At 39.5% G+C, this 144,179-nt stretch overlaps 1 long non-coding RNA gene across 2 annotated transcripts; it reads left to right on the top strand.

Moving 5' to 3' along the window:
- The first annotated feature begins 35,826 nt into the window (after positions 1-35,826).
- On the top strand, positions 35,827-124,456 carry LOC134477057 (uncharacterized). Of its 2 annotated transcripts, none has more exons than XR_010048962.1 (4): positions 35,827-36,319; positions 37,715-37,912; positions 108,337-108,516; positions 123,977-124,456. It is a non-coding gene; the product is annotated as an uncharacterized LOC134477057 (long non-coding RNA). The 2 variants fall into 2 exon arrangements; XR_010048961.1 differs by lacking the exons at positions 108,337-108,516; positions 123,977-124,456 and adding exons at positions 86,674-86,763; positions 91,101-94,393.
- The last annotated feature ends 19,723 nt before the right edge of the window (positions 124,457-144,179 follow it).

The raw sequence follows: 144,179 nt of genomic DNA, 5'->3' as shown, positions 1-144,179 counted from the left end.
TATTGTAGGAAACAGGAAATGCACAAGAACGCACACAAATAATTCAACATGTTTCTATCCAAATTTTAATAAAATTTCTCCTGCCCAATTTTTCTTCTAACATATTTTCCCAGAAATGTATCCATATGACATATATAGACTTTTATCTCCTACTAAAAACTTTTCTTAAAGATCATTTTGGTAATGTGGCAAATGAGCACTTGAAATTGTTTTTAAAAAATCATTTTAATATATGTGTAATATTCTGTTGCATAATTAGAAAGACATGAAATATATGCTTACTACATCAATCATTGACTCATTTTAGCCTTGTTAAAGGCTAAAATAGAAATAGAAAGTACAATAAGACTAAATATTTTTTCAATGAAAGTTCTAAAATAATTAACTTGCTTCAGATTAATGCATTTGCTCAATGGAGTAAATTCATAGCAAACCTCCTAGGATAAATTGGATACTTTTCCAGAGTTTTGAAGAGATTTTGGTCAAATTTCTTTGATTTTAATGTGGTTTGTAGTGAGAAATCACTTTTTCTGCTTTTTAAGGCCATATTTGCTAGGGAAGCTTTTTATTTTGATCTGTTTTAAAACTTTTTGGTGCTGGTAATTGAACGTAGAGTCTCACGCATGCTGGGCAACATTGACTGCAGCCTAGACCCTCTCATTTTCTGTGTGAGCACGGTGGTGCTAAGCTGTCCACGCTGGCTTCAAACGCCTGATCCCGTTGCCTCGGTCTCCTGAGTAGCTGGGAGTAGCTCTCTAGTTTTAGTTTTCAGTTGTCTAAAGAAAGTATTTCAGTCATTATAGAAGATAATACCTGTATCCCTTTTCTTGACGTTTAAAAAATAAGTATTTAACCAAGGCAACCCAACACATTAATATATGTACACATATATAGAGGAGCGGGAGGGCGAGGGGAGAGGGGGAAATGGAGAGGGCAGAGGAGAGAAGGGAGAGAAATCAAATGTTATGTTAGCTCTTGTCATGGTTTGTATCTGTGGCCCCCAGGCCTCATGCGTTTGCTTTGTGCATTTGTGATTGGCTCATGGTCTAGCACTTGGATTGATGGTGTCAGTGCTGCACCTGCCTAGGGGTGAAGCCAGCATGCAATGTAATGTCTGGAAGAAGGCATGTTTGTCTCTCTCTCTTGTGGGTTTGGGTTTCACCCTGTTGTTTGCAGCTGCCATGAACTGCAGCTCCGCAGTGCCCCCTGCCTTGGAGCCAGCTGAGTATGGACTGAAACCTGCAAGAACTATAAGAAATAAACCTTTCCTTGCTTCATTTTGGGTGGCAGGTATTTTGTCTCAGCAACAAGTAAAAAGTAAGTAAGACAGCTCTCTTGCTTAGGCATTGAGTGAATTCAAATTATTCAGACTTAGACCTCATTCCCTCACTGGTGATAGGGCCTTGACTGGTAGAGCCACTGGATTGTACTTTTAGGTTTCAGAAAGGAACAGGAGGGAAGAGGGACATCGACCTGCTTAAACCAAAGTCCCCTAATTCCTATATTCTTAAGTGTGATGCGCTTCCTTTTCTCTTGGGAGTATGTCGGGAGGGCATCATAATTGCATTTCTACTAAACCCAAGTATTCCGGTCAGTGAAGAGGATGGTTTTGGGGCGGATAGCCCAAAGACTCTTCCACAATCTGCATGGCAGATGGCTGTTTTTTCTGTTTTTGTAGTGTTGACCCTGGACCCCAACGATTTTTGGGTGATATTTCTATTCTTTGATATCTCAGCAAATTGAGCTTTGAATGTTATAGTGACATGCTTATGCAAATTATTCTCTTTATTCCTTTAACTATACTAAGCGTTTAGGAGGAATTATTTGGAGGCTTTCTGTACTGCATGCACACGCAAATACAGGGGCAATCACGCTTCCAAGTCAATGAACCCCTGATAACTGTGCCTAGCAGTGTCTGCCTTAACCTAACAGGTTAATCATTTTATCAGCTAAGGAGTTTCTCAAGCATCTTTCCGAGCAGAAATGTGTATAAACAACATTTCTGGGTAATGAAGGGAAACATTTCCATTAATAAAAGTATGCAAGAACCGGGAGACAGTTGCGAAGAGGCTACAGGGTAAGAACAGAATGTGGCGGGGGGAGTAGTTAATCAGAAGGCTATCTAACTTTTATTGTGTTTCACAACAAATTTGGTGGAAATTTTATGTACTACTTCAGACAGAAAATGGGAGAAATTAATTATACCCAGCTCTGTATTTCAAGTGTTGGTACCCCCGTTTCAGCACTTGCATGTCATGTTGTGATTGACCACGGGCATCTGTCTGTCCCACTGCTGATCCTTGGTGGTGGTGGTGGTGGTGGGGTGGCTACTTATCTCCTGGCTCCCAGAACCTAGAGTACCCATGACATGTACTATATACTCAATAGATTTTTGATTCTTTTTTAAATGAAAATCTGTGTTTAAAAAAGTCAGAATAAAAACAATGATTATCAGCAGTCAGTAGCAGTTGAAAAGTAATAATCACAGAGAATCAGACTAAGAAATGGAGCATTCCATAGGAATGGGATCAGTGAAAACAAAGGCTGAAACTGACCCTGGATATATTCTCTATAACCAAGAAAGTTTCCTAAAAAGTGCCCACGAATTCTGTCTTGTAGCACTTTTGATGAAAAGTAGGTACGAATCACTCAGTACTGAGTACTATTTGAGTGATCACCTAGAGAGACTTAGAAGTGGAACTGGACGGTTCTACCTGTGGAGACTGATTTTCTTCGACAGGTAACCAAGAAGCAGCAGATGGACAGAAATCAGCTGTAGCTTTTTCCCATGTCCAGAATTCCTTGGATCTGCAGAGCTACCGGGTGACAGTGGAATTCTGTCCTGGACTGGACTTTGGTCTGGGAACCTCACATTACAAGTTGCTTAGACTCACTCCTATCATGGTTCACTTTCTGACACCCACTGTCCTTGGGTCACATCCTGCTCCACGGCTTGATTCATACTCTACCTGGCTCTGCCCCTGGTTTAGGTACAGAGACCTGTTCCAGGCACTAACATGTAAAGGAAAATAATTAAGTGAAATGATTCCGAATAAAATTCATTTGAATTTGCTCACTTCCACCTCTACAACCTTCATGTGAATGAGTACTCACTATGTGCTAGGTTCAGTGTCATGGTCTTTATGGGAACTGATGCATTTATTCTTGGCAAGAGCTCCATAAAGAAGTACCTTGATCCGTCCCGCGGATCAGTCCATGGGCCTTTCGCCTGGAGATGGGACAGGGATGAAGGGCAGGGCAAGAGAAAAGAGAGACGGAGACTTGGAGGGATTCCACTCAAATCTCCTTTATTTTTAAAATGGCTACAACTTATATAGGGTGGAGGCGGGCCAATGGGGCAGGAAGCGGGCACGGAGTGTTATCTGATAGGTCATCGTCACATCCGGATATATGATGTAAGCAGGAGAGGATTATGGGTAATGTAGGCAGACATGAGGATCATGGGAAATGTAGGCTGACACACAAAATGCCCTCAGGTGGGAGGGGCAGGGCAGCAGCTGCCATTCTGAGCCCCTCCCTACAGTACCTGAGTACCCTGAAGACTTGATAAAATTGGCCAGTATATCTCCAAGGAGCAAGTCTTTCCTCTAGGAATAGGAAGATAGAAATCTAGCCTAGTTTGCGATTTGTGTTGTTGTGTATTATTCAGTTTGAAAGCTCATTGGAGGTTATAGACAATGAGCCAGGGGGAGGATGGGGTCTTTAAACAAGGGAAAAAGGTTATGATTTGTGTGCTTTCCTCTTCTCATTTAAACTGCGTAGAGGCCGAACCTATGCTGAGACACCTTAGTCTGAAATGTCATTTTACTCGTCTTCTCAGTATTGTGCAGTGTGGTTGCAAGATATACTGAAATGTAAATTTAGTGCTCCTGTATTCTGAGATACATTTACTTGCTGTTTTTGTACTCTGTGCATGTACTTTCTGTTTTTTTTTTTTTACTCAATACATTCTATATTCATCGTTGATTCAATTGAGAACTGACATACTGACACTGAAAAGATGGAGCAAGATTGTATTATATTGCAGAGTAAAACGTGCAGGCTAGGAAATGGAAACATAGCAGTAAATACTGATACCTGTGTGCAAAAAAGCAATTTTCAGTTTGCTTTGCATGGTTTTTAAAGAGCCTCTCTCATTTGTGTCTATGTACATTATTTCTCATTGTGAAACCAGTCAATGCTTGCTTAATGGCTATGGGTTTTACTGACAACTTGATTCTTCCAGAAAAGTCAAGAAAAACAAGAAAACGATCAGACAAATGAATGTACAGCCGCCACTTGCACTGATTGTCAGTGGCTTTTCCCCCCCAAAGAAGGCTTGTAGTTGTTGCAGCCCAGGATCAATACACTGATGTGTTTCAGGCTGTCATTTGTGGAATTTGCTCCAAATTATGGGTTTAAGACATATGAAGATATGAATGGAAAATTCTCTTCTTGAGAAATACACATTCATGGTCCTTGTGAGATATGAAACACTCCTTCTGTCCCACGGATTTTTTTCTTCATCTATTAATTTCCATCTTTTGCTTCAGAATTACCTACAGAGAAACGGGATGGATACAGACTTTATGTAAAAATGTTGGGCCTTTCTGTTTTCTTTGTCTGAGATGAAAGATTTCTTTTCCTGACGGAAAGATTTGCTGGCGCCTATATCTCTAGGCTTTACATAGCTGATAAACAGCCCATGGATTATACAAACATAACTACATTGCTGTATCTACTCCTGACAAATTACAGCCTGCTGTAGAACTACTGTAGCAGAGAGCAGACTTTCAGTTTTAAACTGTCTCCCTTTTCTTAAGTCCTTAAAACAAGGCCATGATTCTTCATATTCAGTTGAAATGGGAAATGCTCAGGCTGAATGCACACAGGGAAATTGCACCCTGGTTCTGCGCCCTGCTCCGCTCCGCCATTCCTGGGGCGCCTTGCTGCACTGCGGTCTGGTCTGCACAGCTCTGGAGCAGGAGCCCTGGGCTGGGGGTGGAGCTGCCTGGCAACACAGGGCCTCTTTTATAGCTAAGCCACAGATTCTTGCTGGAGGTCGTTTTTTACACTGTATTTCGATTTTTATAGAGCTGCATTTGATAAAGAGACTATAGACACATTGCTGAGAGGTGCGCAATGTGACAGTTTAATGAGAAGGACGGGAAGATGCAGTTATTCAGTTACCTCTCAGTCTTAGCCAGCGCTGCAGTTTTGGAAGAGATGGTTGGAGAAAGATCATTTCTCATTTCGGTATACAGTGGTAGATAGAGAAGCTATTTGGCCTGTTTAATTTCCTTGGGAAAAAATGTAATAAAAGAGAGACCATTAGTTGTTTTACGTTCAGAATTTTACTTTTGTTATGGAAATAATACCCAATTTTGAAATGGTTTAACTTGCTCTCTCTGTCTCTGTCTCTGTCTCTCTCTGGTGACAAATTGTATTTGTCACACAGTCTTCTGCTTTGCTTGGGTTTCTAGCTCTGCAGCTGGGAAGCCAACTCTCATGCTTCCTAGGTTATTAAAGGAGAGGTCCTAGTCATGGAGGAGCTTCCTAGCTTGGTCTCCTTGCATCTGTTTCCCTGCCTGGGCAGCTGGCAAGTCTTGCCATCAGGCTAAGGTTGTACACTGCATTGATCCATCGTGGTGTTGAGGTATCCAGAGAAGGGTAATTGACCAAGAGGTGTGACCTGAAGTCCGTTTACTCTCTGAGCCTCAGTTTTTCAGTTTGAATAATCAGGATATTATAAGCACACCTTGGGCGGGGGATTTTGCTCAGCGGTATAAGCACCTGCCTTTGAGCAGGCGGTTATGAGTTTGATCCCCAGTACCGGTTCAAAAAAAAGCACACCTTTATTTTCCAAGGTTTATTGTGACAATTAAGTAGGATAATGCATTCAAGTAATTGTCTGTCTCAGACTGATTTCTCCAAATGAAGTGTTCGTTATTGTTATTTGAGGGAATGGATATTTCTCTCCTTACTGGCCCCAGATTCTCAAGTTCATCCTCCTAGCAGGTATCAGAAGGGTAAATCAAGCTTGGTTAGTTGTCTGTTTCCAGTGAGACGTTATCTCCAGGAGGGAAAGCATCGGGTCGCCCTGCTCCATCTTGTCTTCTGTAGCCCCTCCAAGCATCCACTAGCCATTCAGCAAGTGTCTGTTGACTGAATTCAGAAAGATCATGAATTTGATGCTGCTGTAATGATGCTGTGTTTTTTCTTCCTCAACTTTCTCCCTTCTCAAAGGGCTGCCTCCCTGGTTACTGGGAAGATGTGGAGATGTTTGGTTAAGTATCAGTTTTAGTGTGAAATACTCTAATGATCTTATGATTCACCAAAATATCCTCCAGTTCCATCTTGGTTTCATTTTCTTACCATTCACTTTACTTTTTAGGAAATCAGGACAAACGCCTTTATTAAAATATTTGATCTTAAAAAATGCTTCAAGGAATTTTAAAAAAATGCATGTCTTTATACTTGTTCATTGAAACCAATCCTTGAGCTACAAATGCTCATTTCGTGGCTGACGTCTCATTTGAAATCAGTCCAAGAGAAACTTTGATTGTGTTTAGGTTACCTGAAGACATAAATATGCAAAGAAAATGGGCAAATGTTCATTTGCACAATCAGAACTTCTGTGGACTTGTGTAGTTCCCTGAGGTCTATGAATATAATACATTTATGATTTGATGGATTAAACTGAGTAATTGTTTTCACTAACATTTAATTATTTATGTTGAAACATTAATAAAATATATACTTTTACAAAACTGTAAAAATTGGCCCTTAATTTTGTCTTGCACTCTCTCAAAGTGTGGGAAGCTTCGTGATTTTTACATCTGGATATCTAAAACTAAGATAATACACAACATTTTTAAAGGGCTAGAGAGGGTAGAGAAATGGTGCTGATTTACTAGTTTTAAATGTAAAACTATGAGCGATGAGTGATGTTTGTTTTGTAGTATCCCAGGTAAAGATTGCCAGAGTAGCATTCTGTATTACAGGGTGGTTGGTGGGTCAGCTAGACCGCTGGCCCCGTGGCCCTTCTGGGCACATAGGGAACACACAGTAGGGTGGCTGCAGGCAGGCTCATGAAGACCTAGAGCTCCTGTTATGGGTTGAACCCAAGTTCTTTACTCTAAGCTATCTCCTAAGCCCTATTTTATTTTACCGAATTTTACATTTCAAGACAGGCTCTTGTTAAGTTGCCAAGTTGCCAAGGCTGGGCTTGGATTTGTGATCCTCCTGCCTCAAGCCCTCCAGAGAGCTGGGATTACAGCATGCACCACGTGGGGGGCTTAACTCAAGTTTAAAACAATACAGGTATCAATGGAAAATGATTGAGCAAATACTGTGAAATGGGAATTACACGAACTTTATTACATTATTGTTTTAAGTACACTTATATTAAACAAGGATATTAAATGATATGCTAAGATACACAGCTATTAAACAGTTTCTAGACTGTCCTGACTGAGAAGTGATTCCTTGTGATTTTATACCTCTAATCACAATGGGAATTATTTCTGTTGTGTTTAGGTTCCAATTTCTTCTGTTTCATAGTTATTCAGGTTTTGTACACCTTCTTATTTCTGTGCCATTCTTTTAATTATACTATTAGCTTATGCTGGATTTAGAACTCTTTTCTCATCTGCATTTTTTTGTTTGTTTTCTATAAATTCTGGAGAATTTTCATTGTGTGTACAGTGTTAGCAGGTACTTGATGCTCAGCTTTGGCCTCTTGTGACTTCACTGTCTGTAATGCTTCTGTGTTTTATTTCTTGTAATATATTACAAAGCATTGGTATCTATTAATTAATTAATTAATTTAAGATGTGATCTCTCTACATAGTGCAGGCTGGCCTTGACTTCACTATGTAGCCTAGGTTATCCTTGAACTCGCTGCAGTCCTGCCTCAGCCACCTAAAATAGCTGGACTTACAAGTGTGCGCCACCACGCCAAGCTATTTCCACATGAATTTGGTGTCTGTTTTCCGAGTTGTGCATTTCTTTTCCATTTCAATCTGGATTTTTATCATTCACTTTGCTCTAATGTGGAGAGGAGGTCATGGGATCCTTGTTTTTTCAGAAAGAGTAATTTGCTCAGTGGGTTTGAGCTAACTGGATTTCTTCATTGAGCAGCCTTGGAGAGTTCATTGCATCTTGGTACATTGTTTATTAAGGCATTATGTAACAGGTCTTATAGCACAGAAGTGTCCAAAATTCTCATAAATCCAGATATATGTTGGTTCTGCTTGTAACATTTCCATGTAAATAGTGAATGTAGACAGGTAAGTTTGACACTGCTTTTTCCCATGGATGTGAATTTTTCATATGTGTCTTTTAAAATGCTTTCCTTATTCGGTTAATTTTATTCGAGAAATAATAGCTTCTCTTGCTTTTGCATGATTGAAAATGCATGCTGATTTACAGAGATTTTGGAAGGCGGAGGTCTAAGGAAGAATACAAATATGGTGTGCTCTTGCTGCAGTCCTAACAGTTTGCTTAGTGTGGTCTCAAGAGCCATAAAATAAGATTAATGTCAGAAGCCAATTGAGAACACCTGTTCTCTGTTAATTGCATAAAAAGACCCTAAATAAAATGTTAGAAGACTTTCTTTTCCAATTGTTCATCTTAAATTGACCTTCAAAGAATTTTTAAAAACCCTTTATTCTGAAGTAATTTCAGATTTGCAGAAAACTTACAAAAATCTTTCAAAAAGCAGTTTCTGTGCATGCTTTAACCAGCTATGGTTAAAGGTCACATCCTAAATAATCATGGTAAGATTACCAAACTAAGAAATTAACATGGGCATGATATTATTAATAAAGCTACAGATTTTAGTTGGATTTCACTTGAATTTAGCATGAATTTCATCCATGGAAGGCAAATTTTAAAATCTTTTTTGTTTACAGAGTACAGAATTATTTTTCAAAAACTTGCTACAATGATCCCTTTAAGAGATTAGACTCTCCAACACTGATAAAATTTGAAGAGCTTCTTGGAGAACATTAATGAAGTAAATGAAATAATTTTATAAAGTGAAATGTTCAAAATTCAGCATCTTAATTTTGGTGTATATATACTTGATTATTCTGACCAACTTCCATAATGAGTAAAGGATTATTTAAATTTTTATACAATGGAGTACTACTCAGCTATAAAGAATGATCACATTGAGATATTTATAAATAAATCGGCACAGCTTAAGACCATACTCATAAGTGAAATAAATCAACCTCACATGTATAAATACCGAATAGTTTCCCTAGTGTAAGAAATGGTAATAATCCATAAAAGTATGTGGTGAACATGATTCCCTATTATATTCCTTTGAAGCCTTATAATGTTTTCATTCATTTATTGGAATGGTCTTATTCTGGGTTGTTTGTTTTATTGTCTGTGATGGTATGAACAGCTATTTTGAAGAAAACAAGACAATATAATAGCTAGTGCTGATATAATATCATCTTGTCTTGAAGTCCCATGAAGCTTTTGTTCTTCTGTTTCCATCAATTTATCATACTGTATCTTATTAAATTTTTTATAGACAAGGAGATAATATAGAAACCATTGTTCGTTTTCTGTTAGTTGGTTCTAAATACCCTGTAATACTTTCATTCTCTTGAATGGTTTTACACTGTCATGTTGTGTTTGATGCTATAATATACGAAGTTATACTCAAATATTTCAAGGAAAGAGACACTATGGTAGCTACTGTTATGTCGGGGTATCTTTTGGTGAAACACTATGTTGCTTAAATTGTTCTGTCCTGACCTGTGTTGTTATGTTGTTATGTCCTCTTTTATCTTAATCTCCTTTCTTTAATTTTTTTTAATAAAAAAGGATTATTTATATGGAAATTTCTTTCAAGTGAATGCTGTTTTAAAAATCAAGAGCAAGAATATAAGAAAACTCTTATAATAATATCTTTTCATTCTGCAATTTTAAAATTGAGTGACTCATAAGCCGATTCCTATCAACATAATAAACTTTCTACATTGTGGAAAATATTGCCAATTTTGATGAAAGATTAAGGATTTTTTTATTTTTAAGGAATGCATAAATAGCAAAACCAACAATTTCATGAATAAAGAAGATAAATACAAAAATATGTGTGGGGAAAGAATATGTGATTCCCCCCTTCTTTGAATTTTATTTGATGGAAATATAATATTTTAAAACGATTGGTTTTGTGCCACTTTGCCCCCTTAGGCTTGTTTATGCTTGGTTCAGGAATGATATTTTGGGATTGCTGATACTTTGACTTTAAGATGATCTGTTTCCATAGATTCCTGAGCCTTAGGCTCGATAAGGCATAAAGCAAGCATGTACAGCATTAAGCAAAAGAAAAAAATGAATTTCTAATTTAAAAAGGTTTCCAATGACTTAATCCTCAAGAGAGGGAGGAGGATTAGTCTTTGGGGCTTCCAATAGGATTTGATGCTTTGTCCTCATCTTTTGTATCTATAGAACAAATACTATAATGTTATAACAATACTGATTTTACAGTGAAATGTAATATGCATGTATATTCTTACCAAGCTTTAACTTTAGGAAATACATTGATTTTTTTTCAGTGAGTTTCCAAATGTAAAAGCTTGAAAGGAGCTCAGGAAGCTGAGAGCCTGGGGTATCAGAGGGACATAGATTAAAAGGTGGGGGCCTGAATTGTCATTGACTGTGGCAAAGGACACTTTAAATTTGAGATTAGATTTCTTGAAATTAGATTAGATGAGCTTTATAAAAGAGAGGTTTATAGGAAAAACATCTTTTTTTTTCCATTGCTTCTCACACATTTTCATTTGCGAAGGTAAATTTTAGACAGTGACTAAGGGTGACCACCATCTAAAATTGTTTGGCGGAGTGTTGTCAGATCCGCATTCTAATTTAGGTCTCCTGCTCAGCACACAGTGGTGTCACTGCTTGAGAGTGTGGTCTGAATCCATGCTCTTCCCGGAATGGGAGGCTAGTACAGTGCTGTTGATTAGGAGATGCTGGTTGCTGTATTGATTTTTATGTAGGTCAGTGTTGTGGAAAGATTTGGACCAGGAGGTGGGAGCAGGGGAATTCTATTCATTTCCCCTCTAGGGGTTGTCTTCATTGGATTGGTTTCCCACACTGAAAAGCCTGGCAAGGGAGGAATGCTTTCCAAGTTTTCTTTGTCTCTTTATTTGGCAGTTCTCCATGGTGCAGAACTGCCCTTCTGAATTTGCAGTCTGATTTCGCTGTGGTTGGTGCAGTCAAGAAGACCTACTGTGTAGCGCCTTGCTGCTGATAAGCCGTCAGGTGCCACACCGGGGCTGTGTTTTGATTAGTGTTGCATTTATTTGGGATTATAAGAGTGACCTTACACAGATTCTGGAGGAATTCCCTAGCTTGTCAAAGATAAGCAAGGAAGGTGTCATATTCACTTACATACAATAACAGCACCTCTTTGGCTCACCTAAATAAACTTAAGTTTATCATAGAGAAATGATAGCATTTAATTCAAAAGTAATTCAATTTGAATGACAAACTCTTAATGGTATCAGTGGGTTTAATTTTCTTGGCTGGTGTTAGTTGGAATTTATCATATTTTATTTTCTCCAGTGAGTGGTGTTTTCAAAATTTGGGGCTGGAGGTATCACTGTAGTTTTCTGTTGGAAAGATTGGACATAACACTCCGGGTCAGTGGAACATCGGGGGATGTACTTCTTCAGTGGGGCAAGGTGTGGTATCCTTTGGTAACTTGAGCTTATTGATGGCCTAAACCAGTCTCACACAGGAAAATTACAAAGGTCTAAACGTATAATTTAGATTACAGATAACACTTTTCTGGGCTGGTTAATTTCTTATATGATGTTATAAGATTATATTAATAATGTTACAGAACTAAATGACCAAGTGTTACTATTATCCTTTATCTTATGGGCTTTGTATCCATCTCTACCTGGTCTCAACTTTTAGCATAGACTCTAGGAAGCATGGAAGAAACTATTCTGTCAGTAGAAGTCAGCGAAAGCGCCAAAAGTCAAGAGGAGCTACCCACAGTGTGAAACTGTTTCCTGGTGAATGTACTTGATTGTCCCATAACGCGTTACACCAACACTTAACTGCTTACTACAGCAATCATCTAGTTTTTCAGTGTCTGCGGCTCAGGAATCCAGACCTGAAAACCTGAATATCAGAACATCAGTTTCTATCAGGAGGCTGCAATCAAAGTGCTGGACGGAAATTTAGTCTTGTCTGAAGGTTCAATGACCCACTTTCAAAGCTAGCTAGGTGACTGTGGACAGGGGGTCACACTGCTCTCCCCTTCTTGCCCTTTGGGCCCCTCTGTAAGGCAGCATATAATGTGGCGTCTGACTTCTCTAAGTGTGAGCACTTGAGTACCAGAGGGCTTGCATGACGGAAGCCATAGTGTCTTTGTGACTTAATTTTAAAAGTGATATCTTATTACCCTTCCTGTATTCTGCTTGTAAGTTCTGCCTCCAGATTCGGTCGACATCTTAGATGGATGATTACAAAGGGATTACTAGGATGTGGGGGGTCTCTGGGTATCATTTTAGAGGTTGACCACCACAGTATATACCTACTTAAAAAAATTAAACTACTACTTGTTTATTTAAGTTATCTATGTAAAATCCACTAATCGGCAAAATGCTACCTCTGCACTAAGATTATTAGAGAAAATCTGGCCACACCTAATGGCACATGCACTTATGAATGTGTTTGAGATCTTTATATTCCTTTGAGTGAGCATTTCCCTTTGTTTTCTTCTTTATCAAGTTATAGGAATTGCTCATTAATGTGATCCTGTGCTGTAGACTCTTTGTATCCTTCCTTCATATTAAATATTACTTATTTTCTGTTTTTAAAAATATACTTGTACAAGATGATTTGCTAAAAATTGAACAGTCTTAGCAAATGATAATTTTTGAAAATGCCTTGACATATTGTTGTGGATTAAACACTGGTGGTTAACTTAATGCCAGCAGAATTGGATTATCATGGTGCTGAGCGTAGATGTTTCACCTGAGGAAAATTGCCAGCATAAATAGAGATGTGGAGAAGGAGAAGGGAGACATTGAGGCACTGTGAGTTCTCCTATGTGTTGCTGTTTGAGCTGTTGGTTCTCCTGGAGGAGCTCATCATGACTAGCTGCCCCACTGTGATTCTGACCATTATCATCGGAGAAGCTCGGGGCCTTGTCTCTGAGAGTGGCTGTGGTTCACTTTGGGGGAGTGCTGGTCCTTACATCCAGCTTCACTTCCTGGCTCTGGAGGGGAAGACATGTGCCTTTACCTCCAAGACAAACTCATCACGCTGTCTTCCTGGCATGCACTTGACTGTGCTTATTGTCAGAGGAGCTTGGGGCCTCCATGTCACTGAGGATGGCTGTGGTGCTTTTCAGGACAGCCCTAGTCTTTATTATGAGCGTGACTTCTTGGCTCCCGTGTAGAACCCTCAACCTCCTCATGGCTCCTTCACCCCACTAGCATAGACATCCTAGATTCCACTGCTGTCCTTTGGGCCTTCCCAGCACGGATCCATAAGAGAGACTGGTGTGAGTCCTTCTTGTGGGCTCTGGACCTCCAGTTGGACTCGTGGGAGGCATTGTCATGAGCTCTGGGTCTTCATCTGGACTCATGCAGGACATTGCTGTGGGATTCAGTCCCTTGGTTGAATATTCTACGTCCTTGGTGTTGTGGACACATTTTCTGCAGTTTCTTGTGTTAACTCTGGGTGACCTTCATAAAATAATATGATAAATTCCATGTCCTGATTCTCACTATCCACATGGTAGTGGCTATGCACATGCACATGTCCATGTTGCAGTAATTTGGGATGGAACTTCTTTCTGAGTGCCTCATTTTATTCATTGAAATGCTATCTTCTCTTTCTTGATCACCTCCTTAAATAGTTCTCCTGTTCTTTTCTGATTTCTTTACGCATCATACTTTTCATAACCGTCCTAGTGCTGCCTGTTCCTTGAGATTGCCTATGTCACTTCTGTTTTGTTTATTGACTCTGCTCACTAGAATTTAAACTATATGAAGGCAGCAATATTATCTATTTTGTTTCCATTACATCATCAACACTTAAAACAGCATCTAGAACATGGTAAGACTGAAGAGATACTCATTATGTGAATGAAACTTCAGGAACCAAAGCAGAAGTAGGGATGTGTTAGTTTTCTGTTGCTGTAATAAAATATCAGAGACAAACAACTTTAAAGGGCGAAACAGGTCCCTGGAATGTACCTGTAATCCTAACTCCTTGGGAGACTGCGATGGGAGGATTGCAAGTTCTAGGCCAGTCTTACCAACGAAAATGATTTTAAGATGTGATTGTATCTCAAAAGAAACTTTTTAATTTTACTTATATTTCAGATGATTCACACAGTGGTCCCTTGTCCCCATCTCTTTGAGCCTGTAGTAGGGCTGAAATCACGGCAGGAGTATGTGGGAGAACAAAGCTGCACACAGTGTAGTGTGTCTGTGTTATGACTCATACTGAGATGTCCCCCCAGAGCCTCATGAGCCCAGAGGTGGGGTCTTTTGGAGTTGGCTGGATGCAGGGTTTGTGCTGCTGGGATCAAAGATGTGATGCTGTGCTCGACTCCGAGTGAGACGCTCGGATAAGGATGTGAGTGCTGCCTGCCGTGCAGCTTGCTGTGTTCACTGCTGGTTGCTTGCCCTTGTTGCTAGTCGCTGGTTGCTGCCTGCCCTGCTTTGCCACAGACTGTTTCTCTTCTCTGGTGCCCCCTGCCGTGCCGCCCTGCTTTAGAGCCAGCCCAGTGTGGACCTAAACCTCTGTAAACTGTGAGTTAAATAAACCTTTTCTTCTTTGACTTGGGATGTTGAGTATTTTGTCTCAGCAATGAGAAAAGTAGCTACGTCAGGAGGGAGGACTCAGTATCTCCTTCAGGGCCGCTCCCTAGTAACCAAACTGCCTTCCATTAGATGTTGCCTTCCGGAAGGTTGCGAGGCCTCCCAATCATGCTGCAGGCTAGCAACCAAGCATCAGCACACGGGCATTGGGGAATATTAAGGCTTAACCCATAACGAGGGAGAAATGTTTTTGGCCAGGAAAGTATTCCGATCCTCTCCATTATACCTGTCTCCTTCAAGCTAGCCTTGGGTTGGCTTAACGTAGGTAGCGCTATAGTGGACTGTGGTTTGGTTGTACCCGAGTCTAAGAATTTCAGTTTTACATGGTGCTTATGTTAGCTGCTCTCTTTATAATTAGAGGGGTCATGAAGATGTACTAGAATGTCTTCAGCTTGAAGGTTATTAATGTATGATTGATTCTTTTATTTTTGTCAACATTACTGACCCACCCCTGCACCTCTCGTAAAGGGGACAAGAAAATAAATGGCCCGGAACAAAGAGTCATTAGTTTTGCCATACAAATATCTTCTATTGTTTTTCCTAGTGGTGGTTTCTGCTATCACATGTGATGGCGATTTTCTGGGGGTTTTTGAATAATTGTGGGGTAGAAAATGGAAAATGGCAGAGAACCTAAGAAAAATCGCAGTTCCAATAAATCTGTAGGAGACAGTCTTGAGGTTGAGATTTAAAAAAGAAAAAAACATAAATGAGAATGGTTTCCCCCCAAATGGAATGGCAGTCTTAATAAAAACAAACAAACAAACACAAACTAAAACTCAGCATGCCTCCGTTGGTTTGCTCTCGCTTTATTTGCACTGAGGATGGAGGGTGACTTGATCACGTGTATGCAGCTTAATTCAGCTCATCTTCTGGTTTCTTTTCCTTTGCAGCCAAGTGGGCTGAAAGCTTGAGGGATTTCTCCTGCAATAATTCCTCAGATCTCATTCCTGGTCGCACTGTGCAACTCATTTCCATTAAAGCAGATAGTCTTTTTTTTTTCCCTTTTGCTCCCAGACTCATAATTCTGTGCTTATCTGCAGGAACCTCATTTGCATTTATTAGCTGGGTAGGTACTTGAAATATCTAAAACCCTTTTATCTTCCTGCTTTGTTTCTCATTATTTGCTGTCTTTTCCAATTTAGCATTAACTGCAAACTTGAAATGTTTCTTCTGAAGCTGTTGTTCAAATTCTTTGCATGCCAATGTAGGCCCTGAGCCTGACGTCTGCTGGGTCCCAGTCCGTGGCCTGCCTCTGCCTTGCAAAGCTATCACCGCTCAGATTTTGCTTTGCTCGCTTGACTGAGTACGCACTGTTCGTGTGGATTCACTTAGTTCTCTGTTGAACGCCTTTCCATGGTGGTGGACGGTGTGCAGAGGAGCACAGGGAACAAGACAAAGGATGGCTTGTCTTCATGGAGTGTCCAGCCTCTTATGTCGCAAAGCAACATAAATTATCCCCATCATTGTGCCCGCTACTAAATAGCCCTGATTTTTCATTATTTTTTTTTTTTAATTTTGAAAGTAGTAAAGTGCAACAGAACAAGGTAGAATAAAGCCAGCTGAGACCGTGCAGTGAAATTGGTACAGAACTTCACAGCAGGTTACCGGGATAGCATTAATAGGTATCACAGTATATTTCATTATCTTTATAATAGTTGTTCTTTCAATCACATATAGCAAAATAAAATGAAATACAGAACATTATAGAACTTGTCAAAGCACAATATTGAATAGAGCAGTACCATTAATCAGAATGAAGCAAAACAGTAATAAAAATATTTGCCTTCTAAGAGATGGTAGAAGGAAGTCCCCTTATTTGCTATGGTCAGCCTCCCAAGAGATGCTCAGATTTCTGGTTCCCATTTGCTAATGGGGAAGACAGGAGAAGGGGGGTAGGGGAAGAGGGATGTTTGACTCTAGGCCGTGCACCAATAGGTTCACTATTAATAGCCCCAATTTTTTAAAATTATACTTTTTAAAATACTTTGGGCTTTCACTGAAGAATACTATAGAAAAATGACAGAAACTTGGAATTATTTAAAATACATTGTTTTCTGTATTTCACTATTTTTTCCTCCGCGAATATTCAGGAGGAATTTCAGATTTTCAGCAACAGAAATGTGTCTTCTGATCTACTGTTTTGTTTTGTTTTGTTTTTATTTTACTCTGGGATGCAAGACTAGATTATACCTATTCTCTGGGTTGGCTGTCAGGCAGTTTACGGGAAAATTTGCAATAAACTTGCAGAACATGCACCAGGTCTTATCACAAAGCCTTTATACCCTCTTCTTGGCGTTTTAGTCAGCCTCTTTTTGACTTTCCGACCCGTCCTCTTCCTCACAGCCTCCATCTCCCACCACTGTGAGCTTTCCTATTGGGTTTATGATCATGGAAGATGCATCTTTTAAGTATTTTCCAAAGTATTCAAGGCCTTTTCTTGAATAACTTAGGGCATAAGTAAAGAACTTGTTTGGTTTGGAGTGTGGTTGGAGTTTGAGGCCTAAATTCAGATCACTTCCCTTCTTAAGCTGAGTTTCTGAGTTGAGTTTGGCCTCCATTAACAGCTGGGCAAACGCGAATGGGTTATTTAGTTTTCTTAGCATTTGTGTTTGTGTAATAGATTTGTAACAGTGCCATCCACTGGCCTGCTCTTTGTCTTGGGACATAGTTGGCCTTCTAACAGCTTTGCCACGCTTGCTGAGGGCCTGATGCTGGTGGGTGAGAGACTGTGCTCAGGAACATCAGAGTGCAGTCAGCGAGACAGAACTGGACATGAGTCTCCTTAGTGACAAATACTAAGGTAGAGGCCATGACATGCTACCAGGGCCTCCTCCAACAATGGCCACTCCGACTTGTGGAGCTGGAGAAGACGGGGAAAAGGAGGCTGAGCATCATGTATAAGGGAAGGAAGGATTCACCCAAGAGGCTGCCTTTCTGGCTACCTTTGCTTAAATAAGAAGGCAGGAAAGGTTAGTTTCTCTGGATGGTAGGAGGAGTAATTTTGTCCCTGTGCAAGTTGTGCGGTCAAAGTCGGGGGACACAGGTGTCAGAAGGTGGAACGCACTCCGCAGAAACCTTTGGACCTCAGCTAAAGATCAAGGGCATCTGCTGAGGAATTTTACATGAGGTGAATAAATGTGAACTGATTTGAAATTTAGGAAGATCTCCTTTTTATGGAGTATGGGTGATACATTCTAGAGTAGTAAAAATTTGGGCAAATTTTCTTCTAACCCCTAGGAGAGTTCGCATACCAGGAGCAGCAGTGACCCAGATTTCCTCGGAGTGAAAGGGCACAGTGACAGTGACCTTCACCGTGAGAGGGAGTACAGACGGGAACAGACTCGCAGGAGGAAAGGAGGCCTCTGTCTTAGACGGACAGTTTTGCTGTGCAGTTCTTGAACTCACTTTGTAGCCCAGGCTGCCCTTAAACTTTGAGCAATCCTCTTGCCTCAGCCTCTTGAGTGCTGGGAATACAGGCATGTGCCACCATGCCCAGCCCTCAGGTAGTTTAAGTAATCATAATAATAATAATTATTATTAAATAATTATTAAGTAATAATAAATGATAACTTTTTGTTGAATATATATTTCCAGTTGCTTCATATGTGTTATTTAATTTAATCCTTGCATTAACTCTTATATATATTCATTAGAGTTTCCATATGTATATATGGAAACTGAAGCCTGTAAAGATTGAGTCCTTTGTCCAACGTAAAATGTAGAATCAGAATTCATGGTCTCTCTAAGTCCCCTACTCACTACATCCGTGCATTGGTTTGAGTTTGTGAGTGAGGTCTGAGATGGAAATGCACACTTGGCGTGCTGTGCTGGTTGGTGAGTTGGTGGTTGGGACACATCAGTGCACTGGGGCCTGAGAAGCAGGAGCCCGCGAAGGAGGCTAAAACAGAGGCAGAATAAGGGAGAAGGAGGAGGACGCAGGATGATGCAGTGTGTGCTCGGAGCACTGGTACTGCCGAGTACTAGCTGGCTTATTGGTGGAGATCTGTTTACTGTCTCTGAGCCTCCTTTCTTTTTCTTTGTAAAATGAAACATCCTCCTAAAAGCTTCTTTCCAGCGTGGTCAGTGTAGGATTTGTCAGGCTGCTCCGTGGCTAATACTAAGTCATCTGTCTAACGATGTCTGCTTTTATTTCTTCAAAGCAGAAAAGGGAAGGGAGAGTTTTAAGAAAAGAATCGCCACAACCTTCAAATGCTGCAGGGAATTAGACTGGCAAGGAGAGAGCATAGCGTGTGGGTTAGAAACACAAAGAGTAACTCTGAAAGCAGCAGAAAAAAAATGCCCCAGTCATGCCTCTGCTATTAATTTTGCGTTACGGAAAGCAAATATCCTTGGTATCCGTTTTCTTCCAAATCAATCACAGTGATTTTTATGAATTATGAGTGCCAATAGAGATGAAATGAAGTGTCAATCATTTATAATTACTTGAAAATAATATTGCATTGAAAAGTTTTGAGACAGTCACCACACAGAGTTCTGAAACCTGCTGGACGCCGATGTTCAGTGAGGACATTTAACAACGAGAAAGAAGGTGTAGAAAGGAAGGTGTAGTTCACGGTTTAAACTTCCCTTCATTATAGGTCTCTTCCCCACACTTCCATTTCAGGGTGTCCCTTTACAGAAGCAAGTTTGTTCAGATGTCCTCCAAATCAAAAGAAACCTCAGATTTGCGTGGCCATTTTCTTTTGATGGAAAATGTCCTGTATGCCCTTTATGACAGGTTTTCTCATCTGTGAGATCTGAAGGATACTGTTATGGGTCAGATCTGAAACATCCCCCCACCCTCATCCTCGTGTGTGTGCAAGGTGATTGAATCATGGGCACACTACACGCATCAGTAGACTGAGTCATAGCTGAATGTGCCGTCAGGTATTAGGGTCTGGTTCAGAAGAGCTGGGTCACTGGGCAGGCGACCTCAAAGCGTGTGTGTCTCTCCCTGGCTCCTCTCCTCTCTCTGCTTTTTGACCACATGAGTAGCTTTCTTCCCTTTTGCCTTGTCATTTCGGCATTTAAGCCTGCCAGCAATGGTCTGAAATTTCTCAAGCTGTAAGGCAAAATCTCCTTTTTCAAATGTGGATGTTGAATATTTTTGTCCCAGTGACAAGAAGGTGACTAAGTCAGATACATTTTGGGTTTGCATATAAAATATCCTTGTTTTAAATCCATGACAAATAATTAACAAAAAGATTCACTATGGACCCAAACAAATCATGCCTGAAGGCAGAATTTGCTTTTCAAACAGTTTTCAGCCTCTGGTTCACACAGATCTTCAACATGACTCTGTGATTTTAATTGAAAGGGATTGATACTATCAATGTGTGTTTAGCCAGGCAAATCAAAGCTCGGGACATTTTGGGCAAAGCTTTTGGCCTTACCGGGCTTAAAATCTTTTGTGAAAGATAGAATTTACCAATGAAAAAATAAGATTTCAGGGCTCCTAAACAGTAGAGTTAGAAGGAGATTGAGATGGTTCAAGTATCCTTTTTTATAAAAGGGATCTAAACCCCAGCAAGACCCAAATTCAGTGTAGCAAGACCCAAATTCATGAGTAGCATAAGTGATTCTTGAACTAGGGTTTCTGAGCCCAATTCAAGGCCTCTTCCTCTCTGTCCTGTTGCGTGTTATATGCTTTATCTTTTGTGGTTATGATATGTTGGAGCTCAGAGCAGGAAGAGAACAGCTCCCAGGGTGGGAGCTTTCCTCAAGGTTATAACTGCAGTTAAGCCTTGAAACTGTAGAAAAGGTCGGCTACTGTATACCTGTTCAGTTATGTTCTATGACCAAAGTCTTTCTCCATTAGGTAAACAGATCAATTAATGGATGTTGGTTTTAAGAGAATAGGTCTTTCTCAAGAGGTAATAGGAGAAACCAGTAATAAGTGCGGAAAGAAGGTTTTGTATAGTAGAAAACCATAGTCAGAATTCATAAGGTAAAATTTAATGTGAACTAACATTACCCACATGGTGATGTGTGTGGCCTCCTCCGTTACCTTCTTAGCTACCAAAGGCAGAAGTTATGCTACATCCGCCTTTGAATCTGCTGGGCTCAGAAGACTATCTGAAACATAATAAATCTTAAATAAATGTTAAGTAGCTCTGCTTACATACTTTGTAAAATATAAAATCTCTGTGAAAAAGTCATGTTGTGTATTTACCCAGGAAACAATTAGTCTCTATTTGGATAATCATTAGCAACGTACATAGATTGGATGTAATGTCATATATGTATTATTAAAATGTGTCAGGCTTGACAAGTCTCTTGTATTAGTCAGATATCGATGGTAAGCTTCCTGTGTACCAAACAATCCTCCAATGTCAGTTCTAGGGGAAGTAAAAAGAATTAGGATGAGTTATGTACCTGTACTGACTCCTTGTGGAATGCAATCATTACGTACTGCAAACGTACTAATAAAACTAAAATTAAAAAAAGATTTAGGAAAAAATAAGGGTTTTGGTTCCTCATTTTACATGGCAGTGGCTGTGGGTTACTGGCTTGGCACTTTGTTTCACTTCGGATCCAGATTGGTGGTCACAGTTTGGCCTGTTCCACATGCTGTCTTAATCCTAGGGTCTAAAGGAGAATCCCTACGTGTCATAAATTCATCCTCATGACAGTGAGGATGTCCCAACAAAGCTGAACCAGACCGTGAAGATCACGCTTGGAAAATACGTCTCAGAATTAGCATACCTCTCAGTTGTCAAAGCAAGCCATGTTGTCAGATGATACAGAAGTGAAATTTACTTCTCTGAGGAATCATAGATGGAGGTCTTAATCCAGTATGGCTGGATTAAGAAAGGCCTAGCGGATTAATAAAGCATATGTCTGGGCATGTCTGTGGGATGTTTCCAAGATGACTGGCAGGTGGGCCAGCAACCAAGGCACCACTCAATAGGCCAGCATCCCAGATGGAGAGAGCTGGCCTGTGCTGAGAAAGCGGCGCGCTGGATGAGCTGGTGTCCTTCACTGCTGCTGTCAGCGGTGAGCACTCGACTCTGTCTTTAGCATTTCAGAGGCTCTGTGAGAACTTTCCAGGCCTTCAGTTTTGCTGGTGCTGCCGTCTGGACCCCTCCTGTGCTGTGGCTTCTGGCTTCTCGGGTTGATTAGCTTCTGGGTCTCTGGCTCTATGGCATCCACGTGCAATCGTGGATTATTTTACCTTGGATCCTGTAAGCCTGTCTTTAGATCTCCTTGCACAATTGTGTGTGTGTGTGTGTGTTCTATTGATTATTGACTCTATTTCTCTAGAGAATGCTAGCTAAACAGGGTCTCTTCAGAAAATGACATAAAAAGGCCCTACCTCACTCACTGGCTCTTGGTACCTGACATATTATGTATAAGGCAGTCTTTTGTTTATATACGCATTAATATAACCTTTTGTTAAGTTAGCATTCTTTGGTATTTCCCCAATGCACTGTCCCAAGGCTGTGGTTCCTGTGTGAAGGCACACATTTCCTCCCCTTGTGGAGTTTCCGTTCTAGGAGGAGAATGAGATGACTAGAGACAAATGAATCATTTAGCTCCAGTTGTGGCAAGTGCTTCAAGAGCCAGGAGTGACACAGGAGCTCGGTGGGAGAGCCCGACAGGCCGAGGGAAGTGATGAGTGAGCCCAGAACTGTAGGAGTGGCCTGGCTGGGCTGGGCTGGGCTGGGCTGGGCTGGGCTGGGCACTGATTCATGCAGGGTGAGCCCCTGTGAAGCCTGGCAGAACCGAATGCCCTGATTCTGAGGCTCTATAGAAGGTAAATGCAGCTGACACCCAGAAAGTAGGCTGGAAGGAGAGGCTGGGCTTGCCGGGATGGCAGGAACTTGTTCAGCTCTGTTAGTCTGAAAGTAACTGTTGGGTGAGACCCAGGGCAAGCGAAAGCCTTTGCAGGATGCTAAGCCCGGCTGTGGAGTGTGCGTCGGGGAATGAATTGATGGGTGGTGGGGTTGAGTTTCAGATACGGCGACTCAGTTAAGACAGAGAGACTGCAACTTCTGATGACTACTTAGCTGTCGTAACTTCAGAAAATAATTTACTTCCTGATAAAGTGTGTGTATACGTAACAAGGAGGAGCTGTATTTTATATTTCTCTGTAAGAACATTTGGGTTCTTTTGGTTCATTTCCTATAAACAAGAGTCTTACGTGAACAAATACAGGAGTTAAGTTTATGATTTATAAAAACAAAGAATAATACCATCAGTCACAAATAAGAATCATGTATTAAAGAAATAAAAGTTTAAAATTTTAAGAAAGCATGGTAAATTGGAGAAGCCTACTTCCTAAAGAAATGACACAGATTTATTTTTTTGAAATTGTAACAATATATATAAGGATGTATCTCCCAAATTTTTGAGGTAAACTGACTAAAAATCATACTAACCGTGTGTGTCTAGAATCTCAGCACTCAGGGTCTGAGGCAGAGGATTGCTGTGAGTTCAAGGCCAGCATGAACTGCATAGAGAGTTCAGGTCCTAAACTACATAGAAAGAATGTCCCCCCAAAAAATCATACTGTGTTCTATTGATTCTGTTGTGTTCTATGATGTTTTGTTACGCAGTATGAATAGATTACCACATTCACACTTGTATCTTTCTTGTGTAAGGACTCTTACAAAATGTCCTTAGCATTGCCACTTTGATTATACGTATTGTAAACCAGCACAGTATATACTGTACTGTATAATAGCAGATTGAACCACATACATTTATAGCTAATCAAAAACCATTACAAATGTATTTACTCCTTAAACACTTTCATATTTCATTACAAATGGCCAATTAAACATTTCCACATCCATTACAGTATTATAGTTCCATTCAATTTACTATTATAAATTCTTGAACAGCTACAGTGTGATAGTAGCAATTGTGCATTATAAATATTTCATCGCCTTGCTATGGCAATCTATTTCTCATTTGCTTGCCAAAGTTATGAAGTGCTTATTAAACATTGATAAATAATATTATAGCTCAGGAGATGAAATATTGCCTTGCAAATCAGCTTATTGGTAAACCCTGAAGTTGGTGACACATTAATCTACATTATTTAGTCTTTATAAGTCACTATAAGCAATGAATATTACTATGTCACTGGATGGCGAAAAATGGATTGTTTCCAAGGAAGGTTTCTTGTTATACAGAGTTAATTAGGTATTTGCTTTTGAGGGGCATAAGTGGGAGGAACAGAGTTCTTTTTCATTTAGCAACTTAATGCAATAACAGGAGACTTTAGGCTTACTATGTCCAACTTTCATTAAACAGTTTCTTTATTTTTAGTCTGGTTTTCATTGAGGTGGAATCATCTTGTTCAGTATTTCCAAAGTTAGTGGCGTAGGTCACTTTGCTATGAGTTGAGTGAGGCATAACTATTTGTGGCAAGAAAAATCCTTGACAAGAAAAAATGCTCTTTTACATTGTAGTTTGTAGAATCACCAAATGTTAGAATTGAAGAGGAATTTTGAGTCTTTTAATCTGCTGATGCTGAATGTGGCTACAGTACCCACCCCCCCCCTGCCTGCTCCATGGCAGACATTACTAATTGAACACAGCACTCTTTCTTGATTATCCTGGATTTAATCCGAGATCTGAAACACCATCTTCCAGGTAGCTAGGCCTGGTTTACCATTGCTGGGACTTCAGATGAAGTCTGTTTGCTGTCCCTAATCAAAACTAGCATGTCATGTTACAGACAAAGAAGTGGAAACTCATAGAAACGAAACCACTTGGCCAAAGTTACTCTTTGATTAGGAATAGGGCTGGGGTCCAGACCCACTCTTCCTGATCTGTGAGTAGCGTTTGCCCTGTCGTGCTCACTAAATCTCTTCTTTTCCTGTATTCTTATCCCCCAAATGCCCTTCCAAGTGACAGTGTTTATTTCCTTATGCAATTTTCAATGATGGAAATTAGTCTTAGTTTCCTGAATTATTTCCGATTGTGTTGTCATTTTTGTGCTATTTCTTTCTTTGTCAGCTTGATGCTTTACAGAAGAGGCTGTAAATGAAATATGTATATTCAGTCATACATACAGTAGAATAGTTTTGGTGTGTTAAATGAGTGAAAAACTGATATGGAAATAATAGAATGTCAATTCTATATTTCTTTTCACACAGAGCCACTTAAATCCAAATTCAAATTTATTTGTAATGAGCACCTGAGCATTTTGTTTGCAATTGGTAGAAATTTTTTAGGAGTGTCACATATAATAATTTTATTATTTATTCACAAAATGGGTGGCAGGTCATTTATAATTCCCTGAGAAAAATCTGAGTTTGTTGGGAAAATAATGTCATCTTTGTCTTTAGAAAAGGATAATATAAGAAACACTCTGATTATATTAAAATAAATGCTCAGTATGGTACCAACTTTTTGAGTCCTCAGAATAATAATTAAAAAAATTACATTAACCCTTTATTGACTATAATGACTTCTGTGTAGTTGGTATTCTTTATTCCATATGGGACTTATTACCCTGAGGAAAGTTAATAAGCTCTCATCCAGACCTGTTCTCTTATGAAGCCTTGTTAAATTTCAAGACTAATAGGAAATGAATTGAGCTAATAAAAAAATACTTTAACAGTTAAAAAATCTTGTGGAAAAACTTTAAAGGTCAATTGATAATAAGCATTAAGGAACAACCTTAAGTATTAGCCACACAGCTCATAATGATCGAGTTTCTTAAATGTATAATTTGCTCTATAACTACCATGTCCTAATGATTCATGCATACTTTCACCTTATCTATATTAGCTCCATGATGAACTATTTGGGATGTATTCACAGGAGTTGAGAAGTTGCTTGTCAGGTATCGCCAAGTGCTACTCATTAACTTCCTGAGGCATCTCTACTGTTGGGTAAAAAAATAGACTCGATAAATTTATACCATGTCATATGGCATGGCAGAAGCTCATCCATCCTCTGATTTCAAACAAGGTATTAGAAACAGGTTGAGTTTCTTGACAAATATCATCCCAAATTGACATTTATATAAGACCGATTCACTTTATAACAGTGATGACTCACTTTGGAAAGGATGTATAAACTTAGCAGGTATTTTAAGCCGACTAGAAATGTGAATTTGGGTAATTTGACATTGTTTCCAGGGACTCTGGGGAGAGTAAAGTCTAACTCACGGAGACCTAGGACTTTCAGTTGCTATTTGTGGGTACCCAGACAGTTGGGGTGAGGGAGAAATGCCATTGCTACCATTCGTGATGGGTTGGGTGGAACAGCAGCATGACAGAATCTGAGGGCAATTTCTTATTGTTTAAGCAAAAAATGAAATAAATCTGATGCTGCATTATTTTATTTTTTTAAAAGAGGTTAACAGAAGTAACCATCACAAGATTTTATCCATATCTCTTCTTGGAGTGATCTATCCTTTAAACTCAAGTAACAAAGTCACAGTCCATCTTTAAGAAGTGATCTTTACTAGTTTACTCTCATGGATAACAAGACTGTCTCTTGAATAGAAATGGCAGAAGTTTTAAATAGCTAATGTTCAGCACTGAGGCATCTTTGGTATGTCACATAACTTCCTCCTTCTGCAGTTTTTCTCATCTTTATGGTGGAGTCCGTCATACCTGCCTTATTTATTCTGAAGGGCTAGCACATCACGTGTGTGAGATCTGAGAAGCTCCATGACCCACTGTACTCCAGGTGTGGTCTCATGCATTGCTTTTTGGTGCTCTAGTAGTTCTTCTTTTTCTTAATGTCATCTTATAAATCATGTTTTAGATGGATCCAGAAACCAAAGAATCAGAACTTCAGTATTTTTGGTTGAATACATTAATATAACATTTGTAGCAATTACAAAGTTGTGCAGGTCTATTCCGTACTAGGTCTATTCTAGTACTGAAGTCTCATAGTCTTGCAACTGTTACAAATAACAGCAGTCAGAAGAAAAGGTGAGTCTTATCTCCAAATCTCTAACACAGTCCTCTAACACGCAATTCTGTGACAGTAAATTATTGTGATAGCGGCCAATCTTTGTGCTCTTTCCCTTTCCTTATTGTTGAGCAGAAGTCGAGGACAGTGGTGGCAACAGGGGTAACATAGCCGGGCCACGTGGCCCCTGTCCAGGGTGCCCTTGGTGACGTACAGTGCTAGCCGCTTACATGCATTGCACATTGGCTCTTCCAACAACTCTGCCAGAGACTCCTAGTTTACAGCCCAGGGAGCAAGGCACAGAGGGTTTAAACTTACTAGACAACACAGAGCTGGCAGGCATCATTGGCAAGATAGGAGGCCAAAGGATTCCAAAATGCAAACAATTTAGAGCTTTACTCTGCATTGTCAGCCTCCAAACACTGTATTTATTTGTAGTCCAAGATACTAACTTCTGTGTAACTCACTGGAACCCAAGTTCTCTGGGTCGTCTCAGGTTTGTTTCTTTTTCTTTTTCTTGTCGGAATAACAAAAAAAGAAGGAAGGGGAAAAGGGAGACACAGGCGGAGGGAAGGAGGAAGAAAAACTCGCTTAGGATGAGCCAGTTTTTGAGGTGTATTTTTTATGGACAGGGTGATATACTTCTGTTTTGAAAAAAATTATCTTTTTTTCCTTCTGTCACAAATTTGTTAATCATGTTTTGGTGACTGGCTTTTGGGAACATTTCCCAGAAACTATAAGGCAACCCTTAATAAACACTAATAAGCCTGCATACAGAAACAGCTCCTTATTATTCATGGGCAGTATTACATAGAATTAAACTTTTGGAAACTGCACCAAACAGATTCAGCTAGACGTGAAAGTAAGCTGAATTTCCATTTGGTTTGCTTCTTGCTGAGCCTTCAAATTATAAAGTGAAGCAAAGCCAAAAGATTAATACAATGAAAACAAAGATTGGGAAATTAAATGACACGATGCAATTTTCTGCCTCATCGGGCTGGCACCAATAATATGCAAAGGAAGGTCTGCTTCGTGTTGGTTAGCTGCTGGATAAATGCAGGACAATCGGTCTCCTTCTCCAGGGAGACTATTTTCTTGAATCATATAGCCATTGACTCTCCCAATTACCAGAGCCCCCACGCGCGGTTCAGCTTTATCTATTTTTTTTTTAACTTGCTGCTCTGCTCTGCCAGGGTATTATTATTACCATTTACACAGGTACTTGCTTTTATGTTATCTGAAATATTTCTGTGATAGCTTTAGGGCATACATAAAAACCTGTAGATCCTACTGCCACACTCATAATTAAATAACAGTAATATTTTAGGAAATGTATCCTTATGGGTGTTGAAGGCCCATGAGGAATATCTTGAAATCACACCTCTCAGAGGAGCATTAGTGCATGGTTGATGTCTCACATTTGGGCTTCTATTGATTGACATGCCACCCATAATGCATCACTGCTGATCACTGTCAAGATCTTTCCTAAAATCATTTGGGTGGCAAGAAACAGCTCTTAAACACCCTAATGTTATTTGAAATTCCTTCTATCACGGTTGTGTTTAAAGCTGTTATGTCTACAGTACCTGAATTCTCCACAGGATTCAGAAATCCTCTGGAGAATTAACTTGCAGATTAACTTTCAAATATCCCTCCAACTCCGCAAGACAATACTAACTGTCAAGCCCTAATCAATCTCCTGTCCAAAGTGAAGCACCATCACTGGGCTAAGGAAGGTAACCCTGGAGAAAGATTGTTCTGTCTCGTATCAGTTCTGGTCAACACTCCTAGACATCAAATGGGAGCCAAGAGAGTCTCTGTTCACTGAACTAATTGACTGTTACTGCAATGCGTAGCTGAGGGAATCAGTCTAGAAAATTGATTTTAGCTAATAGTTTTTGGATTTTCAGGCCACGATCAGGTGGTCCCACTGTTCTTATCCCGTGCTATGGCTTATGTCTAGCATCCTTTCAAAGATTCGTGAGCTCACAGGTGGGGTTTTTGGAGATGGCTGGATGTTGGGTGTATGAAGATAGATTAAAGGTGAGATAGCTAAATTAGTCCACCGACTGGGTTAGCACAGCTCTGGGTGTGGAGAATGGGAAGGCCCACCCTGATGGGGGCGGCAAAGGTGAAGGCTATAGCCTGGATGGCAGGCTGCCTCCTGCCTGCCCTGCTGTGGACTGTTGCTTCTCTGCCCTGCCACCCTGCCTTGCAGCCAGCCAACCATGGACTGAAACCTGTATAAACTGTAAACTAAAACCAACCTTTTGTTCTTTAACTTGTGGGTGTCAAGTACAGGTTTTTTTGTACCAGGAATGAAACTTCTGACCTAGCACTTGCCAGGCACATGCTGTGCTGCTGAGCTATAGCCCTGATTCAGGTACAGGTATTTTGTCCCAGCAACAGAAAAAGTAACAAAGACAAACACCTAGTGGAGAGACGGGAGCAGCACCTCACACAGGTGTGGATGGTACCACTGCATGCACACCCTGGGGAAGGGAGAAGAAAGGGGTGGAGGCCAGTCCATCTCCTTTGAGCACATGCCTCCCGTGAAACTCTCCACAAGGCCCTCCTTCGTACTGAAGTTTCCATTACCTCCGAAATATCTACACAGACTGGGGGCCAGCCCTTTAACGCACAAGGTTTTTTTGGGGACACTCCGAATCCAAACTACAGGACTCATCTATAGGATCCATGGTCTTCAGCAGAATTTTTACTCTTTACTACCAAAGTTAAACCTTTTCAAAAGGAAAATGTGTGTGTGTGTGTGTGTGTGTGTGTGTGTGTGTGTGCGCGCGCACGTGTGGGTGAGTGTGTGTGTATTTACTTTCATGATGGAATAACAAAGGGAAAATGTACACAGGAAATATTACTACAGAAGATAATTGACTCTGCACCTTGGTGGACTCTATTTAGTTATTCTGCTCTGAATTGTCCTCCGGAAACTTGGTTTTCAAATTTGACTTCAGATCTTTTTCCCACTTCAGATTCAGATATTGATTTTTAATTTCCCATTTAAGTAATCAAAATGCTTCAAAGCTGTGGACAGTCCTTTAAACTAATGACACAATAAAATCAATGCTGGCTGGTAGTCAGGCATCCAAAAATGGGAAAAGTAACACTGGAATGGCTCATATGAAATAAAGCAAAATGAGCAAAAGGTCCTTGTGATTCTCAAGATTTTGTTTCCTTTTACTCCTGATGGTTTTTTAAAGTATGCATTTGAGAGTAATTAGCATAGCATGCACACAATTTTTACAAAATCATGCCTTGTTTTTCTCTTCTGGCTGCCTTCTAATTTGTGTCTGGCTTATTTTCCAAATATGGTGGGATGGAGCAGTCAGCGCCTACACTGGGGCCACCTGCATTTGAAACTCTGATGTGGTAATTTGGAAACGCCTTGAAAATAATGAAGGTGAATTGTTAACTTTTATCCCTGGCTCTTCCTAGCAGAAATAAACCATCCTTAACACTTCACAGTTTTACAAAATTTTGAGATGTAAGTAGGAGTGACATTATTTCTACTGAAAGCAGTACATGATGTTGTAACTTGGGGACCTTAACTGTGTGGAGGCTAAAGACTTTCTTTTTGGTTTATCATTAAAATGAAAGCTTCAGGTTTTCCTTACCACTTTCTTGCGCAGTGAGGTGTGGATAAGTGCATGGCTTCCCTTGTATAATGGTCTCAATTGGACCTGGCCTCCCCTACTGAGAGTGCTGGACTTGGTAAACGACTTCACCTCTGTGCCTTGGTTTCTGCAGCTGGAAGTGGGGGTATAATAGGACCTGTATCACGAAGTCATGGTGAATTCAAATTGAGTTAATACACATAAAGTGCTTAGAAGAGTGTTTTCATGGTCTAAATCTTGTTAAATAAAGAAAACAAAAATTAATAAAAAGACGATAACAAAACCCTGGTGATCAGTAAGTTTTCTGGGCGATGAAGGCTCCTTTTGATTTTCTTTTCCTCCTATTTCAGGAGCTCTTTATGCTTCCATTATTTTGGTAGAAGAGAAAGAAGCACTGAAATGCAGTAGCCCAGTGGGCAGAGTTTAGTAGAACGTCTTCCTGATGAAGGAGCTCCGGTCCTCAGCATAATCTATGGTGGCCGAACTTATTAGCCAGTTGTATTTTGGCTCTGTCTACTTTTTTGGTTTGAAGAGAAACATGATGTTTGTACAGCATCAGAGGTGAAAGCTGTATAAAATTCCAAAGGACCCAGTTTTTCTACCGTGTTGCATGATGTGCTGTCATAAAAGTTACTATATCCTGCAAAGAGAAATAAGGAAAGATTTTGGGGTGTTTCTTAACTTTCTAGAGCATATTTTTATTATTTGATGATTACTAGAAAGGTTTGTGTGGACTGGTGGTAGAAATTGCTATAATTTTCTGACTCCGTCTGAATTTGGCTAAATCATCTATCTCCAGTGGCCTATAACTTTTTTTTTTTTTTTTTTTTTTTATTTAAGAGGAAAAAGAGAAAAACACAAAACAAACCAAAGCGGCGTAAGGGTACACGCAATACAGAACTACAAAACAAAACAAAACAAAACAAAAAAAACATAACAGTAAGAAATTACCTGCTAGTAGATTACACACTATCTTCTTGAAAATAGTTCCTCAAATCATAGTATCAAAGAACACAAGGTGGACATTCAAACAGGGAGACTGCAAACAGCTGTGTTCAATGTTCCAAAAACATTGATAAAGTCAGCTATTTAACACCCCCAAACACACTTGCTGTTATATCCGTTAGAGCTCTTTTTCTTTTTTTTTTTTTACAACAAAATTTACACATCTTGGATTTTATTACTCCTTAGTGCTTATTACTTTCTTTGGGGGGGGGAAGAATACAGTCAAATATGGCAAAACAAAGCTGTCAGTCAATACCAAGGATAGACATAGCACATGGTGTAGAACAGAGTACAAGTTTATCAACAATGGTTATCAACGTTGTCCCTTGTTTCCTTAAAAAGAATTGTCTATCTTATTAGATATTATAAAGTTGGACAAAACAGTAGAGAACAAGACCAATAAAACTTAGGCATTGTAAACATTACAGGACTTCCAAAGAAGACAATAGTCAAACCAGAATGGGTATCTTAGTGAATCTTATTGTCTTCAAAGTAGTTGCCTATGTCTTCAAACTTGATACTATCATATAGAATGGAACAGAGTCTAATCAGTCAAAACAAGATCGTGGGAGTACTACAGGACTTCAAAACAAGTTAATAGGAAATCGAAAAGAGTTACTATTTATATATCCTAATTTTTTTGAATTTTTTCTTTAATTAAGACAAACATAAGAAATGACTAAATAATTTTTTTTGAAACATTAAGGGGGAGATTGAGATAAAACAGGACATAACAATATAACAATAGAGGTCACAGCATGACTGTTTCAACAACCTAGTACTTCACCACCTTATAACCTGACTTAATAGTAGTTACCATAGTGTCTTTTTCCTTGAAATATTTGGATAAAACTTCATATACTCTAGCTTCAAATATTTTCATATCAAGAAGCCCAGAATAAAGCCTTTCTAATTAATGAGTGAAAACTTTATAAGGCTTCAAGGCCACCTAATGGGGAATCATGATTACCACATATTTTTATATATTTGAATCATTATTTACATTAGGGAAACTATTCGGTATTCACACATGCAAGATTGATTTATTTCACTAATGAGTATGGTCTCAAGCTGCGACCATTTATTGATAAACATCTCAATGTGATCCTTCTTTATAGCTGAATAATACTCCATTGTATAGAAATGCCACAACTTTTTTATCCATTCCTCAGTTGATGGGCACTTGGGTTGTTTCCAAGATCCGGCGATTACAAATTGTGCTGCTATAAACATAGGTGCACATATATCACTGTGGTATGATGCTTTCAGTTCTTCTGGGAATATGCCTAGAAGTGGAATAGCTGGAATAAATGGGATTTCCAGTCCCAACTTTTTGAGAAATCTCCAGACAGATCTCCACAAAGGCTGTACCAGTCTACACTCCCACCAGCAGTGCAGGAGAGTTCCTTTTTCCCCACAGCCTCTCCAGCATTTGTTGTCGGTTTTCTTGATCCTGGCCATTCTTTCAGGAGTGAGATGGTATCTCAGTGTGGTTTTAATTTGCATTTCTCTAAGGACCAATGATGATGAGCATTTTTTCATGTATTTATTTCAGTGGCCTATAACTTGAAGGGATATCTCGATTTTCAACCCTGCATGATTCACTAGTATTGAAATGTATTTCTGTAATATGTTAATTTTTCCATGACTGGCAGTAATGGAGTTATTAGGGTTCATTGTCCTAGGAAATGTAAAACTACGGGCAGACCCTAAAAGCCTCTAGGAGTAATTTGTATCTAAATACAAATATATTTTGATAATAACCTTGTAAATGACACCAGGGAAATCAACACTTGCTTTTGCCCAGCGGAAACATACTGTAAAGCAAAGTTTCAGGATATGTGGGTGGTGGTTCAAACAAGAGAATGGTCTCCTTTTCACTTAATTTACACTCTGCTGAATTACAGGAGATAACCCTGCAAGAGTAGTAATTTTCAAGTAAGCAACTGAGGTCAGACTAACCCTTAGGTTATTTAGTGATACATTTACAAAGTCTAGACTTGGACTTCAATCAGGCCCTCAATTACTGAAGGGTTAAAGATGAACTTAGGGAGAGGAAAGGGGGTTTTAGAGGCCATTTCCTCAAGCTTTTAGCATTCCTGCCTGGCAGGTTGAGTCACACCAGTCTTTATTAAATGATGCATAATTCAGTGATAAATTGGCTTAGCTCTGCCTGTTACAAGTCAGGCCCGAGGTTTTACAGGGGTCAGTGCGGAGGCACCGGACTGTTTCATGTCATTAGCTTTCAGTCGGTTGCAATGTGTAACCACTCTAGCACGTGTCTTTCATTAGCGGCCACAATGCTCGCTTTGTGTGTGACATCCTTAGATGGTAAAAGCCAATTTGGAGCATTCTCACCTTCCTTTTATGCCGGTGGATTCCATCAGACCCACATGTGTGTGGAGCGCAGGGCTTTTGTGGTGGGGTCAGATTCATTTCCCATTTGCATTGCATCCTGCCCAGCTGATCCGGTTGCAAGCTCTGTCTGAAGTTAATGGGTGCTGAGTGCAGAATGAGACCATCGTGCAGACCAGCCGAACTTCCCCCTCTCTGGAGTTCAGAAAGTTCCCGTAATCCCACTTCCTTTATAAAGCTTTCTTTGCTAAGTAGAAGATAGTGAATTACTGTCTTCCATTAATTTAGATATAAAACCCAGGCTTTTGTGCTCTGTCAACACTTTACCTGTTACCTGCCCCCTACTGGTCCAAATCCTACCAACAAACTAATTAACTTTTGTTAAGGTCTTTGCGTGTTCAAGTAATTACCTGCAAGTTAATTAGTCCCTTATGGGCATATACCTCAGTCATACAATGACTGAGATTTTAAAACTAATTTTGTAGATCAGCTACAGTGATAGTAAACACATGCACGTTTTATGAAATGGGTGGTCATGATTTCTGTTTCATTCAGTCTTTACCACTGAGAACTGTCTTTTCAGTAAAGATTAGATTTGCTTGGAAAGAGGGTAGGGTAGCTAACCTCTGAGGAGAGATTCTATAGGAGCTTAGTTTAGACAAACAGATTCACATCTGGACTCCTCTACTCCTTATATATGTAATAGTCTTCTGTGATCACTCAGGTCTCTGTCTTACTTGAAAACTGGACATTGTAAACTTTCTCTGTTAAGGGTACTATAAGTGTTAAATAAGACGTTGTGTATCAATGTGCCCATTGGTGCCTGGCACACATTGGAACTCATTCACCCGTTTGTCAAATGTTTCGAAGACCTACTATGTAATATTCTTATGGAGGATGAAAGAGACAAAAGTCTTTATAATGAGAAGAGAGAGATACCAAATAAATACATTTACTATATGTTAAACAGTAATTGCTATGCAGAAAAACACGTGGCATGTATAACTGCAAAATAATTTTAGTGCCACAGGGTGATTGAGAAGACTCCCCTGCAAAATAGAGTTGAGCAGACCTAGAGGTGGGCAGGTAAACTGTGTAGTATTTGGGGGAGGAGCAAGACAATCTCTTAGAAACACATTCTGGAATATATTGTTGCAGGCAACAGATTTACTCTGGGACTGATCTGGGGAGAAGCACCTTTGAGGGAGTGAAGGCGAACCATGGGGCAGAGGGAGAAGCTGAAATGAATGCATTCATGCAGAGGCCTCTGGGATTCATGGGGAGGTCCAGAGCTGTGAGGGCGCTTCAGAGTTGTCCCAAACTGAGGCAGAGCACTGGAGCTTGGTAGGTCTGCACTGGCCAGGGGAAGGGCATGGATTTCAGGAGGCAGATCCCTTGGGTGGAGAGAAATTGCCCAAATGGGGTTTAAGTATAGAGCATTGGCATGCAATGTCACCAGCTTTGGGGGAGCACGTCCTGAAGCGAGGGAGCTGGGTGACACCCCAGAGCTGCTACTATTCTTAGTCTGTATCAAGGCTAGGGTGCTGTGCTGAGACTGTGTCACAGGGGGAGAGAATGAAAGCAAGCTGTCCAGTTAGTGTGCTATTGCAAGAATCCAGGAGCGATATAATGATGGCTTGGACCAGCGCGTGGAGATGAGAAGACATTCTGAACGGAATGGTGACAGGATTTGCTGATGGACTAAATATAGGGTGTGAATGTCAGAAAGGAGTCAAGAATAATTGCAAAATTTTTTTGGCCTAAAGAACTGTATGGAGAAAATTGCTTTTAAGGAGTGTGTGTGTGTGTGTGTGTGTGTGTGTGTGTGTGCGCGCGCGCGCGCGCGTGTGTGAGACCATGAGGAAAGTGGGTTTGGGAGAGGAGGAGTGTGGAGCTCACTTTTAGGCATGCTGAGTCAGATGCGCCTACGAGGCAGCTACGTAGGTGTGCTGGGTAGGCAGCTGGAATTCTGAGTTGGCTCTCGGGAGGTATTTTTGGAATTCTTGGCATATGTATGGTATTTAAAACCATGAAATTGGATGCAATCGCTGAAAGCATTGAGTAGACAGTGAAGCTGTAGGACTCTCCCTGAGTTCTCTCTTCCTTTGGCCGCTTCTATGATTAGCAGTAAGTTTCCTTCTAGAAGAAGAATATCCTAACCCCAGAGAGCTGGGGCAGCTATCAAAGCTGTGATAGGCCGAGCGATGTCCCTCAGATGTGTTTCGGGTACCAGAACCCTTGCCTGTGTCATCTTAAATGGCACAAGAGGCTCTGAAGACGTGATGAAGTTAAGCATCTTAGTTGAAGGTTACCCTGGGTTGTCAATAGAAGCACAAGGGTTAATAAAAGAGGAGGGCCCGAGGGTCAGAGAGGAGAAGAAGATGGGACCATGGACGCAGAGGTGGAAGGGATGAGCTGTGAAGATGCAGAAAGCCACAAAATAAGGAATTCAGGGAGCTCGTGCGCGTTGGAAAATGCCAGAGCCTCCGAGAGGAATGCAGCTTTGCCAAGACATTAATTTTAGACAATAAAACTCATTGCAGCCTTCTGATCTCCAAGAACTGTAAGGTACATTTGTGTTGCTTTGGTGTAGTGATTTGTTATAGCAGTGCAAGGACATTTCTGAGCTAAAGATAGTCTGCTTTGCCCAGTAGGGGCTCAATTTTATGGTGCAGAATTATGAATAGGTAACTTTAGGGATCTAAAATACTGACATTTACTTGCAAATGAAAAGTCTTTAAATTGCTGGCTCCCTTCCCCTCTCCGTGTGTTTCTTCTGTCCCCTTCCCCCCTCCTGCCCTCCTCCCTTCCTGCCTCTCTCTTCCCTCCCTTCTTTTTCCCTTCCTTCCTTACACCCTCTTTTGTCTCCCTCCCCTTTCTATATTCATCCTTCAATGCATCTGCCTAGCTTTCTATCTGGTAAATTGTAAGACAGTAATTGTTACAAATTGAACCTTTCACAAGTATAATTTTACCATTTTGTGAATATAAGACCTATCACATTGGGTAAACATCACTACCTTAAAAAGTCATTTGTAAATCACAGTTGAGGATACCAATGGGTAAATATGTACAGAGAAAAATTTTAATTATTTTTTCTGTTTCCATTAGATGAGCTTTGTGAATCCTTTATGATATTTATATTTGTGCGGGTATGCGCTAAGGGTATTCCAGTCAACAGTACATGCCAGCATTGATGCTCAAAGTCTAAAGTTCACAAAAATTACTTCAGTTGGCATTTTAATTTAAATCAGTGAGATCTGGTTCTATGACAGATTGTTTTTCCTACTGGATGATTTAAAAAATGGAATTAAGAGTACCCTGATTTTTAAAAAATAGATTTCCCCACAAAAGGCATCATTATTGACCATTAAAATTCTTTGCCTTCCAAGAGAATTGAAATTTTTATATTGTAAGATGCTTTGAGTATCAGGCTCAGAACAAAGTGATTAAGACCACAAGCTTTGGAATTCCACAAAATGATTTTAATTCACGGCTTTGGTCCATGTAAGTTATTTGGGCAAGTTACCTCTGTGCTGTAGTGGTCTGTTTCCTTGACAATAAAATGATACAGTAATATCTTCATAGGAATGTTCCTCAAATGTTAAACAGGGGAAATATAACTATATATAAGACTAGTGTTTGGAATATAATGATTATACAATAAATAGTGGCTTTTTGTCTCCCCATTAAAGTAGCTAAGACAGAAATAGAAGCTTCAACATCTATCAGGGCATCTTTCTTATTATCTTCTTTATTTTAATAATCTATTTATCAAGTCTTTGATATCTCCCTGCCAAAACAATTTATAAGCCAGTTAGCCCTGTTTCCCAGACACTCCATGAGCATAACATTGTCATACATGTCACAGACAGAGGAGGAAATCACATGATTCACCAGCTTCTCTGTCATACAATGTGCTACATCGGTGAAGCATCCTTTGGTTATATTTTTATTTTACAGCCTCCTGCATTGACCATTTTGCAAAATAATGATGCTCCTCTTATCAGCCCATCTTCTGCCAGTTGGTGAATTTATCTGCATGGAGTCTTTCAGCGCTGATGTACAGTGGTGGGGTAGATGAAGCATTGGTTGTAATAAGAGCAGCCTTGGTGCAACAGAGAGGATTTAAAGCACACCATCCTTATACCTGTGAAATAGGTGAGCGAAAGAGTTTGCTATTTCCTGGAAGAGGAAATATCTGGAACTATGTACAATTTGTTCCCAGAAGACAATACACCTTTGAGTTTGTGTTAAAATCTGCGTGTTGGTGTTCCATTGGAGGTCTGGCTGGCATGCATACTTAAATCTGTGCTGTGTTTCTGTTCTCAAGATGATACTTCATAGAAATGGAGACCATTATAACACAACTAGGTACTTTTAGGAACTTTGAAAGAGGAGGAACACTCTTGACTACACACATTTCTCTCTCCATCGTTTTTCATAGTGAAAGCAATTATTACAATCAAGGCTTGTTCAAGAAACATTGAATATTCATACTGCCCACCATTTCCTTTCCTTTAAAACTTTTCCTTTAAAAATTATTTGCAAAGTCCTTTAGGAAGGGGCTGAACTTTTAAATAATCATCATTACCCACTTGCCAGGACTAACTAAAAGCAAGAACTTTAAAAAGCTGTGGCTTTCACTGTTCTTGAGTTGGGAGGAAATTTGTAAGGAGCGAGGAGGAGCAGAAGAGGTTGTTGAGGGCAGGGAGGAGACTGTCATTTCTTCAAATTGCTGCCTGTGTTCCCTTTAAAGGGCACGTTGAAGACCTCTGTTGAAGACCATTGCATGGGGTCTTTCCACAAATGCTTCAAGTATCTAAACCCGTTTTACCAACTTTAGTGTTGGTGGGGGGCCAGGCTGTCCATTGTCACAGCTGGAGGTCATTTGATTTTTCAAATCTTTCTGTATAGGAACTTTTCAGTATCATTTTATGATAACATTTAAATCGTCTTTAAGCCAATCCCAATGGTTTTATCTTTCCAGTATTGGTGCTCTCGCCCTCTCAGGCTCTTCCCTTGTTCAAGTTTTCCAATCATGGATATTGACGAATAGCCATCCACCATGCTGCTTGGATTGTAGTTGATCAGATCTTCTATCTCATACTCCCTACAGCTACCCTTTGTTCATCTTTGGGTCTGTGATCATGTTTGATAAAATAATAGATTCATAAGTTAAAGTTGTGAGGCGTAAAGAACGGCCTCTCACCGTGAAGGCGAAGACAGTGATTTAAAGCAGTTGTCTCATTGGATGACATTTGCTGTATGAGTTGCACAACACGTGTGTGGTTGAGGGTTGCTGTGCAACTTAGTGAGTAATGAAGGTGGCTTTCCCAAGAGACAGGCACTCTGACTGTATTTATCAGCTGAATGGATTGGGGTCCCTGCGTCCCAAGGAGACTGTGACTTAATCCGAAGACCTATTCACATGATTCTCATGGTGAAAGGAAATTTCCCAGAAAGGTGAGTCTAGGGGAATAATAATAGTTTTTTTTGCTGCTGCAGAGATTCAAGTGAATGTTCAGCAGTATTTAAATTCATAACTTGTGAAAAAGTTTTATGGCAGCTTTTGTTGAGCTGTGCATATAATTATGCTTTTTACTAGCAATCAATAGAATGAATAATTTGTTTTGAACATTTTGTAATTAGTTAAGGCATAAATACTGGATCAAGGGTTTTGGTGAGAGTTTCCATTGGGTTTCATTCTTTTTTTTTCCATTTGATAAAATTAAAATACTCTTCAAAATACTGAAGCATGTGTGCATATAGAAACACAAATGCTCACATAAGTAAGAGTGTCATATGCTATGTCCAAGCTCTAAAAAGGCTAAAAATTTAATGAACAGGGCGACCCTGTCATGAATTTTAACTGTTTCCTGATGAGATAAACAATGGCTCTTAATTAGAAGCTAAAATTTTTAATTAAGATGATTCTGCAGTAATTATCCCTGTTGTCTGCTTCACTGGATTTTAATGAAAAAGATTGATTAAATATAAAACTAGTAGCATAATTAAACATTCAGGGTTGCACTGGCCACCGAGGTGAAAGTAATGTGATTAAACCCTGAAGTACATTCCTTGACAAAGAATTTTAGACCGTCCAATTTGGTGTGGTCCTTAAGCTTCATTTTGGTTTTATTTTGAGTAGCTTCAACATCTTAAGGTAAAAGCAGGTTAACTGCAGCCAGTTTATTTATAAATACTTATGGAGCACTCACTATGTGCTGGTGCAGTACAGTGCTAGAAAGCAAAATCTTTGGAATTCAGAGACATTTGCTCAAAGTCTAGTGAGTTTGTGTAATAAATGGGATATTGAGAAAGCTCGCTAACTTCTTGACACATTAGATGTACCATCTGTACACGGAAATATATATATAATGCTGTGTGTGATTGTTCAGTTTGTAAATGCATTAGCCAGGTTCTTACTCCAAGTGCATGATATTTAATAGATGATATCTATATAACTGGAACTATCATTGCTATTTCTTTTATTTAAAATATTCTACAGCTTTTTTTTTCAAATCAACAAATGTATTTTATCATCACTTTACAAGGAAACATGCAAAAAGAAAAAAATGTTGACAGGTGGTACTAGAGACAGTACATGATGATGTTAATTTTCTTCTCAAGAATAATAGATATTAGAAATTCAAGAACCAAATATTTGCCAAATCTAAAGGACCCTCCCTCCCCACATAGCCACTTCTAGGAAATTAGCTTTTTGAATTGCTTCATCTTATGGAGTGTTTTGAAAGCAAGGAGAGGAAACTAATCCAGACTGAAGACGTAGGATATGCTTTTTGGAGAGAGTGACATCTGATCTGAACTATGAAGGATGGATTTATGAGTTCAGGAGTCCAGACACCAAGGACAACCCTGGCAGGGAAAGCAGTAAGGACTTGGGGGTGTGCATGAAAATGCACAGCGGGTCGGGACTGCATCTGTGGGTACAGGTCATTGTCAGAGCTTCCTTAGGCAGGGAGAGCGGTGGCAGACAGGACAGCGATAGACAGGAACCTCTGGACACTATCCCGAAGGCTTTAGATAGCATAAAAGGATTTTAGCCAGATGCATGCTATGTTGAGATGGACATTTTAGGAAGATTATTCTGGGTAGCACTGTGGGGATTTGAAGGAGAGTCTGGTCCTAGGGACAAAAGCTGAGAGATGCATTTATTCTAACACTTTTTTCAATCATCCAAGATAAACCAAGCAGTTTATTCTTTTATTCTTGCAAAGAGTGTCATGGAGTACCCGAAGCCTGCCCTCAGGGGGCTTAGAAAATTTGGTGTCATAGATGCACAAGTAACAGATCACTCACAAGGCTGTGGGACACATGCAAGGCTGAGGCTGTTGTAGGTAACCTGGGTGAGAAGTGATGAACTCCCTTAGTGGAGGTGGAGGTGAGGATGGATAGGTCTGTGGGTAAAGAAGTTTCACTGGCACGAACGGCTCATGAGTGGACAAGAATTATAAGTCTAATGAGCTATATGAAACCAGCTGACGAGAAGATCTTCCTCTCGGGATCCTGGACCACTCAGTTCATGGTGGACACTGTAAACCCCACCAGGATTTTCTAATACTTCCACGAATCTAGAACCTGAGATTTTTTTTTTAACTTGCAAATATAGAGGAACTTTTGTGTCATTAAGGAAATACATAGAAATAAGGACTGTGTTATTTGGCAGTTTATTTAATCTTGCCAAGGAACAATAATGCTACCTACTTCTTTTTTTAAACAAATGAAAGGCGCCACAGTCTTAAATAAAAATTCTTAGCAGAAGTCGTGGGCAGATCATTAATATTCTTTCATGATTATAAGCTCATTTGGTGATAGTGTCTAGGGGAACATTTAGCCTACTGGTTACATAATGACAAAAAAGTACTTGTGGATGATTTTGCAGGAATTCTAGAGAAGAAAATAGGTATCTATATAGAGATTGTTTCTAAGGCTGCCAATCAACCTCTGAAGCAACCTGGCCAAAGTATCTTTGGATATAATTGCTACACTTGACATTATCTTATTGATCAGTTTGTAATTGTGCATATAGTAGATGGATTGTATTGCAGTGGTTTTTTTCTTTCTTAATCTTTACATACAAAATTTGCTTGGGCAGGCATTATGTTAGTGCACAAAAGAGATCAAGCCCTATCCAATGAGCTAGGAGAGTCCCTGAGTAGGTTTGGTGTAGAAGGGCTGCAGGCCAGCTGGCCATGAGCTTTGTTACTGTTATGCTAGAGACAGTCGGGATTCAGTGATGCCCCGCTCAGCCTTTCCCTGTGTGCCAGTGGGCACCTGGCAAAAAGTGGTGCTGCTCATTCCCTTCTGCCCTCCCATTGGTTGTCATGGGGCTCCTCTGAGGGAGCATCATGGTTTCAGTCATGGTTTATGTTGGTGGCCCCCGGGCCTCATGCATTTGCATTGTGCATTTGTGATTGGTTCATTGTCTAGTGCTTGGATTGGGGGTATGATTGCTACAGCGGCCTAGGGGTGCAGCCAGGATGTGATGTAATGGCAGGAAGAAGGTGTGTCTCGCTTTCTTGCTGGTTTCGGCCTTGCTGTTTGTAGCCACCATGAACTGTGGCCCAGCCTTGTCACCCCTACCTTGGAGCCAACTGAGTATGGACTAAAACCTCCAAAAACTGTAAGAAATAAACCTTTCCTTTCTCAACTTGGTGCATCAGGCATTTTGTCTCAGTGACAAGTAAAGAGTAACTAACACATCACCCTTTGTACATATGAGATTGTTAGCCAATGGTGCCTGCATAACAAAATGTAATAGTGATACTTTTATCTTACATGACGTTTTTTGAATCAGGTGTTGATCATGATTTAAATTTTTGAAAACAAAAAAATTTTGAACTGTAGAAGACATAACTTAGGAAACTTGCTTAAGATGGAAAAATAGGGCCTGGGAATTTAGCTTAGCATTGAAAGCACCTGCCTGGCAAGTGGATGGTTGTGAGTTCGATTCCCAATATCAATAAACACAAACAAACAAACTAAACATGGGAAAATAGCAAAGATTTTCAGTAATTCATTAGCTATAAAGCCAGTTTGTTCTATGTTAACATAGGAAAAATGTCAATTCATAAAATGGCCATTTTTATCACCAAAATGTTTGATTAACTTTCATGTCACTTAATTTGCAAATAGAATATTTGACTTTCTGGCTACACAGTTGATTCTTTCCTGTGTGCAACAGATGACAAGTGAGTGACGGTTTTACATTAGTGTCAGATTGCAATGGAGACTTTTATTTATTAATACGAAAGGCTCACTTATGTGTGTTTATAAATTACAGAGACACACAAATCTTTTATTCATATATAGAATTGAGGATTTATTCATAAAAATATATTTTTTATCACTACGATTCTCACACTATTAGTATTCTGCAACTGGATGGAATGTGTCTGTATTTTCCATTAGTCTATGAGTTTTCTGAAGAAACAATTGTGTGTTTTAGTAGAGACTCAGTGGTTTATGTAGAAATGAATTTTTAAATTTTGTTTTTAATTTCTATGTTGATATCCAAGGGGTGATCAAACTGTGTGGTGAATACTAAAATTTTAAAAGTGTATGACAGTGAAAGATACATGACCATTAATCCCTCCCAGATTATTCCCCCTTCTTTCAAACATAGCCCTTTATTCTTTCCACTTTCTGAAGCAGTTCTGCGGGCTTGTTTCATGAGTATCTTTACAGGGTCTGGTAAAAACAGAGTATATACCACTGCTAAGTGCCGCACAACTCAAAGGCAAATTTAGCTGTTGCTTACAAAAAAAAAAAAAAAAAAAAAGCTTTCTTCGTTTAAAAGGGTTACAAGCGAACTCTATAGAAATAATAAGCCATAAATCTATTGAAGGGTATAAGATTGTATAAAATGTGTAAGATTCACTGTCTTAACTAGGAATGAAAAACTAAAGATATAAGAATAATCTAGCAGGAAGAACAAGAAAAGGAAGACTCAAATAAATTCAGAGAGGAGAAGAAAGACAGTACAACTCTAACAAATCTGAGAATCTAGAAGAAATGAAAATCCCACTGCCAGAGGATTTCACTGTTCAGTTCTACCAAGCATTGAAGGAATAATCAGTATCAATTGACTTGAATTATTCAAACAAAGTGAAGAGGAGGGAATTCTTCAAAAAATATTTCACAAGGCACATTAACTTGAAACCAAAATCTAGCAAAGACAAAAACACAAAACAACAATAACAAACAACAAAAACAAAACACAAAACAAAATGAAACAAAGCCCTCAACCAATCAAATAAAAGAAGACAAAAAGAAACTATAGGGAAATAACCTTGACGAACATAGATGCAATAACTTAAACAAACAAAACTGGCAAGCCAAGGCCAGCAGCCCATTAAAAGCATTATTACCTGGCATCAGACGGGATCATCTCAGGCATGCATGGATTATTCAGCATGTACAAATCAGTAAACAGAATATAACACATAAACAAAATGAAAGCAAAACAATACAGTCATCTCAAAACATGAAGAAAAAGATTTAATAAAATTCAATATCATTCATGATAAAATAGAATAAAATAATACATAGAATGTACTTCAACTTAATCATGATAATATATTGTGTACTAGTCCTACAATTAACATTATTCTAAATGGGGAAGCTTTCTGAGATTTAAAGCAAAACAACTTTCACATCTTTTATTCAACAGAATATTGGAATTCTTTGCCAGAATAATTAGACAAGAGAAGGGAAGGCCATCCAAACTGGAACAGAGGAAGTCATATTGTCATTGTGTACAGATGACATCTATATATCCATGTATCTATATATCTTTATGCATTTAATCTATGTATATCTATACATATCTATCTATATCATATATATATTCAGTGTCACTAATCATCTGGGAAAGGCAAATCAGACTCCTAATGAGATATTCTATTACCTCACTACAGTAAGAAAGGCCATTATCCAAAAGACAAAACATAATAAATGCTGGTAAAGATGTAGAGAAAAGGGAAAAATTGTACATGGTTGGTGGGAATGTGAGTTAGTATAGCCATTATGAGAAACAGTATGTGGTTTCTCAAAAAATTAAAAATAGAACTATCACATGATCCAGCAACCCCACTCCCTGGTGTAGTCAAAGGAAATTAAGTCACTATATCGAAGAGAGTCATGCACTCCCGTGATTATTGTAACAATATGCACAATAGCAAAGAAATTAAGAATTTAAGTGCCTATCAATTGATGAGCAAATAAGGGGACTGGTGTACACTTACCCTCTGAAATACTTTTGAACCTTAAAAGAAAGAAATCTTGAAATTTACGAAAGCATACATGAAGCTGTAGATCACTTACAGAAAGGGCATGATACCGTATGATTTCATACGTAGACTCTACAACAGTTAATCCCATAGATCTGAGAGAAGACAGAAGTGGAGAAGTGGAGAAGAATCGGGAACACGGGAGGAAGTGGAAAAGTTGATTAATAACTACTAAGTTACAGTTAGACATAGTAAGTTCTGGTACGTGGTTGCTCAGAGGGAGACTGTAGATAACAGTTATGCTTTATATATTTAAGAATGTAAAAAATGCCGTGTGAAAGTTTTGATTATTAAAAATTCACAAATAAGGAAACAGATGCGTTGAACCTTTTTTAAGTGTTATATGATATATAGGTGTATATGTTTTGAACATCACATAGTAACCTTTTAGTATGTACCATTTTTATATTGTATGTATCAGTTAAAAATTAAAAAGTATCAAAATTATAGGAGGCCACTAAAGTAGCATTTGTAGTAAATTTATTAAAAAGAAGAAATCTGAAAATCAGTGATTTGTATTCCATCCAGGAAACTAGAAAAAAACACAAGTGAGCATAAAAACTATAAGAAGAAATAACAAAAATGGAGCAAAAATTGCTAAAGTTACAAATCCCCCAAATTACAGATCAGCATCATCCAAAACAAATAATTTGAAAGAATTATATAATGCACAAACTTTTAGCAATACTGATTCAGGAAATAGAAAAACAATTTGCAATTTTTTTGAAAGAGAAAATACAAGAAATATATTTGTTACATATAGATACATATAAAAGAAAGGTTTAAGTGTAAATAAAATTTAAAAATGATAAAAATCTTTGAAAAGTATAAATGAGCTATAGGAACAATTTTATGAGAATATATTTGAGTCATTAAAAGAAATGTATTATTTTTGAGAAAAAAATGTTACTAAGTTGACATAAGAATGAATAACTACTAAAAAATCGAGTTCATAATTCAGAGTCCTTTCTCTCAAAGATATAAAGTCCAGATGATTTTTTAGGCTAATTTTACTTAATCTTCAAACAACAGAAATTCTTATTTTATGTATACTCATTCAGTTACTAGGACAATAAAATTCTCCTAACTCAGCATATAAACTATACCTGTGATGCTAAAACCAAAGGACAATAAATTATAAATGCATAGATCCAAAACACAAAAATAAAAATCAGCAAATCAAAATTTGGCCATCTGTAAAAATTACATTGTAATGTAGAACTTATCCAAGGAATACAAAGTTTCTCAACTGTAGAAATTTATTGAGTTCATGGACTGTGTTAGAAAAAATTTTCGGGACCCAATTCTTATTTCTGCACATCTGGTAGGTGGAGGCATAGATTGCTGTTTGTTCAGACTTAGCTTTGGAAGCTGTAGTGAACGATCTTAGAATATAGTACGTTTCCCTCTGGAATGGAAGGCTGGGATGCTTACTGCTCACTGCAATAAAGATAGCATGTCCTTCCAGAACAGAGGGCAGGCTTAGTGTCCACTTAAGATTTGGGGTTCTGTAAACTCAGGGCTCCTCTCCTGCAGCGCCACCCCCCGCTTCTCAGGTGTCCATGAGGCCCAGGACGCCTTTTCTTTTCCCCTGTACTTAGGGCCATGGAGGACTGACACAAGTACGTTGAGGTACGGGCTTCTTCCTGTGCTGTGGGCAACAGTCAGAAGCTCACATCTTCTGCCAGCATCCATGAAAGTGTGACAAGTTAATATGATAACCCTCAAGTAGGATAAAATCTCACATCCTTCATAGTCCTTGACAAAACACAGGACTTTCATCCTTAGCTGCAGAAATTACAATTGGGAGAATTCAGAATTCATTCATGATACATTTTCTTAGCAAGTTAGGAATCGAAGCAAACTACCTTACCCTGCTAAAACATATACCAAGAACCTATAATAAACATACTTAATGTTCAGCTTTTTATGTTATTTATATTTAGATGAGATCCAGGCAAAGAATTCTGCTATTACTATTATTCAGGCATATAGCATGAGTCTTAGACAATGGAGTAAGACCGACGACACCATTAGAGCTATAGGGATTGAAAGAAAAGATACAAAGGAGATTAAGGAGGAAAAGTTCAAGGAAATCTATAGGCAGACTCATAAATACGAATATTCCACAAGTAAACCAGGCTGATGAGCAGTCTTTGAGGATAGTCAGCTATGGAAATCAGCTTCCCTCTGAGTATACTGCTTTCTCTGAGCTACTTTTCTGTACCCTGGAACATTTTGGCTGTTATAACTTGCCTTTTTAAACACATTCCAGTTTAGCAGGAAAAGTGAAGGCCTTCACAAAGGTCTCATCATATAGAAGTGCTTTATACTTCTGTGGCTTGTGTGACAGTTTAGAATTTTCTTCCAATGTCATGAAACCATTGTTCAAGGGCACTATGGTCCTAATGATCAGTTAGGAAGTATGAGAAAATAAAACTAAATTTTTCTCTACTACTTTTCAAAGAATAGTTTGTCTGCCCTAACACGAATATATTCAAATCTTGTAGAGACTTATGGAACAACTTCTATGCATTTAATTCGCCCGTATAAGCAGTTTTTCTTGAAAGAACAGAATTACATTATAAGGTAAATTTTCAAACAGTCCTTATAATCAGTTATTGTAAGAATTAAACTTTATTAAGAAATACAAGGTATTGGGGGAACTGTGGTTTTGTGTGACAGTCTGCTGAGCATTTTCCTGGTAGAAAATTCATTTGTAACACAACTTCAATGAGACGTTTCAGCGGTATATAGATATTTTGCCTGGTTAATGGTTATTTTTGGCTGGGTTTTATAGACATACAGAAAGATTTTCTTCCTGAACCACTGACAGTATTATGCAGACTGACTTCCTAAAATTTCTTCCTATCATGACCAGGCCTGGTAACATGTTTAAGGCAACCATGTGTAAAATTGCTTTATTCATCTTAAGGGCTGCCAATTCTTCCAGCTGGGGTCTTTTCAACTTTTAAGATAGTTAATAATAAGTCCTAGCACTGCACAGAGACCAAGTGAAAGACATGCCTCTTTATTTCTCTGTGTGATTAGTCCTTCCCGGAGGTGTGTGGTGGGGCAGAGACTGTGTCATGAATGTTATGCACTGATTATTGTTACTTTTTCTTTCCGTTCTTTTTTCCCTCTCTTTAATTTGAATTTTTATTTCAACCTTGGAAAGGGGCCTAAAGTCATATTGGATGGCACCTTCTGTTTAGCAGATAGTTGCTTATTTATATGAGATGAAAAAAAATTATAGCATTTTTGTTTCCTTCATCAAATTTTTGCTACTTTGTGATTAGTTGAAATTTTAAAATTCAGAACATTGTATCAGAACTGGAAAGATTATTTTCTTCCAGAAACTTTTTTGCTTCTTCTTAGGAAATAACAGATGACTGTAGCTTTTGTGATGTGGAACGTCTCCCATTTTGCCTCCCCACAAACAGCTGGTCTGTTTTGGGATTTTCCTCGTGGAATTTCACGCTTGGTGAGTTTCACGTACATATACCTTTCCCCACAGCTTCTTTTAATTCTCTCTCTGGATCTTCTAAACAATTGACTTAAAAAAATCTTAAAATATACCCTCACACCTATTTTTCCACATTGATTTCATGGTACGTGAGAACGTTAATTACAGTGTGATTTTTATGTAATCAGTTTTGTGGTAGTTGAAATGCTAATATAATTACTGAAGCTCTGCTGGTGTGTGCCACACTCCGGGGCAAGTGTGGAAGATACGCAGATGACCCAGGCAGAGTCCCAGCCGTGGGGATTCACTCCTCCATCTGGGAAGCACAGAACCAGGGAGCAGCGGGCTGGCATTGCGTGTAGCCTGGGAGCATGGGGCAGGTTTTCTGGAGGATTACAGGTCAGTTGTGTCTTAAAGGACAAGTGGCTGTTTAAGCAGAAGAGAGGACTTGGGTAGGAAGTGTTCCTGTGAGGATCGGCCTCCAGGGCAGTTTTTTAGATTCTCAGGTTGAAGCTGCAGAACCAGGCAAGAGCCAGCGGCTTAAGTTTTGTCTGTGTGAAATGATTCTTGAACTTGGGGCATATCTGTATTTTTATCATGGACACCGTATTCACAAGCACAGAGCCAGGAATATCACACTTTAACAGGATAGGATGTCCCTGATGGAGTAAATGTGCAGACTGCTCTTTCTTTAGGATTTACTTTTTTTTCTCTTGGAGGGAATAAAAGGAAAGGATTTTCAGATAATAACCAAAATTTAAATGTAGAAAAGAAAGACTTTCCATTTTTAGTACAGGTAGATTACCAGACATCATTCGCATGAAAACTAAATTATCTCTTGCTTTAAGAAGGTTTATCGGGAGTAATCTTGCAAAAAATTCTCACAAAGGCAAAGTGATCCTCCCACTATAATTTCAATAAAAACTTTTTGCTTACACATGGAAAGTTTGTCCTTTTATGATTTGTGGATTGTATTATTTATTTTTATGGTATTTATTATTCTTAGAACCTGGGCTCAGTTGCCAGGAGTTAGGGATACACTAAAATTTGGCTTCACTTTACTATTTGGCCAAGTCTGCTGTTCACTTTTTGCCTGGATGCCAAATTTCAGGAGTGAACAGTTGAATGCCCCTCTCAATGGCACTCTGGGCATTTTTGATTGGATGATCATGTGGCTGCCTTTGTAACATAGTATCAAAGTATTTAACAGTGTCTGTACTGTGTGAAGAGTATTCTGAGATTGGCGATGAATATTTTAATATTTAATTTCATATAAATGTTAACAGCTTAGATGTAACTTGTATCCTTGTGTACTTTACATGTTGAACTATCAGTAATTTGTGTGTAAATACAAATCATAAGTTGATAGTTCTTTGAAATGTTTGTAGCTGAGTAGAGAAAATTATAGATTATTACTATAAATTTTATTTTTTAAAATTTTATTTTAAAGGGAAAAAAGTAAAACAAAATTTCGAAATAAGATAATATAGCAACAATGGTTAATAGATTATGTATTGTTATCTTTAAATTACTTAGAGTGTAAGATATAAGCATTTAATTTTCCAAACAATATTAATGCAAACTTTTCTTTTTAATGAATTAAGAGAAATTAGTAGTATGATAATCCCAACTATATATATATATATATATATATATATATATATCTTTTTTGCCTCCTCCCATCCCAGTTCCTTTTGAACAGTTTCTTTCCAGTTCACAATATCTACTGTACATTTTGGATCTTACTTACTTGTTCAGTTTCTCATACTAGTAAGACAGTGTGATGCTTACACATGTGAGCCTGTTTTTTTTCACTTACAAGTATAGTCTCGAGTTGCATCAATTTACCTATAAACGTCTCCAGTTTATCCTTCTTTATTGCTGAGTAGTATTCCATTGCATGAAAACCGCACATCTTTTTTATCCATTCCTCCGTTGATGGGCTCTTGGGTGGTTCCCAAGGTACAGCAATTATAAATTGTGGTGCTGTAAGTGTAGGTGCATCTATATTGCTGTGGTATGATGTTTTAAATTCTTCTGGGATGAATACTATAGCTAACTAAGTTTTTAGGAAGAAAATTATATCTTTTTGATACAAGAGTCATTGACAAATAGTACAGGAAAAATATCAGGAATTATAATTTTAATCATTGAGGATACTTATATCTAAGTAATATTTTTAAATGGTGTAATATTTAATATTTAATATTTAGTTAATTACATGAAGGCTACAAGACTTTCAAAAGTCCTTACTGGCAGCCTTCTATATTTCATCAGGGTGATAAAATGAGATCTTGTCACTTTAAGCAGAATAATTCCAGTATGTGAATCAAAATGGCTGGAATACTTTGTCTTTACCTAGACTTAATACACCAAGTAGACCAGATGAATAAAAGAAGAACATACAAGAGGATAATGAGTACATCAAAAATATCAGGTCAACCTCACTGAGATGAACGTCTTTTAATCACAAATCGGCTACAGTGAATGACCCAAGGGGAGAATAGCAGCTCACGGAGCCAAGAAATTATTATTTTGATATTATTTCATATACTGTCACTTCTTGATAATTTGATTACTATTTTTTCCAAAATTATAGTAGCATGAGTTTTAAAGTATTAATTGAAATTCTAATATTCCAGAAATTCATTTTTTGGTGAGAATATTCAGTTTTGATCAATATTGATTTTAATATTCAGTCTTTTGATATTGGACCAAAATTTATGTATTTGAGCCTCCTTACTAGGCAATATAATTGATCCCATTTAATAGTACTGTACTTACTTGTTAGAGGCATGGCGTTTATGGTTCAAATTTCTTTTGGTATGTGTTGTAATAGTTTTTTGTTTTTTTGAGACGGGGTCTCACTATGTAGTTCAGACTGGCCTTATAGTCACTGTGGAGTCCAGGCTGGCCTTGAACTTGTGACAAGCCTCCTGTTTCAGCCTCTCAGTAATAAGTTTACAAGTAGAGGATGCAGCACTGGGTTTTGGAAGCTTAACTTTCAAATGCTACCTGTCATCAAACTAGTGCATAAATCATGAGTTTGTCTATGTCTGTGATATATTGGACACCTCCCCCCACTCAGGAATTTGACAGACAATGATGCTGGGTCTCAGAGAGACAGGTGCTTTACTCAAGGAATACCCTACATAAATGATAGAAATTAGATTCACAACCAAATCTCTTAAATTCCAAAATGTGTATTCTTTTTTATACTTCATCCATCCTCTATATGTGTATTGATGCTAATTTCACTTCATTATAAACATGGATATCTTGGTGAAATCAGAACAAGGACTGTACCTTGCTTATCTGAGTCTATTATGTACACAGTGTTTGGCACATAGTAGATGCTTATTCAATTGTTGAATAGGTGACCACTGCCTACAGAATATGTAAGTGGGAGTACATATTCATATACATTCACATTGTAGATGAGCATACTGACACTCAAAGAGACTGCTAGCTGGAACCTTACATTATTTTCTGCTATTAGCAGAGGGGAGTTGAGTATTTAGAATCTAAGTCCACATATTTCTAAGTCCACATGTGCTAAAAGGGTAATTTTAATAAATATTTCATATGATAATGGCTCTAATATGATTTTTAAAATTGGTAAATTTTTGTTAGCTTGTGATTGCAGTGTATAATGATGCAGTGTATAATGACGTAGTGTATAATGATGCAGATCTATCAGACATCTTAATTCTCCCCCCCCACCTTTCCCTCCATCTCTTGGTCCCCTTTCCATTTACAAAAGATCTATTTCTCTGTATCTCATTATCTATCTTTATTTTGCTCTTTACATTATTCATAATTTCAGTTTTTTTCGTATAAAAGAGACCATGTAGTATTTAAGCTTGTGTGTCTGATTTATGTCACTCAATATTACGATCTCAGGGTGCATCCATTTCCTACAAATGACTTGTTTATCATTCTTCATGGCAAAGTAGTACTCCACTGCATGTAAATACATTTTCTGTATTCATCTGTTGATGGACGTATAGACCACTTTACAGGTCTAGCCATGATGAGTTGTGGTTCTACAAACATGCGTATGGATGTGTCAGTATAATATGGTCTTCCTTTTGGGGAAGATTCCTGGAAGGGGAATAGTTGGGTCTAATTGAATTTCTGTTTTTAATTTTTTAAGGAATCTTCATGCTAACTTCTAGAATGATAATATTAATTTAAATTTCTACCAGCAATACAGGAGTGTTTATTTTTTCCCACATTCTCACCAGCTTTTGTTATTATTTGACTTCTTGATGATGCCTATTTTTTTCGGCGGTGAGATGGAGTCTCAGGGTTGTTTTAATTTGCAGTTTTCTAATGGGTACAGATGATGAATTTTTCTCAGGATTTATTGGCTATTTGTACTTCATTCTGTGCCTGTTCATTTCAGTTGGTTATATTTTGAGTGGGTCTTTTACTTTGAGAAGTGTCTAATTTTTTAGTTCTTTATATATTCTAGATATTAGTCCTCTGCACAGTAACTGGTGAAGTATTTTCAATTCTATACCTTGCTTTTGCACTCTATTGATATTGAGGTTTTTTTTTTCCTTTTGAGGTAGAGATTTGCTATATTGTAGTCCAGGATGGCCTTGAACTCAGTATCTTCCTGCCTAAGCCTCCCAAGTGCTGGAATTACAGGCATGTGCCATCATGCTTAGCTTCAGTTTTCAATTTTTTTTCCTTTTGGTACTGGGGATTGAACTCATGACCTTGCACTTACTAGGTAAGTGCTTGAGCCAGTGAGCTAAATCTCTGGCCCAGTTTTTGATTCTTGATGTTATTTATTATGCAACTGGGGTTCCATTCAGAAAGTCTTTGCCTCTGTGTATGTCTTCAAAAGTTTTTCTTATTTTATCTTCTAGCAAGTTGTGTTTCTGTTTTAATACTTAGATCTTTGCCCTACTTTAGTTTTAGTTTAGTATCTGGTGAGAGATACGTGTCTAACCTCAATCCTGCACAGGTGAATCCCAGTTTGCCCAGCACCATTTCCTCCAATGTATGTTTTTGTCCCGTTGGTCAAAGATCAGATGGCTGAATGTGCCTGGGGTTGTTTCTATAATCTGTATTCTGTTCCACTGACCCACATATCTGTACAAAACAAAATGGTTTCTTTAGGCACTAAACAGAAAGGAAGATATAAATAATATTAATTATACTAAGAATAAGAACTTTTGTACATAAAAGGACTACAAAGATCATGAACAGACAGATACAGCACAGGAAGACAGTTTTTCCATATAAATTAACAAACGACTTGAGTTTAGAGAGGTTTTAGTCTCCCTGTTGACTTTTCCTTAATTCGCTGGGTTCCCTGCCTTTTGTCCTTGCTAAATTGTCCTTTGGCGGGTGTCCTGAGTCCAGGTCCTGGAAGGGCTGTGGTTGCCCCTGCATTTTGTGTTGCTATCTTCATTGCTCCTCAGCATTTCACTGATCTGGTTTAATAAAATAAAATAAGAACTTTGGGAACTTTGGAGGCTTTTTTGCTTTCTTTTGTGCATCCTATTAGACCATCTGTCTTAATACACTGCAGTGTTTTTATCTATGGATGTACTTAATACTATCAGTGAGTTCTGGGATCAGCCTCATCTTGGTTTAACCACACCAAATAGTCAGCTTCATGGAATGTGACCTGGCTGGCATATTCACGCTCTCTCTTCATTTGTAGAATTTCCAGGAATACTTGTCCTACAGAATAGGTATAATTAGGATAAAACAACACTTTTGCAATACTTGCTATAGTCAGCTAAACCTCTGCATTCTGATTTTAGGTATTTCTGACAGTTATCATGGCAGCTAATGATAGAAAAAGTTACTGCTCTCAGATTCTTCACTGATCTGGACTTTGGTTAAGGTAGATTTCTCCAATGTCCCTTCTCCTTTTGGCAAGAGATCATGTCAGTCTGTGCTCAAACCTGTGCTTTCCAGATGTGTAGACACAAATCGTGTGGCTAGCAAGCCTTTGAAATATAGCAACTCTAAACTGATGAGCTGTGAGTGTAAGACACACATTGGTTTGTGAAAACTTAATGTAGAGGAGAAGAATGTAAAACATGGCATTAATATTCTCTTTTGATTAAATATTGAAATGGTGTATTAAATATAAAAGACAATTAAAATTTATCTTCAGTTATCTGAAGGCTAGTAGAAAATTTAAGTGGGGTTTGCAGTCCCCTTCCGGTTCTCCGAGGCCGCCTGGTGTGGGTGTCTTCCTCTCCTGGGTTCCAGCAGCCCCTTTGTGCCTTTGGCCCTTAGCACAGTGTTCTTCACAGTTTTCTGTATCTTGTTTCTCCTTAATTTTGTGATTCTTCTTTTTTAAAAAATTAAACAAATACAAACGTATCCCTTTCCTGTCCCTTCCTGGGGCTGGGCCTAGAAATTCCATTTCTCATTGAGACCCTGTGTCATGGTTTATGTCTGTGTCCTCCAGGCCTCATGAGTTTGCATTGTTCATTTGTGATGGTTCATTGTCTAGTGCTTGGATTGATGGTGTCAGTGCTCCTCCCACCTAGGGGTGGAACCAGGATGTGATGTAATGGCAGGAAGAAGGTGTGTCTTTCTCTCTTTGCTGGTTTGAGCTTGCTGTTTGCAGCCGCCATGAAGTTCAACCTGCCTGCCTTGGAGTCAACTGAGTGTGGACTGAAATCTCCCAAAACTGTAAGAAATAAACCTTTCCTTTCCCAACTTTGGGCTTCAGGTATTTTGTCTCAGCAACAAGTAAAAAATAACTAAGACACCCTGACTGGTCCAGTGATGATCTGACATGGCCTGGCAGAGGATCAAGTTAACCAAGACTCACCTTGGGCTGTAGGAATCACTGAAACATCATTTATCTCTATCTGATTTAAAATAACTATGGAAAGTCTTATCAGAGGGGAAGGTTCTTACTGGTGTTCACGGTGTTACTGTATTTGTCTCCCTCGGTTTTCATGTTGATTAGACCTGTACCTTCCACTGAAATAGGGAGAGGTGATACTGGTGCTCATTGACCAGAAAGCTAGTGACAGTTTTCTGTATTATAAAACCTCCTTTGGTCCTTGGCCACTAATGTTTAAGACTCAGTTAAAACCAAGACAGTGGTTTTGGAGGATAGTATAGTAATCACGATAGTACTAACAACACTAGTTATGAAAACATTTTGCCTCTATGACATATTTCTGCTCTTTCTAATTCAGGTCAAATTGTGAGTTGCAGGAAACACAAATATAATATGAAAAACCAGATGGAAGTTTGGGGTAAGATTAAATTATTTCTCTACTGTTCTCCTCGGAAATAATAAATTTTCTATTTTATTTTTTAAGGAAATAATGGCCATTTATGACTTAGCTCCAGGTAGGAGTCTGACAGTTGCCTTAATACATACTGCTTGTTTTTATCACAATATAATTGTCAGCAGATGCTGTTTTTGGTAGGCAAATACTTATTTTTCCCCATGGCATACAAAGCTCTAGATGTGAAAATATCTTGCATTTGTATGGGCCGGTCATCCCCTGGCCATGCTCGGGCAGTCCGATCCCAGAGTTTGGGGCCAGGCAGACCACGGCTGGGGAGCACGTGGAGCCCTCCACCCCTCGAGTTGCTCACATCTTTTAACAAGAGCAACTCCCGTTTGGCATACTTAAGATGTACATGTTTGGAGAAAAGGTTAACTTTACCTAAAAAATATTTTTTAAAGTTGCCTGCCACGAGGGCAGTTTGCTTTATCTCCCTCCCCTTCCTGTCTTTTATTCCTTTTACCCTAACTTATTTCAGCAGAAAATCCCGTGGAATTTTTTCTTTTTTTCGAGATAGGGATTTGCTCTGTAATTTAGATTGATCAGGAACTCACTGTGTAGCCCAGGCTGGCCTGGGACTCAGGGCGATCCTCCTGCCTCAGCCTCCCAAGTACTGGGATTAGAGGTGTGCACCACCATGCCTGGCTATCATCACCTCAAGTTTGGTAAGGTAAGAACCATTTTTTCATTTGTAAGTGAAGAAAGACACTTCGGTTGGACAGTTGAAGTGAGATAGTTTAAGGTCAAAGAAAAAGAAAAATGAAAAATCATTAGCTAGATGTCAATCCAGATTTTCTATTCCTGTTCAGTGCTCCTGACGGGTCACCAAAATGCATCCATCTCTCAAGCGATTGTGATCAGTGTGAAACTGAAAGCCTATTGAAGGCATCAGTCAAACTAGACTTCTCTTTTGACAAGACTGAGTCCTTCTTGGAACAGTATAGCTGGCTGGATTAGAGCCTGGATTAGAATCGTTAGGGGAACTCTAACCAGGTGGGATTTTTCTCTGCTGCTTCATGAATGACGATCAGCCTGTTGAGGGAATTTATACAGTGAACCACAACTTGTAGCAGGAAAAATCACAAACATGAAGTAGGAAGCATAACCATGAAGTAGAAAGGAGACACAATAAAGCTTTGGGCAGGAGGTTAGAGAAACTGAGCTGAAATTGCTGACTCATTTGTGGTGGCCCCTCGAGAACCCACAGTGCTCGCTTCTCCCTGTCTCTGTATTCAGTGGTCTCATGTTTGGTAGGTTGAGGCTGGTCATGGGCGGAATTTGTACCCAACCGAATTGGCTAGTTTGATACTGGCTGTGGTGAGAATTTTCATACAATGAGAATTGGGAAAAGCAATCAATCAGGGTACCCTCTCACAGACCTGGGGTTAAAGGCTGCTTAGCACACTGCTGAGCAGAACACCTGAGTGACTGTAAGGGCTGTCTTTATGGCTTGTAAATAGATGCCCTCCTGACCCCCCAACTCATCGGGAGGCTTTTTGGAACTGTGATTCTAGAGCGGGTGATACTGAGATTAAGGGGTGCGGTACTAAATTAGTCCACTGGTTAGTTTAGGATACTTTTCGCCCTGGACAGCCCTAAGGCCCTCCCCCAAGTGAGAGGCACTGCCAGAGCGGCTGGTCGCCCAGAGGGGATAAAGGGAAAGGGAGCCTGGTGGCTGCTGCTGGCTGCCTTCTGGTGACCGCATCATGCACTGTTTCTCCTCTGCTGGGCCTTGGAAGCAGCCAACCTGTGGACTGAAACCTCTGCAAACTGTGAGCTGAACTTCCTCTTTTAATTTAGTATGATGGGTATTTTGTCACAGCTGGGAGAAGTGACCCAGCGCTCCCTACGAGGGGTGTATGTGTGTATGGGGAGGAGGTGACGCTTGGCCACCCTGTTGAGTTGTCAAAGGTTACACCAAACCTGTAAAGGCATGCTAATCTCCATGAGCTGCGTGGAGACTGGTCTGCTGCTCTGTGTGAACACTATGTAAGCTTGTGTCTTCCACTGAAAGCAGCCTAAATATCTCTGTTTTTGAAGTACCAGGGAGCTTAACAATCTTTGTGATGCTGAGCTGAACTGAGGTAGCTGATATTCACCTCTGCACGGAGGCACAGTTTCGCCTGGGCTCCAGCCTTTGGTAAACTCAGTGTGGATATATTTGTATCTGGTCTGGTTAGGGAATTCACAGGATTTCCTTTGTCAAGTATAAAAGCCAGCAGGCATGTTTTTCGAATGATCAGTGTTAACACGGTTCTCCCCGTGTTTATTTGCAACTTGTGAAATCGCCTTCAGCATGTCAATGTAATTTCTGAGTTTGTTTCTGACAATCGTTATAACGGGGTAAAAATGGCTAGCGCTCACGGTGGTTTTGGGAATCTCACGCACATTGAGGAAACCACGATCATCATTTTCAGACAGTCTGAAGATCTCCTCTCTGTGATGGTTCTTCTCTATTGTTTACTGTTTCTTCTCTGTGTGCTCCACATGTTGAGTCAAGCATGATTCAAAAGCTCTTCGGCCCTTGGAAGGCTTCCCCAGCGTCACCCACTGTGTGCAACAGGCCCTATACAGGCTCTTCTCCATCGGCTTACCGCATTCCGCTCACCTTTCTCTGTATATTCATACTATTTTAAATGATCCTGTATCTAGAAATTGTTCTTGCTCCAGTTAAATGACACGTTCCTTGGCGATGAACAGACTGCTTTTCCTTTTCTTTTGCTATTTTTATGCATAATGCCCAATACAGGGTTATTAAATAAATAGAAGAAAATATTTACAATACCTTTTAATATTTAGGTTAGTGCCTCCTATATGCTCATATAAGACATATGTCCTATATTATTAGTTCTTAAATCCTTACAGCAATGTTTGGAGACATGTAATCACCACTATTGTATAGATGAGTGTGGTAAAATTCAGGGTAGTTTAGTAATTGCTTAAGATCATATAGTCAGTGCCATTGCGGGGGGCATCACCATGGTCCTAGCTTTGAGGGAAGATTGGTTTTGTTTCGTTCTCTTCAAGTACACACGATTAGCTTTTCACAAAACCATGTCCGATGTGAAAAGCATGTGACTAGGTTAGAAATCTGGGGAGTGCTGTGTCCAGGTAACCTTATTCCCCGGTCAGCCTTTGTCTCTTCCCTTCTTTCAGACAGGATGAAACTTTGCCAGAACTGCCCTTACACTGTACCGACAGGAGTGCCCCTGGATCCACGCCTCAGTTGGCTACACACTTTCTGTAACTTCTACTAATCTTCTAAGTCTACTTTTGGAAGCCAGGCCTGGCCGGGGCTGGCAGTGTCATCTTAGCAGTGAACCCTGGGGCTAAACTGGACCCTGAGTGATCTCTGAACCTTCTTCTTTTGGGGTACTCTTTTGTCTTTTTGTTGCATAGGGGTTCAATCAAGGAGCGTTATACCCTTGCCTATGAAGTTGTCCCAGGTATCCATAACTGGTCAAGTTCCCAGAAGGTATGATAGAATTATATACAAGATTTCAGGTAATTTCCAGGCAAATGCTAGAGCAGATTTGGGGTGACTTTCAAGTCTAACTGAAGATATCTATTGGACAGACATAAACAAATGCAAAAGTACCCCTTCTCTGTTCATTACTGCAAATCTTCATTGATAAGTCACTATACTGTGCATGGACTCAAAACTTTTGTACTATCTTTTTAAACCAAGTTTTTAATATTTGAAATATTTTAAAATATTTGACTGGAGCCCTGCATGCCCTAGGACAGCCTCGGTCTTTAGGGAAGAATAACTTGGCTGCCCTTAGTTTCCATAAAAACTGAATTTCTATTTACTGTGCTTCGTTTTGGCTTTATTGTTTGAGCTGCAAAATATTTGGCTTTGGAAAGTCAGACGCCTGAGCTTTTAAGAATATGGCTTCTGGATGAGAGAGTTAAGGAAGGGAATACTGAAAGAAAAAACCCCTTAAAAGTGAAATTCCTCACATGACAGTGTATTTCCTCATTTATGGTACTACAGTGCAGTGCTTCCTACGGTCTCTACAGTGCAATGTGAATGTAAAATACTTCTGCGCCACAAGATTCATACCAGCCTGGTGAGATTACGCTCTTAGTGCGTCATGTCATTGATGCAAACTTTATTCTAGATTGGTGCATTAACACATTGTTAGTAATCATATTTCAGTTAAATTGGCTGAAGGCATCGTATGAATAAAATAACTTGTGTGAAGCCTCACACCAGTTAGCTAAATTGTTCTCAGTGTTTCTGGCATTGATACAGACAGTTAGCAAGGGCAGGGCAGGGCAGGGCAGGGCAGGGAGCGTTACCTGGTACCTCGTGGATGGGCAGAGGACAGTCCAGGTTTACATCCTGTCGTCCTCCTGACTGGCAGGGTAACTCTGAGTAGGTCACAGACCCTCTACACTGCTCCTTCATCTGGAAAAGAGAGATAAGTAGAAAACAGTCAATTTCTCGGAGGGCTAATTCAGGGATTTATTAAGTCAAAGCAACTCAACCATGACTAGAAAATTAAATTACTTTGTCTTGTGTTCATAAAAGGCAGGTTCGATTCGCTGTGTCCTTGGCGGCCCGTGGGTGCTGGCCTCATCTTTGCACCTGACCCTCGGCACGGCAGTGTGTGTGGCGGGTGCTCACGGCAGCAGCACACATATGAATGGGTCCCCTGGGAAGGCTGAGCTGGGGGAGCCTCAACCACAGAGAGATGAAATTTCTTAGCAGTCAACACAGAGTGTACAATGTATGAGGAGCACATCAGGGTCCCCCTATTCAGCCACCAATTTGCAGGGCACAAGGGACAGAAGAAAAACATGAAACAACACTACAGGGATTCAGGCAGCGAAAGCTAACACTGAAAACTTCTGTGGCTGCTTAACAAATAAATATCAAAAAGGAAAAAAGTGCAACATGGATCACAGAGATACATGATACCTACCAACTCATCCCCAGGTGTGGGATTCACTGGGAATTTTATTTCATTTTAAATTTTATTTACTTCTGTTGGCCAGAATTACATACATTTTTTATGCAAAAGAAAGTGCTTCAAAATATGTATATATATTGTGAAAAGGCTCAGTAGGGGTAATTAACATATGCATTACTTCTAAACAAACATCAAAATTCATGAACCAATTGGGGAAATTTGAACGTAATTGCGTATTTGTGGATATTAGGCATGTACTATAAATTCCTAAGGTACAGTGGTATTGATTAGAGACCTTAGGAATGTATAGCACAATGTTTATACGTGGATTGATCGTGGATGTCCATGGCTGAGTGTGCTGTTAAGAGGTAGCGCCCAGTTGCAGGTGGGTCCCCGGAGGCATAGCTTTGGGAGGTACAGCTTTCCCCTGCAGCTTCCCCTGGTCACTGCTTCCTGAATGAGCACCTTTGTCTGTTACACACTTCCAGCATATTTCTGCCTGGGAGCCAGCTGACCGTGGATGGGCAGAAACCTTCGAAACCATGAACCTAAAATAACCTCTTTTTAAATTGTGAGAACCAGCTTGTTAGTCCGAGCAGTGGAAAGTGAATGTGCCCTGTTAGGTTTTCCTTATCACCTACCCAGAAAGCACTACCCCTCCTTACCTGCTCAGTCCCCATAACAGACTGTGCCTGGTGTCTGTGCCGGAAACCAGGGGCCAGCTGACAATCGCATAAACCCAGCTAGGGAAGCTGCTGGCCTCTGCTTCTTCTTCAGTGTGGGGCCACAAATCTTGGTCTGAGCTATGAACAGACTCTGGCTGACCCCTGGGGACTGTTAGCAGCAGATTCTTCATAGAATTCCCATTGGTTTCCTTTTGGTATTCTGATGTTATTTCCCAGCTCAGCAGCCCAAGATTTTCTCAGAGTCAAAGTGGACAGGGTGACTGAGGCCACCAAAATTGAGATTCCTGTCTTACCTGAAAGCCATGTGACTGATCTGTTTTCAAATTCCTGTCTGGAAACTGGATGTTACATTGTCTAGTAACGTGGCTGCTGTAGGATATAATGAAATAACTGATCTAAAAGCTAAAATGCAGTAGAGTAGCATTTCATACCAAAGAAGGCTACTACTGTAAGCCATTCACTGGGAAATGCCTTAGCGATTGGAGATAAATCTATGAGTATTTTTTTTTTTAGAGTTTTAGAGAAAATAAGGGTGTCCTAGATTAATTATCTTGCTGAGAGGAAATACATTACAGGTTCCCAAGGCCTAATCATTTTGTCCAGATTAGAAGGCTCAACCTCTGCTCCCTCCCAAAGTAAACTATACTTGTAATAATTATAAATCATAATTAAAATTGAATTCTTCAGAAGATCCTGGTAAAATGTTGTCCTTTTAGAAATGAATTTCTTCCTGAAATCTCAGAAAAAGTAATAGAATTGAAAAGATTGAGAAGCTCTAAATATTTAATTGAAAATATTTGCTATCTTTCTTTTTCATTAATGTTATGTAAACTTTATGAAAGTGGTTATTTTGGTGGAATTTAGTTTATTTTCATATTGGAAAGCAAACATTCTATTGTCAAGTTTTGATTGTTCAGTCACCATTTTTGTGATATATGGTGCCTTTTATCATTTTATATAGGAAACAATACAAAAGTATGTTAACTTGAAATGCCAAGATTTAAAAACCTTCCTGTGGCCAAAACCTCTTCTCATATAATCTCTTACATGAGATCTGTAAGGCTCAAGTTCACATTTACACTTTAAAAATGTAAATATATTTGTAGCATTGTCGATATTCCTCAAATAGTTTATGAATTTTTCCACAGAAATGTGATACTTTTAGAAAATAAGTGCAAACACTTGGGCGGTGCCTTCTTTTGGATAGGAATCAAAGACAAGGAACAAAGAGCTAATAGATCTTTCTTATCCTCCACTGATTCATTCTAAGAGCCCCAGTGATGGCTTGACACGGAAGATAGTACTGAATCCTGTATTTTTCCTGTATGTACATAGCTGTGATAAAATTTAATTTAGAAATTAGGTACTGTAGAGATTCATAATAACTAATAGAACAATTATAGCCCTTCTGTAGTAAGTTACGTGAATGTGGCTTGTTTCAAAATATCTTACTGTAGTGTAGATGATGCCAACCTCTGCATGATTTTTTTTCCTCATTGACAACTATCTCTTGCTTATGTAAAGGAAGCACTTTGTGGTTTCTCTTTGACATTTCTGAATTGCCAGAATTATCACTTGTATCCTTTGGGGCCATTATTATTCCACGCTGTCTGATCCTCCCCGGGCTGTCTTCAACTCTGCCATCTCCTATTTAGCTTATTATCCTATCATCAAATTCTGACAAGCACGTGACTGTTGTCAGTCACAAAGTAAATTCCGTTTCTCCCATGTTTCATGCCGGCCCCTACAAAATACTCTCTGAAAACTCTCATGTAGACAAGAGCAAAATTTTACCAAATGCTTTTGTTTGCAAATCAAATTGTTCACAAACAGAAGTGTTCATGAAAAGAGGCACCATTGATTGGAGGCATTGTTTTCAGGAGCACTTCATACTTTTTCCAAAATAGATTACACACTAGTTCTCAAAGCCTGCTTAAGAAAACATTAAGAAAGACATTACCCATGAAAAATATCAGACCACTATGCCATGAAAATAGAAATTAATGACAGTAAATTTTGGAAAAGGAAAAAGCTCCTGGAAATTAGCCATATATTCCTAAACAACCAATCGCCACACAAGAAATGAAAGAAAAATTTAAAAAAGAGTTCTGGAAGTTAATGACAATGATGGATCCTCTAGGGTACTATGAAAACAGTTCTAAGGAAAATTCATCACAATCAATGATCACATTAAGAAAATAGCTTAAATAAACAACTTTAGGAAAAATCTTAATATAGTTGAGGAAGAACAAGAAACTAGCTCCAAACTGAAATAAAGGAGAGAAATTAAATGAGAGAAGAAATCAATGAAATAAAGAATAAAAAAAGGAAAAAAAGCAAAAAGCAATGAATCACTCTTTGAAAGAATAAATAAAATAGCTAAGTCTTAGCCAGACTTACAGTGAGAGAGAAAAGACTCACATCAGTGCAATTAGGAATGAAAAAAATGAAATCAAAGTGAACACTGTCAAAATCCAAACATAGTAACTTCTTTGAAAAATTATATTCCAACGAAACAAATTTTGAAGAAATGGACAGATTCTTAGACACATAAAAATTACCAAAACTCAACCAAAGAGATAAATATGCTTAACAACCCAATAATAGGCAATAAATTGACACAGTAAAGAAGAATTGAAGGGATGGAGTGTTCCCAAACTCGTTTGTGAAAACCAGTATCAGCCTGACCCCAAAAGTAAAGACCCCGTTAAAAATAGAAAACTTCGTCAGTTTTTTCAATGAGGATACATGCAAGAATCCTCAATTCATGTTTGTCTTTCCTTCTTTTACCTGAGATGCTGTTCCTGGTCTGGTTTACAGCCTCATGAAGTCCTTTCTGTACTTTAATTGCTGTCTTCTCAGAAATTTCAGGTGTGTGGCTTCCACTTGCTTCTATGTCCATGTCTTCTGAACTTGCTCTGTTTGGGCTGGAGACCAGAGATTGCCTTTTGCTCCTTAGTCTTGACATTTTTCTGAGTTTCTCAGACAAGTGGGTTGTGGAGTCCCAGGCACTTCCCACACTGGCTATCCATCCACAGTGTAGGAGGATGGGCCAGGCACCTGGATTTCTCCTAACCAATTCCCCAGGAGGCAGTAAGGTGGGAGCAGGCTTCTCCAGACTCTTGTGGCTTCTCCAGGCATGGCTGGCTGGTTCTCTTGGTTTGTTCTGGGTGCCTGTGAGAGAGTCGTGACAACAGCCTGCATGCATGTGAGGGCTGTGCTGACTACTTTTTCCTGCCCATGCTGGTTACCTGTGGGAGAGTCCCTGTCCATTTTTTTTCTTTTTGGTGTTGGAAATCAAACTCAGGACCTTGCACTTTCCAGGAAGCCACTGAGCTATAACCCCAATCCCCCAGCCATTTTAAGGAAATACGAGTAACAGGGACTCTTACCAGAACTGTTGCCTGGGCAGTTAATAAACTGAGGTATACTGGCTGGGAATGGCATGTCCTGCTACAATCTCAGGCTGAAGTAGAATCTCTGGACATGAGAAAACTGCAGGCACACTTTTTGTCACACATCATCTGGATTCCAACAGCCAATGCAGTCCTTCTTCCCATCAGAAACCTATTAAACCTGGTCTTTATTGGATGATTTCTGGTCTCCTGAGCTCTGACAAGAATCTTCCATACAGAACAGCTTAAGGCAACCAAGTTTTACTTTTTCTGTAAGCATCTCTGAATCATTCCAAACTCTTCCCACAAGCTAGTCCCAAAGGCTACGGATGTACCTGATAAGGTACACTCGCAGCAATGACCCCACTTCTCTGGTATCAAATTCTGCCTTTGTTCCTTTTCACTCACTGCTTAGACAAAATGACCAACACTCCAAATTAAAAGGGAAAAGTGTATTCAGCGCACAGTTTGTGGAGGTTTCATTCCATAATCAGCTGTTCTGAAGCAAGGAGAAATAAGAAATAAGGTAGGATGATAGAAAAAGGAACAAGTGAGAAGGAGGGAGAGAGAGAGGAGATGAGAGAGAGAGACAGAGAAAGAGAGTCAGAGAGAGAGAGAGAGAGAGAGAGAGAGAGAGTTCAGGAACAAGCCCCCTTTTGTCCCTTATATTGGAAGCAGGCTGTTCACCCTAGGGCAGCTGTAGCACTTACACCCTTAATCCCAGCATTGAATCATGAATCAATCACAAACTCTAGATTCAGCCATTTCTGAAAAGCCTGCCCTCATGACTGGATGAGACTTTGAGGGGACATGCAGACACAAAGCATAACAACCATTGTGGAAATCAATATGGAGATTTCTCAGAGAAAACTAGGAAATTCTATATGACCCATCAGTTCCATTGCAAGGTTTTCTCCAAAGAGTTTAAGACATCATACTAATGCAACGCATAAATACCAATGTTTATAGCATTGCAACTCATAATAGTTAAATCTTTAAAACAACTTTTGTACCCATCAGCAGATGAGTGGATCAACAAAATATGGGATGTATATATAGTAAACTACTACTCTGCTATAAAGAATGACAAATTTGAGATATTTGTATAAAAATAGAGGCACCTGGACATATAATGTTGAGTGAACTTAATCAGACACACAGATTAAGTACCATATGGTAGCGCTTACTTGAGTGAGGCACAGCACGAAGAGAATAATAATGGATGAATAGAAGGGGGCACAGAGATCATCTCTTGCAAAAGCGAAGTGATCCAAAGGGAAAAGCATGCTGGGTAAAGAGGAGTGGGAGGAGAAATAAGTAGAATAAAGATGCGCTGCATATAGGGCCCTAATAACTGCTGGTAGTATAAACAGTATGTACCGTAACATGTGTTAGGGCTAATAATGTCAATAAAAATAAAAAAAAAATAGGTTTGGAATTGGAAGAGGGAGCAAAGGAGCTGGAAGGGGATTAAAAAAGAAACTGTGCTTGTAAAGTGTATGGACCACCGTTTCTTTTTAAAATCTCCTCCCCCTTCCATATGTACTAATTAAGTGAAAAATACATGATAAAAGAATGTCATCCCAGTGCAGGTGAGGCTAGCTTCTACCGCAACTTGAGGTCAGTGAGGTGACGAGGCTTCACCGTTGACTGTTAGATTGCAGGAAAACTGGAAATTAGATCTTGGATTAAGTCCAGGACCAAGGAAAATAATTAAAAGTAATGTTATGAAGTGACATTGATGTAGTGTAATGCTATATTCCTACCAAAGTTTATATTCCTACCAAAAATTTTATAATTGTGTATGATGGTGTAGTTAAGATCTTCTGCAAGATGACTAGATGTGCTGTCTGTGATCAGCAGCTTTGTTTTTACAGAAGATTTCAAGGGCCTTAGGAACAAGATCACGGGCAAAATCACTCTTATGCGTGTTTCATAGTTATGTAGAGAGTCATCATTACCTAAACACCTGCTGATATTATTGCTATGTATTTGTTTTTTTTTTTTCTTCACTGAAGTATTGCAAGAGAGCAGGAATTTTGGTAAACTGTAGAATTTCTGGTGTCCAAAACAGGGTCTATATTTAAATAGATATGTAGTAACTGATTGTTGCTAGGGGTCGTTACACATTTTAATGGAATACCAGAGAGAGGTAACCCCAAGTAGGCATTTCCTATAAAAGGTGTAAGCATGGGTATAGTTTGACCCAGCAGTACCACTCCTGGGCATATTGTAGACTCCATGTATATCGCATGCTCACATACCCTCGTATATCACAGCACAATTCACTAGAGCTAACAATGGAAACAGGACACGTGCCTGTAAAGAGGTAAATGGGTTTAAAATACGATAACCCAATCATAAATAAGAATGAAATCATATCATTTGAGGGAAATGGGTGGAATTAAAAACCACCATATTCGGTGAAGGTTGCTAGATTCCGAAATTTAAGTATTACAAGGTTTCTTTCACATTAAAAGTCTCAAAATACAAAAATTAATAAGTAAATAATTAAAATAGAGAGTAAAGGAGCCCAGAAAGTGTACTTCTGGAGACAGGGGAGAGGACAAGCAGGAGGTTTGAAGAAAGCAGAAAGGGGTGTAGCACTGAGATTGATTAGTATAGTTGAGTATATGTAACAGAGTCCCCAAATAAATGCATTGTTAGCACTAATTAATAAATAAAACCATCATCCACTCATGGCCGATATGAAATAAAAAATCTTGGTTAACTGCAAGACTATACCAAGAAAATCTGTAGAAGAGATTCTTATTCATTAAATATGTTTGCAATAGGTAAGTTTAGAGCTTGGGAGTTTTTGTAATAGGTGGAAGTCAAGAAGAACACTGATAGGACAGTGTTCTTGGAGCTGAGTGTGTTTGAGGGCACCAGGGAAGTGTGGCAGGGAGAGGACTGAGGGGCAGTGGAGGGAGAAGGGGCAGGCAGGGCGTGGGCCTGAATCTGGGCTGGGAAGCCATAGGAGGGAACCTCTAGAGGCCCATGACAGATGGCGTTGGCCAGCCAGGCAGAAACTAAATTTTGATTCTGAAGGCAATTCAAGTCCAAGGGCAGCTTTATCTACGTGAAATCATTACAGCAGGGATTACTCCGTAGGCAGTATTAGAAACAGATTTGAAAAGTATATGATTACTTTCATAGAAAATGCTTTTTATATGTGAGGACAACATTAACCTGCACTGCAAAGTTAAGTTAGTATTTCAGTTCTAGCGTATCACCAGAAGTTGGAAAAATTGCTTCTATAACAAATGGAAAATGGCCGTGTAGGGCAAACCAGAAGGATTAAATTCAGGAAACAGATTGGCTATCTTGCAATATTTGTAATGAAAAATATAACTATTTCTCCGCTTTTTTCCAATCTTAATAAATCTTCAACTTCTCTTTAAGTTTTTTCATAGCTACTTACCTCTGTACATCTTCAAGGCATGTGTAAGACTGAAAATATTTGAATTACATTTCTTTGGGGAATGATTAGAAAAAAAGTCACATAAAATTATTTTTTGGCAGAGTACTACTTAGGTCCTTTGGTAGTTTTGTATTATTCTTTTTCATATTGAATTTCTTTTAGCCCAGGAATTGAGTGTGAAATTTTAATGAAGAAAAAACACCAGCATGGTAGTGGATCTATTGTATATATAATTTATTATGATCTAAGACAATGGACTTTTGCTACTTAATGTTTTCCAATGCACAGCAGTGGACCATGAGCTACAATTTAACAGTTGCCTGTATTTGAGACTTACATATACATCGTCTTCAGTCTTCACAGCCATTTGAGGAAAGAATAATACACAACTCAGGCCTCAGTCTTTGGATTTTTCTCTCTTCTTCCTTCCCATCTCCTAGGACTTAGATAAATTGGAGGTCATAGCAACACCTTTTTAATTACTGTAATTTTGTAATGTAGAAACCTAGTAGACAATTTAGATGCTAAAAGATATTATTAATTGTTTATGAGTTAGTTAGTTTCAGGTACCATGCAGGATGCCAAGTGTTTAGCATAAAGTATCCAGTTCTTCCTACCAACCTGTGAGATGATCAGATTATTATCACAGTACAGATGATAGATGGTTCTTTCAAGTTCATCCAACTGGGTCCTGAAAGCTCTGCAAAATCACAGAGCCTATACTATCCTTCCTAGTATAGATTGCCTTCCATCATACTAGTTGTTCCAGTTGATTTGTTTTGTAAAGATTCTTTCTATCTACAGTATTATAAAGGAAGCCGAGCCATCATCAAATCTCAGCTTGTCATAGGATAGATGAGCAAATGGTGGTCCCTTGAGGGTAAATGACCAGTCAAATGTCTCTGGGAGACAGCTTCAGGAAGGAAACAGACCTTTCCGCACTCCTGCCCTGGTTTTTTCTGTCTCTGCTGTGTAATTCTATTGACTTTAAGTCACCTGGGAATGAAATAACTCTTAGAATTATCATTTTTTCATAAAATAATGAACCATTGTAAAACTTACAAGTTTCCAGTGTTATTAGAAGTCTATTTAATGGGGTCAAAATATCCCAATTGTGCACCATAGTCACAGAGGTATACACTGAATACAGAGCCTGAGGCCGGACATTCAACTTCTGCAGCAGCCATGGAAGGGCAGAACGTGGAGGGAGATCATCTGCATAAGAAAATGTGTACAATATGTTCGCTGACATTTGAAGACATGGCAAATTCTCCATTAAAGCACTTGCCTCTGAACTCGGCAACCGTGGAATATCACTTGCTGTCAAGAGCGACTGGCCCACTGAAGCAGGACCGTGGAAGGTGAATTAATGGCTGAGTAGATGCAGGGACAGTGCTGCACAGGGGTAGGCCTTCCCCGTCACCGCCTCAGGCCGCTTTTGAATCTGCATGCTTTCCATGTACAGAGATGCAAAAGTGAAACTAAGCTGAACTGTTGAACACGTTTCAAGAATTACTTTGTATAGTCTAATGTCTTTGTATTTGCATTGTGCTGTTTATAAAATAGTATTGCTAAAGATCGCTTTGAAATACCATTTGTGTTGGAAACTGCAAAAATGATAGAGAAGGATTGTCTTTATTAGTGACCCATAAAAAGTTACTTTTCTTATTGCTAGTTACTTTTCTCATTGCTGAGGCAAAATACCCAATACCCAAAGTTAAAGGATAAAAGGCTCACAGTTTGTGGAGGTTTCAGTCCAGAGTTGGCTGGCTGCAAGGGAGGGTGGCATTGCAAAGGGGCATCACAGAGGAGAATCAGTCCTGGCCTGGCAGATCAGGAGGAAGGAAGGAAAGCAGCACGGTAGCAAAGCAACAGAAGTCGCAGCCTCCTCTCTTCCAGGCCCAGAGCTACGCCAAGCTGGTCAGCGGGCTGAGTCAGTACGCACACACTCTCCATCCCAGACCACAGTAATCCCGGCATCACACACGCCAGACCCAGCCACCTCCGAGAAACCTCAGCCAATGAGTGCGTGAGGCTTTGGGGGGACATCCAGACACATCTCTGCGAGACTTACAGCCCTGCATTTATGTTCCAGAAAGGGCACGGTTTTGATTTTTCTTAAACTCTAAGAAAATATTCTTTTATTAGCTGAGATTAAAGAGAATTCAGAATGGTCAGAGGGTGTGGTACTATGGTTTCTCTGCCTGTTCCTGAGTACGAAGTGTAGTAGGAACAGAGATTCGAGTAGTTGAAAGAGGAGGAGCCGTGTTGGAGCTATTGAAAGAAAATCAGTTTAAAGCTCAGGTAACTGGAAGAAAAGGAAAGACATTGTTGTAGTCAGGGGTTGTGAGGAGAACAATTAGAATCAGGACATGGAGTTTATAATGTTGTTTTATGATGGTCACCGGGAGTTAACACAAAGTGCAGGAAGTCTGTCCACAACACCAAAGACATTGAATAGTTAGCCAAGGGCGTGAATCCCACAGCGATGTCCCACATGAGTCCGGATGAAAATCCAGAGCTCACGACAGTGCCTCGCACAAGTCCAGCTGGAGGTCCAGGGCCCACAAGAAGAACTCACGCCAGTCTCTTTTACGGGTCCCTGCTAGGAAATCCCAAAGACCAGCTGGGTGAAGCCAGAAAGTCTATGCCAGCAGGGTGAAGGAGCTGTGCTGGTAGGTTGAGGGTTCTATACTGGAGCTGAGAAGTCACACTCACAAGAAGACCAGGGTGTCCTGAAAAGCGCCACAGCCATCCTCAGCAACACGGAGGCCCCGAGCTCCTCTGACGACAAGCACAGTCAGGTACGTGCCAGGAAGCAGCGTGATGAGTTCATGCTGGAGACCAAGCAGCACAGGTCTTCCCCTCCGAGCCAGGAAGCAATGCTCGATGTGAGGACCAGAGCTTCTCCAGGAGAACCAATGGCTTAAACAGCAGAACATAGGAGAACCCACAATGCCTCAGTGCCTAAACGCACCAACACATAGTTTCTTCTTCTCCATGTCTCTATGTATGCACCGCCACCTGAGAGTTGAACAAGGATCACCATACTGGGAAATTTCCAAGAAACTGATGGACTGTAAAAGTGTGGATAACTCAAGCTACAGAGGTTAGATTTGGGATAGAAGGCCCCTTGCCGCTTCTGCCTTCCTCTCCCCAGAGGATGCTACAGTCTGGGAGCTAATTCTGTCAGTGCACACAGGGGCAAGTGATCAAACCACTCCCTCCCAACAGGCTAAACAGCTTCTTCTTTTTGTTATTTTTTGGGTCATTTGCTCTAGCAGTGAACTGAATCCCTAATGACAACAAGGTTAGGGATGTCAGTGGAGGGTGGTGTCCAGCCCTTCCTGCTCTGAGACCAGTGACTTGAGAGAGGGACACAGATGCAGGGGATTTCAGCAGCCCTGGGAAGTCAGCCCTCAACCTGCCGAGAGGAGACTGAAGGGAAATCATGCAGCCTTGGGCTGTCTCTGCAGCTGCAAAAGCACCCCTCCCCACCACTCTGCAACAGGCAGGATGCAGGATAGAGATGTGCCAGTGGTGTGGGACATAGAAAGTCATGCAAGCACCAGAAAGTGATACACAGGACTGAGATGAGCACCTGGCTGTCCCTGCCTGAGGGCTCCACAGCAGCTGGGAGAGTGACATAGACGCTCAGGGTAAGGAGGCACGGACAGGCCACCAAGGGGCATACAGAAAGCTTCTTACTGAAGACGGACCCAAGCCCCCATTCACTCATCACACTGCAGACTTGGTGGGGTTGCCCAGAAATTTTGGACTCTGATTTGAACACTGCCACAGAAACGGTGGACACCAGAGGAATTTAATCATTGTTTTTGTTTGTTTCATTTTTCTTTTTCTATCTAGTTGTTTGTTTTTCCTCTTTTTAGATTGTTTAGGGTTTTTCTTTTATCTTTATTCTGTTCTGTTCATCTGCTTTTATGAAATACGATATTTTCATGTGAGTGAACATTGTCGCTAGTCTTCCTGGTTTGCTTCAATAAACTTTTGACTTCTTCTTCATGCTTTTTCTCTGCCCTCTTCTCCAGTTTCTCCAGGCTGGGGTGATCCTCCTTTGTCCTCTTGCCTGCTTCTGCTGTGTTTCTCTTCATTTATCTCTCTGTTTTGTTTCCTGTCCTTTTTAAATCCACCTCCACAGGGTAGAGTCACTCTACGGAGGAGAAAATCTTCATATACAAATTCCTGATTTATGTTGGATTCTGTCCTATAACTGTAGGTCTTGCTCTGATGGTTAAAGGTACCAGGTTAACAAACCGGAAGTGTGTGAGCTTCTAGGCTATGCTTGATACTACTATCATTGTTAATTTCACTACTTTAGCCAATATGTCATAGCTGTTATTATCAGTTGTTCTCTGTTGTGTGACAACACTGATTATCTGGGGTCGTAACTATCATCATAGTCCAGGATCAAAGAACTGAGTCTGAGACATCTCATCCTTAATAAATTGGAAAGATAGAATGTTAGGGCAGACACAAAGACCAAGAGCCACCTATGCCTAAACAGCTCTGAGGAAAAGACATTTCTTACAGAAGTCACAATACTAATGATAAAGTTATCTACCAAAACAAATTTGCAAACACACACACACACACACACACACACACACACACACACACACAGAGAAGTAAAAAAATAGAAAAGGAAAGACAGAGGCAAGATGAAACCCCAGGCCTCTAACCCACCCAGGACAAGTCCAGGGGACGACCGAGTAGAGGAAATCAGAAGCTGCCCACCTACATTTTTGGAAATGATAACAACAGAAGTTAAAAAAAAAACCCAGATGAATAAGACAGTAGGGAAAACCACAGTACTCTGAAAAAGGAGATCAAAGGAGATATCAGAAAATGGAAAGATATTCCTTGTTATTGGGTAAGAAGAACCAACATAGTGAAAATGGCCATATTCCCAAAATTTTTATAGAGATTTAATGTAATCCCAATCAAAACACCATTAGTGGAGCTAACAGAACTAGAGAAAACATTCATAAAGTTGATATGTAAACAGAGCAGACTTAGAATAACAAAAATAATTCTGGACAATGAAGAAGGCAATAGACATCACAATCCCTGATTTGAAATTATACTACAGAGCTATTGTGATAAAACCAGCATGGTATTGAAAAGAAACATTCCTGAGGATGAATGGACAAGGGACCAGACAGGCACTGGAAGACACCCTCGACATGCTGAAGACTAAAACTAAGCCTATGTCTCTTAGCTTGCACTAAATGAAAATCAAAATGAACTAAAGATGTAAATATTAAAACAGAAATACTAAATCTGCTGAAAGATAGAATAGTTAGGACTCTTTAAAATACACGTGTAGGAAAAGACTTCATGACCTAAGCTCTGATTGTGTGGGAAATACTACAAAGAATCAACTGCAATGTCATCTTATTAAAAAGCTTTTGCACAGCAAAATAAATCACCAACAGAGTGAAAAGACAACCCACAGAGTGGGAAAAGATTTTAGCCAGTTGTTCCTCTTAAGGATTATTATAAAGAATGCCTAAAGAATTGAAAAAAAATCAGACCCCCAAAACTTAAAGACTCAATCCAAAAGTGGGCCTCTGTGATGCGTACGCAGTTCTAAGATGAAGTACAAATGACAAATAAATATATGAAAAAATTTTAACATTACTGGTTATTTGAGAGATATAAATTAAAAAATCACTGAGATTCCATCTCACTTCAGAACAAATGGCTGTTATCAACAAATGAATGAATAAGAGATGCAGGTGGGGATGTGGGGAAGAAGCAACCCTGTTCACACTTGGTTGGAGCATAGACTGGTGCAACCTTTGTGGAAATCAGTCTTGACATTCTTCAAAAAACTAGGACTAGAGATTCCGTTTTACCCAGATGTTCCCCTCTTGATAACTTCCTGAAAGCAAACATCATACCAAAGCATCAGAGCCCAGCAATATATGTGCACCTATGTTTATAGTGGCATAGTTTATAATAGCTAAATCTTGGAAACAGTTCAACTGCCCATCAGCTCATGAATGGAAAAAAAATGCATTTTGAAAAATACACTGGAGGTCTACTCAGCCATGAAGATAGCTTGAGACATTTATGGCTAAATGGATGTATTTTAGACCATACTCTTAAGTGAGACAAATTGGACAGGTGTAAATATCACAGTGTCGCTCTGGGGTGAGAAACGGATAGTGTCAATGAGGGCTGAAATGTACAATGGTTATTGTGAAATAGGAAGCGAGTTTTCAAAAGGAAAAGAGGAGCTGGGGGCGGGGGAGGGAAATGAATGAAGGAAAAAGGAAAAAATGCGAAAAGAAAGATCAAATGGGATCAAAGCTTTGTATTATAAGGAAGGGAAAAGGTGTTGGAGGCAGGAGAGCGGTGTGGAAAACAGGAATCGAGATAGATCACGTATAGGTACAAATTCCCTATGATGAATGTGATCATTCTGTATATCTTAATTGTACCGATAAATTTAATTAAAAAAAAAAACCGAAACCAAGTGGAATGGCAGCCTGGGTAACTTGTAACATGGAGAACAAATCACCCTGTGCCAGCAAGGGACAAGCACAGTGTCATGCCACACAGGGGAGGCTCAATAAAGACAAAGAAAAAGGAAATTAACACAAATTTGAACTGATTATTTTTTGCAACTATGCTTAAAGAATAATTTTCACCAGTTAGTCAACTAGGATGAGCAGAAAATTGATAATCAGAGACTCACTCTGAAGTTTTTAGATTCCTTTTTTTTTACATAAATATTGTTTACTTTTTAGGTAAATAATACATAAGTGAGTTTAATTTTTCTCCCTTATCCTATGCTCTATTCTTAAAAAGATTCCAGCAGTCCCTAGAAAAGTACTCAGTGGACGTCTGTCCTGGTCACTACTTGATACGTAAGGCCAAGCTATTAATGTCTAAGTAGTAACCATGACCCGTGTGCAAGTGATACTTCTCACAGTGTGCTACACGTTATAAACACAGACATTTTAGACAGAAATATCTTAAAATTCTTGGAATTCTCTTCATTACACCAGAGGGACATCATGTATCTCTGAATATTAAATCATGTCTCCCAGTCTTTCTTATTTTCATGTTAAAATCTATATGTGCTAATTATGGTTTGTGAGATCTTGATTCTAACTGGTCCTTAAACATTTCATGTATTTTAGAATATATTCATGTTGCCTGTTATGCATCTTTTCTGCTAAGCTTGACTGTAATCAGAGACAAGTCTGAACTACCATATTGTTTTAGTTACTTTTTACTCATCTCTGAGACAAACTACCTGATGCCCAAAATTGGGACAGGAAAGCTTTATTTCTTACAGTTTTTGGAGGTTTCAGTCCACACTCAGTTGGCTCCAAGGCAGGGTGGCATGGTAGGGCTGCAGTTCATGGCAGCTTCAAAGAGCAAGGCCGAAACTGGCAAAAGAGAGACACAAACCTTCTTCCTGCCATTACATCACATCCTGGCTCCACCACTATGTGGGTGTAGCACACACACCCCCAATCCAAGCCCTAGACAATGAACCAATCACAAATGCACAATGCAAGCACATGAGGCCTGGGGGCCACCAACATAAACCATAGCACACATATATATAAAATATGATATTTGGTTGGATAAAACCTCTTTCCTACCTTAATTTAGTTTTGAAACACAATAAAGCATTGTAGTAATAAAACCTTTGTCTACTGGGGTAGATGGCTGTCTCTTGGACCCTACACTCCAGCTCCTCCGGGGCTCACTGTAGCTTAGCTAGGGAGGTGCGAGTGCTCTCACTGAAATGGGGCTGACATGTGTGCACTTCTGTCCCACTTACTTAAAAAGAAATTGCTTGTGTTAGATTTCCTCTTTCCTCTTCAGGCAATTTAGAATCCAGACAGAGCTTTCGCTCACTTGAATTTGTAAATGAGGGCAGTAGAAAATATTTTAAACTTCTCCATGGATATTAATGTTTGACTTCAGGCTGAGAAATCATCTTGCATGTTATTTTTATGTGGGATGTTATTTTATTTATTTTGATTTTTTTGAGACAAGGTCTTGCTATGTAGCTCAGACTGGCCTTGAACTCACTTCGTAGCCCAGGCTGGCCTTGAACTCATCGCAATCCTCCTGCTTCAGCTTCCCAAGTGGTGGGATTTCATGTTATTTTATATGTTAAAATACCACATTATATGATTTTAAATGTAATAAATGATCATAATAGTAAACAATGAATCTTTCTATACGATATTCTAAATTCTTCAAAAATTATCTGCTCTCTCTATATATATGATAATAAAAAGTACCTGGCATATTATTTCTATGAGTAAATATAACGTGGTAAGATTATATACTTCAACAATGTACTATAAAAATTTGTACCTGAAGTGAACATTTGATAATAGGATTAAAAGACAGGAACATTGGCCCAATATAAACTTCAAATCAAACCATTAAGAAATGAAATTTATGGTCACAAATATTTAACATTTAGAAATAATTATTTCTGCAAAGATATTTTAAAACACACAAAGCTTTACTTGCCTTCTCTGGTGGTCTTGCTCTTTGTTTTGTGCCAAGAGATAAAGTTTCCTTCACACTGCATGGAATTTACTTGAATTGTTAACAGCTACATTTACAGCTTCATGTAAACTTATTTCCTTTTCATTTCAATGTTAAAAAAATTTCTCTCCTTTTCCCTTCTTTTAGTGTTGCTGTTGACCCTGACATTTTTAGATCAATTTCTGATTTTATTTTGGAGGATTCTACAACATCCACATCTTTCTCTCTCTACGTTTCTTTTCTGTTAAAATATTTACAAAGAACTTTAGCCTATAGGGAACATTCAAACACTGGAAAATGCCAGCCAATCTGATTGGAGTATTAGTCAAATAATGGAGCATTCAGCTCTCTCAGCAAGGTTAACAACCTTTCATTAAAACATATGTCAAAATTGCCAATTGAAAAGGTTATTGTGCTTTTAAAGCTTGTTATTTAGTATAATACTATCCAAATGATCTGTGTAAAGTATACTGTGTATACAAATAGATTGATGCTAATTATATTTGTGGCAATCATTCATTAGCAGCAGGTAGAGCCAGAACACACACTTAGAAAAGGACAGTCAGTGGTTATAAACAAGGCTGACCGATAAATGTTGCTTTTTCTTTGGAGACTTTCAAACCAATAAGCCTGTATCTTTATGATTTAATTCCTATAGAAAAACTATGATATTCTTTCCTCAATGTATTTTTCTCAGGAGTTAGAAAAATGTGCACAAGAACTGCTAGGAAGACCATCTTCTTGGAAAAAACGGTTTAGAGGCTGATAGAAGAATTAGTAAACCAAAGCCTCTTCATAATGGTCTCAGGACCAGAGCTTCCTTTCTGACCTCGAGTGGCTTGGCGGTTACATAAGAGGGCAAAGAACTCAAGTCTTATTTTAGACACTTTATTTCCTGGCCTCTTTGTTACAGAACCTAGCCTTTTCTGCTGTAACAAAGAGGCCCAGAGCTGGGGAGACTGGAGAGGAGAGCTGATTTATCAGTGTGCATTACGTGACTGTCAGAGAGCAGAGGAGAAGTGCAAGGCTGAGCTACCACAGAAGATGACTGTGTTAGTTCCTTTTTCATTGCTGGGACAAATGACCTGACAGCTACAAGTTTGGCTCAGAGTTTGCGGAGTTTTAGTCCATAACTGGCTGGCTTCCTGGAGCGGGGGACATGACAGAGGGGTGCTGCAGTCAGGCTTACAACACAGGACATGGACTTATAGAACTGTTTATAATGGTCACCTATGGATCAAATGCAAAGAAACTCCAGGAAATCTGTGCGCATCCTAAAGATCTAGAGAATCTAGGTCAGGGCCTGGATCTCATGGCAGTACCCTGCATGAGTTCAGCTGAAGACTGTGAGCCCATGGCAATGCCTCCCACAAGTCCAGCTGGAGGCCTAAAGCCCATGATTATGACTCATGCAAATCTGTTTCATGGATCTGCACTGGGAAAATCCAAGGTCAGCAGTGGAAGCCAAAGTCTGTGCCACTGGGATGCAGAATGCCAGCAGGCTAAGGGTTCTGCCTAGGAGCCGGGAAGCAATGCTCAAAGTAAGGGCCCTCGAGCTCCCCTGAAAAGTACCACAGCCATCCTCAGTGCCGATGAGGGATGAGGTCCTGAGCTCCTCCAGTGATGAGAACAGCTGAGTTCAGATCAGGGAGCCAGTGTGAAAGAGCTTCTCTAGGAGACTCAGACGCATACCATCTTCCCCTCTGGAGCCAGGAAATGGTAAGGACCAGAGCTTCCTCCAGGGTGCACCACGGCCAACAAGTCCCAAGCCCCTCTGATGACGGAAACAGCCAAATTCATAGCAGGAAAGAAGCCCGACAGGCTCTTCCAGGAGAACCAACGGCAGCAAAACCAACAACACCACAGAGAACCCACAATGCTTAACCGCTCTTTCGTTTCTCTTTTATTCCATTGAGGATGTGAGGCGATTGGTTGGTGCCTCCATATGCAGGGTGGGCCTTCCCATCATCCACGCCCTGAACTATGCTAATCCGTGGATTTACTTAGTTACCGAACACCCCTGATCCAGCTCTGATTTATCAGAGTTTGAGGCTTTGGAGGGACACCTAGATAAAAGACATAATAATGACAATTTACTATGTATTTCAAAAGTCTAGAAGAAAGAATTTTAATGTTTTTGCTCTAATGAAATGTAAGTGTTTGAGGAGAGATATTTTTACTCTAATTAAACATTATAAGCATTGAAATGTCACGTGGTCCATAAATATATGTAACTTTTGTGCTTTTATGTGTCACTTAAAATGTGGTTAATATGGAAAATAATTTGATCAGTTAATGCATAGGAACATGCAAAATAGTTTCAAGTGTAAAGGATGAAAGTGTAATTTTTAATAAACATCTGTACTGACCCAAAATATATGTAAAAGTGTTATTTGCTTTATTATAATATTATGTGTTTATTATTGAATCTTGGCTCAGTGTTTAGAGATGTGTAGACTGGAGTAAGGTGATCTAAATCATTTGTTAAACATTTTTGCTGTGTCATTTCATTTATTTAGTCATCACAAGATTGTGAAGTGTCATTAACTCCATTTTAAGGACGAGAATCGCAGTAGCTGAGAAGCTATCCTGAGGTTGTACAGTAAGTAAATGTCAAGACTGAGATTTTTGGATAAATAGATGAACTATGAAAATAGGAAGCTATGAGGAAAAATTACGGTTTTAACATTACTGAGTAGTTTTGCATGATACCTTTTTTATATCAGCTGGTATTCATGACTGATGACTCTGTATTCATCCAAAGGTACTAGCAACAGAAGAAAGGGAGCGGATGGATCTTGATATTTTGAATAATTTATCGGTTTTACCTTTGTACCCTGTGAATTTCTAAAGTACACAGTAAAGAAATGAAAAATTATTTTGTACAACCCAAGTACAAGGCAGTTTAGATGAAAATGAGAAACAGAACTGTGACAAACTACAGCAGAATTTTCAATGAATATGAGACTAGTATAACACATATTGATGTGTCGAATCCTAAGTTCCATATTAAGGTCATTGTAATAGCTTAGTGTTTTATGGGCTTGTGTGGTATTAGCAAAATCATCTCTTTAATCTTAAATTTGCCTCCAGCAAAAATAAATCTTGAAGTAAACTATATTGTAACATAACTGCTCTGTTCAATAGAGATCATTTTTCTTCTAAATGGCCCTGGTTTCTTACTATAGCTAAAAACAAAAGTAAAAGAAGGGAAAAAGATATGACTTTCTACTTTTACTGAAATGCTAAACACTTCTATGATTGTAGAATTATTTGTGGACAGAAATTATCCGTTTTTGCTTATGTAGTAAGTTAGGGTTAGTACATAATCACTTCAGCTCGATGAGAAACCGGTTCTGGGTGCTATATTCAGCTCACTTAATTGCAAGCTTTACAATTAATGTTTGGATGTTACATTTCTACATTTAAAAAAGGAACCAGGCAGAAGAGAGAGCCCTCCTCTATAAAAACTGGTTCAGCATTTTTGGAAGAAAGTTAAGCTTGGAGGAAAATGAGGCACAGCCTGAGGATAAGTCTACCTGGAGACCCTCCGGGATGGTTCTTCTAACGCTGAGCAAGAAACGGCTTCAGACAGTTAGGACCCAGAACCGTCTCAGAGAGGAAAAAATAAGTGGTGTTTCTCACTATATAACAATAAATGTTAAGCAAGCAAAATTTATTAAAGGAATGGTTCTTGATTTGTATATAGTTTTTAGTTTCATTTGGCTTTTGGTCTAGATTACAAGATTTATCATTAGAAATATATGGATTATTTTCTTAACAAGGAACCATATCTTTATGGAAAAGAAACTCAGCTCTATAAATTCTAAATTTTATTCTCAGCTCTCTCAGTACATGCCTATAGAAACACTAGTACCCAATAACTCTAAGCTTTCATGAACAGATGTAATTCACTGGTTGACGACTGTTGTTGAAATTTCTGACTAAAGTGAAATTTTCCTTCCATTTGGGCCTGGATCTTTTGGTTTTGTGAAAATATATAATTGTAAAGAAAACATCTTTCTAATTTCACCATCTTTCTCTCTTGTATTTAATTCTGGGCTTTAATTTCCATTAACAAAATATTTATTTTATTTTATTGGATTTTAATTAGAACCCAAGTTTTCCAGGTTTTAATTTCTTGTTTGTATTATATGGGGAAAACAAAATCATTTATCTTTTAAATTTTAAAAGTAGAAAAATAAGATTAATATTTTAATATTAAACTAGTAAAATCCACAAGAAAATGAAAGTAATTGTTTAAGAGAATAAACCAAGAAGCTTAAAAACTTGCCTGAAGAGTTCAGTAATGGATGAGATGTCAGAAAGGTAAGCACACGGAAAATACTTGTAATTCAGTATCAGAAAAATCACCTATCTATTGTGCACCTTTTCTAGAGGAAGACACTACGAGTGACCTGGGTAGAAGAGGGTGGTCAGCAAAGCTTACAGGACAGGGTGCAGCCCAACCCAGAAGCTGGCAGTGTCTGGCCAGTGCTATCAAGGCTGGCCAGGGTTGGAGAGCTAGCAGTAGGGTAGACACACATGCAAGAGGAGAGGGCTGCTGTGTTTGGCGGCCCTGATTTTTTCTAAGGTGTTATAGCAGCTACATAGCTTTTGAAACGACCGTATCTTTACGTTGGTCAGTGTCTTATTCACAGCCATGATGCGCTGGATCAAGGGAACGAGTCGCCAAGAAACAGAAGAAAATACTTGGAGATGGCTTGTGAAAGATAAAGGTTAGTAAGGCATTAGCAGGAAAGGATAAAGTTAACTGAGCCGTCCCAGCAGGCTGGGTAGGGCAGTAGCCAGAGGACCTTGGTACACGCAGTGGGACTTGGCTGTCTGGACTAGTTAATTTCCAGAAGGTCCAGGAGGCAGCGGGCTAGACAGGAAATCTCCAGTGTCAGCGACTTTTTCAACAGCCAGTTATTGAGGACGCCCGATCTCCTGCCTGGATGGTGCACTTGGCAGAAAAGAGCAAGAGACAAAATAGAGGGGTGCAACAGAGCTCTGGGATGATCCATGTCCTCTGGGGACAAAAGACCCAGCCCCTCTAGCGAGCTACCATTTTATTAGTTGGTGCATTGGGGTGGTGGTGGTACAGTGCTTTTCCTGGTGCGGCACAGAACTAGTGGTGGAATGGGCACGTTTAACACCACGGAGGGAACAAGCCAAGATCCTTCCTCACACCTGGGTGCTGATCTCACTGAGAGGAAGTGAGAGAATTCTCATTCCAAACTGGCCCCCAAGGCAGACCCATGCAAATCTTAGCACAGACCTCTTCTAAGATATAATGGGGACATGAGGATGGAACTTGCTTCCCGTTTTTCCATAAATAGTTTAATCTAGCCGAGTCTTAGAGTTTTTAGTACTCTTTGATCTAGGTGGTTAAAAAAGCAAGTCACAGATAATAAATGACATATCTTTGAACTATGGTTTCCTGCATCCATAAAACATGAAATCACTTCTTGGGTTTTTCCAGCTTTCCAAAAATTCAGAATATGAATTGACTTTTATTAGTATGCTCTCCCTGATAAATTGAATAAAGAGACCATTTCTTCATAAAATCCTTCTATAATGTTGTACTCTGCTTTAATGACATCATTGTATGTCAAAAAGTTGAGAAGATACTGGTGCACTGATATCACAGCATTATTTGAAAATATTGTTGTTGATATTGAATTAGATTCAAGTAGATTGCTTCTCTGGGGGCAGAATTATTTCTCCACTCTTTACGTGTTTTTGGGGGGGGGTGATGAAGAGGTTTTTGAAAGAGTTGGCCATTCTGACTCTGTAGCAAAACTAAAATAGATTTTGATCCTCATAAATGTTGTACAGAATACCTAGGAAAATATAGGAAGGAGTATATGTATTTGCTTAATGTTCATGGATCACTCACCATGTGAATGACACTGTTCTCGGGACACGGCTTGTAGAGATGGAGGATGCAGTTCATGCTGTCTTAGGTGTTCAGAGTCTATGAGGTGAAAGAAACGAAAAGGTATACAAAGCTCGTTGACTGTAGGTGTGAGGAGCAAAGGTGCTGTCTTTTCTAGGGGATGCCGGGAACATGACTATGGATTTTTTTTTTATAGTTCCACAGTTTCCTGAGGCTCTGCTCATTTTCATAGTCTATTTTATTTCTATGGTGGAAGTTGAGCGGTTTCTGTAGTTCCATTTTTAAGCTTACTAATTCTTGCTTTTATCATTTCCAATCTGCTGTTTGTTTATGCACTGAGTTTTTAATTTTGATTAATACATTTTTGAATTTAAAATTTCCATTTGGTCCTTTTTAAAATAAGGTTTTAGTTATATGTGTTTATAAAATATGATAGTTTTGAAATTTGTATACAACAGTGTCATTGACATAGACATTACTTCACATACCATTTATTTGTAAATGAGGACATTTCAGATCTACCCTTAGCAATTTTTAAATGTATAACACATAGTTATTACATAAGTTACCATGTTGTGTATTAGGTCTCTTGAACATGTTATTTCTGTGTCTCTGAAATTTTATATCTTTTGTCCAATATCTCTTTAAACATTCACACCTCTCAAACTCTGGTAACCATCATTCTGTTCTCTATTTTTATGAGTTTGACTTTTTAAGATTCCACACAAGAATGATATATGCAGTATTTACTTTTATTTATGTGACTTATTTTACTTATCATTATGTCCTTCAAATTAATTTATTTTGTTGCAAATGACAGACTCTCTTGTTTTTAAAGGCCGAGTAGTATTTTATTGTGTGGATATATCACATTTATCCATTCAGTGGTCGGTGAACACAGATGATTATATATCTTGACTATTGTGAATAGTATTGTAATAAACATGGGAATGCAAATGTCTCTTGGACATTCTAATTTAACTTACTTTAGACATTTAACCGTTAATGGATTTATGGGTGACACAGCAGTTGTATTTTTAATTGTTTGAGAACCTTCCACACTGTTTTCTGTGGTGACTATGCTTATGTTCTTACCAACGAGGTAGACGTGTTCCCCTTTTTCTATACTCTTGCCGATGTTTACCTTTTGTTTTTGATAGTAGTCATTGCTGTCGATGTAAGGCAAAATCACATTTTACTACAATTTGTATCTCTATGATGATTGGCAAAATTAAGTTTTTTTCCATAAAGCAGTATACCAATTACCTTTGCTATTAGTATGTCTTCTGTGAGAATGACCTATTTTAATTGACCAGTTTGTTTTCTTGCTATTGAGTTGTTTAAGTTCCTTATATATTCCGGATATGAGCAAAAATATATGATTTAAAAGTATTTTCTTACATTCTGCGTGTTTTCAGTTTATTGATTCTTTCCTTTGAGGTGGGTGAGGATTTTAGTGTGATACAATTTCATTTGTCTATTTTTGCTTTTGGAGTCATATAAAAATATTACGAGGTAGGTCAGTGTCAAGAAGCCTTTTTTTAATGTTTTCTTCTCACAGTCTTAGGTCATTTCAATATTTAATCTCTGTTTAGTTGATTTTTGTAAATGATTGGAGCTGATGATTTAATTTTATACTTGTGTGTGTTGATTTTCCCTTCTGCCAGCACCATTGATTGAAAAGACTGTCCTCCCCTCCACTGCATGTTTTTGGGATCTTTGTGGAAAGTCAGTTCCACAAAGATAAATGTGTGGATTTATTTCTGGATTTTTTTCTGTTTCATTGGTTTATGTATTTGTATGCCAGCATCATGCTGTTTGAATCACTATAACGTTGCAGATTTTTAAATCAGGACAGTGCGATCCCTTTAGTTTCATTTTATATTTTATTTCCTAGCTGGAAATTTTCATTTCTTTGTTTAGAATTTCTATTTCAAATATGCTTGTAATTGCTTGTTGAGACATTTTAAAGATAGAACATTAAACTTTTTGTCAAACAATTTTAACCTCTGTGCTCTCTCAGTGATGGCATGTCTTACATTTTCTCAATTATGTTGATGCTTTCCGGGTTTGTGGTTGGTTGACTAATTTTGATTTTGACCATTACATAGTGAAATTCTGGATTTTATTTAAATCTTGTATTTTGGAAGAAGTCTTCTGCTATTATATCAGTGGAGGAAGAATCACTGCCTCGTAACTGCTACATGGAGTGGAAGTACAGGTGGGTCCCCCACTTGGTTTTCCTAGGCATCCTGTGCAGTGATTATTAGGGTTTCTGCACTGAAGCCAAGGGCGTGCGGTAGTAAAGGCTCTCTGTGAACGGACGGAGCCTCATTAGCTGTGTCCACTTGGAATCCAGTGACACTGAAGAGTGGGACCTCACTACTGCTGGGTGGATCATGGGAGGGGGTAGAAGTTCAGGCTGCCCGTGTGGCATCCTATGACCTCTTACATTAGGGCAGGGACCTTGACAGTCCTGGCTCCCTATTGAGCTTCTAGATGCTTTAGGCCAGTTGTAGTGAACCTATGTCAGAAGTCTCTTTGTTGCATGTGAGAAGAAAAATGCCAAGCACCACCCTAGAAGCAGAGCATCAGATATTCAGGTTTATTTGCAATGTTGGCACTTTGCAATAAATAAGTGGGTTTGGGGTGGTGGTTTGGCATTTGGTCGCTCAAAGGTTTACCATCACTGCTTTAGATCTGGTATGTGGCCATATTATTTGTGGCATGGTACAGCCATCACCATTGAAATGCGGAAAAGGCTACGCTTGCACCTTAGCCATTGCTGACAGTTGTGGAGGGGGCTGCAGCTTTTACATGTTCTTGAGATTAAGCAGGGTTATTGTCTACAGTTTTCATGTCTTAATAGACTTCTATTTCCTACGATTTTGAGGGCAAGTTTTTCTGGGAAGTTATTTTTGTCTGTGCCTGTTTTAGTTACTTTCTCATTCCTTGGGCAAAATACTTGACACTCACAAGTTATTTGCAGTTTATAGATGTTTTAGTCAATATTTGGCGGGCTCTAAAGTAGGGTGGTGTGGCAGAGCGATGTGGCAGAGGACAAACAGTTCATGGCATGGCATGCAGGAGTCATCAGGGACTTCCTTCCTCCTTCCCTTTAGAGTCCACCTAGGCGACAAGCCCATTTTTTGGTACCACTCACACTCAAGATGGATCTTTCCAACTTAATTATGTCCATCAATCACACCCAGAAGTACGCTAAACCGATTGTTAAGCTAATCCAGTGTGTCACAGAACCTTAGTCCAGTGCCACACACTCATGACCCAGTCACCTCTCAAAAACTCCACCTATGAGAGAGAGAGAGGACTGGGGAGACATCTAGGTATACGCCATAACATTTTGCGCTGGCCCTCAAAAGACTCATGCACATCCTTTTATGCAAAATACAATTAGCCTGTCTCTAAGAGTTGTCAAGGTCCTAACAGTTTTAGCATTGCTAAAAAAATGCAACTCCAAATTCTCCTCTGAAATTTAAGGCAAACTCTGAGCTATGAACTCTTCTAAGGAGGAAAAGAAAGTTAAATACTTCAAACAAGTAGTGGCACAAAATAGACATCCCCATTCCAAAAAGTATACATAGGGAATTTAAAGACTTGCATTTAGATGTCCTCCCTCCCCAAAGGTGTGTTGTACCCATAGGTGGCACTTTTCAGAGGTAACTTAATCTTGGATTTATGAATGTGGATTAAGGGTATGGTAATTGGATTGGTCCCCTGTTTGGCTTAGCATTATTCTAGGTGTGGGAGGGAAGCTGTATCCTAGGTGTAGGTGACAAAAATCAGTAGGCTTTCTTGGCTTTAGGAGGTTAGGTGCTGAGGGATAAATATAAAGGGACTATTTTTCCTCTGTGATGCCCCTCTGCCATGTTGCCCGGCTTTGAAGCTCACCAAGTATGGACTGAAACCTCTACAAATCGTGAGCTAAAATAAACTTCTCTCCTTCCTTGACTCGTAGGTTTTAGGTATTTTGTCCCAGCAACAAGGGAATAACTAACACTAGGGGATTGGAAGGAATGGGACCAAAGCAAGCCTGAAACCCAGCAAGGTAAATATTAGATCTTGTATTTTCATGTTCAGTACCTGGGGTAATCTGTGGAAAAATGTGAATTCCAAAGGGCTTACATGGCTCCATTCCACTGCTAGATGTTTTAACCCTCCTAGACTCATTGGGCCATGTTTGCTTTCTCCTTGAGGCTTTCTTCAGATGATCTACATTCCTGGCTTTTCCAACCTCTTGGGGTCTCCGTTGCACTACTGGCTTCATACAGCTTCACTATGTGCCCTTTGAGGGGCACACTGCCTTCTTAGAGGCCCTCTCAAGGGTATATTGCCCTCACATGGGCTCTCTCAGGGCCTTCCCAGACCTTCTAAAATCTGGGTAGAAGCCCTCCTGACCACACAACTCTTGAATTCTGCATGCATTTAAAACTGGCATCATCTGGATGATGCTAAGGTTTGCTAGCATTTGAGGTAGTAGCCAGGCTACTTGCCTCTGAGGGTTGAGTGCCTGGACTGCTGAGCACTATGAACCCAGTCCTAAGTAACAAATTCTCTAGACCTCCACCATTCTGGAAGATGGCACCCTGGGACTCTTCTGCTGTCCTTTAGAATGAGTATATGCACCTGGCCTTTGGGTGCATATGGCCTCTTACCCCTGCCACTTTGGGATCCAATTAAACCCATGGCCCTTAAGTTTTTCAGTTGAATAACTGTGGTTCCCACTTTAAGGTCTGCCATATAGAGCAATGGCTGGACTATTCAGGAATGCTCCCCTTGTGAATCTGTTCCTCAAGGTGTTAGTGAATGGTACATTTTTAAGGTCATCTCAGTGTGGGGGATTAGGTTTAACAGATAAACCCACTCAACATTTGCATTTTCCTGAGACTTTGAATTGCCTCATGAACAGTAGCCCAAGAAATATCAGATATCTCTAACTCATTCACAGTGGGCCATCTTTTGATCGTTATGTCTACCAACCAGCCAAATAAACTATTAATATCTTGTTTCATTTCCATGTACTGCAATATGAAATTTAGAATCTCTACTTAATCAGTGAATGTTGACAAACTTGGCCTAATCCAAAGGTATGTTTTTGCCACCATTATCCCACATCCTTAAAATCCATTCCCACGCTTGTTCATCAGACCTCTTCATGTAAGAGTTAGAAACCTCAAGAAGTTCTTTAGCAGAATAGCAGGCTTCCTCATGAGTCACACTCTGTACCTCACCTTTAGGAACCTTCTGTGATGTGAAACTGGCCATTAGGCCAAGAGGCAAAAATGGGTGATGAGGATGGGTCTGACGAGTTTGAGTTATTGTGTTTGTTCAACTCAAGATTGATTTCCTCAGGTAAGTAAGAGAAGCCAACGGAGGGTGGGAGTGAAGATGCAGCCTGGGAAGAGTAAAAACTCAAAGCAACATGCCCAAAGAATTTGTGGTGTAGAAAGTACTTCTCGTAACTTGAAGTGAATGAAAGGTGGAAGAGTTCTACAGAAACGATACTTGGAAACCTCACGGAAATTTAGATTATGCAAAATTAATTGAAGGACTTCTTAATTCACAACAGCTGGTGAAAAAAGATGGTGCAAAAAAAAATTCCTTTTCTGACAGCAAATCTGATAGCAGATTCACTGCAATCAAAGGCAAAAACATGAGGCTTTTCCAGAGGTCTTGATCCTGAGCAGATAATTGATGTTGTAGATAGAACATCATTAGAGAATTAGCATTTCTCTGGTGGGATTGGCTGGTAAATATGAGAGACTAACTTGGCATTCCTTCTTGGAAGTCAAAAGTCAACCATTACTTGTGTATATATGCATATTGCAATACGTCATATGTATGTATATATCATGTACCACATACATGTTGCATACAAGTATGTGATATATACTATATATATGAAATATATGCAATCTCTTGAGTATTGGTTGTTAAATTTTGTAATGTAAAAACTGCATTGTAATAATCAAATTCGATATATTTATTTGGAAGTATTATTGAGGGAGTTTCTGAGGCTGGCATTATGCAATAACACTAGTTAATTTGAAGAAATAAATAAAATTTTCTGTGATAAAAGTAAGCAGAAAACAAAATAGGAATGGTGGGAAGCGCAAGGCTCTACCTTAGCAGGCTGGAGTTAAGAGTCCATGCCTGCATCTGCCACCAGTGAGGTGGGTGAGCTAAGTCATTTGCTTTCTTTGTGCCTCAGTTTCTATTGCTGTAAGTTGCAGAGGTTAACTCTAGTCAGTTTGTGAAGTCTGCACCAGTTTTTAAAATTCTTGTGCCAGAAGAAAGAGGAGCAAAACATTTTATTCTTGATTTCTCTGTGATTTAGTGCAATATACCACAAAATTAAAGTTGACATTATTTATCATGATTTACCTTCACCAGGAATGCAAGAAAAGGTTATTACTGTGCTAATGCAATGGACAGTGACATTTTCCCGTGGAGCAGCGGCATGATCACAGTAAAGAAAATCAGTAAACAGGAGGAATTCGGACGCTCTAAGGTCCTGAGTGTGCAGTGTTGGCATATAAGGTTAAGAGCTGTCAAACGCATTGTTCTGAGAGTCAAAGTTTAAAAAATTATGCCAGAGACAGTGTTCATTTAAATAATTTAATGCAGGGAGAAAAATGGTCCAGACACAATGCTAGATAAGTAGTTCATATACTGTAATTATTTACAGCAATAATGGCCTCAATAATAGGTGGCACTCTACTTTTTTGTATAATCTTTTGAATATTTTCTTTGGTATCAATGTACATCTTAATTTGTTTTTGTGGTCCTCATATTTAGAATATGCACTCAGTGATGGGAGGAAGTGCTGGTAAACAGGTATCAGGAGAACGTGTGTGCTTTTCCCCTCTTTTCTGGAGCTTCTCAGGGGAAAGTCAGATGTAGACAAGGAGGGAAGTCAAGCATTCTCATCTCCCGGCTCGGCCAGTGCAGAACGCTGAGCACAAGAGTTCAGCCCCATGTCAGGGAATTCATTTGAGAAGTTAGAAGAGAATGTGTTTCATTATGTTTTCCCCCCTTGTTCAAAGGACAACCGGAAACGAAGTTAGGAAAACTGTAGAGCTTCATGTGCACAAAATTGTGGGCTTACATTGAATTTATGGTGAGCTGGAATAGTTACCCTTGTTGTCAAAGTAATCTGCTCTTGTTTGTATTTTTTTCACAAGTAGGACTTAAGTCTTCAGTGAAGATGACACACAGTAGTAGTCTTTCTGTCCCACAATAAGCCTGGGCAATTATATCACCCCAGGCTGCCTGAAATTATCTCTCAGATTCTGCTCCTGGGGCCACCCAGCCTGGTTGGCATCAGGCTCATGTCAGTTCCAGAAATTTCCAAGCATTCACCTGTTCCTTCTCTGCCTTGTTAACAAGCTGTTGTCTGAGGATGAATGGCACAGATGCAATTTGTATTTTATTTATGTTTAAAAATTATAATAGAATTAGTCTGTTCATTCAAAAATGTTAAAAATAACGGAATTATTTTACATTTTGACTTTGAATAATAAGACTGGCTTTATAGCAATTACTGGGTTGAACAGATATGTAAATATGCTGGCTAATGCACCCACAATTAAAATTTTTTTCCTTGTAATTATGGATTTGAAGGAGACAGATCTTTTGTAAAAGGAAAGAGGAACGAGACATGGAGAGAGATGGGAGGGAAGGGGGGGAAATGATGCCAAAGAATTGAGACATGTTATTTACGTGTACCAGTTCCCCAAGATGAATACACCCATTGTGCATGATAAACATAGCTTATAAAAATAAAACAAAAAATTTCCATCTATCTATATCCTGATAAAGCATGGATTTGAGTGACAAGATTAGTAACCTCGCAGTTGCTAGTATGTTTTAGAAGAAGGAAACAACAGAATAAACTCTTGCAAGGTGTTCTAAAATATAGCGGGTGGTTTTAGTTTTATTAGAATGAGTAAGGCATTGGATTATTTATGTTTTATTATTTCTTACAGGAAATTAGAGAGTTTTGTTTAAATAGGAAGATATTTGGTTAAGAATTTTGATTGAGTGGTGTGTATAGACTTACACTGCCAGCACTAAGGGAGGTGACGAGACAGAATTACAGTGAGTTTGAGGTTGTCCCGGGTGACATAGTGAGTTCAAGGGCAGACTGGACTGCACTGTAAGACACTGTCTCAACAAACAAGCAGACAAACAAATTACAGATGAATCACGGCATCCATGTCTTATGCTGTGATGGGATCCTTCCTTCAGAAAACGTTGACTGAAGCTTGCTTCACAAAAGGCTGGTCATTGTCTTTTCAATGACATTAACACATCCATCGTGGCATGCGTGGCTTATTGCACCTCTGTCCAATGTCACTGAGATTGTTTTCTTTCTATGCACAGGAAGCTGAAGCAAGAAAGAAGCTGAAGATCTGGGATTAGGAGTTGGTTTTTAAAGTCACAGGTTCGTCTAAGCGGAGTGCATAGTGCGTATGTAAACTAATGTTCCAAGACCACAGCAGGAGTCATATGTTGTGTTTGACTTCAACACTACTTGAGAGGATCTGAACTTCCTTTTTTGTGGCGAAGCTGTTAGTGGAGGAGATTTCTAGGCTGGTACAGACATTTTTGACTTTTGTGTTTATCGTGGCCTGTTCATCATCCCTTGAAATACGGAGCAAATTATGAAAAGAATATATAATATGAACTGTATTGATGTTTTAAGGCAGAAAAGTGTGGAGAAATCCAAGTGGAGACAGGAAAAAAAAAACACTGGACAGGAAATAAAAAGTTCAAGGGAGATACACAAAGGTAACTGATTACTGAAAGTTAGAGTCCTGCTATAGTTTGGACATAAAGTGTACCCAAAGCCCCGTGTGCTACAGGCTTGGCTGCCATCCTGTGATGCTGGTGGGAGGTGGGAGAGCTTGAGGAGGCAGAGACTAGCAGAGGGAGGTTAGGTCATGAGGGTGAGCCCTTTAGTGGGCATTGAGACTTTCGTCCTTTCTTTTTGGTTCCCAGATTTCCTGAGGTGCGTACCAAGCTCTGTTTGTGTTCCCAATCATGATGCACTATTTACAATAGCACCGAAATCAATGGAGGCTACTCGCTGGGAACTAAAACCTCCATGAGCCAAACTAGACCTTTCTTCCATTTAAGTTGATTTTCTCTGGTATTTTGTCTCAGTTATGATATAGCTACTTTCTCATTGACCATATTCACGAAGGCATCATCAAGCCTTGGTTGAGTCACTTATTCGAAGATGGGGAAACTTAACCATCAAAGGTAAGGTGGACAGTAGTTTTCTAGAAGGCAAAAGTGAACTGATCTTGAAACACGAAGTCTTTGCATTAGAGGTTATGAATAAATGGTGTGATTGGAAAAGCCAAGGGATGATCTCAGAGTCTGTCTTTCTGCATTTGTTGAGATGATCATGTGATTTTTTTTTTTTTATCGGTACCGAGGATCTGAACTCATGACCAAGCGCTTGCAAGGCAGGCACTTATGCTGCTGGGCTAAATCCCCAGCCCCATCATGTGATTTTTATTTTCCTGTTTCTGTGATGTAGTACATGTGTTGATTTATATATTGAGCCATGTTTTCATCCCCGGGATGAATTCTACTCGATCATGATGTATGATCTTTTGGAAGGTTTGTTGCATTCTGTTTTCCAGAATCTTGTTGAGGATTTTCACATCTAAAAACTTTAAGAGACTGACCTGTGGTTGGTTTTTTTTCTTGGTTGAGTCCTTCACTGGTTTTGGAATCAAGATAATGCTGGCTTCTAGGAATACTTCTGGAGTGCTCATTTCCTTTCATTTTCATTAAAGAGCTTGAGGAGTATTAATGCTGGTTCTTTCCTGAAATTCTTTTAGAATTCAGCAGTGAATCCCTCTGCTCCTGTGCTTTGCTTAGTTGATAATTTGTTTGTAACTAGGAATGCATTTGTCATGAGTTTTCCAATTTATTGGTGTATAGGGTTGTGATTGCTAATAATCTAGATTTCAGCAGTGTCCATTGTTACTTCATTTCTGATTGCATTGATTTGGGTCTTTTATTTCCATTTTTTTGTAAATTAGCTAAAGGTTTGTCTATTTTGTTTAGTCGTTGGAAGATTTGGATCTATGATTCATTGATAATTTATATTGTCTTTTTACTTTCAAATTCATCAATTTCTGCTTCTATTTTTATAACTTCCTTCCTTGTGCCCACTTTGGGTTTGGATTGTTCTTGTTTTTTTAGTCCAGACCTCTGCTGCTCTGTACCAAGGAGAAGCAATTGTGTAGCCGGCTGGGGTTGGCTGGTGGTTGTGCTGTAGGCAGTGGTGGTGGCTTATAAATATGGAACTTCCAACACTACAATATTTGACAAGTTTTGCATATATATTTCTTCCTAGGATGATGATTGTGGGAAACTTTTATAAAGCGTTATATTGTAATAAGAGGAAAAGAAAAGGTAAAGTCAGAACATTAAAGAAAAGTTTAAGATATGGTTGTGACAAGAAGTCTTCTGGTATCTGGAGAACGATTTGATGCTTTTGCCACCACCAGCGTTGGCAGTGAATTTTACGCTGCCAGGAAGCAGGAGAGCCCAGTGCATACCTTTCTTTCTCATTTCCATGGCTCTTCTTTTGAGCCTTTTACAGACTTCTCTTTCCTGATGAGGTGAAAGGAAATTAATGAGAATAAACCAAAAACTGGCCAGTTTGACTAACGTAAGTTTTTTACAGCAACATGGAATTCAATGCATCCAAGTTTTCTGTTGTCTCAAGTATTAGATAAAGAAGTTTGAAGGTTCACAGTTTGGCGTGAGTTATGGGACTATTCCCAGTTAAATATGGAAATAAATTCATCAAATTACATGGGTGATCAAAAGATACAGTGAATGTTTAAGTTAAAAAAGTTGTTACAGTAAAAGACACACGTCAGGGATGATGGGATAAGGGTGGTCAAAGCGAGAGGGCGTATTTTGAAGGTGATTAATGGGGATGTGTCTTTTACTGTAACAAATTTTAAAACTTAAACACTCAGGGGCTGGGGATTTAGCTCAGCGGCATAAGTGCCTGCCTTGCAAGCAGGCGGTTGTGAGTTCAATCCCTGGTACCAATAAAAAAAACAAAAAACAAAAAACAAAAAAAACCACCTTAAACACTCCTCATTTTTTGAACTTCTAAAATTTGTATTGGTACGTGTTTGCAGTACACAGTAATTACACTCAACCTGGGGAATTTCTACGTGAGCATAATGCTGATTAACTGCTTCTGCCTGCCTGCCTCTCCTCTCCCTCTCTCTGGTAGATCTTTTGTTAATGGGAAGGGGACCACGCGTCATACATGTTTTGATCACCTCTTGTGTATCAGCATTTGTAGTGATTTCTGTCTAAAATATTATAGTGTGTCCTTCTCTACCTTGCTCACTGGTTCTGGCATGAAGTGACTTTGAGCTCTTTCTCAGAGTCAGAATGTTCATATGAGGTACGTGTTTTGAATGATTCAGGATATTAAGGCAGCTGTGACAGCACAATGAAAGACACTAACAAACAACATTTTCAGAGGAGACGACACTAAGGCAGCCACAGCAACACAACTATGGAGGCTCGTGAAAGATGACTTCCAGAACTACTGAATAAAGCGGCCAGCATGCCGAGTTAATTGTGCTTGATGATTATCAGCTGCATGAATTGCAAACATGTGCGAAGGAAAATAAAATGAAAATTTAAACGTTCCCATAGTTTTGACCATACCTTGTCTATGGGAAATGATTTTTGACAGTTTTTATTAAGTTCTACATATTCAGGAATTTAGGCCTGCCTATCCCCAACATTCACTAACTGTAAGAACAACTCGTGGTCGATAGTGTTAGTACTCAGAGGAAACCGACAGGGTCATAATGCTACTGCGTTTAAAAACTGAATGCATTCCTAGGCATGTATCTTCTTAAGCCAAAGTGTAAAGCAAAATCTATCACTTCGGTGAATAGTGAGTTAATATGTTATTCCTAAAATTTTATAGTAGTAGAAATGCACCTAATATTTTACTTCTGACTCCAATGATGTTAAGTAGCAGCTGATCCTTAGCTTAGCAAAAGGTGACCAATAGTTAAGGCCAGCCCTTCTGGAAAGAAGGTAGTGGCTGCTCAGTTCCACAACTGATGCCACACAGAAAGTGGGCTTGATGGTGCTGGATCTCCCACGTTTTCAAGAGGAGCCATAAGTTTGGAATTTGCAAAGTAAAATATTTCATATTTTGCACATTAGCGATGCTAAAATGGATTAAAAAGTCTTTTGAACATTGTAGGAGGCAACAATCAAGAAGTCAAATTGTGTCTTCAGATGTGACTCATGTCTGCCAATTTGCAACCTCTGATTTCTACATGGTGATCACTCCCAAAATTATTTCTTCTGTGCAGTGGTGAGACCTCAGGTGCAAACCTGCCTGGACATTTTTGTGTAACCTTGGAAAAAAACTCAACTACCCACAATGAATGGAAACATTATGAAATGCAAGCATGTATTACTAAAAAAAAAAAGCCCAAACAAATCTGTTCACAGTAGCAGCCATGAGCTGCCCTGCTCTGGGCCAAGCCCGCTGCACTCCCAGACTGTCCCAACCTCCAGCCCCGCCCCACGGTCTGCTCAAAGTCAGTGATATGACTGTGACCCATTGCGACACTGCTATCTTGCTCTCACTGCCTCCAATCAGTCACTAGAAACTTCTAAGTCTTCCTAAATATTTCTGGATCCTGCCCTCTGTTCAACCTTAATTTCTGCTTATTATCTGTTTCTGTGATTGCTGTAATAGCCTTTTAATGTTCCCCAGCTGCCAGAATGATCTACTGCAAAAGGCACATGTGACCTTTCCCCTCTCCTGCTTAGATGTGCTCTAATGACTGTTCTTTTGTGCATTTCTACTTTCTTTAAACATTTTTAAAATCTTTTATTAGTACGTGTTTGCAGTTTGTAGTTCATACAGTTCATTGTTTTGGGGAGGGGTTCCGTGTGCATGCTACAGCTTGTTTCTTTCTTTCTTTTTAAATCACTTTCCCTTCCTTTCTCCTCCTTCCTTCATCCTCCCATTCCTCTGTTCCACTTTTCACTCTTGTTGGTATTATTAACCTCAGCTAGTGCTATGGCGCGTAATGTTTACATTAATTGAGGTTATTAGGCTCCGTACGTGACATGTCTGTATTCTACCTACTTCCTGTTCTCCTCTTCAGCCCCTTCCGCTTTCCCTTGGACCACTCTCCTATCGCAATAGCTCCATCTCCTTGGCCATTCTCTCCATTCTCTTTCTCTGTGTACTTCCCTCCCTCAAACGAGAGGTGCCATCTGTTATTCAAGCTTGTGTGTCTGATTGATTTCACTCAACATTATATGTCCCAGGCGCATCCATTTTCCTGCAGAATTCTTTATGGCAGAGTAGTACTCCGTTAATAGCCATTAGATGTTCTTAATGGCCGTTCTTAAATCACAGGGTGAAGTTGAACCTAACCTCCGTAGGCTGACAAAGCCCCTACCCTGTCTACCTTTCCTGTCTCCTGTCCCCCTGTTTCCCACCTTTTATTCTGTTAAAAGGGCACATCTTGCTCTTCTGCACCACGGATGCCCTTTCTTGAACTTGGAGTTTGGATCAGGCTGTCTGCTGGAACTCCTTTCCCTTCATCTCCACGTAGCTTGTGCTCATCTGTTCTCAGAGCTCTGCCTGGGCAGCTTCCTCCTCGGCTCAGTGTGCCACGCATGCCTTCCTCATCCTGGGTATCACACTGTGTTAACACGAGATGGTCATTTGCTAGCCTTGAACGACCCTCACAGCAGGGTCCACACATTATTATTTTTGATTTTTGGGTTCCTAGTCAACGGAAGATTACATGGTTATTAAAATGAAATGAACTGAGTGCTCTCAGAATTCCCTGGTGGGAGGAACAGTAGAAAGGGTCGGCCTTGAGGGTGGGATTCTAGTTCACATTTGGCTGAGATTGCGTAGGTCCCATGCTAGACACACGCATACCCCCCCCTCCCACAACTAGCATCTGAAGACCAAGCATTTGGCTGGATGACTAAGAAACTATTATAAGCTTTGTTTTTCTTTTCAAAAAGTCTCAGCCTAGCAGATTGATGCTTTCCCCACCACCATCAGGGTGGGTTTGTATGGGATCCAATGCTACCTGGTGTTTGTTTACTTTGGAGCCACTGCCCATGTGAATTTCAGTGGCATCTACATGTAAGGTCCTTAACTTTTCAGACTTTCCTTGAAGCAGTCAGCTCAGGACACCTGAGACACCTGGGACTCTCTAAGGTGCCCAGTCATCTGTTCTCACTCACCCCCGAGAGCTGCCCCCAGAAGCCCTCAGGCAGGGGACAATACTCCACACGCCAGCCCTGATTGCGTGGCAATGGTGTCAGCAGATCCTGTCCACAGGGAGCCCCGGTCTGTCTGCAGACACAGTGTGAGCAGTAAGAGAAGTTCCAAGTGCCATGGCATGGTGGGGAAACAGACAGGCAGACTGGGCACAGTTCAGAGCACTGCACAAGGTGATCTCAGACCATAAGGAGCGTGCACCAAGTTCAAGTTCAGAAACGCTTCTTTCCCTCTAGAACGCCTTTGCTCCAGAGTGCCGTGGACTTCAATGTGTGAGAGCCTGGTTTATATTTAGGCACCAGGTCCCTCGCTGCGGGCACGTGGGCCGCGTGCAATTTGCTGCCAGGCTCTTCAACAACCTTGGTTTAGAAAACTCCAGAAGGTGAACAAGGGGACAAAAGTGATATTTGGTTAGGAGCACAGCTGCCACGGTTAACTTTATCTGTTAATCCGACTGGACAAAGGGATGCCCAGACACCTGATGAAACATGTCTGGGGAGAGTTTTCTTTTAACTGAGAGAAATCACCATTTGAATTAGTAGAAGAAATTAAGAAAACCAGGTCTCAGCAATGTGGGGGTGTCATCTGATCCACTGAGGGTCCAAACAGCACAATAATCTAACATTGGTCAAATTAGCTCCCTTGTTTGAGTCTTCTGTCTGAGATTGAATTATTAGCTCTTCAGTTTGCAGATGGAAGACAGAACTTCTTAGCATCCATAATCAAGTGAGTCAACTCCCAAAGTAAATCTCTTACCTATTAGTTCTGTTTCTCTGAAGAAGCCTAACAATATTTGCCATTAGATATACCTGGGGTTGTAACCCTGAGGAAGTTATTTAACCTCCAAGCCTCAGTCTTCTAGTCTGTAAATGGGGCAATAATGCTTATTTTGTAGGTTTGTTGTGTAGATTATCTAATTAAAAGTACATAAGCATAGAATCACTGCTGGCAAAGGACCCCTCTCCAATCTCTGAGCGTGTGTGTGTGTGTGTGTGTGTGTGTGTGTATGTTTCTCCACTAGTATTGTGCCCAGTGAGTTTGGGGTCAGCTCACAGAGCAGATGCTGCCTGCCTACGCTGGGTCTCAACACAGCCAGCTGAGGTGGACCCTGAAGGATGCAGTTGCCGGGTATGAATGCGTGCCCTTCTTGTAGACCCCCAGCCTGGGCCCATTTCCTGTGGAAAGGCGAAAATCGTTTCAAACTTAGAATTCCTCAGACACCCAGGCATGTCAGCCTCTTAATAAGATTTTCTGTAATTAATATTCATTCTAAGGTTTAGGGCTATGGAAAAAGCAGCTTAAGTCCTATAAAAAGATATTTATTTTAGTAACAGAAATTTTAGTTCCATTTGCATGTGCAATAATTTCCCTCACCATAATAAGTTTAGCTTATTTCTTAAACAATTTGTAATCCATAATTTAATAAAGTAAATATAAAATATTCCACCTACCCTTAATGTGTTTGACATGAAATATTAACAGGAACCAAAACAGGCTCAAGACTTCTTAGGTATCATTAAGTGTCCTTTGTATATATTAACTGGAGATTTATTTTTCATGTTTGCTTATGAAGAATGGGAAGAGGAAGAAAAGGGAAAAGCCATTTATTGAGAACCTACTCTGCTAGAAAATGTATATGTCATTTTACTTCATTTTCATGACCACTCTGCAGTTAAAAATAAATTTTTTAAAAAAGATACTCAAAAACAAGAAGTGTATATAACAAGAGGAACCAAAAGAGTTTGAAGATGGCAGGGTCTTTGATTAAACCAGGGATAGCCATGCGACCCTGATGAGATAAAGAAACATGTTTTTAAAATGTTGTTCCTGAAGTCATTCAGGGAACACTGAGTCCCCATTCTAAGGAAGGCACCAAGCTACAAGCTACAAGAATTCAGGTAATGTGTGAACTTGCTTCAAGGTTTGGGAAAGAAGATCTGTGTTTAGACCTCCGTTGCCAGTGAAAGGTCCAGGCACTAATTACCCAGTTCATCTTTTAAACTTCATCTTCATACTTTTTGTAGATTTAATAATTTCTTAGAGTAGTCATTTTAGGGTCATTAATGGTGAAATGGAAATACTGTACCCTCAAATCTTCGGATTGCATTAGCATCGCCGTATACACAATACCTTCCATGACACTGTAAGCATATCCATATGACAGGAGCTCTCTGTCCGCCTAAGCAGACTGTGATAGCTTTCAGGTAGGCCCATGTGTCATTTGTCTGTAGTGACTGCACACAGTATGGCCCAACAGTGGATGGGTGTTAAATATTTGTTGAATGGCTGTTTTATGGTTATATTGAAGCAAACTATTAAAGAAATAAATCCTCTTAACCCAAATCTAAATCAAATTTTAGAGACAAATCTTTTGCAAATGGGAAGGAGATCAAGAGATGGAGGAAGGCAAAAAATAAAATGTGTCATGTGCATGTACCGTCTACCCACAGTGAATGTTTTATGTACCACAAACATGTACTAAAAGGAAAATAAAAAACAGAGTAAGAAAAAAACTCTTGTGTATTTGTTGCTAAGAACCTAAAATAATTTTTTAGTCTTTGACAACTTATGTGATGTTATAGGTTAGTGGATTTTGGCAAGAAGATTACACTATTAGAAATATATTTATCTTATTTCTCCTTTTGTGTGTTCATGTGTGTGTGTGTGTGTGTGTGTGTGTAGGTGAGAGAGAGAGAGAGAGAGAGAGAGAGAGAGAGAGAGAGAGAGAGCCCAGAGCAGAGAATATAAAACAATCAGTGCTTGTCACCGTTTTAAACCACGTCCTTTGCTTTCACTTTCATTCACGGCAAGTAGATGGTCACTGGTGTTTTTTGAGGCACCTTCTGGACACAGCTACACTCAAGTCATGGGGAAAATGACTACTGGGGGGGGTTGTTATCCACTTTTCCATTTATAAAATAAGATCAGTGAAGAAGACGCCAGTCATGGTTCATGGAGTTCACTTATTTTGTAAGTTTCAGGATCCTTGTCAATTGCATCCTTTCTTACCACCAACTTTAAGAGGCTGACATGATAAATTGAAAACTTAAGGAAAACCATTCGGGCAGGGTGGATGTGAATTTAGCAAGGTGTTTTTCACTCTGTGGACATCTATCATTAAACTCTTTAGGTAATCCTATCTGTCGCATGCAGAATAAGAGGAAAGACTGGCTTTGCGTCAGAAAACATTATTGCCAGAAGTAATCAATTACTTGTACAAACAAACTGATGGAATGAATGGAGGATTTCGCACTTAGGTTCTTTATCCCAGTTAGTATATGGTACGATGAGAGAACATTACAAAGGCTTTTGATTTAAATTATATATTAATTGGCTTAAGTACCGGGCTGCGAGGCCTGGCACTAATGATAAAGCCAGGTAAGCAGTCTGATTAATGGAAGGAGCTGGGATGAAATTGCCACAGGAACTGAAGTACTTCCGTCCGATAGCACTAATCATCATAATTGATTATGGGAAACTTCTGTGTCCTGAGTCACTGTTATTCCTCTGCACGGAATAGATCGACTCACTAGTTTTAATATATTTCCCAGGGGGAGTGTTATTTTCCACTGGAGAAAAGACAATGGAACCCAGAGAAGACATGTAAGCTGGGTTATGCAATGATACGTGTATGCATATTTTATAGCATATATGCTGTCTGTTGAGCAGTCATTTTATATAACATTAAAATGTGAGAGAATAGTCCATTCTATAGCTTCACCAAATTCTTATTATTTTTGTATTATCAATAAGATTATGAGGAGAATGAAGAAATTCAAGGTTGATTAAGAGGAGCTCATAGAAGACAGAAACAACGTACGTTGAGATTGTTATTGACCGGCTGTATGCACAAATGTATTCTGGAGTGTAAACACTTAAAATACGTCTTCCTGTACTTCTGATATTGCTCTGTGTGTCTCCTTATCTCATCTAGCTTGGAGATGTACCTTTCACCTGTGTCGATACATGACAGTTTGTAGTGTTGTTTGCAATATGTAATTTTCCAGTTTACTTCATGCTTTGGACCACGTGAACATATTTGTCAAGAAAGAGGCAGACGTTTGTCTGGTTGTATGTTTTCAGCTGTCTTTGAGCTTTTCAGTCCCCTCTTGACCTGTATGTTGTCTCTCTTCTTCAGTTTGTTAGTTTCTTCTTCTTCTTTTGCCTTACCTTTTTCATTTGCTGAAATCTTGAATATTCTTATCTTGTTTTCTTGACATACATTAAGATCAAACCTCCCCAGGCTCTGCCTTTACTGGAGATAGAGGCACTTCTGCATAGCATTGCTAATTTAGCTGCCAATCTCTGTCATTTACTTATAGCAAGTTATAGACAATTATTTTCTAGACAGAAGTTGCAAGAATTCCAAGTAAGGAAGGAACTGTCTTTGTTTTGGGGAAATTCCATTTTAGTCAAAAGTGATGATTTAAAGATGCGAATTAGAGATTAAGCAAAACAAACAGCTAAGATGCTTCAAGTTAGCAATAACCAAAATTTGTTGGTGGCACTGGTGAAGATGCTGTTCATAGGAATTTATGGGAAAAAGAGAGGGCCACAGATGATAGGGAAGACACAACCAAGCAACTTGGAAGATGGTGAGGTGACATTAATCACAGGTTTTCCATAATACTATACTGTATTTGAATTTTTCAAATCTTTGCAATGTCAGTTTTTCTAAAAATAGCTGACTATCCAAGAAGATATGTGGGCTTCATTTATTTATTGAAATGTGCGCTTGTATTTAGCACTGACATCACTAGTGGTCTCAGTACTCAGAGGAATGTAACACAGAGCACATGTGTAGCCTGGAGCCGGGGCAGGGGCAGAAGATCAGGAATCCTCTCGGATAGTGAGTCCTGGGAACATTCCTGAAGGATGAGTACTGATTAAATTTCCAGTGAAGGGGAAGAGTGCTCGCACCGAAACATGGAGGTGAGAGTATTCCTGGTGGTTTATAGAGCAGAGCAGAATATATGGAGTCTTTTATGTTTTAGAATTTTATGTATCTTCCTAAGCAGTTTAAGCAAGAGGAACCTATTTTAGGAAGAGTTAAATAATATTATAGTAAATTAGAATAGCTTTCTGATCTTTCAATGTAGCATAAACTATTAACTACATATGTTAATTTTGTTGTATGAAGCCTAACAATTTTTTTTTTTTTTTGGTCTTTTTCCTTTTTATCGGTACCGGGGATCAAACTCACAACTGCCTGCTTGCAAGGCAGGCGCTTATGCTGCTGAGCTAAATCCTCAGACCCCTCCTAACAAATTTTAGGAAGAGGGTATTGTGATCTTCATTTGTAGAGGCTATAACTAAGCCAATAAAGAGTTAAAACCTTGCCCAAGGGCCAAATTTGAATCTAAGAAAGGCCAAGTTAATAGTGTATGCATTTATTTATTGGGAATGCATTATCTAAAGCTTTGTGATATTTCTGTATTACAAGTGGACTCGTAAAATTTAAGGATGTACAATGAAAGAAGAGCTAGTAGAGAAGTAAGCATATGTGATTTGTGACAAATGTAAGATAAATCCAGGTGACTTGCGAGAACAGAGACCACTTGGAACCCTACAGCAGCAGAACAGGTGATGAGAAGCAAGTGCCATTCAGACTGGAGCGTGAGCTGATACGGAATGAGGACATGGGAAACTTGGTAAAGATTTTAGAGCTAAGACTTGCTAATATCAGAAAGACCTTCTTACATAGTCCTCTGGAGTCCCGGGGAAGGGAGGAAAAGACAAAGCCCTACCTGGTTCCTGCTTTTCCTCAGCTATGATGTCATCTATGCCTGGGAGAAGGATTTGGTCTTTAATCTATTGCAATAGCTTATGTCATTGTGATCAAATGCCATCTATCCATGTTTTACCACATATAAGGTGCTTTACTTTGTTTCCCATTCTTTTTACTATCATTAGAATAACCACTTATTTAATGAGTAGCCAAGTGTTTATCATAAAGAAAATGGGAGAGATACGTGTTCTGAATTAATCCTTGCCTGTTCTCTTTCTCTTGCAAGCCTGTAGCATTTTCTTTACAGTATTTCTCTGATGAATCTGGGCTTAAATCAACATCTTGAATATAATTGGGGTAATTGCACTTGCCTTCCACCCTCAGATTAATCATCTAAACTCCGTATGTAAGTGGTAAAATTGAGAAACTACAATCTTCAAAGATAAAGGGAACTCTGTGTACCCCTATACTTAATAAATTACAGAAGTCCAAGAAGACAGAAAACTGTCACATGTCCTGGAGACTTGTGACAAATAGGAACAAACACCAATATGCTCTTGACCCCAAAATGCATTCTTCCCCTGAATTTGATGTGTCTGAGATGGAATGGGCCTTACATTTGATGAGATTGCAGAATTAAAGAAAAATGTTGGCCAGAGGCCAGTGGATGTTTGCAGAATAAGAACTCTTCACTACATTCAAAGACCTTCTTATCTGGACTAGTGACATGGTAATTAGGTGAAGTGTGTGTGTGTGTGTGTGTGTGTGTGTGTGTGTGTGTGTGTGTATGAATGAAAGAGAGAGAGAGACAGAGAGAGAGAGAGAGACAGAGAGACAGAGAGAGACAGAGAGAAACAGAGAGAGACAGAGAGAGACAGAGAGAGACAGACAGAGAATGGTATGGAGGATGGTACATTTTTGTCCCTAGCTGTTGTTGGTGATATATCTGATGGTGATATATCACACGACACAACCTCTTTTGGAGGAGTGCATCATATAACTTCTTTTGGAGGGGAGCTGGGATGTTGGGTTAACTTGTCAGGACATTTTAGAACATAGGGTAAGCTTTCTGTGGGACAGCAGGAAGCAGTTGGGTATGTAGGTCTGAAGCAGGAGGCCAGGACAGAGAGAGGTATGGGTATCCGCAGCTTGTTCGGGTTGACCAGCTGCCTTTTGGTCAACCTGGGTGAGGATTTCTAGAGCAATGGGAGGAGTACTGAGGACCACACATTGCAAAAGATGGTGGGTGATTTCTCTTTCTGAGTGTTCTCTTCAAAGTACAGAAATGTTCAGGCTGCTCTTGTGGGAAGTGAGATTAAGAACGGTGACATAGACTGATTGAGGGTTGAGTATTTAGATGAAATACCCATTTTAATGCTGAGCACTGACTGTGTTTGCTTGAGAGTTTTTTTGAGACAGGGTTTCACTCTGCAGTTTGGGCTGGCCTTGTGCTCACTTTGTAGCCTAAGCTGGCCTCAAACTCACAATGATCCTTCTGCCTCTGCCTCAGTGCTGGGGTTACAGGTGTGCACTGCCATGCCCAGATTGCCTGAGAGTTTTAAGAACTTTGCTTTTCAGAGCTCAGTCCTCTAGTATGTGGCAAACAGAATGTACTTACAGTAGGTGTTGAATAATCGTTATAAGACATCATATCAAGGAAATGAAATGGTACAATTTTTATGTTGACACTAATTAATCGTCACAAAGCAGTACATAGTTAAGAAATTAAAAATAAACATGATTAGCCTTAGTCCATCAGCTGGTGGTAAGTGTACCTTTAATCCATGTTGTATGTAAATAAGAAGGCATATAAATAAAAATGAAATTAGGATGTGAAAACATTTTAAACATGATGTAAGTCTTGAAAATCCAGTTTGAGTGTAGTTTGGAAACTTTTGGGGGAGGGTTCTCTTTGTAATCGTTATAGTTTACACCTAGATGTTCCCCTAATACCTCGTGTGCTCATAGGTGGGGTTTCTCTGAGAGATGATTGGATCGCTGGGCTGTGACAGTCATGAGTGAATTATTTCACAGCTGAATTTACAGCTAACTGTGATGTTGGGAGATGAAGCCTGACCGGAGGAGGTGGATCACCACGAGTGTCGCCTGGAAAGGTCTCTCTCCCCCCACGTTTGGTGTCTCTGCGTCCCATCGCTGTGCCATGACTGTTTCTCCTCTGCTATACCCCTCTGTCCCACTGCCCTGCTGTCTTGACAATGGACTTAAACCTCTGCAAACTGTGCTAAAGTCAACTTTTCCTTCTTAGAGACATAGGTGTCTGGTATTACGTCCCAGTAATGTGAAAATAACTAAGCAATATTTTTAAAACACCCTTCAGTGTGTGCACACTGTGATATTCAGTGCCAGTTGTTAATTTTACATGGCGATGATTTTTAGATTCAGTGTCTTCTGATGTATCACAGGTTTCAAAAATGAATGGAAGTTGCCAAAGCTGTAACTGTATCAGGGCCGCCATCTTGACCTCAAATTGAATTCTACAGCTCAAATGGCCCTTCTGCAAGGATACTGACAATCAGGAGAGGCTGTCTCTTGGCCTCTGCTTTTGGTTGGTAATACTTCCCTTCAGGAAGAGAAATAATTCATAGTATAATCTACTAAGGCCCACAATTTCTTGAGTATTTCAGGTTGTCCTTTTAAAGTATAAGGTCAGGGAATAAATCTCCACCACAGAATGTCATGAACGACATCAGCCAGATTCTTTGTGAAAAAGAAGTTGGCATTGCACAGATATATTAAAGAGAGAGGTAACATCCAGGAGAGACATACATAATAATCAAGTCAAGAAGGAAAACTTAAAAATAAATGAAACTATTTGCTTTGTTAGTGACCTTTATACTAACTAGCCTCTTTTCTTTACTAGTAGGTATGACAGGAAAAATTAGAATTTTTATTCAAGTAATATACTTAAAATCTTCAAGAAATGCAGTGATCTGGAGGCTTTGATTATATGTGACCCTTACTCTTTTAATTCTTCCCTCAGAGAACTAACTGTGTGATTCACTCATTTTCAACTTTAGTGAAAATCTTTCAGTGTGTAAGCTCTAGCCTAATTTCGTGATTGGGAATTTGCATATATTCTGCATCACAAACACGCTGGTGACCAGTGAACCTGCCTTTGCCCTTGTACCCTGAGGAACACGGGTGTTGTGAGTTCTTCTAACTTTTGGATGGTGAAAACAAACGAGAAAAGCTTGCAATACAGCTTACTTTGAATGGCCATATATTCTGAAACTTGCTAAGGCTGGCGTGAAGAAGGCAGGAAGCTAAATCAGCCCAGCTCAGTGTGACATTTATGAAGAAAGGCTACTTGTTCCAGAAATAACGCTAAATTTACTTATGCTAGAAAAGCCTTCCTTGGGAGCAGTGTCACAAGGGCAAGCCGGTTTCAGAACAGGGAAGGATATTTCCAGTCTCTGTGCGACTCTCTGATGTCCTTTCCTTTACACTTGTTTCCTCTTCTAATCTTACTCAGAGTCAGGTTTCCATTGATGGTGGAAAACTGGTTCTTTGAGTGTCTAAATTCTTTAGCTGAACCCTTCTATGAGTTAAACTGGTTTGCATGTTTTAATAAAGTGAAATAATTCCATGCTGGAACCGTGCATTAGGTTAGATTTGCTTTTATTTTTTAATGATTAAATTTGCATATAATGGATTTATATGCAAATATAATGATTTTCATTTAGTTTTAATGTGTTTGTAACACATATACTCTAATTAGGTACTAGAATGCTAACAATTGGTTCATTCATAAAGAAAAGTCTCATTGTTCATAGAAGATTGCTTCACAATGGTGAAAATAGGACCTGTCAAAATGATGCTATCTCTGCAGGGCATTAGAAAAAAAGCTATGCATCTCTTTTAATTATGTAGCTTCTTGGATGGAGCTGTGGGATATAAAGTACTCAGAGCTTAAGAACACACAGCAGCTTGAGTCGGTATTGTCAAATGAATGTTCAAATGAAGAACAATAAAACCGCATAATGAAAGTTTTTCCCTTCATTTAATTCTAATATGCTATAACACAAGTGTGCTATTTGGATTCTTTTCACATGTAATTAAACTATTGAGAAGAGGAAAAAAACCCTGAGTAAACTGAAGGCCAGAGAAGGACAGATAAAAAAATACTAAATTCTACAGAGCATTTAATCAGCTTAACACCCGTCCTTCTGTGGCCCCACAATAAGATGAGAAATATCCAGTGCTTAAAGGTCTGGCACAGGGCTGCATATAACTGAATAAAAACCTTATTAATTATATAAGCAGGATCTTCATTTGCAAAATGTAGTTCATGGTTTTAAAAACACGCACCAATAATTTCTAACACTTGGAAGGTGGCCACCTGCAGCTTTCCCGTTTGTTTCTGATTGGACCTACATTGTTTACTAACAGGCTGATGCCACCCCAGTTTGTCTTCGCCTTTCCCAAATCTTTTCACGAAATTATTTAAAGACATGTCTTTAACCACCCCCAAGGGACCAAATCGTTCTATGGATGACAGTCTTCTGCCATTAGAATTGTCCTACATAATGCAATTATATGTAGCGAGATCTCTTGTGGTGCTAATCTTCGTGCTTTCTTGCATGTGACACTATGTTCATCCTACCATAGATGTTCCCATGGCCCTGAGGACAAGCAGATTTATAGGACAGAACCAAAAGAGGGACGTAGTGGGGACAATATTTGTAAAAGCTGAATCTTTTAATTTGTTGCAAAAAGGACCTTAAAAATTAGAAATTCTGAAACAGAATTGATGTTCTCCAGTGTCCTAAACTCACGGAGCTCTGCCTGAGAGTCCCTTATGGACATTTCTTCGGTAAGTCAGTGAAGTGTCAGGAGGAGCCGGCACTCAGCTGCGTTAGTGATGGTCATGAAAAAAAGTCTGTAGCCTTTTGGAGGAAAGGATTTGAAAGTGGAGAAAATATGGCCTCTTATGTAAGTTTCCTACAACCGTCCAACTGTAGTACAAAAGAAATCATTTTAAAATTCGACCTACTTCTATTGGCAAAAACGATATCTTAAACTATAGTAAGAACCCCATTTGGGGGATGAGCCTTCCACTGTAAGTGAGTTGTTCATCCTAGATTATGATGGACATTCACTGGTGGCCAAAGAGAAGTTCTATGAGATTGTAGACCCCAAAGGATTTAAGAAGTCACGTCCGGTCCACATTCTGCTCAACCCCGGAATCTCAGCTCTCCCACCCCAACATTTGTCATCTTTCTCCTTAAATAACTACTGGAGCCTTCTCATTCTTAGGCCAGTCTTTTTCATTATTCGTAATTCTGGTGGCTGAGAAGATCTTTCATTCTTTGGTAGCGGAGATCGAACTCGTGACCTTGTGCCTGCCAGGTCAGCGCTTATGCCACTGAGCTAAATCCCAGCCATCTTTCATTCTTTTAAACTTCAACTATCAGTTCTGTGTATTTTCTGCCCACAATAAAATAGAGAGCATTGTTGACTTGAAGGCCTTGTTTGTTAGACAACTTGGAGGAAAATCCTTTTTAGGTATTCTGATGAAATTAACTGTGTTTCAGGATGCTGCTTTATGGACACCTGAAGATACGTCTATGAAAAAAGAAGCAGAAATTATTGTTCCTTCAATTGATGTAGCCCCGGAAGCAGATACAGTTAGGAGACGACAGGGGGGACATTTCCAGGAAGGCGGGCGTTGGGGAGTCGGAGAAGAATAGGAACATCTGTCTTCTAGAATCTGGGTGAGTAAGGCACTGAGCAGCAGTGATGTGGCAGCATGGAATATGTTTACTGTAAACAACAGCTAAAGTGTCTGATACACACGAAAGTTGCACGGTAGATAAAAATAACCACGGGGAGCCGTGTGCCATGTCGTTGGGACTCCTTGGAGAGCAGGTGCCTTGTCCCTGTGGCCCCAAAACGTTTGTGTAGTGTGATGGATGGAGATGCAGAAGGTGGCTGGGGCCCACTGAGGAGCGGTGGTTGGACTTCGGGTGTTTGGAGAGGGGAGCCTTTTGGGGTTCCTGAGAGCCTCCGATCCAGGTTCTCTGCAGGCATTGGTGAGAGGCTGCTGCATCAGCTTGTCCGCCTCTGAGGTCCCCAGGAATACACAGAAAACAGCTTCCTCTCTTCCTTGGTAAGTGGAGATCTGCATTTCAGCTGGCTCTTGTCAGAATTCCTGTCCTGGGGTGGAGCTCTTGGCCAGGGGTGGGGGTCCCAGGGCTGAGGTCTCAGAAGACAGTTTGGGGCGCTGGAGAAGGGGCATCACTGCTTGGCTCTGTGACGTCAAGGGAAGAAGAGGAAGGGCCTGGGGTTCTGGAGAGAAGACAGTGATCTACCCTGCCCAGAGGGCTCTCATTCCTAGATAAAGGAGAAGCCAGGGGCAAGCCCTGGTTTGAAATGCCAAGGCCAAAGCATCAGACAGCGCACTGAGAACAGGCAGAGATGCATGAGCATTTAAGGTTAAGAGTGGGAACAGGAAAGATCCCAGGAAAAATAAGGGCATTGCTTCAGTCTATCTGGTGGACATGAAGTGCGCTTGTAACACAGTGTCAGGTTTGCCCCCAGAGTTCGGGACAATGCTGGGAAACAGCTTTGTTTGTCATAACTGGAGGAAGAGCGTGCCCCTGGCAGCTAGGAGGATCAGGCCAAGGAGGCTTCTTCTGAAGACCCTGAAACACACTGGGCAGTCCTCACCCCAAAGAGTTTTTGAGCAAACAGTGTCAGGAATCCAAGGATGGAGAAGCCCTGGGGTAAGAACTCAGCACAAAACCCTGGAGACGCATTATGTTCCCTCAAGTGTCTTCTTTTGAAGAACCACTCAATGTGGTTTGTGGCTGTTTTTCCTGTAAATGCTTTAAAACTTTATTTGCCTAACTTCTAATGAAATGTTTGTAAAACATACTGTGAGACATATATGTGTGTATGACAGAGAGACAGAGATTGACAGTTTCCATCTGGTACAGCAAAAAGCTCTTGGTTTTTGTATGTATGTCAGAAAACTAGGATGCCAGGGCTCTCTGAAGGCCACGGCTGGGATAGGACAGTGCTCCTCGGGAGCCTGACAGGAGGAAGAATCTTGGGTGCGTCTGTCCCCTTGAACGGAGTATTTCTACATTTCATTCATTTCCACAGGTTCCAGGAACTTTCACTGCGTCTTTTCCTAATCTCAATAAGCAGATTTCACTGGTGGCGATGTAAAGGCGGCCGGTTCTCATAAGCTGTGCCTGTCGTCTCCACACGCACCTGTTCTGCCCACACAGGTACCTACAGACTAGATGGCCTTCCAAAAGTTTATTTTAGATTAGGGTGGTTTGTTTTTTTTTCATCTGAGCAGCATGTCAATGGGCTTCGGAGGACCACTGAAATCCCTGAGTACAAGCACCTATCTGCAAATGTGTGCTTAATATTAATGACAAGGAAATCCACAGGCTGCCATGGATTCTGATAGGGCTCTTTGAATTCTTGATGCTAGAATGGTGTTTAGTAATCAGCAGCTGGGACTTTCAACACACAAACCAGAAGTGAATTCATCTTGATGAAGCTTAAACCCCAGCAAGGGAGATAAGACATTTCACATAAATAATCGTAAATAGCTGGGCTTTGTGGTGCACAGCAGAAATCCCAGCACTTGGGAGTCTGAGACAGAAGAATCACTGCTAGTTCTAAGCCAGCCTGGACTACATAGTGCAAACTTGTCTCAAAACAAAGCAAATGAAATGGAACTAAACCAAACCAAAATATGCTAAGGATTTGGGACATTCTGAGACCAAGAGATAACTTTGAATGATGGACGCCTTTTTGTGCTTCAATCAAAATACCATTAACATACCTCACAGATCTAGAGAAAACACTCCTAAAATTCATTTGTACACAGAAGAAACCTAGAACAGCAAAGGAAATTCTGGGCAACAAAGGCAAGGCAGGAGGCATCTCAATTCCTGACTTGAAATTATACTACAAAGCCACAATAATAAAATCAGCATGGTCTGGCAAAGAAATAGACCTGAGGATCAATGCTACTGATTAGAACATACAAGTACAACTACAAAGACACTAGGCCACCTGATATTTGACAAAGGGGCTAAACATGTTCACTGGAAGAAGGATAGCCTCTTTAATAAATAGTGTTGGGAAAAACTGGCTCTCCACATGCCCAAGATTGTAACTAGATCCATGCCTATCACCATGCACAAAAGTAAAGTCTAAATGGATCAAAGCCCTAAATATTAAAACAGAAACACTAAATCTACTGGAGGACAAGGTAGGTAGATGTCTTGGAGACACAGGGGTAGGCAGAGAATTCATGAACAAAACACAAACTGCATGGGAAACACTTCAAAGAATCAACAACTGGGATCACATATTATTGAAAAGTTTCTGCACTTTAAAAGAAATCACCAACAGAGTGAAAAGAAAACCCACAGAAAGGGAAAGAATTATATCCAGCAAACTCTCAGACAAAGGACTTATATACAGAATACATAAAGAACTGAAAAACTTCAAGCCCCCAACTTCAAAGACCCTCTCCAAAAATGGGCATCTGAGATGAATGCACAGTTCTCAGATGAAGATATACAAATGGCAAATAAATACATGAAGAAATGTTCACCATCACTGGTCACTGGAGAAATGCAAATTAAAACGGTATTGAGATTTCATCTCACTCTGGAAAGAATGGCTGCCCTCAAGAAATCAACTGATAACGAATGTTTGCGAGGCTGCGGGGGAAAAAGGCACACTGCTCCACTGTTGGTGGGGGTGCAGACTGGTGCAACCACTGTGGAAATCAGTGTGGAGAATTCTCAGAAGCCTAGGATTGAAGTTACACTCAACCCAGCTCTTCCCCTCCTGGGTATTTTCCCAGAAAAACTGAAAAGGTCATATCACAGTGATATATGTGCACCCATGTTCATAGCAGCACAATTTGTAATAGCTAAATCTTGGAAACAACCATGGTGCCCATCAACCGCAGAGTGGGTAAAAAAGATGTGGTATTTTTATACAATGGAATATTAATCAGCTATAAAAGGATGATCTGGAGGCTTTCATAGGCAAATGCAGACAACTTAAGGCTATCCTCATGAGTGAAATAAATAAGGATCATATTTATAAATATCACATTATATTTCGAGTGTAAAAAGTAATAAGAAATGTAGGAGGAATAAAACCCAAATGTGTAATTGCTATTGTAAAAAGAGAGAAATAGAAAGTGCTCTAAAGGATGTAACTGCATGTATATTTAAGTGTATAAGATTGATAACATATTACTAGGTTTTTGTTGGATAGTTGAACCCAACTGTTTGCAGTCTCACTGTTTGAATGTCCACTTTGTAGGCTTTACTTTTGTAACTTGAACAACTATTTCTAAGAAGACAATATGTAATTATCAACTAGTGATTTCTTAGTGTTTATTTTTTTTGAAATTATGTATTATTTTTACCCTTTTCCTATTTTTTTCTTTAACTATAAAAAGACTGAATTAAGTGTATGCAGAGAAACAGAAGAAAGGGAAACATGTAAGATAACTAAGGGAAGGGGCACCTGTGAGACATTTGAAGCTAGCTGTTTACAAACCTTTGCTTTAATGATATGATGACATTTTGATACTTATGGCTAAAATATATTTTCTTCCCCAAATGTGAAACATTTCAAAAGGGTAGACCTCTGCTGATTTTAGCACTCTTTCCATGCCCGCATCTGCCTTGTTTGATCCTCTGAAAAGCAGATGCTGGGCTGCATTTGGAACCCTGCCTAGACGTGGTCTCGCAGTCGGACCTAGGTAATGGGAGGCTCGGACTTTTCCAGGTCCCATCTCTGCTGTGTGCAGCCCAGCTGAGGTGACACCCTGTGACCACGAGATGGCACCCCTGCACAGGCGAGGCAGTCCTGGATTTTTGGGGTTTAGCACGGTGGCTGGGATCCTGCACACCCCAGAAACTGACGTCTGAGCCTGATAAATGAGCTGATGAAGGAGCCAGAAAGTCAATCAGAGCTGTGTAAAGAGATTTTCAAGAAATCAAATTGATGGTATTGGAGGTGACAAAAAGCAGGAACTGCCTGTCTGCCTGTCACATTTACATTTTAAAAATGTGAGAGCCGCAGGCGGAACTGCTGGTGGGCCACAGATACGGCAGTGAATTAATATGCACAGAACTGCAGCCGGGCCTCCTCCAAAGCTGGCTCTTTCCCCATGTCTCTGTTTCTCTGTGGGGCTCTGGCCTGAGAGCTTTCTGAATTGCATCTTCGAGTCTTCTGTCTGTCTGTCTGTCTCCTCTGATATTTACTGTCCAGTCCAGGTGTGTGTGTCTTCAAGCTGTCCTCTGGGCGCCTGTTTCCCCTTCTATTTAATTATCATCATCTTTGTGTTACTTAAGTTTATAATAAAATTATTTTAGTGCTAAATAAAATCTCCAAACTATTCACTAAGCACACACACAAGCTCTTCCCACCACAGCCTTTAAGGCGAGTTACATTTTCATTTTGGCTTAATCAGTTTTTCATGTTTCCATGAGAGCCACAGGGAGTCATAGTTGTGTCACATGGTATATAAAATTCCGTTCAATTTTTTGCTTTTGTTTCCTGGGATTAAAAACTTGAGCTTTTTGTTTTGCTGGGTTTTCTTTGTGTCTACAACCAATTTGCCCTGGGACTGTGCCCTGACTGTGTGACGATCATGCACTGTATTTACCTGATGGCACTTTTTCAGGCCCACTCCCCTGGGGACCTGCAGATTTCCCTTCCCCTTCCTCCTGGGAATCTCTGTCCTGCTCTCCTGTGGTGTTCTACATCGCCTCTAGCTTTGTTTTTTGGTGGGAGAAGGCTTGTCTGGATGGTAAATAGGTTGAGCGTTGGCACATGTGGAAATGAATTTATTCCGCTTTTATGCCTGACTGTGCTTCTGGCGAAGGACAGGCTGTGTGGGAAATCATTCTGAAGGCACCGTTATGTCGTGTTCTGACAGGTCTGCTGTGGAGGATCTAAACGGCATTTTCTTATTGCCCCAGATGTTCTGAGATTTTACAGTGACACCAGTGCTCTGCTGTAGGTCAGCGTTCAGCAGCTCTCTAGGATTCTGATGGATGGCCTAGCTTCTAGAAAATCCGTTAGGAAAGAAAATACCCAAGCTTAGTCAACCAATAACTAACATTCTCATCACATTCCATCAGGCAGATTGATTTTTATGATGTGACCTTAAAATGATCAAATTGTGTTCTTCGTATTATTTGATACAAAGAAAAAGACTCCTGCTTTAAAATGTGTTACTGAAATCTTTCTTAATAAATGTCTGAAATACGGAATACAAGTTACATGTTTTCTGTCACTGTCCTCTACCCATGGAGAAATTTAAATCCAAATTATATTTAAACTCTTGAGTTGTAAAAACTAAATTTAGATAGTTGTTTCCTAATGCTGACCTTTGGCAAATGCAGAAAAAATACAACCAAATGTTTGCTTTCACCATCTACATTTAAAATACCAAATTTCAAATTTAACTTTGTTAAGATTTTGGTGCAGCTTTCTTGTGTAGATAAGGAGGGGTGCAGCCGTACAGACTCTGAAGTGTAGCCCAGAATCTTCGCTTCCCCTATAATCTCATTTAATTGCTCAGAGAATTACTTCTCCTGCTATTTACTTTGGTTAGATTTTGGTCCTGGGGAGGGAACCCAGGCCCTTCACCAGAGCTACCCCGCCAGGCCTTTTCTTTCTTTTGATTTTTAAGGCAGGATCTGGGACTTAGCACTTAGCACTATTTGCTAAGTTGCCAGGCTGGGCTCTAACTTGAAATCCTGCCTGAGCCTTCCAAAATGCTGGGATTATGGGCATGAGCCTCCATGACCCAAATGAGTGTCACCTCTTCGTAGATTCCTTGAGAAGAGTGAATAAACAATTTCCAAAGTGCCTTGGGCCAGCCACCTGGCACACCCTCAGTAAAGGCAGCTGAGCCCTGTTCGGGGCGGGGCACTGGCAGGCCAGCGTGAGGTGACAGAGGACAGGCCCTGGGACCAGGGGTCAGCGGCGCCCCAGCAGCACGCTCCTGGGCTTCGGGGAGAAAATTTGCATATCTTCAGAGAAATAATATACATCTTATCGCTGTCAAATATCTCATTACAGTTCTTGGGTATAATATAATGAATGTTTAAATAGTAGAAAGAACAATTTGGGAAAATCAATCATATATTATTTTTGAGAAAATTGCCTTAGCTGCACTAAGTTGATCTAAAAGAACACATTTTCCCCCCTAAAGATTAATGAGCTTTTAGATTATTTCTGAATAACAGCCTCCCAAGAAAGTGAATAAGCATCATTTTCTTAGCAATACCGCTTTTCACAGTGATATAAATTAGGAATTAGTAGTAGCTGATGCCTGCATGAATAATCCATCTTGTTGAAATACTGCAGCGGTCAGTTCCCATATCAGGTGCTGCCTTCTCTAGCTATAGTATGTCTTGGGATTCGCTAAGAAGCAGTTAACATTTTTTACCTTGCTGTGGAGGTGAATTTAATTGATAAATATGTACCTGAACTGTGATGATATGGGAAATTTTATTTAACAAACATCTGTCAAGAAGTATTTTCATTGTCAAAAAAGATTTTTCTTTTTAATGTAAAGCAACTCTACCTTCCTTCTGTCATGATTCTTTGAAATGTCTGCCAGTGTTTAGCATTTGATTAGAGAATTCAAGAGGAGTCTATTTTAATAGGATTATCAAAGGAAAATATAAAATATGAATAACATGAATAAAAACGAGCGTTTGATTTTCTATTTGTGAAATAAAAATGAAAAACAGAGCTAGTGGGAAATGTTGCATTTCTCTTGGGTGCGTCTTGGTCTGAGCCTTTCTTTTGAACCGCTTTTATTTGAGGGTTTCTTTTTATATTTAAAAGCTACTAACCTTGCAAGTGGACCTGCTGTAGTGGACCCCAGCTCCTTCCACATCAGTGCATGGAAATATTTTCCATGCGACTAATCCCCAGCGGGCACATTTTCCTACTTTAAATGGGATATTTCTAAACATTACCATTTCGACCAAAGTTATTTGATAGATCACTATTATTTATTGATACTGTGTAAGTCTCGCTGCCAACATAATCTTAATAAGTCATTACAAGTCCACCGGGTAAGCTATTTTTCCATTTCTTAAGCTTTAGTGCCTGTGCTGTATGGATCTGGCATTTAATAAATCACCGGAGGGCAGCAAACACATTACAGTCCTGGAGTCCAGGCTGTCTAGACAAAAGTGCATGGAGAGATCTTTCCACTCTCGATAGCGTGAGAGCATTTGTTTGCCGCAAATTGGTTCTGAATCAATTGCTCAGAAACTTGGCATCTCCATGCTTCCCTGGATGCAGGAGGAGGGCAAGACTAAGTGCGGCACAGGGCGCTTTTCTGCTCCCTCTTTAATTGAATAACCAAGAAGCAGGGTCGAAGAAACAAGTCCTCTGGGAAACGGGCCGAGGATTTTATTCTTTCAGACTCAAGAATTACTGTGCCAGCCTGCCTGTCCCACGACCGGCATGTATTCCAAACATGCGAGAGCCTGGACAAGTGATGTATTAGGTGTGCAGCAAGGAAATAGCAGCAAAGAGGAAAGGATTCCTTTCCTATCCACATGTGACGTGCACACATCTAGGTAAATCCTGTTTCCCCAGGTGAAGCCTTGTTTGAGACAGGAGGAGAAGAGTGGGGGAGAGAGAGAGAGAGACAGAGAGAGGGAGAGACAGAGAGAGAGAGAGAGAGACAGAGGGAGAGAGGGAGAGAGAGAGAGACAGAGAGGGAGAGAGAGAGACAGAGCGACAGAGAGAGACAGAGCGACAGAGAGAGACGGAGAGACGGAGAGACGGAGAGACAGAGAGAGAGACACACAGAGAGCAACAGAGAGAGAGAGGGAGAGAAAGACAGAGAGGGAGAGACAGAGAGAGACAGAGAGAGAGAGACAGAGCAACAGAGAGAGAGAGAGAGAGACAGAAAGAGGGAGAGACAGAGACAGAGAGCGAGAGGAAGAGAGAGACACAGAGAGACGACAGAGAGAGAGAGACAGAGACAGGGAGAGAGACAGAGAAAGACACAGAAACAGAGACAGAGAGAGAGCGACAGAGAGAGGGAGAGACAGAGAGAGACAGAGCCAGAGAGAGCAGAGAGAGAGAGAGACAGGGTGATGTTTCATTAGTGAGCATTTTGAAGCACAACTCTCTTAACATTTTCAGGGAAAGCTTGTTTTAGCAATGACGTGGACAGACTCAGGGTTGATTTGATGTTTGAAGTAGATTCATAGCAGTTCTTTTAATTCCTGCTGGTTAACTTAGAACCCAGTTTCCAGTACTAGCAGGGTCCAGGCTTCCTGCACTTCTCAGCTGTTCTGCTGCTTGAACCTGTTCTGCTGTTCCTTTTAACCTCTCTGATCTTTTCTTCCGGATTTGTGGCACCTATACTTTTTGCCTAATGCATTTCATTAAATTTCAGGGATTTTTTTTGGAAAAAAAGGAAGAAGAATGCCCAAAATAAGTCTAAGATCCCTTGAGTTTTGATGACACTAATCATTTAGAATTTTTATTCAAAAGTGTTTAGAGCACCTAGTGTATTGTCATAACATTTGACCCGCTTCCATACAGTTGAAACTATTTAGTTCCATCTATTCATAAAAAGAATACACTGTGGGTCTTTATTTCTGAACAAGTGGCCACTCTACGGCTGGCTTCTAACCTGACCTGGTTCAGCTATACACTAGTTGGTTTGATCTTATATGGAGCCCACATTTTAGTGTAAAGTACTGACTTGTGAATGTAACTCAAATTCTGCCCTCATTTCTTCTGTGCATCTCAAGACATTTGAATGCTGAAAACATTACTGGACAAATAAATAAAAGCACCCATTTGGAAAACATGATTGGATAGCAATGACACTGTGTTTATGTCCCAGGTGACCTGAGGGAAAAATGAGTGTCTCTCATCATGAACGCTGCAGGGACTCCTCGAGAATTAGACAAAAGCAGAAAAATAGAATGTAGCTTCTAGTTAGTGATTAGTGCATTCCCTCTCATCTTTCTGAACAGACTTAAGTTCTACTATTTCTTAAAATGATTGTGTCCAGTGATCTATATGCTTCTGTCTTTTAGGTCTTTGACTCTAAAAATTGATTCAACCAAAAATCATAAATATGAAGGCCATTGTCCAGCAACGTATGTCTGCTGGTCATCACCCACCTTTAGGAATGTGATCCAGGGGTTGTGACCAGCTGTCAGCAGATTTGTGCTTCTGGGGCGAGCATCAACAGCAGGCAGATGGGATGAATGTACATTTGGGGTGGTCAGATGGTATCCGGAAGACTTCTGGTATATCCAAGTGACTTTGCAATACATATTTCTAAAATAGTCCTCTTAGATTAAGGGTCTAGGTCTGGCAAGAATTTTGGCTTTGTTTCTGTAACACATATGATGTTGGTCCAGTGTGGAGAAGCAGACAAGACTTTGGAAAAGGTGACAGATAAGAAAGTAATTTCTTACAGCATTAATTGGAAGTGGAGGAAGACAAATTGAAGGGGTAAGGTTACTTAAGCGGAAATTTCTCCTCGTCTGTATCATTACCTATTTAAAATATTTCTCAATTAGCATCGGTTTTCTACTTAGAATCCAAATTCACCAAAAACAGAGACTTAGTATTTAACTCCATGGGCCCTAGAAAGAAATACTGCATTTTTATTCTTCATCACTATTAGTAAAAATCAACCTCTTTAATCACCAATATCAGCAGGGTAAAAACTTTACAGATTTTATCTTTCAGCAAAGAAGAGAACACATTGAAAAATACTCTGACAAGAAAATATTTCTTTTAGAAGTCAAATTTAAGAATACTTTGCAAAACATTTCTTTTTTCCCTTTTCCATATGTTTTGAGCATACGGATGCCTGGAATAAATTCACCTAGAGGCCATTCTGAAAACGCAGCAAAACCAAAGAATTTTTATGTGTGATTGGCAAATCACAAGAGTGCTAATTTAGAAGAATGCTAAGAAGTAAAGATACTTCTGTGAGCTTGGAATGCTTACCCCAAGCGTCTTTCAGCTGCCAGCAGCCTCTGAACACTTGGGCCCCGCGCGCTCTGTGGGTAGGCATCCTCCCTTCCTGGGTTCAAATCCATCGCTGCGGTGATTACCCGGTAAATCTGGGTTCTGTGCAAACAGCCAGTTTGGAGAAATGGTGGCACCTTGCTGCCTCATGACTCGCAGATCTCAGAGAATTTTATCAACATTTACTTTTGTGAAAGAATTGTTGCCTGTGGATTATTGAAACTACATCTCAGGAAAAGTACTCAGACCTTTTTGGCTGCTTTGATAATAATAATATTGTAGGAACGGATGACAGTTACATGTTACTGCTGTGACTCACATGGACTCATTTGATCCTCAAGACACCAACAAGATGAAGCAAAAATATTGTATTGGTTTTATAGTTCATTTATGCTCAGAAATGAACAGTGGAGTGGCTTTCAGGTATCTGAGGATGCAGCTGGTGTCTGGGCCTGTGCAGGGACCAGAGTGGTTCCAGCTCGTGTTTTTGTCCGTGTTTCTCCCTGTGGTTTCATTTCTGCATTGGGTCCTGTGTTTGCTTTAGCTGCCAGCTAGCCGCTCTTCTTCTGGCTAACAGTGGCTTCCTACAGCCTTGCCCGGCACTTGAGTTTACCAAGTCATCACTGTGTAAACTCTTCTGGGTTGGCTCCTGGTCTTGTGTCCTGCAAACAAGGTGGAAAGCATGAGTGTGGAAGAGAACACAGCTCGCAGAGCATGGGGCTGTGCTTGGAAAGCAGAAAAATGTGTGGCACAGGGGGCGCTCAAGACTTTCAGGGAAGGAAACTTCCCAGGAGACCTGAGGTTCAGTGTTGCGGACAGTGGTGATACCCCTCCTCAGCCCCATTGCTGTGCCTTGGACTCCGTCTACAGATTAAGTCTCTGCTCTGTTGCCTTGGCTGGGCGGTGGGTGGGTCATGGGACTTGCCTTGGATCCTGAGATGTCAGCAGAACTGCTGTGTGTCACTTGTGAGGATGTTTAAGAGCCAGCCTGTGGTTCTCCAGTGCCTGATCATTGAAGTCCTAGGGAGCAAAAATAAAGATGGAATGGGGCAGAGATTCATGCGCCCAGGATAAACATGTAGGCTTGAAGAAGAAATAAGGCTTTGCCTTCTGAAGCCATCGAGATTTTAGGGTAGTTGGTTTTCTCTGTTTATCTTAACAAATATGTCATAGCCTAACACATAAAATCATCTTAGCAGCAGGCAGAAATGGGGAAAATATACTCTTGCTTGGTAACCTCATTTCAAATGAGCTTTTGCTAAACATGTGGATTCTAATCATACCATGCTGGAATACAACGTTCCCTCCATATCTGTGAGTTTTACATATGTGGAGTCAACCAACCATGGATCCAAATATTTGAAAAATAAATTGCATCTATTTGAAAGGTGCACAGTTTTTCTTGTCATTATTTCTTTTAAAATATAGTACAGTATCTATTTACATGGCATTTATACTTCTTAGGTATTACAGATACTCTAGAGATGATTTAAAGTGCACAGAAGGAGATGTGTAGGGTAAATGCAAATACTATGAATATTCTAGAATTTTTCTAGAATATTCTAGAATATTCTAGAATTTTTGTATTTGTAGTGGGCCTTGAGATCACTATGCTCCAACACTAATGGGTGGCTGCTTAAGTCTGGGCCTCCTCTGACGTCCTAAAACTCAGTCCTAGGCAAAATGATGACACCGAGGAAGCTTCTTGCTAATCTGACTGTGGTCCTCTTGTGTGGGAATCGATGGCTAAGGGGCACGTTCAGACTGTTCTGCAGCCCTGCACCTCACCTTTATGTCTCTCATGATGGCATATCACACGCACTTCTCTACCTCACCACCCTTTCATCCAATCTTCTCTTAGGTTCAGATTCTAGATGCTGTAAGGCCACGGTTCTCTCATGTTGTACGGTAGCACCAGTGGATAAAAACAGCATGCATGTGCCATTACATACTTATGGTGGTGTGTCGGTTCACAGATGCTTTTGTTTGTGAACAATGCATTTACAAACAGAAGCATGTGGCCAAGTTTTGTTCTTGTTTTCTTCTATATTGAATGTAATCGCCATCTTTCCCACAAGAACATTAACATGGGCATCTTTTCCAGAATTGTAGGACAAATTAAATTCATGAATCGAGGTACCACTATCCTTTCTCCATTTAAAAGAGCCACATTAAAAAGTAGAAAACAAATAAGTGATATTAATTTTACTAAATAATTTTATTATTAATAGATTTTTATTAAAGCCAATATATACAGAGTAGCATTTGTATAAGTAATTCAAGTGATCATTGCTGAAATATATTTCATTCTTTCATTTCAGAAAGTCTTTGAAATCTAGTGTGTGATTTACATTTACAGCACATCTCAGTTTGCACCAGTCACAGAAGTCATATTTACATATATACATATCTACTATGTGCCTATTGGTACCATCCTGAATGGCCTAACACTTTAACAGCCAATCCTTTCATAGGCAGTTTATGGGACATAGGGAGGAAACCAAAAATGACTCTTTCGTTTTTTTTTTTTTTATTTAAAGAAAAAAAAAAAAACCCAAAACAGTATAAGGGTACAAGTAATACAGAATTACAAAGAAAAAAAAAGGTAAGAAATCACTAGTTAATAGATTACATATTGTCATCTTAGAAATAGTTGTTCAAGGTACAGGATTAAAGCATACAAAGTGGACATTCAAACTGTGAGGCTGCAAACAGTTGTGTTCAATGATCCAACAAAAACTCAGTAATATGGTCATCTATCTTAACACGCCTAAACACACTTGCAGTTGTATCCTTTAGAGCAATATTCTTTTTCCTCTCTTTTTTACAACAAAATTTACACATTTTGGGTTTTATTACTCTCATAGTTCTTATTACTTTTTTTTGGAGGAGAATAAAACCAAATATGACTAAACAAAGCAGTCAGTCAAAACAAAGGATGGACATAGTACTTGATGTAAAAACAGAATACAAGGTGATCAACAATGGTTACCATAATGCCTCTTGCTTCCTTAAAAAGAGTTGCCTATATAATTAGGTATAATAAAATTGAACACAACAGTATAGAACAAGACCAATAAAACCTAAACATTGGAAACATTACAGGACTTCAAAAGAAGATAATCAAACCAGAATGGGCATCATAGTGAATCTTATTGCCTTCAAAGTAGTTGCCTATACCCTCAAACTTGATACTATCAAACAGAATGGACCAGAGTCTAATCAGTCAAAACAAGATAGTGGGAGTAATACAGGGCTTCAAATAAAGTTAATAGAAAATCAAAAAGTTACTATAATATATCCTGCTAATTTTTTTGATTTTTTCCCTTAATTAAAAAAATAGTAATAAAAATAAATAAATGTTTTTATGAATAAGGGGGAGACAAAAATGACTCTTTCTTTGGTGCCATTCTTCTCACCTCTCTGGGTGTATAGAATAATCTGAGTAGCAATTTGTGGATGTAAAACAAATGAATGCCAGTGAGGACTTCCTGGCAGACAGGACTGCCAAAGAAAAGTTGCTCTGCCTTGGTGCATGTCTGTTGAGCGTCTTTTTTCTGTGTTTTCTAGATCTGCCTGAGGGTAGGCTTTGTTCTGTTCTCTGTCTGGGTGTAAGACTGTGACCCAGGCTTCCCTTGGTGAATCACAAATGAATGTTTGGATGTGGTGCACAGGGTACAGAGTTTTAGGCTTGAGGGGTACTAAAGCTGCAGTTTCCTTAAAAATGTAATCAATGTTTGATTCTTCCAATTTGACTAAAGCCTAGAAAGTCGAGTAGTCCAAGTGTAGTTTTACAGGAATGCAGATTTTACTGCTCAGGCTGCTCACGAAGAGGGAAGATTTAATTTCTACTTGCTCTCTCTCTCTCTCTCTCTCTTTTTTTGGACTCTAGGAAAGAAAAAAAAAAAAGACAATTAACATTAATTACCTAAAGAAGGAAAAATCCAGTGCAGAACGTCAGACACTATGAGAAACAAAACTTAAGTGTTTAAATTAATGTATCTAATGGCTTCTCCAAAGCAAATTGAAATCTTTCTACATAATAGTAATTTAAATGATTCATGGTAAAAGTCAAGCAAACTCATCCAGTCATCAGTCAGTCCACCAAATGATGGGGTTAGAAGAATTGTACATTGAAGGCGAAAAGCAGGTTATTTCACACAGCAGCTGGGTTGTTATCCAAATTAAATAACTCAAATGAGGGAAAGTTATGTCCTCCTCAGTCACAAATCAACAGTCGTGGGCCCTGATGCATGTTTAATTGGCAGCACCTTTCCCTACATACGTCAGAATGGGGATTCAGGAAACATCTCTTTAGCTGCCTGGGCATTTTTATAATGCTTATCATTCTAAAACTGCAGAATCTGGGGTGGTAAAAATGGGACCACAAGAGACAAAGGCTTTTGTGAGCACTGTAAATTGTGTGTGTTAATGTCATTAAGCCATTATAAAATTCAATTTCCATGTGGGTTTAAAGACAATTTTTAAAGTCAACTACCTACCAATTAATGCAAAAATAAATGATGCTGTTTTGAGAATTAGTCTTCAGCTTTGAAGAAGGCTTGTTTTAAATGTCAAGGGCTTGTTTTAATGAACACTGGGATCAGCAAATGTTTCCCAGTAGAAAAGGAAATAGTTATTTGAGAAACCCCAAATTGCCTTTTATTGAAGGCGTTTGGTAGGTAATGCATAGAGTTAGAAGCATTTCGTATATTTTGCTTTGATAATTGGATGGAATCCATTCCACTGATGAAACAGTTCTTCTCTTGAACTTTACAAGCTAGTGCCCTTCAGAGACTGAATTGTGTTTTGAGAGCAAACAGATACTAAGAGCTCGAGAATCCTGGGCATGGCCGTTGGTGGTACAGAGCAAAGGCTTAATACTCGAAGCCCCTACACACGTGCCGGAGTGGCCCGAGAAGGCCTTGTGTTTGGGAGGAAAAGAGAAAATGGGAAGATCTCCTATGCCTCTTCACTTCCCAACCTGGACATGTAAGCTATAGCTGTGACATTTGCAACAATAGAATTCCATCTTAGGAACTGTCTTAGTGTAAAGTAAGAGTAGAAATAAACCTGATTTGAATTTATAAGACTTTCAAATTAGCATATAAAGTGATGTGAGATGTTTTCCTGCAGGTTGCACAAATGTGTGTCGTCGTGCATGAAGCTGGAGACCTAAGCCAGAGAAGCTGAGGGAACACATGGCCTGTGAGCAGGTGACGGGGTTGCTCTGTGACTCTCTGTTTAAGGGGCACCCACAGATTAAGAGGAGCTGACTGTTTCTCAGTGGGGATTCTCAGGAGATGTCAGAGCTCCAGTTTTTTGTGAGTAACTCCTAATTTTTAAATATTGGCAACAAGTTCAAATTAAAAGACCCAACAACCTGAAATAAAAATCTCTGTGTGAGCCAAACAGAACAAGAGTGTGAAGCAGGCGCGATCAGCTGGCCTTTGGATGTAATCTCTGTTTTATTGCTTTTAGGAGGAAGAAAAATTCCATGATTGCAGTTTTCTTTTTGAAGAGTTTGGCGCCTTAAAGTAGGCCTTAATTAACTCATCTGTTCTTATTTTACATAAGCCCTGTTCTAGGTCCGTTTTACTTTGGATTGGATATTTTCTGAGCTGTGAAATACTCTCTGAATCTTTCAGTTATTTAAGTTCTGTCTTAAATGTAGATTTCATCATAAAGCTATCTTTAATTCTTTTTCCCATAAGCCATCTCCCAAGTATTTTTTAAAGCTCATCAATATAAATGTTTGTGTCTGTTTTATTTGTTTCTCATGGTTAGAAGAGGGAAAAAGAGATTGATTGTAAGGGTCATAAAAGTAATGATGCATTTAATGAAAACATGTATTTTATAGATAAAATAAACTTTAAAAAATAACTTGAAGCTAGTACCCAAATTAATGGAATGAAATGACCTTCAAAAAGTGATTTCTTTATATTCAGGTCATTTGCTTTGCTTGTATTTACTTATTTTCGATTTGATTTTTAAATTTTTGTTTTGATGACCTCATTCTACTTATTTCAAATCCTCCATAAAACTTTGCAAGTTTCTGATGAGCCTTGTAAAATTCTGAATTCTCTCTAGTTATCCTAGTTTAACTGCCTGCAATCCCAATGAACTATTGCTTTGGAGAAACACTTCAGTACTTTCTTCCTTTAAAATAAATTTATTGAGCACTTGGTATAGGCAATAAATTCGTGCTTTCATGCAGATTACATCACAGTAGAAGAAAAGTCATCAGATAGTCATCAAATAGAACTGGTTCTAGTTACAATTAGCACCAGCAGGAGGCTGCTACCACCATAGGGCTGGAGGTCATGTGAAGGTATAGTGTCAAAAGCTAAGGCCTTCCAGGAGTGCAACCCTGCATTGCTAACCCTTCCAGAAACCAGAAAGTGAGAGAGCCTGTCAAATGTATGAGGCAATGAGAGTATTTAGGAGGAAGATGGCGATCTGACTTGACATTGAGATGTATGTTTTGAACAGGTAGTTAAGACTTACTAATTTCCTGGAGGCACTATGCAAGAAATAGCAAAGTCACAAAAACGCCTAGGTTTGACACCTGAGGATCTAAGTGGATGATCTTACCATTTACTAAGCCTGGGGAAAGAACAGGTACGGTGTAGAAATCAAGAGTTATTTTGGAATGTGGTAAATCTGAGATGTTTCTCAGACCTTTAGGTGAATGTATTGAAAAGGCAGTTGAATATTGTTATGGTTTGCATCTAGATGTCCCTCCAAAGCCTCATGTGGTCATGAGCGAGGGGGCTTCTCAGGGAGGCTGAGTCTAGCATTTGTGATTGGTTCGCTGTCTAGTGCTAGGACTGGCAGTGTGGATGCTGTACCTGCCCAGGAGCAGGGAGGCGGCACACAGTATAAGGAGGGAAAGCAGCTTACTTTCCCCGTTTTGCCCTTTCACTTCTGTTGCTTGTGGCTGCCATGAATGCTTACCCCTTAGCCACACCACCCTGCTTTGGAGCCAGCGGATTATAGACTGAGATTTCTATAAACAGTGAGCTAAACAAACCTTTTTGTCCTTCATTTTGGGTGTTGGGTGTTTTGTCCAGCAACTAGAGAAAAGTAATCAACAAAGAATTTGGTACTGAGAGAGGGGTTGTAGCTGTGACTCTACCTGACCATGTGGTTAAAGAACCTTTGAAAACGGCTTGTGGGAAGAGTTTGGGAAAGTTTGGAGATGTTGCCTGAAAGGGTAGAGCTCAATGGCTTAGGCTGCTCCATATGGGAGATTTTTGTGAGAGTTCAGAAGACCAGAAAATCAATAAAGACCAGATTCTGGAGGTTTCTGATGAGAAGAAGGACTGTATTGGTTGTCGGACTGCAGATGATGTGTGTTATGGTTTGGCAAAAATTTTGTCTGCGTTATACTCATGTCCAGAGACTTTGTCTGAGACTCAGATTAAGGGTGGTTCACTAACTACTCTGACAGAAGAAATTTGAAGGCAGTCTGATGTTGAGGTGGTGGCATGGCTATTGCTGAGAGCTTTTAGCCAGATTTATGTTGTGAATCAAGATCAAAGAGCCCATCAGGATGATTTAAAATATTGTGAGTTTGGCCAAGAAAAAAGCTCCAATAAAGACAGAACTAAGATCTCCATTGCTGAGAAGGAACAGAAGAATAGAATAGATGGGGCCCCCCAACCTTTGCCACAAGACTTTGCTTTGAGGAGAAAGCCACAGAGTGTTGTGCTCCAGAATGGTGGCAGAGGCCACATGAACTCCTGTACCAGGTTCCAGAATGGCAGCAGCATAGAGAATTCATTCCTCACAATCAGGTTCACAGTGCTCAGGTGCAGGTGTTTGACCTCTGAAACCAAAGTGGGAAGCCTGGCTACTGCTCCAGCTGGCAGCAGACCTTGGTATCATCCATGTGGCATCAACCAATTTTAGGCACTTGCAGAATGCATGAGTTCTGAGGTTAAGGTAACTTCCAACTCTGTTTCAGAATGTGTGGGAGGCCAGGCAGTGTGGCCCTGACAGGGTAGTGTGTGAACCTGTGAGTACAAAGAAAAAGGTGTAACAGAGAATCCAGAAGTTTGGAAAAGCCAGGAACGTGGGTCATCTGAGGAAATCTGCAATGAGGGAGCAAAGTGGGCCTAAGAGAGAAGCCCTAGGAGCCACTACTACAGGAAGTGCAATAGGGTGGAATCGCTCAAGCCTTTTAGAGCTCACAATCAGATTGCTTCAGATGCTGAGTGTGAAACTCCAGGACTTAATGTTTGCCCTGCTGGATTTTGGACTTCCTTTGGTCCCAATCTATTGCATACCCTTCTTTATACCATTTGGAATGGTAATGTTTATCTTGTACCACTGAAATTGGAAATGTTAAACTTTATTTTCATTTGTATGGGGGGGTTACTGCTAAGAATTTGTCTTAGATTTTGGAGGAGACTTGGGACTTTGACTTTTCAGCAATGCTGAAACTGTCAGGACTTTGGCAGCTCTTGTAGGGGACCTCTTTTGCATAAAGGATGTGCATGAGTCTTTGTGGGAGATAGAGGTGGAATGTAATGGTTTGTGTCTAGATGTCTGCTCAAACCCTGATGTAGCCACAGCGGGAGGGGCCTTTTGAAGGTGGCTGAGTCTAGCATTTGTGATTGGTTCATTTTCTAGGACTGGGATTGGTGGTGAGAGTGCTGTAACCACCTACAGGGCCAGGTAGCCAGCGTACAGTGTTAGGGAGGGAAACAATTTGCTTCCCCCCTTTTGCCCTTGTGCACTTGTTGCCTGTGGCCACCATAAACACTTGCCCCTTAGCCACACCACTCTGCCTTAGAGCCAGCTGATTATGAACTGGAAACTCCACAAACGGTGAACTAAACAACTCTTTTCTTCTGTCATCTTGGATGTTTCGCCCCAGCAATGAGAGAAAAGTAACCAAAACAAATATGCATATGAATTTGGAGTTCACAGTCAGAGTCTTTAACAGATGAGGTGTATCAGTCTTAAAAGATGAGATTGATCTCACCTTGGGAAGGAAGAATGGAGAAAATAAGATTAAAAAATAACTCAATGGTTAGAAGTTAGAAGAGAACTCATAAGAGGGGACAGGAAGCTAGTTTTGTGACAGAAGCCCAGAGGTGTTTAAGGCTGAGTTAGCAATTAAGCTGAGGGCAGGTTATTAAGACTATTATATCATTAAAATGAGGGTTATTGGTTTTGGCCATAAAAGAGCTTTTCTGGTCAATATAAAACTGGATTTATTAGAATATTGACAAAGGAAACTCAGTTGAAATGGATTAGGGAGAAATGGAGAAGAAAAATAACCTGGATTTGAGTAACATGGCATGAAGTTTTAAGCAAGGAGGGTTTTTCTGAATTAGGATCACTTTGATGGTTTAACCACTTAGCCTTAGAATTATGAGAAATAACAATTTACATGTGGAGAACAATAAATTATGTATGAGAGGAGACTTAAGACACTCCCATATATGCTTGGAGTCCAAAAAATGTCCCCAAGTGATCCTGCCTTGGAACGCTACTGTACGATATTCCTCAATGAAATGACAGCGTAGACCCAGCAGGAAGGCGTGAGATCCGGAAAGAGTGGAAAGATCACAGAAGTATGCGGGGTAACTCTGATGACAGCTCAATGACGGTCTGGAAAGTAAGCATATCAGAAGGGGCAGGGAGATGGAGGATTCCAGGGTGCACGAAAAAGGTATACAGGCAGGAATTGGGGGTCGAGTACCAAAATGCTATGTAACCAAACATGAAAGACTAAATGAACCATGTAGAGAAGCCTACAGACAACTAAATTTAGAAGCATTTTGGCAGATGCTTTGGAAAATTTGGGAGGAGCTAGAGATTGGTACTTCAAAAATCAAGTAAGTAAAGAGTGGGACATTTTGTACTTAAAGTTGTACGAGAGAAAGGATAATCATAGTGCATCTGTCTGAGATTGCTCTTCAGTGATGACTGACTTAACACAAGTTTATGTGCGAAAATTTGGGGACCAAAATGTTACAGTGAAGCAAACAGCTCCAGCTTCATTTATCCTAAAGGGAATGAATGGATAGTGCCCCAAATTGGTAAAGCAGGACATAACATTTGTAGAAATAGGGAAGTCAGAATTATAACTCACCCTGAAGAATAGAAAGTTGTTGCCCCGTGATATGAAGCGATGCGGTGGGAAAGCCCAGAGTCCCTTTTACGACTTCACCGATTACATACGCAGTTTTTTCTTCATGGGAATAATATTTTCTGCTTCTCTACTTAATTATACCTTTCAAATATCATGGAATAGTCTAAAAAAGAATCATTGATAAAATATTTAGCTGAGATTTATATTTTGACAATTACTGTATTTTTGTCTCATTAAGTGTTTCTTGTGGACTTGTCTTGTTTTCTTTATGAGACCAGAAATTCTCAAACTTGTGTGTTTTTCTGCCTTGTGACTCATAACAGTGAAACGTAACCTACATTAGTAGGCCCTTTAAAATAGAGTTTAAATGTTTTATCTTTGTAATACTTTGTAAGCACTCAAGTTTCTATTTGTTAAACTTAGCTGAATAATTATTTTACTTAGTTTTAGGACTTGCAGTAAAAATTCTCTTTTAATTAGATACCTTTATTTTCAATAAGCAAAAAGATAAATAATATGGTACACATTCTTGGACTCTTTGCTTGTTTAAGGCAAGCTGAACGAAACATTTCATTTCATGGGTGAAATGATTTAGTGGTCGAGGTGAATTCAGTGGCTGAACGTCCAGTGGGCCATGATAGTTCAAGGTGATTGTTTTATAGTAGAAATAAGTCACTCATATTACCCACCCTCAGCTTCTCCAGGAAACGATAATGTTTCTTGTTTTGCATTGTCAGCCTCTAGGTGTTCAATAACAACCTTTTTTGGACATCTTAACCAATCTAATGCCTCTTCCCAAAGGCAATTTGGTGGTGTTGGTGGTTATGTTCATAGCTGTCCATTAAAACAAGGATGTGTCAAGCTAGAAAATACTAATATTGTTCTGGAACTCTATGGATGGATCTTTGCTATTTGATGAAAATGTGCGCCCTTGGGAATAGCATGTTTTGTGTGTTCACTATCTAAATATTTATGGGCTGCTTTCTATGTGCTCGACACTATGCGAAGTGTTTAGGTTATGGAGAAGAAGAAAAAATATGCTCTCATCTATTAAAGAAAGCCAAATAAACCATGCGCGAGAAATACCATAATGGACATGTCAGAGAGGGTGCTTGGGGAACATGATTTCTATCCATAAATCTCCTGTTGTAGAGTTTTATGTTTCGGGTGCCTGTTAACTTAGTGAGAAACATATTTCTAGTAAAGGAAGTCCTCAAATCATACCTCCATTTCTGTTGCGTGTTAATGAAGACAAACTAATATATCAATTAGCAATCCTAAGTAACTGAACTTAAAGGAAACTCCATGGATATCAATCGTGAGAACCCTGTTCAGTGGTTTCATGCTGAACTGCCACTTTTCCAGAGCAGCCTCTTTGAGCCCTCACACTGGGTCAAGTCAGTGGTCTAGAAATCACTACGTGACAGTTCAGCTTTGAGTGGACATGCCGTCATGAAATCAGTGTATAAATTTATGTCTTTCAAAGATGGGTGTGAGGAACATTATGAACCTCTGGGTCTTTGGTATACCACACCTAGCTAGTAATATTTTCTATTTTCTTGTCTAAAAACTCAGGTGACAAAGTCTAATGATGTCAGGTTCTAATGTAGGACAGTCACTGGCCCACAGTCAGTGCCACGTAACTGTTCGTTGATGAATGAAATGAGCTAGTAAGAATTAAGTCTACTAGAGAGCCACGAGTATTCATCAGAGTATGCCATGCCATCGCACCTGTTAACTTATTAACTCTTCTGGTAGCAAACTTTTATGTTTTAAAAACTAAATAAGTTTTATTAATCATTATGTTTTCTCTTATTGCCTTTCTGTAAGAAGTGTAATGGTTTCCTCACGCCAAGTATTCACATACAACTACACAAACTATTACTGTGTCTCTTTATTTCCTGCACCCAGAGGTGCATAGGTGTCCATGTGCACACATGTGCACACCCCATACATGATCTTTCTTAGTTTTTAGCAATGGACGCGATATGAGTAATTAAAGTGTATCAGAATTCAAGGGGTATATTGTACCCAGGTACCTTTTTTTTTGAGATAGGTTCTCATTAATTGCCAGACTGGTCTTGTACTGCTGGGCTCAAGTGATCCTCCCGCCTCAGCCCCATAAGCAGCTGGGACTACAGGTGTTCATCACCGTGCCTGGCTCCACCTGCAGGTGTCCTTAATTCTGCCCTGTTTGTTGTGATAAAGATTTGGTGTAGGAACACGTTCAGTTTTCCATTTCACAGGTCATCAAGTGCCACTGACACATTTAAATAGTTCTGAGACCAATACCAACTTGTTCATTTTTATGTTAAAGAACTTCTATTATTGGACATACGTTATTTGCTCTTATTTAAACAATAAAATGGCATCACATATTCTATAAGCCTTATAATTTCAGCCAATATTTGGTTTAAATATTGGCTTCTTAAATACAAACAGCTAAGGTGATAATGAAGTGTGATTGAAACCTATAGTGAATGTTTAAATTTTAAAAAAATACACAGTGAAATATATATTGCTAATTGTTTTTCTCTTTAAAATTAAATAAAAGCTAAAAAAGACACATTGTTGCTATTCTGCCTCAAAATTCTCTTGAACACACCCATCCCTTTGCTCTACACTGTCTGAAGCAGTTCTGTAGCTCTGCTTGCCTGGTGTCTTCAGTCACACTATCATGACATCGTTGGTGTCTTGAATCCGTTCAGCTCTCACGATCACTTTGACTTAGGGAAGAATCAGAGCATGCACCCTGCTAGACCTGGCGATCAGGAGGATGAAGATACCATAATTTTTTTATGAGCCCACCTTGTCCTTGAGTGGCATTTAGCAGCTGCATTCACTGCATTTTTTTAAAACTACAACCTCAAAAAATATTCACCAAAGAAGAACTCTAGAACTGTTTCAGAAATTGGCAAGAACAATAAAATAAATGTGCACAAAGTGAGGGAGATATTTTGAGGGTGATTCATGGCGATGTGTCTTATATGTAATACATTTTTAAAGTTTAAATATTCATCATAGTTTTATATATGTCAAAAATAGTAAAATATAAACTGAGGATATTATATCTTTTTCCTTTATACTTGTCTACTGCTGATACAAGCTGTTATCATGTACAAAAAGTTTTACAGTATGATTTTTCCTTTTTATCTGAGCTCCTGTCTCTTGATTAGATTTTTAGTTTTCACTAATTCAAATTTAGTTATTTTGGTTTTAGAATTCTTAATGTGCCTTAACTTGAGCAGATGGTTTTCTAAATTCAAGTCTAATAATTTCACTACACATGAAAAACAGTAAATCTGCCATAAGTTGGTAATGATGATACATTTCAGAAATATTTTGGATCCTGAGGTACTCTAGAGGCAACGTGGTTTTTTCACTGTGCAACCCTTTTATCATCTGCAGGTAAATTATGATTCCAGTATTCATTAATACAACTCCAATGAGTTTACAAGGATGCTTTACAGCAAAAAGTTAAAAATGAAAAAAATAAGATTTTTAAGCATTTTTCTCTGTAATCTGTAAGACAGATAGTTTTAGAGAGCCATAGATAGACAAATCCTTTCAGAATTTTGGGATTTGGTATTTGGAGGGTGCCTCAAATGCTTTGTTTTCTTTATCTTGGATCACATTGTGTGACAAGTTTAAAAATACAAGCATTGTTATTTGTGTTGATAAATACTGCCCTACATATTGAGAGTCCTGCCAGATTGGAAGGAATTTTAAAAGAGGAATAGTCCCTTTTTTCAGGGGATTGATTTAAAAATTGGAGTTCACAAATGAAAGCTTATGCCACAAAAGCTACTTAAGGATTCATATATAAGCAATTTTCAGAGTTAAATACGCTAGTAAAGAAGATCATCTAGAAAGTATATCGTTTCCAGTCTCCCCTGGGAAGATCAAGATAACAGTTTTTCTTTTATTTTATTGAGTTCAAGCAACCATGTGAAAAGCTATTCAATAGCATGTAAATATTGACCATGCAATTATGGGTAAATATTATGTTATGTCAAAAGAAATAGCAAATATCATTTCTTCCTCCTGAACTATTATCCCCTTGGTCATGTCCCGGCCTTGAAAAGTAAATGGTGATTATATTTATAATATCTTTCAATACTGTTTCTGCTTATTGTTCCTGTTAGCAGAGTTATATAGCTGGTAATGTTTTCTAAATTGCTATTATTTGATGTGTCATCTTAATTTGGTGTTCTATGCAATTTTATACGTAGGCAACAAAAATAGTACTTTTTGTAATACTTTGTAGTTTTGAAAGGCTTTTTACACATACCTTCTATCAGTAGACAATAAATAGATTACTCTTGCAGATTAAAGAAAACCAAAATTTCAGAAATATGGTCAGAGTTGTTTTATGAAGCTAAACCTGCCAAGTGGAGGTTGACGCATACTGTTCTGATTATCTGGCCATTACTTTTTGTATGCATTCATCTTCCACCCACAAAACACATGTACACATTGATTCCCCACGTGTGGCAGGCCCTGGGCTGCGGGACCGAGGATCTGCTACAGCTCCAGATACTGTATAGTAGTCAAGCTGCAGGGCTGGCTGGGGGGAGTGACAGATTAGTTGCAAGCCTATTGCTGAAACACAGAAGGGTTTAGTTTTAGGCAAAGAGCTTGTCGTAAGACAGGAGAGTACGTGAGGAATATTTCATGAGATGATTCATGGATTTGCCATTCTTATTAGTTTTGCATCAGCAGGACTATCAGTGATAGTGTAAAAGAAATCCTGGCTGAATAGGAGCTTATTAATCCCGTACGGTGAGAAGTGTGGAAAGGGGACAGTACCTCAACAGTGAAGTCATGGAGCCAAGGTTTTTCCTACTCTGTCTTTTCTAATGCTTGAGAAAGGTTTGGGACCATTGGCCCATCAGTTGCTGATGTCTGAGGTGCTTCCCAGTACTGCTTATGGCAATTACAATTCAGGGTTTAGAAGCCTTGGATTTGCACCTATGCAGCGCTCTTTACAAGGAGACTCTCAATAAAGCTAGGTTTGTTGGCTTCAGGCAGAAAATGCCTTCTGTGTATTCATCAGTTTATGTTTGCAATACATATTAGCTGTGTTTGTTTAGAGGAACTGGTACATGTACTCAACATACCTTGATTGTTTTTTATCTGTTTACCTCTCCTCCTGAACTCCCTTCCCTGGTCCTCTTCTTTAGTAAAATGGTAGCTATTTCTGTTTCTTTTTGCCTGGTAGCTCTACTCTGGTTGTCCCTTGATTTTAAGACATGGCTAAAAATAGCACGGAGTCAGTAGTTGCCAAATCTATAGAGATTTTCCCCTTCCATATTTTTAATGCCTCTCTGCATTCTGCATCCAGCAGGTCACCAAGATGACCAAGGTTGCACCAGTGCATTTTAAAGGTCAGCAGCTTCTATGAGCTCAGAGAGTTTACTTCATAATTCCCAATTTCAGTAACCAGCTTCAGTGTTATATGATATAATACTGACATCCTTGTGACCAGTGCTCTAAAAAGAACCAGCATTATGTTCAGAAAAAAAGGAAGAGAAATCAGAAGACATAGCACTATGGCAGAACTGAGATGCTAGATGGATTCTAAGAAGGATTTCTAGAAGATAGAGTTATAATGGATACTGATGACCTGTTATCTTCCTCAGTCATGCCGTATCTGAAATTTTTCTTATGTTTCTAATACTCATTGTATCTCAGCCATGGAACCTGAGCTCCATCAATAGATCCAGCCAGCCAAGACATCAGAGTGAACATTACTTATTTGAAGAGATGAGAGTAATACAGTGGACCCTTGATTTATGAGCCCCATTCAGAGGACTGGATGTAACTCAAACTGGTTGTAAGCCAAGACTATTTTTTCCCATACAAAGTAATGGAAATACCCACAATGCATTCAAAACCTCCAAAAGTACCCCTTCACTAACCTTTCCAAATAAAAAAGGCTGTACAATGTGTGTAATATACCAGAAACACCAGTAATTTTACTAGTGTATTTACCAAAAAGTTATAAAATGTACCTATTTTATTGGAAGCAACAATTTTATACTGTACTCACCATTCAGATTGACATCTTTGGCTTGCAGGAGGGGAGGATGAAATGGCAGGTGGTCATGGTTGGAAGGAGAGTCCCCTTCCATCAAAATATCAGGAATCTGACTCTCCGGTGCCCTGTCCCACTTTGGAAGAGCCTGTAGCCCACTGGGATCTACTTTTGATTCATTAGGTCGCAACCTGCTCAGAACTAAAAACTGGTCTAAGGTTCTCTATTTCCATCTTGTCTTTAACATTATTCTTTTCAACTGTGATTGCTTTTTTTTTTTTTTTTTTTTTTTTACCTTGCCTTCCATCCTTAGCTTCTTCTCTAGCTTTTTGGGAGCCATTTAACAGCATTAATTGTCGTGCTTATATAAAGCATTGACTAAAGTCATGTCCACAAGCACATACATCTGGGTGCAGACTGACCCATATGCTCACAAATACTTTTCTGGCATCATGCATCTTTGTCTATCTGCACAAGTGTCCAGCCTTGGAGTCGTAACTCAAGATTTTGGTTATAAATTAATTTTAAAATTACAGTCACAACCTGTTATTCATATGTGAAGCTGATTTTAACTCAAGAGTCCACTCTATAGGATCCACTCCCATCATGGTAGGACTGGCAGAATGATCTGTATCTACATCCCAGGGCCATCAGAAAGAGATACTGGAGCCTGGGGATTTAGCTCAGTGCTGCCTGGCAAGCACAAGGTTGTGAGTTCGATCCCCAGGACAAAACAAAACAAACAATAAAGAGACAGTGGTGTCACACAGGGACCCAAGGTCTAGTTTTTTTGCTGTGTGTGTAAGTTGTTACGAATGGGCCCTGAGGTAGTGGCAATTGTGTCCTATTTGGGTGGGTGCTGCAGAACAGTTGGTGGCATTTGTATTTTGTTCTCTAGTCTCAATTTTTCACTTTCCTGAGCAATCTATGAATTACAGAATGTCATGAAATGAACTCTAATTCTACTTAAATTAGCCAGATATTATAGCTTGTGTTTAGATGTCCCTCCAAAATGTCATGTGGTCACAGGTAGGGCTTTTTCAGAGGTGGCTGGATCTATAATGTGTGGTGCTGGAACTGATTCATGGTGCAATGCACTAAAGGACACTAAGATTAAAGGGGTGAGTGCTGTCCTCCCCAAGTAGCTGGCATAAGATACAAGGGATAGAAAGAGCTGTGGTCATTCCTTCTGCCCACCGTGAACTGTGTCCTCTGCAATGCCTGTCTGCCAAGCTACCCTGCCTGGGAGCCAGCTGATTATGGACAGAAACCTTTACAAACTGTGAACTAAATAAACTTAATTTTGGATTCCCAGTAGTTTGTCTCAGCAATGAGAGAAAAGTAATATGACTCCAGAGTTAGTTCAGCATCTTACAATTTAGCACTCTAATGAACTCAGAAAGTTAATCTAGTTTCATGGCTGATAGAATCAAAAAAGACCAAAGATCGTTGCAAGTAAAATACGATTTTTGTTCAAATACTAGGTAACTAGAAAAATCATAGCATCATTAAATGAAGTTCTAGTAGGGTATAACACGGGCAGCAGTTGGCATTTTGAACAAGTATTCTGAGACATTTCAGGAAGAACAGATTGATAATCTTAGGAGTCAGAAGCCTGGGAGAAAAGTTGGAGTTAAATGATCTGAGCTAGACCAGACCCAAGAAGTTTGGGCTGGGTTGGAAACATGGGGAATGATAAAGTGGAAGTGGAATCGGTTTTAGTTATCATTTCATTTAAACTGAAATAACGAAAGAGATGTGAGATAAGGATGCATGTGGGTGATTGGACCTAGTTACTTGCATCTTCATTTAATTTGGAAGGTGAGACCACAGTTCAGTGGTCAACAGAGCCTTCATAGAAAAAGAAATCTAGATTAAAGAATTCAAGGGCTTTGTGTTTACTGTTTCTGTGCTGTTAGGTTGGTAGAGATGCATGCCAGCACCTACCTGCTAACCAACTACCAAGCTGTACCACCAGGTAGAATTTCATGTTATGCTGGATAGATAATGCATCGTTGAGCCTACAGCTAGCTTAGCCCTGGTCCATCAGAGGAGTCTAAGCATTTTGTCCAACTGAAGTAAACAGATTTCCTGACACTAAGAGATAAGGCTGTGGTAATCTGCTTAAGACCTTGTTGAGGCATTAAACTTCGATTAATTACGAAGAGCACAAGAGCTAGAGCAAAGAGCATCTCTATTAAGCTGGCAGGGTCTGTAAGTCTTGGCCAGCACCAAAGAGATAGTCGCATAACTTTAGGGCTTATGTGTGAGGGATCACAGTTTTTTTACTTTGATTCACAAGTGTCAGATCTACTAGCACTGCTAGAATTTGCTAAACGTGATTTTTTTTAGCTAAGGTGTTAAAATATGAAAAAGACCAGTTAAAAATATATTCTTAGTTGTCCACTTGACATATGGGGTCAGTATACACCTGGTAATCTTTTGGGGTGAAATGTCTGGAATCAGTAAAGTAAAATTTTATCCCATTGTATTTTATCATTTCTGTAGTTTCAAGAGATGTTTCTTTATTTAATTCCTTGGAAAACTGCTTGCACCTCTCCTACTAGCCTAAAATATTTGAGTTAAGTTTCACATTTGACAATCTATATGGAAACCACGGTTGAATGTTCATGATGTGGATTCCCAGATAGACTGCATTTCCAAGGTTCTTTTCTGGTTCGCTGTGACTGTATGTGGAGTGTGGTGGAATAGTCCCAGTTCCAGAGCCAGTGATGCATCCCTGTATTTGTGGAAAGATCTTTGTCTCTAAATCACTGTGGATCGGAAGGGTGCTCACGACCAGGAACATGTGCATTGGTCAGTTTCATGGGTAAGAAAAACACTTCTCTTGTGCTGACATACATTGGATTTATCTGTTACACTAACCAATGAACTTCTATAAAAATATCAACAATTTCAGGTTTTGTTTATATTTACTTTGACTCAGTGAAGTTCAACTTGTGCTTGTTAGGTCACACAGCTCTGGTGACACATCTGACTAATCACCTCAAGGTTTTTTTTTTTTTGTCAGAACTGTTTCCACTCTCCTCTGACTGCTGGGTTCCATTTCTCTGCAAAGTATTTTGTTTTCCATCCACAGGTCCCTTCATTGGACACTTGAGTTTAATTCTATAATATGAGAGAGAAATATAGCCTAGGCATTTCATTGGGAGATCTAATGATGTGTATGAAGCATTTTTAACTGTGAGTTTACTCAAGGGTTGTACGTACAGTGCAAAGGTAAACATTTTTGGCTGGGTGAAGCAGAGGTTTTCAATGTGTCTTCTTCACGCGTCTCTCATCAGAGGTCATAGTCTTGGCCTAAACTGACAGCATATCTGTTCTGCAGATACTTCCTGAAAATACGACTGTAAATTCTTTGGTTTCCAAACTCAGTCTTAGATAATGAATGACAGCAGTCTATATATCCATTAGACCACAGACTGGCAAGTGTTTTCTGTAATGGGTCAGAATAGAAAATATTTTAGGCTCTGTGCGCCTGTGATCTCTGCAGAAACTTAATTCTGCTAAATACTTTTTCCATCTTTTATGACTACATGCTTGTAGTACGTGACTTACATTCACCTTGGGGAGGCGTGCATAGGTGTGTATAATATAGCGTGTTTCTTATTCAGCCCCCTTTCCTTTCCTACCCACCCCCTCCCTCGCCTCTAAGCCACCATCCGCCATTTCCACTTTTGCTGGCATTGTTGCCCTTGGCGCATGTTTATGACATGTGATGTTTACAGTCATTGAGGGTATTAGGCACCTTTGCAAGGCATGTATCTCGCTTCTATTCACTTCTTCCCCTCCCCTTCTTCATCTGGCCTCAGTCTCCTTCCCATTTGCCAGCGAGCTCTTCCTTGTCTCCTGCTATCCATCCTTTAGAGTACTTTGAATAAAAGTGGTGGCAGTGGGCATCCATGTCTTGTTTTCACTCTTGAAAGCAGTCACAGACGGTATGTACACAGTTAGGTGTAGCTTGTATTAAAATTATTCCCAAAAGTAGATGATGGACTTGCAGTAGGTACCCATTTTTGTTTTTTGGTACCAGGAATCGAACTCAGGACCTCGTACTTGCCAGACAGGCGCTTATGCCACTGAGCCATATCCCTGGCCTGGTCCCTGAATTTTATATTTGGATTAATCCAAATAATTGAAAAGCTTGCACCAGAGAATATTTCTATTATCCCTTTGGAATCTAACTTACTGAATTTGATTTCGATAGTGTATAAGTCAGCTTGTCCCGGGGGACTTGTAGGAATACATACATTTGTATTTGTCACTTATGCTTCGAGAAAACTTGGAGAAAACAATTGTTTGCATTGACTTGCATGTATTTTATCCTTGATTTTAAGGAGCTGAATGGCCACATTTGGGGTGACTTGTAGAAGAAAGCACCTGGAAGCTCCTATCCATGAGTGAAACAAATCCTTATTAGATATGATTATATTTTTGTTTGTGACAAAGCAATTGAATGTCTGGAGTCTTACCTTAGTTACATGTCACCTGTGCATGGTTGCCATCCTACCGTAAACTTGAGTACCCACCGTCTTTAACGTGCCAGGAGCTGCAGCGGAGGCAAAAGTGGCTTTAAAACATAACATTGCATTGCATGGTTGTGAAAACTGCATGAAGTCCTTATTTTCAATGAATCCAAAGATATAAAAACAGACAATCTCTTATGTTTCATGGAATGCGATGGACCTTAGTTTCCCTCCTATGTGCAGAGGCTGTTTATTTCCCTAGCATTAGGGACCCATCACTTTTGTGTTCCTGCTCTTGTCTTATGAAATTCAGGCTTTAGTTTCAATATATTATAAGCCTTATAAGAAGTATGTAGGTTATAGATCAATACTTTTATCATTCATTGGCTAACTGTTCTATTCCACCTGAAGAAGCTATTAAAAATCAAAAAAGATTTCAGCAGCGCTTACTCAGCAGACCGAATCTTTAGTTTTGAGCTTAGTAATTATCTGTGGGATAAATTCTTGCTTTGAGTCTCAGGATTTTAATACTCAGCTGGACCCTTTGACCAATAGCTAGAGAGAGGATGCCATTGCAAGGCAGTTCCAGACTTTGTTATCTTGGATTAAAAGTTCTGAATTTGGCACTACTGAAGAGAAAGGATTTCAATGGGTTTTAGAGAATACATGAACCTTTGCAATGCATCGTATTGGTATATATAATATATACACTATATATGTGTATATATATATATATATAATTTTATACTTTATGGTATATGTGAATTATTTTCTAGACAGTATCTATTGTTCCCTTTGGCCTTCTCAAAGGTTAAGATTGCCTAATGGCTTGTATCATGTTTTCAAATAGTTTCTTTCATTTTATGTGTAATCTTGGCAGACTGCCATTTTAAAATATGGTAAAAATGAGTTAGTAATAAAATGAAATTTGGGTGTTACTGCAGGGTCGGATTGCTATGTGAGTTCCTCAGTGTTTGTTGTTAGCTCTCTATGCAGCCACAGTTCAGTAACTGGTTAGAACTGGCATGTGTGACATAATCAAGTGCACAGTGTTGTATCATGGAAAATGCAAAGAAAAATATCCTTCAGCTTTCCTCTAAAGGTGACTTAGGAGCATCAGAATGAGGTGGATCGCCAGAAAAACAGCCATGCCCCAACCCCACAGCTTTTGAATGATGTCTTGGCATTCATGTGCGTGATAGTTGTGTTCATTAAACTGGGAATGTATTTCATATTTTGGGAATTTTAGTTTACCTGTACCCAACAAGTATTCTAGAAAAATGGCCAGAGGCTTCTGAATCAAAACAATTGCTTTTGTTTTCTTCTGTCTAGCTCCAGTCTAGACTTGAGATATTGTTAATAAGAGTTAAAAGTCTTTCTGCAGGTTTGTCTCTAGTCTGGTTTGATACAGAGTGATTTGGGCAATGATAGAGTCTCAATATGGGAAGTGAACAAATCAGTCATTTTGATATTTATAACAAAACCAAAATTATTCATGAATGTTTTCTATTAAAAACAAATATTGTTCTTTTAATCAGCTATATGTAAAACATAAATCCTAAGAGCTCAAAACTGATAACTAAATCTTGGCAATCTACTGTCCCATGCTCAGTCATATGAGTTGAGATTCAATAGGGCAAGTAAAATGAACATGTTTATCATTGATTCTTCCTGATTTCTCCCAAATTCTTTCCTTGGAGATACGAGAAACACAGATGCTGGGTCAGCATGAATAGGCTGCAGTCTGGGCCTGGGCGTTAAGTTGTGGAGAACCATGATTGCTTCAGAGCAGGGAATTAAGGGAGATTCCAAAGATAAAATCTGGAGTTTGGGAAGAGAGTTGACTGGAGCTGAGACTAGGAAAATGGTTCAAATGAGACGGAGTCAGAAGTTAGCTCTGGGGTCCCAGAACAGATGCCTAATAAACCAAGATGGAGTACACAAGCTTGCAATTGAGACTTACAGGCAAAGCACACAAGGATCTGTGGGCTCCAAAGTGAAGCCACAGGTCTCATTTAGAGCATTTGTGTGGAGGCCAGCAGCTATGAACAGCACTGAGCCTGACTGTGTACACCTTAGAAAGATTTGAACCACTAGAAAAACTCTATACTTGAACTATGGTACGTTCACTATATGAATAAATGCTTTAAGGGGCTATGATTTGATATCATCTTGGATTTTTAAAAACTCAAGAATGCGTGTGAAAATAAGCAAGTTTTATGTGCTCGTAAAGCTTTTATTGAGTGTATTACTATTCTTTTCAACAATGAATTTCTTTCAGTGCCTAATGAAACTTCCTTACTGCTTTAGAATACTTTCTACCATTAGGTATTGTGTTAAGTTTGTGCTGTGACAAAATACCTGGAAAAAATAACTTAAAGAAGAAATGGGCTACTCAGGCTGATGATCCAGAGATTTCAGGCCATGGTCATTTAGCTCCCATGGGAGAAACAAGAAGACGGGCAGGGAAGGGATGGAGAGGAAGACAGAGAGAGAGAGAGAGAGAGAGAGAGAGAGAGAGAGAGAGAGAGAGAGAGAGAGAGACAGACAGAGAGAGACAGAGACAGAGACAGACAGAGAGAGACAGAGACAGAGACACTGAGAATCAGAGAGACAAACAGACAGACACACATACATACACACGGAGACAGGGGGAGAAAGCTGCAGTAGTCAGAGCAGAGGATCTAGAACTAAGAATGTCCTGGCGTTTCCTTGGAAACGCTGCCACAACCCAGTCCCTTAGAACAGGCCCTCGCGCCCAGCAGCCCATTCAGCTATGAATGAATTAATGGATTAAGTCATTGATAAGTCAGTGCTCTCATGACCCAGTCACCCCCAAAGCCCATCAGCTTTTCTTGGAGGGAATTTTAGGCCCGTCCCATGACAGGTACTAATGATACAGAACTAATAATTATTTTCCTATTTCTCTTTTGCAATGTAGCAAGCTCATGGAGAAACTATCTAGAGTTGCCTTTATCTTGGAATTATTTGACTTGCTGGAAATGCTTTTCACTTGCCTTTCTTTCAGGGGTTCAAGTACACTGCCTGGTGCATGGTGCAATGCATAGGTTAGTCAAGGTCTCTGAATTCCATGGAAAAACATTAGTTTGCACTCTAATGCCAGGTGATAAATAGGATAACAGGGTAGTGTGATACATAGGTGGAGAGGGTTGTAGACTGAAGGTTACATTTGAGTTAAACCTTGATAAACAAGAGTACATCAGATATTCTAGGTAGAAGGATCTGCATGAGCAAAAGAAAATCAATATGAGTGTGCTATAATGGGAAACAGACAGCAGCTCAGTATAGGAACACATAATAACTATGAGGGCTTGAGATGTATGTAACTGGAGGGTTGTAAAACTATTCATGGTTTGGGCTATAAACTTTTCGTTATATTGATAGGCGTGGTTGGAGGCCAGTGTTTCCCCTCACATATAGCATAGAGCTAGCTTGGGAGTTTAGAGTTACTAATAATTTTCTGATCTGGCATATAAATAGCCACATTTCTACCTGTTGAGTTACTGGCTATTCCATATGCGGCTGTTGACTGATTAGTTTGTGTTGTATCATTTTCATACATTGTCTAAAACTAAAAATGATATTTAGAATGTGCCAGCATTGTGAAAATAGGCACCTTGTTAGACATTTGAATCTTCTTCGTCCTGTCCTGCTTCAGGCTTAGATGTATTGTTCATGAATGAATTTCTGACTCATTACGGAAAATTGGGAAAGTTGTTATTTTCAAAACTAAATCGATTTGCCACTTTCATAGTTGAAGGCAGGATCGGGTACAGCTTGGTTATGATGAGGTTTGGCAAACTGGTCTTTGTGATAAAGCATACCCTTTGGTTTCAGAAAACGTTGTATAATTATTTTCTACATGATTAATTTTCTAGCCACCTTTCATTTTTGATAACTTATTTTCTTTCTTTACAAGTGCAACAGAAATAATTCTTCCTAATTTAGATATCTTAGCAACTGGTGCACAGTTTAGTCTACTGTAGTCTCTAAGACTTGCTGAGATAATAAAATTAATCGGTGTGAATACTGCTGCTTTTAGGCCCTGGCTGAAATGCAATCTGTGAATCACACTCCAAAGTCTAATTCTCAACAATAAATTTATGTATCATAACCATGGAGGAAAACATAACACGACTTTAGGCAGACAAAGTAATCTTTTGAGACAGTCTGCATTACTCCTAGGAAGCTCAGAGAGCATCATCTTGGGAAAGATTCCTGCTGCAGGAAACAGCCACTCTTGATTTTAACTCACTGTTTCTAGCTCAGGTAAGTATACCTCCTTTCACAGTAGCTATTCCTCAGAGAACCAAAATATGGCTTTATTTTTTCTTGGTTCCTAGAGGATGCTGGTTGAGACAGGCCTAATAAGTCTGTTTTTCAAAGGCCATTCTATTTCTCTGTATTTCTAAACTCACTTGATTATAATTACAAAGAAAAAGACCATGATGCACTGTGCTGGCTTTGAAGGAGCAGACAGAAAGCCTTCCCATAGCCAGACTGAGCTATAATGATTGTGCTTTTTATTTCTCCCAGGAAACAGGAATATAATTGGTCCCTGTAATACACCAACGAGTTTGTTCATTCCTTGTTCAATATAAGATACTTATTTTAAAGCAATATCTCAAAGCACAAACTGGCTTCAGGGTAAAGACTGAGAATAAATTTGTTTCTAAATAAATCACA

Source organism: Cavia porcellus, unplaced genomic scaffold, assembly GCF_034190915.1.
Source record: "Cavia porcellus strain 051 isolate PalLab524CR breed Dunkin Hartley unplaced genomic scaffold, mCavPor4.1 scaffold_7, whole genome shotgun sequence".
Classification (NCBI taxonomy): Eukaryota; Metazoa; Chordata; class Mammalia; order Rodentia; family Caviidae; genus Cavia; species Cavia porcellus.
This window is presented reverse-complemented; position numbering and strand designations above follow the sequence as displayed.